This window comes from Erythrolamprus reginae, chromosome 1 (assembly GCF_031021105.1).
Source record: "Erythrolamprus reginae isolate rEryReg1 chromosome 1, rEryReg1.hap1, whole genome shotgun sequence".
NCBI classification, from domain to species: Eukaryota; Metazoa; Chordata; class Lepidosauria; order Squamata; family Dipsadidae; genus Erythrolamprus; species Erythrolamprus reginae.
Window position 1 is genome coordinate 109,030,757 of NC_091950.1, and position 144,179 is coordinate 109,174,935.

General features: G+C 39.0%; 1 protein-coding gene across 1 annotated transcript; it reads left to right on the forward strand.

The window, feature by feature from the left end:
• The first annotated feature begins 5,874 nt into the window (after positions 1 to 5,874).
• On the forward strand, positions 5,875 to 82,935 carry SLC6A5 (solute carrier family 6 member 5). Its single transcript, XM_070735179.1, has 15 exons — positions 5,875 to 5,974; positions 8,906 to 9,047; positions 15,722 to 15,853; positions 16,611 to 16,784; positions 26,189 to 26,330; positions 29,368 to 29,500; positions 33,641 to 33,775; positions 40,475 to 40,578; positions 46,109 to 46,233; positions 53,384 to 53,496; positions 59,916 to 60,047; positions 61,228 to 61,327; positions 76,500 to 76,600; positions 80,914 to 81,081; positions 82,745 to 82,935. The coding sequence occupies exons 1-15, from the start codon at positions 5,906 to 5,908 to the stop codon at positions 82,898 to 82,900; spliced, it is 1,926 nt and encodes a 641-aa protein (XP_070591280.1). The 5' UTR covers positions 5,875 to 5,905; the 3' UTR covers positions 82,901 to 82,935.
• Positions 82,936 to 144,179: the final 61,244 nt, after the last annotated feature.

Sequence of the window (144,179 nt, forward strand, 5' to 3'; positions counted from 1 at the left end):
CCAAAGAGCATGCGCCCGCCTCCCAGTCGTCCATTTTCGAGGAGAAAGCTCAGGAGGTGGACTCGGCGGTTGGGGCCCGAGGGAACGACTCGGAGAGAAGCTCCGGAGCGACGATAGAAGTCCCCTTCTGGTTCCCGCGCTTTCTTCTTAGTGCTCCTTCTGCCAGGCAGGAGGGCCGGCTTTCCCTCAGCCGACGCGGGAGTTTGGCGCTTTCAAAACTTCACGCGCCCTTCCGTTTCAGCCGCAGAATCCTGAGTCACTTAAGCCGCGCCAAAGCCGCTTCATCCCGGCGCTTCCTCTGAGCCAGGCCTCCCTTAGACGGAAAGTGATCCAAAGGTCGGGGGAAGTCAGCCATTCCCTCACATACACACACACCATTGCGGGACGTACAAGCTTTGCGCACATCCGCCAAAGGCTTGCAAAAAGCTCCCTTTCCAGCCTTCTCGGCTCTGGAAAGCTTACTTAAACTCGGGAGCTGGCAAGGATGACGCGTGTTCGAGACCCCCCCACTCCCGCCTCTCTTCGCGGCGCAGATGCCCGCCCTTTTTGCCCTCAAAAGGAAGAAAGGTTTAAACGGGGGGGGGGGGGGGGGGGAGGAGGGATAAATCTCCGGAAAGGTAATGGGGAGAGGGTGGGTTTTTTAAAGCCTTTGCCAGCCTTAGCTATTTATAACGGGCCTTCAAATCGAGAAGACCGTGGGAGAAAGGAAAATGACCACTTTAATCAATGTGACACGGGTGCTCACGAGGACGTCTCAGAGATTGGAAGGAAGAAAAGAGGGTCGTGTTGTTTCCTTTTACAAGAATTTGCAGAATGTATTGTTTCTGAACTTAGATGGAACAGACCCCCCCCCAAAGTTGGATGAAAATAGAAAAGAATATTTCAGTGATAAGGATCATCATGATGGTCCCCCCCCCAACCTATATTTATGAAACCCTCTCTTTAGTTTAATTTGCAGCAGGAATATATGGGTGGGCTTGGGCTTTCTGGCTATAAATTAAAAGGGCAGCGTGACAGGAAGGGCTAACTAAATTCGTGCTGATGTCCCCTTACCTAGGAAAATAAATTCTGCTTTATTTTTAAATGAAGCCTCCAAGCAGTTCTGTGAATGATCAGTCAGCAATAAGTCCCATTTCTACTGAATGGAGCGTCTTCCTAACTAAATGTGCAGAGGCTTGCAAATACAAAGTTAACGTCCTTGCTTGACTGTGTAAATAAAAAAAAAGACTATGCCCTTGGGGGAAAGAAAACATTTTGCAATTGGTTTCTACTTCGGTAGTTCATTCGTATCTTCTTTTGGATTATTGGGGTCTCTGGAATTAATTTCGGTTAATCCAAAACCCATCAGAGAGCCTTGTGCACTTTAAAAGCTAGCTGTTCAGCTTTTATGGGATCACGAGCCACTTCATCGGAAGCCTTGTAAAGACAAGAATTGTTCACGAAAACCAATGTCATTAGTTTGCGATTCTTTTTTTAAAAAAATAAATAAGATGCGTTACTTATTTGGTCATTACGTTAGGAATTTAGAACAAGGGCAACAAACAAACAACGGATTCCAATGCCTGAGCTGAAGAAAAAACAACAACTAACTAAATTCCTTGCCATTGAAAAGGATGACCAGGTATTAAAAACTCATGGTTTAGACTTTATGAATCTGCATCTTACAGAATGAGACAACACAACACATTTTTTCCTCTTTATAAATGACGATCCTTCCAACAAAATTTGTCTTTTAGACCGGTGACTTGTCACGTGTCACGTTTTGTTTAACTCCAGTACAAAGGAATTGCTCTACCTTGGCGCTGAGCAAGGAAGGATCTCTGGGCTATGCCACCATCCCCCACCATTCTGAGGGTTACAATTCCAGTCAGGCTCAAAACTATGAAATATTCTTATTTTGAAATAATAAGCCACACAATTCTTTACTTTCCTGGTTTTATTGGTTGTTCTTGTGAGTCAGCTAGCATTATTTTCCATAGGATAAATGACTTCTATGAACAAACAAATAAATATAAAACCAATGTAGAATATATTTAATGCATGATAGTTTTAGATTAGATTAGATTTATTGGATTTATATGCCGCCCCTCTCTGCAGACTCGGGGCGGCTCACAACAATACTTATTTTTAAAAATATTGTTTTATTTTTGCTACATCCTACCCAGAATCACTAGCTGTGAGATGGGAGCCTGTATAAATTGGATGGGTGGATGGGTAGACAGACGGACAGATACAGTAAGCTCAATAGGATATATTTTAGAAAAGTTTGCAAAAGTCCACATTCCAACACTCCCTTACAAGGATACGGGTTATGCCCTTTCCTCCCGAAATAATTTCTAACTTAGTGAATTAACTTAGTTTAACTTGGTGGACATTCAGTTTTTTTAAAAAAAAGACAGCTATGTTTTAAAACAAGATAAAAGGGTGTCGCTCTTACCTACCTCCATAGTGTTTAATATAGATATTCACTTGTACATTTTTAAAGCTAGAAATGTTATTTCACGATCTTCTTATCCTTAAGTACCTCCTAAGTAGGTCTTACTCTGTTAATGCAAGGTAGGTTTCAAAGGAAATATGAACTAGGAGAATAGTTTTGAAATACCCACTCCCATTAGTGGAAATGGGTGCTAGATGAGGTGAATCTAAATGCTTCGTTATACTACAATTTTGTAATTATTTCATAAAGTAGCCTTTGTGATTGAGGAGTTACAATGAGTATTCATAAAGCAAACTCCCTCCTTGAATCTCATATAAAGAGGTAGCAAAATATAAAGTCCACGAGTTGTCTAAGGAGCTACGGTCTTCTGGTAAATAGGCTTGTTGGAGGTTCTCAAAAATTATCCCATCACATTTCTCTCATTGTCTAAAAAGCACCTGTAAATCTAAAACGTGCTTGATTGGTAAAAATACATATCTGCATTTTTAAAATACACCGATACTAGTATTCACAAAAGGTACACACGAATAATACACAAAGACACATGTACATTTCAAAGATTGACTCTTGTTCCATTGAAATCAACAGGATCACCCTACTGAAATCAACTAGGGCTGGATCAAGCTCGTAGTTCTAGTTCCTAAGCCAACCATTTGTTGATGCATATATTGCACAGAAATTACAATCAAAGTTCGTGCTGCTGTTAATCGCAATTTCCTAATGGATAGCCCATTTTAAGGACATTTTAGGGATCTCCTAGGATCTACAGCATCTGTCCTAGGTTATCAAATGTGAGTGTCACGCAGAGGCTACAGTTGCTTTATTTGCTGTTACTGCCCGATTTACTTACACATATTTACAACTTATGAGTCCATGAAGAAATCTTGCTTAAAGATATTGCACGGAGTATGCAGGCTGGGCATTCCAAATTTTTAGTCCCAACTCAATTTGAGGGATTGCATTGGGGAAGGTTGGTCATGCGGCTTCCTAATGCCACTTAACAAATTCAACCCCAACATAACGTTTTAACTTTTTAATGGAGTAAGCCAATACTAGTTTGCTCTTTTAAAGAAAGGATTTAGGGTTTCAGTCTTTGAAAATATTCACTCAGCAGCGTGTGTCCGCCCAGATAAATATTTTGCCTAACATCTCTATGTACTAAAAATAATCTCGACGAAAATTAATATTTATCTGGGCATGCAGTGAATTTTGTCTATGGTGTTGGGTCTCCCGCTGCATTTTTGGCGGAGAAAGGTCCAGAAAGGGAGGAGGGGACCTTTTCTTTTCACTTCCCAGAAGAATCGTGACATTAAATTAAAATGCCGCTGCTGACAGATGAAAGGCAAGGAAAGGCGACGAACCGGGTCTTTCGGAGGGGCGGTAGAGGAGCTACTGACTGGAGGCGGGAGCGGTGCGTTAACGAGGGAGAAGACTTCTATCGCCCCTGTTTGCTCGTTGGGTGCAATAGGACGTGTTTCTCACATGTTCTTTTTCTAATTAACCACACACGCGCGCACACGGCTTTCGCTGGGCTTGGCTTAGCAAAGTCTCACCCCCTCCTTCCCCCTGAGTCACACCAAGCACGCCATCCCAACTGCTGTCTGACTGACAGCTAGCTTGCGCGCTTGTGCCCGTCGCCGCTTTAAAAATTCGAATCCGTGGGTAATGATTTATCAAACTCTGATTATCAAAAAAATGTCATAGGAAGGGCACCTTGCTATGCACTGACGCAAACCCAGTCTTTCTCACGGAGCTATAGAAAGCTTTGCTCTTAACGGAGCAAAATTCACTCTACCATTTCACCCCAGCTGCAGTCTTTTGCCTCTGCAAGACTTTGTCCGATGCTATTGTAAATATGGTAAGTGGGTTTTATTTTTCAATCCTTCTTTTCTTTCTTCGGGTTGGGAGAAAACGGTATTTTACTTGTAATCATGCCGAGGGTTCTGTATTGTTGCGGGTTAAAAGTACAGTAGTTAGAAATTAAGGTTTAGTAAAAATGTACCAACCGGGAATCAGACTGTAATGCTATGGGCACTGTCCAGGGTCCTGAAAAACCTAATTCCTCTGAAGATGTTCTTGTTAAGCAGATGCGCCGTTTGGTGCCTGCTACTTTCTGGATCTGCGTTTGCTGAGTGTGAGTTTCTTTGGAGGGAGGGGTCAATTATAAAAGTGGAAAGAATATGAATTCTGCCTTTACTGAAGAAAAATTCTGCTTTTCAGAAGAAAAACACACTCTCTACAGCAAAAATGTTTCTGAGGAAAATGTTATAGAACTACAATGATTTATGTGTGGACCAGAATTGTCTACTAGGGTAGAAAATCAAAGCACAGATTGGAGAATGTGGCCCACTTTTATAATTCTGCCTATGCAATCTTATTTTTACCCAGCTTGAGGTTCTCAGAATACCTACTGAGAAACCAATCCCATTAAATTTACGATCTGTTTGGAGTAAGGGGATGTGGGAAAATGTAATTCAGGATTTTTATGCTTTTCATGCTCCTCCCCCATCGGTATAAGTATGTTGGGGTTGGAGGGAAACAAGGTTGGGAATATTTAGAAATGAGTATTATTGAATTTTTCTATACGTGGTAAGATGCATATAGGGTAGTTCGTCTTTATCTCCCCCGCCCCCTCTCCAGCTCAAAGCTAGTCTGCACTGCTGAAGACAGAAAGGAAATGAGGCGTAAAATTAAAGACATTTTTTCCCTACAATGGGGCAAGGAGAGGGGAGCGTCTTTCAGTCGTGACGAGAAAATAAAAAAGGTTTGCGAGGAGAGAGAGCTGGGGGCGATGGTGTTTCCTACGCCGGAAATGTGGGGCTGAAGGGGAAGAAACGATTTTAGGTTAGGGTGTGAAATGGAATCTGCCGCTGCGTCTCCCTGATGCCTTAAGCAGCGCAACCTTGGTACGAATTTTTAACGTTCAAGAAACCTTCTTCGAGCAACAGAGCCGACGGAGGGCAGCCGCTTGTTTCTTCTCTCTTAATTGTCACTCTGCTCTTGCAGGATTACGCCCATCCCAAGGAAATGAGCGAACAGCTGGTCCACAGCCCTGAGGTGGTCGCACCTGGGCCACTGGAGAGGGCAGGGATCCACCGAAACAGTCCCGAAACCGAGCAGCCGAAGAACTTCCAGCCCCAAGTCCCCCCTCAGCTGGCTAAAGTGGGCGCAGCTCTCTCAGGCGACATCCACCCTTTGCCCCTCGACGAAGGGCAACCCCAGGAGACCGAGCGCACCGAAGTTGGGATCGGCAAAGTCGCCTCGGCACAAGGCAACCCCCCAGCCGGCAAAGACCCCCTCGATCTTTGCACGCTGAAGAATGCCCCCTTGCACCCAGGGAACGCCGCCGCGCCAGCTAACATTGCCCCCTGCAAAATCGCGCCCTTGCAGAGCGCCGTTGGGCCGGCTAATCAAAATCTTGGTAAGAGTCTGGCGGAGCTAAACAATACCAAGGTCGGCTGGGTGAACATGAGCCAGAGCACCGTGGTGTTGGGTACAGATGGAATCGCATCTGTTCTGCCTGGCACCGTCACTGAGGTGAGTTGGTCCTCCCATCCCATGTACTGGGCTCTGTCTCTTTCAGAATGTAGGCAGGGGGCTCCTTAACTCACGGAAGGACCCTGGCGCCACAAAAGTCAACTCCACCGGCATCCTTAAACCATTGACACCAGCTGGCCCCTTAATTCCAGAAGTGGTTGGCTAGCATTATTGCCAAACAGTCCCGGGGTCTGGGACTTAGGGGATGTGTAGGTCAATAATTCCCAGTTCGGGATAGGCCCGTTTAAAACAATTCAAACTTTGAGATAGCCGAGGAACGACCCTGAAAAAGAAAATCAAGGCTAGATTCTTGCAGGAAGGGAAAAGGCAGCAGGCGCTACTGTAAAATCTTCAACTGGTAATCCGTCAAAGGCGTTTCGGGAGGTGTATTTTATGCTTCTAATAGCCAGATAAACTAGATTGGGAGGAAATGACCGATTCAAAGTCACCCTGTAGGGTTGGGTTCAAGGTTAACTTGGACACTAAGAGCTCCGGCTTCATGCTGCGTGCGAAGCTATCGAGTGAGTTGCTAGAGTTGGCTTAAAATAAGTGCCAGCCCAGTACTTTGGGAACAAGGGATTGTAGAGTAGAGTCTTCAGGGAAATTAACTCCAAAGAAGTATTTGCTGAGCCGCCTTCCGTGTTCCAGGATTGCGCTGCTTTTGCATGGAAGGCTGCCGGTAAAACCAAACGAGAGAGGGGTCGGGCAGATCACCTTTGGGGATTTTGCTTGTCTGTCGGTCTGCCCGGCTCCCGATCGGAGCACAATCGTGGGGGGTGGGAACCAACAACCCAACCAAAGAGCCTACGGGCCCAACCCGCCTCCTGAAGCCCCAGTGGGCCAGGCTGGGCGATCAATCACTTCAGTCCAGGCAGTTTAATCGTTACTCCAAGTCAGTCAGCGCTCAAAGCCCCGGCGCTCTGCGGCGGGTTGTAGAAATAGAGCTCCGGGCCGCCACTGCTGAGCACCTGATCCCTTGGCTGAGCAGCGGCCTCTCGGGAGTTCCAGCGCTTTAAGGAAGCAAAGCGCTCCGGACTCGCGTTCTGCTCAAGCCTTCTTGGGGTTGGAACCTCCTCAAATTGGCTGGGAGTGATGGAGGTTGTAGTCCGATCTCTTCGGAGAGCGCTGCGCTTAAGAAAACGAAAGTCTCCATTCCCTCCAAAGGACTCCTACTTCTGGTCTTTGCACAAAACTGGTCCTGGGGATTTTCTCCTTCCGGCCTTCGAAACCAAGTTAAGTGGAAAGGCAATAAGTGTTGAAGAATTGGGGAGGGCTAGTGTTTAGGGGCGGATTTGCTTTTGGAAGGGCACAAAGATAGCGTTCCTAGAAGTTCATCACTTCAAAGTGGAACTCGTCCCCGGCCCGACTACGGTTATGTAGTATTAGTGGACAAATCGGGACGTGGAGAAGTCCTCAAGATAGGGTTTAAAAAGGCTCAGAAGGAATTGGATAGATCAAACTTTTTCTCCAGGAAGACTATTTTCTTTCAAACAATTATCTTGGAAGATGAACCGTGATCCTCTTCCCTGGCTTCCGTTTAATCTTCCGCTGCTTATTCTTCTCCTCAACCCACTGAGAAATATCTACCGTGGTTGTTTTCTCATTTTAAGAGATCTTGGCAAACGAGGCAGTTTCTCCGTCGCTCATTCTGGTTTTCATCGAATTGAAATATGCCCTTCAGTTAATAGAGGTTACTGATTTAACCTCTGGGATGAAGTTATAAGATCAAACACATCGTTCTAGGAAAAAATAATAATAATAAACGGTTCTCCCTTAACTCCCAAGAACCTGAACTAAGAGGATTCAGTATAAGAGTGGGTGGGTTTGGGATTAAAAAGGATTGTCCACATTCGTTGAATTAGGAGGATCTCTCTGGGTTATACCATATTTAACAACTACGGGGAGCCAGCAGGCAAAGTGCTTTGCTTGGAAGTCAATGGGCTGAATTCCTGCAGGGTCGTCATCCCCCAATATAGGTTGCAACTTCAACCCCCTGCTGCCTATCGAAAGCACCCTGGGAAAATTGCCAACCTATTCTTCCATGCCCTCCCACCCTTCTGTAGTTTACAGTGTTATTTTTTTTTTTTGAGAATCCAATCTGCCCGATTCCTGACCCTCGCTGTCAGCAGGATTTATGTTTCAGAGCCAGCTTCTCTTGAAGTGTACAGCAGATATGATCGAATTCACCCTTTCTTGATTTACTTAAACGGGAGGACGAACCATTGGCCCTTGTGCACAGGTTTCTAAAAAAAACAGAAGCCGAGCAGACGCTTTGGAAAAATTATGCCAAGAATCCCACCAACCTATTTGCAGTTTTACATACCCTGTGGTGGCAGGGGAGTTGGTTAAAAGAACGTTTGTGTGTGTGTGTGTGTGTGTGTGTGTGCGTGTGTGTGCCCATTCAGTTCTATGCTGTTCTTTTTTCAAAAGCAGGACTCTTGTGGAGATATCAAACTGAGACTGTGCTGGTTAGAGGGATTAAAAACCTATAACCAGATATTTTTTTTAGAAAAAAATACTCTGAAACATCCATGTGCTGTTTGACACTCTGCATTACCTTGCCAGAATCTTTAATTCTTTGAACATGACTAAACCATGATTTATACTCTAGTCTCCTTAATTTTCGTGAAAGGGATTACAGCCAAACCCAAATCTTCAGAATGCTTGGCTTCACTCCATTCCAACAGATTTATATTCGGGTCATTTGTCCCAATGCACTACTAGTTGATCCGTTTTTTATAATCCAGTGAGTTGTTCCAAATTAAACAGTTGGGTTGGTTCAATCCAAATTGGAGGCTAGTCAGTTGTGTGAACTCACGGAGCCAGAAGAGGTTTATGTGTATCATTTGATAAGGCAAAGTACACCTTCAGATTTCAGAAAGTTGTTTCTTGAGTCAATGTATTACTGTTGTTATTATTTTCTCTCTGCAGCAGGAGGACGATGAAGGAGATGAAAATAAAGCCCGGGGCAATTGGTCTAGCAAGCTGGACTTCATCCTCTCCATGGTGGGTTATGCAGTAGGGCTGGGCAATGTCTGGAGGTTCCCGTACCTGGCCTTTAAGAATGGGGGAGGTATGGATTTTCCACTCTTTTTACCTCGTGCACCTCAGAAACCCAATGAACTTAAACTGGTGGGAGCTTGAATCCAAACTCATCCGTTCCACTGATTTGGGGGGTGGGGGGAGGGATTGGGTTAGCAAATGAATAGGAAAGGTTGGGAAGGTGGATGGGGAGAGGAAAAAAAAGAGACTGCTCATTTCACCTATAGAAATTTATAGCGTCATTCAACAAAGGGACAATATTTCAGCAATGAAGAAGGGCTTCTAGTCCCACAAAGATGATTGGATGACACTATAGAGGTAGGTAAAACTCAAGGAAACTCCTGGTGAGGTCAGGACATGCTTGGAATTCCCAGCAGTTGTTTCAACAAAGCCGACTCAACAGCCAAAATCCACTCAGTGCTGGCACCCAGCCAAGCAGGTGGGGCTACAATAACCTTAGAGAGGAAGACTCACAAAAATTGTCTCCCTCTGAGTGTTGCTTTGCAACCAAGGCAGTCAGTAGACCCATGTCTTTCCATTATAGTTAGCAATAGCAATAGCATTTAGATTTATATACCACTTCATAGTGTTTTTACAACCCTCTTTAAGCGATTTATAGAATCAGCAAATTGTCCCCAACAATCTGGGTCCTCATTTTACCTACCTCGGAAGAATGGAAAGCTCAGTTAACCTTGAGCCAGTGGTGAGATTTGAACTGCTAGCAGTTAGCTGAAGTAGCCTGCAGTGCTGCACTCTAACCACTGCGCCACCCCGGCTCTTATTATAACCACCACGTACCAATTGATTTTAAAATACAAATATTTGCAGTTAAAATCACTAAAAAGCAGATTAGAATGCTGTTTGGCATCCTATGGTATAATCAGAATTGCTGAAGAGTGAGCCCCAGGAGGAGAATAATGTTCTTGGAAGGTTTTTTCAGTACAAAAGCGGAGCTTCTCATTCACATCAAACATTACAAATGTGAAAGAATCAACTGGACACGGCATATAAATGTATCATCTTTCTTACCAGGGGCGTGTGTGAAAGATTAGTGTAATTCTAATTCAAGTAACCTGTTCAGAACTATTGGTAACAAACTGTACAAGGAGACAAAAACAGATTATAAGGACTTCTCATGCCCTTTGGACATGAGAAGTTGATGGTGGATCCATCCATCCCCAATAGATCCCCAATACACACAAATTCTCTCTCTCTCTCTCTCTCTCTCTCTCTCTCACTCACTCACTCACTCACTCACTCACTCACTCACTCACTCACACACTCATTCACACACACGATTTTTTGTGGAGTCACCCTGGTATATGAGGAGCATATAGCTTCCCTTTTGCCTCTCAGTCCCACTAGGAGCCATATCCCAAGGCAGAAAAACTTTTTACAGCCGACAACTATAATCTAAGTGTAATGTATTTTTGCTGAGAATGAAAAGTAGTTTCCCTTCCTTTTCATTATTAGCAAATATATATTTACACACACACACACACACGTATGTACGTATTTATATGTGTGTGTATACACACGCACGGACGGACGTATACAGTGAAGGGTTACCAAAACTTTTACTACCACACTGTGGGCGTGGCTTATGCAGGAGAGAACAGAAATGCTTTAAGCGAAGAAGGAACCAGTGTAAATTTTATGAGTTTTAACAAATAGGAGTAGAACTGCTGAAAACTGTGGGTTAGAATGGCTATTTTTAGTCTAAAAACCATACTGTATTTATTTATGTAAACATGCTGTCCATTCCCTTTACAAATCACACCTTCCCTCGGATCCAGAAAACTCTTGGTTACCATTCTAGAGGTTGCCTGACTTTTTGCAACCCAGATCTGATAGCCCTATATCAATGCCAGCGCTACAACTTAATTACTTGCTAAGCAATGCATGCTGTAATAAAATTAGTTTTCTCTTGATAAAATTACAGTCTTAAATAGTTTTGGAATATGAACTCAGAAGTTTCAGATTTACTTGAAAGCAAATAATATACTTTCCCTGCAAAATATTGGCTTGTTTCTCCGCCCCGCCCCCCCCCCCGCGTCCCGTTTTCTACCGAAAAAAAAAAAAAAGATAAATAGGATACATAGGCTAACTTCCATGGGAAAAAATGCTGAATTGTAAAATTTTGCACATATTTAGCAAGGAATACATTCCACCGAACGCATGAGCATATATACAAAGGCTGACAGTGTAGTTATTCTGCTTTACAACGTCCAGTCATTATTAAAGGGGTCAGGCTTTATTTCTGTTAAGAAGAGAGCAACTGAGAAAGTGAAAATAAATGCGGTGTATCTGGGCGGTTGAACCTGAAAACCTACCTCCAGGTGCTGAATATGGAACGGATTTCTAACGGACTCAGGAGCCTACGAGCACAGTGCATACTTCGCTGCCCTTTCAATTCAAGGCTGAGCTTAGCTCACCTAATTTGCAAAAACCGCCGAATGACCACAAACGTGCAAACTTTTCGTTGATCTTCCTTAACTGCTGCTTGGATTCGAAGGTTCGAAGCCCGATTCTCAGAGTACAGCCTCGAAACAAATCGGCTGTTTTGGGCGTGGGGAAAGCGAGATCCCCCCTCCCCCCCAAAAAACTCTGCCTAATCCAGGGGTTGGCTCTTCTATGACTTGTGCACTTCAACTCCCAGAATTCCTGAGCCAATCATGCTAGCTTAGGAATTCTGGGAGTTGAAGTCCACTTGTCATAGGAAAGCCAACTATAGCCTAATCCATAAGGCTAAAGCGTGGTTTGCTCTTTTGAATCGTCCCAGCAGTGCGGTTGGCTTTAAGAACCGAACTGTGAGTGTCTGTAGAGATTCTCAATAATCCAGGTTGAGCCAAAGGTGCTTTTTCAGGAGGCAACTGGACTTCTTTGGTTTTTCTTTAAAGAAAATAAATATGAATCAAACATACTGCTAAAAAAAAAAAAAAGGAGCATTTAAACAACACAATATAACTCCAAGTAAATCAAACTACTGTGAAATCAAACTGTCCGCTTAGGAAGCAACACTGATTGACAATCAATTTCATTTTGTTGCCAACACATTCAACTTTGTACAAACCAAAGTATTCAATGAGAATATTTCATTCATTCAGATCTAGGATGTGTTCTTTGAGTGTTCCCTTTATTTTTTTGAGCAGTGTATATTGATATGCAAGGGATATAAGTCGTTCCATTCCCTACTATCCCGTCAGAGCTGAAGTAGCTTCTTGGCTGAGAAACGAAACGCCTTCACAGAACAAACGAAGTCCAGTTGCCTCCTGCGAAAAGCACACCTTTGCGACAACTATGCGTGTGCAAAAAATCCGCGCATTGGACTGTAGAGCTGATCAAAGCCGCTGCGCGCTCTTGTCCCGCTGCATCACCCAGCCGGCAGCGCCGTGTCTCAGCGAGCCGGTCGTGTTTCAAAATGCGATTAAAGGGCTCCCCCCACCCCCTTGGGCTTCTCTTTGTTGTTGCTTTTAAAAAAAAAACTGCCTAAACCGGGTTTTCTGCCGTCGCACTCCAGGTAGCTCCGAAGGCGCAGTTGTAGGTGATGATGAGGAAAATGATTAGCCCTAATTGAATTAGCCGCGCCACCTGCAGCAAGGCCGGCGGCCATGGCAGCAACCCACGTCTTCCTTGTTGAACGCAGAGCCGGAAATACTGTATACAGTGTACAGTATATATTCACAGGGATGGCTTCCCAACTATTATCCCCCTTGTAAGATCTGTTGAATAAGATAGCACACGACCTTCTCTGCCACTCCCCCCCAATCCGCTTTGCCCCCTTCCCCCGGAGTATTTCGTCTCTCTGTCTGTCTAGCTCAATGTTTCCCAACCTTGGCAACTTGAAGAAATTTGCACTTCAACTCCCAGAATTCCCCAGCCAGCATTCGCTGGCTGGGGAATTCTGGGAGTTGAAGTGCAAATTTCTTCAAGTTGCCAAGTTGGGAAACACTGGTCTAGCTATCATCTATGCTCTCTCTCTCTCTCTCTCTCTCATCTATCTATCTATCTATCTATCTATCTATCTATCTATCTATCTATCTATCCATCATCCATCCATTTATTTTATCTATCCATTATCTCTCCCTCCCTCTATCAATCCATCTTATCTATCTTATCTATTGATCTAATTTATCTGGGGAGGGGGGAGATGGATTGGGACGAGTGGCCAATTTAGAGAAGGTCGTATGGAGAAGGGGGTACTTGTTGGGAAGTCATCCCTGTGAATCCCAAAGATGCTTTACATTTACTTTTTTCATTAAAAAGTTGCAACTGGCCTTTCTTCTCTTTTTTTGCTTCTCACTCAAGAAGCTTCTTCAAAGAAAAACAAGAAGACTCTTGGGGTGTGGGTGTGGGGTAGGGAAAGGACCTTTGGGACAACCTGGATGGCTGAGAATCTCCAGAGACATCCCTGTGAAGTTTTTCCTAAGCATGCCCCACAGCTATGCTGTCTGGTGAATTCTTGGAGTTGAAGTCCTGACAAGTTTGAAGACCTCTGCTTTATATGTTTGGGGTCTTCAACTATTTAGTTAGCGAATGAAGCTTATTTGTGATAGAGGAAAAGATGCTCTGAATTAGATTGAGTGACACATCCATATCCACATCCTTGGTAAGGGAACTGAAATGGTTGGCTACTGCCTCACCTGGGATTTTTTTTGGGGGGAGGAGGGACTTCGCCATCTAGCTCAGTGTTTCTCAACCTTGGCAGCTTTGAAGATGTCTGGGCTTCAACTCCATGTTCAAGTTGCCAATGTTGAGAAGCCCTGAGCTAGCTTACAGACCTGAAATCCCTTGGTGGTCTACCATCCAAGTACCTTGCTTTGTTTGGAGTTTAGATGCAGTTGACCACCAGTTGCTTCTCTGTGATGTTCAGTAAGTTGCCAATGTGTCTAGCCATTCCTGAAGGTTGTCATTCTTGGCTATAAATCCAGGAAAATCTAATGGTTAAACATCAGGCTAGAAACGGAGACCGTGAATGGTAGTCCTGCCTTAGACATGAAAGCTGGCTGGGCATCTTTGAACCAGTCACTTATTTTCAGTCCAACTTGCCTCATAGGGCTGTTTTTATGGGGCAACTAGGAAGAGGGAGAACTATTAGATATGTTTTGCCACCATATATAATAAAGGAATTGAAGATTTTTAAAAGAAAATAATTTTCTTTTAGAATGGAGTTAATTTCATGACTGGCTTTCAGCTACCTGAAATTAGTAAACTTTGACCCAGTAATACGGATATATCAGGGTATATTGACGTGCCCATTTCCCCCTTGATTGTACACCGCTCAAAAAAATAAAGGGAACACTTAAAAAACAGAATATAACTTCAAGTAAACCAAACTTCTGTGAAATCAAACTTAGGAAGCAACACTAATTGACAATCAATTTCACATTCTGTTGTGCAAATGGAATAATTGTGCAAATGAAATATTCAATGAGAATATTTCATTCATTCAGATCTAAGATGTGTTATTTGAGTGTTCCCTTTATTTTATTTTTTGAGCAGTATATAATCTCAGTTTATCTTATGCCAGAACCAGCCTACATCTTAGTCTTATGCTGATCATTCATATTCCAGGAAAATAATCAGATTATTTTCCAACATTAAGACATGGTGCATAAACACTCCTCCCCCCCCCGATCATGTGATGAATCTGTCTGAATCCTCTGGAAAGTATACAGAAATAAATGCTATAAGCCAGTCCATATTTTCAAAATTAGGGTACCAAGTAGAAGAAACAGACCGAGTTATGCTAATAACATACTAAAGAGAGACCCTTTGTATTTCTCAATTCAGTTATAAATATGGACTGGTTTAATCTGACTGATAATAGGATAATATTGTTCTCTGCGCATTAATGCTGTAGAATGGTGCTGCCCTATAGGGGGCAGAATGGTGCATAATGTTTGTCCCATTTGTTACTTTGCCCCATCTATACAGGCTGAATATTCTGCCTTGATTAAAGGTTAAGTCAGCCTGGAGAAAAATAAAACTTACATTGTGGATAAAAAAAAGAAGAAACTGTGGATCATATGTTATGTTAATCCATAAATAATGTATCAGATTAACATATTGAGCAAACCTAACCACTGTAGTTTGTAAACTTTGTTTTGTTTAGCGACAGGGTGTGTATTAGACATTGAGTTGCAAGCTGGTTTACTACCTTTTGGTCTAATATTTATGGAATCAACATATGCATTTAATTTTTCTGGGATAATGCAATATGTAAAACTCTCAACTGAATTAATTGAAGAAAAAAATGAATAAATTAGCTATGCATAAGCATGTTATTTAAAGCCAGTTATTAATACAATCCAGATTCAATGCTATTTAAGGTAAACCTATTAAATTGTAGAATATAGATCAATGATGGCCAGATTAAACTCCATTGATGCCTGTTGTTGTGTTTTAGATCAAATATACAATCCATTTATGTCCTACAACAACTGGGCAGAAATGTAAATTTCTAAGATAGGCTTCCTCAACTTGGCATCTAAATCGGGTTGTAATTCCACACAGCTCCCAGGTCCTGATTTGGCAAAAAATATTAAAGATGAAATATCTTTATTCCATAAAATTTCATGAAACTAAGTAGATAAAAATGTAAAGCAGCAACAAGAAAGGAGGATTGGTTACTTTCTGTGTTTCTATGTTTCTGTGTGTTTAAGGTTTCTCCCACTTGTTTCTTTTTCTTTTTAACCTATTTAGGTGCATTTCTTATTCCCTATTTGACAATGTTAGCTCTGGCTGGAATTCCTATCTTTTTATTGGAAGTTTCTCTGGGTCAATTTGCTAGTCAGGGACCTGTATCTGTCTGGAAAGCCATCCCTGCCTTACAAGGTAAGCTATTGGAACGGATTGCTTCTTGCACTTGTCAGAAATTTTCACTATTAGGAAATTGTGGATTAACTTCAGCTTAATCAAGGGTTAGGACATGATTTTGACCTGTGGGTGGCGCTGTGAGAGAGCGGTGGCTGATGCTTTGCAGTCTTATTTTGACCTTGAATGGACCTTGCCTTGACTGATGTGGTAATAATGCAGCACTTCTCCTGCTTTAGTGAACCTTCACTGCATTCCACAGCAGGGGAGTGTAGCTGCAGCATTCTGATTGAATCCAACACATGTGATACTGCAGTACAGTACTTTCCGTACTTAAAAAAAAAACAACCCATGCAAACCATGTGCATCATATTTATATAGGGAGGATGCACAGCAAGATGCAAGGATGTATGATTTGATGCATTAAAGAATTGATTGCAATATGCTCATTCTGGTTTAATTAACCTGATAAACCATTATACTGGTATGTGAACAAGGGCAATTTGGTGCAAGCTAGAATCAAATATTTATTTATTTTATTTATTTAATTGGATTGTATTTACTTGGATTGTATTTACTTTGAGTGTAATTCAGTCGGTCAGCTTGTGCTTAGAAATAAAATAGAACTGGACTGCATATTAATTGTCTCCTATAAAAAGACTCAAAAATAATGTACTCAGTTGTCAAAATACAGTGAGTTGCATAGGATTAGTTAATTTCCTCATTATGTTTTGGTCCCAAGAATGTAAAATGAAATGGTATCTTCTTTCCCCCCCAGGTTGTGGCATTGCAATGCTGATTATCTCTGTCCTAATAGCCATATATTATAATATTATATTGTGCTATACACTTTTCTACCTTTTTGCATCCTTTGTACCTGTGTTACCTTGGGCTTCCTGTAACAATCTGTGGAATACACCTGATTGTAGAGATAAAAACAGACTTTTATTAGGTAAGTTGGGGCACACTCTTCTTTTATATTTTTAAAGCTCACATTCTTGTTGTGCTACTGGTCTATACTATACCTGTAATAAGCTAATACAACTAATACAACTTATTGTCACAAAATCATCATTTAATATACAACATGACTCAAATTAAAATGACAACATGTTTTATGGGTCTTTAATGTCCTCAGAAGGCCACTGATGGGATTAATTGTATATTCCTTGGGTGAGAATGTTACAAAGAAAACTCACAGAACAGTGCTTGGCAGTCTAAGATAACTCTGTTATAACAACGACAATAAATATTGCCTTATTGTGGTGATTCTTCAAATAATTCATTCCAAGTAAAGAATCCATCAGATTTAATCATCCTAATGAAGTGTGTGTGTGTGTGTGTGTATTTAAAAGCACATACTCTTTCAAAACAGCTGGAAAAGAATTGCCTAACTAAGGATTAATACACTATTAATAGAAAAACTATTTTCAAATAGTGATCTATTGCATATACAAATGGAATGTATCTTCATGAAGATTTACTGAGTTGTTGTATGTATGCTCAGGAACAGAAACGCAAAAGGAAAAATGACTTTAGTAAATCATTATGAGAAAAGTTGAATTTGAAAGGTGTAATAAATATGTTTTTAAAATAAAAATGAACCAATACTATGTCAATCTATATTTTAATTTAACTTTAAAAAAAGTTCCATCAGTTATTTTTCCCTGCAAAAGGTTCTTCTTTTTTTTAACCCTGCTGTTCTGTTTAAGAAAAGTAACAAATCTTCTGTTCCCGGGTCACCCTGACCCGGACCGAAAACTCTTCATTTGCAGTGCTTATGTTTGGTCTTTTTGAAAGCTTTTTTCACTTGGAAAGTAGTCTGAACATTTCTGCACACAATGATATGAAAATTGAAATGAAAAAAGTAAATCTTATTGGTTTATTTTGCGGATATAATGCACGCCCCCCCCATTTTTGTGAAATTTTTTTCAATTTATGGATAGTTTTGCTTGCAAAATGCATTCTATTTTACTAAAGTTGGTATGGGATTGGTAGCTTGAACATTTCTGAACATAATGATATGAAAATTGAACTTGAAAAATTGATGCATATTGGTTTATTTTGTTGATGAAATGCATGCCCCCCCGTTTTTTTTAAATAGTCTTCACTTTATGGATAGTTTTGCTAGCAAAATACATTCTATTTTACTAAAGTTTGTGTGGGATTGGTAGCTTGAACATTTCTGAACATAATGATATGAAAATTGAACTGGAAAAATTGATGCATATTGGTTTATTTTGCACATAAATGTATGCCTCCCCCCGTGTTCAATTATTTCAATTTATATAAAAATTATGCTGTTAATTTCAAACTTACATACTTTTTTTTAGTAAAATGGATTTGTTTCATAAAATTAGTCCTCTGGCTACAATGTGGTTGATTTTCAAAAGGATATTCCAAATATTTCTAGACAAATATGTATAAACAGTGACAATAATGGCACATAGCAAGGCCGGGGGTGGGGGGTGGCCTTTTTGTGGCAAAAATAAACCAATAAGAACCATTTTTTCAGTTCATTTATATTTTTCTTATATTCAGAAATGTTCAATTTAGTATATCAAACCTTTTGGGGGGAAATTCCTTAGGGATTTGTAGCCTTAAAAAAATAGAAATTGACACGAAATTAAAAAAGGATGGGGGGGGAGGGGCTTTTTGATCAAAATAAAAATATAAGTCTCAATTTTTCCAGTTCAATTTTCATATCATTATGTTCATAAATGTTCAAACTAGTTTTCCAGTTGAAAAAGTTTTCAAAAAGATCAAATTCAAGTACCTAAAAAAATTATTTTTGGTCCGGTCATATACGAACAGAAACAGACTCGAAGTTATGATTTTTTTTTGCCCAGAAAACAATTAGCCACCACCCCAAAAATATTTTTTGATGATCAGCATTGTTAAATTGAGTAAATGAATGCCTAAGATTTTAAAGAATATTTCGGATTTGGAGGATAAAAAAATAAAAAGTGAAAATGGTTGCAAGCAGCCGAGGGGGGGGGGAGGCCTTATTTCTGATATTAAAAAACCAATAAGAATCATTTTTTTCAGTTCCTTTATATTTTTCTTATATTCAGAAATGTTCAAGCTACCAATCCCACACCAACTTTAGTAAAATAGAATGCATTTTGCAAGCAAAACTATCCATAAATTGAAAAAAAAATCACAAAAACGGGGGGGGCGTGCATTATATCCGCAAAATAAACCAATAAGATTTACTTTTTTCATTTCAATTTTCATATCATTGTGTGCAGAAATGTTCAGACTACTTTCCAAGTGAAAAAAGTTTTCAAATTGACCAAACATAAGCACTTCAAATGAAGAGTTTTCGGTCCGGGTCGTATGTGACCCGAACAGAAGATTTGTAACTTTTTTTGCCCAGCAAAAACTAAGCCCCCCACCCCCCAAAAAAAATTCTCATAGAGAGAACCCCTGAAGTGATGGATAGTCATGAAATTTCAAGTTTCAGATATGCAGGGAAAATTTTTTACAGGGACTCAAACTTGGCTTCGGGTCACATACGACCCGAACAGAACAGCAGGGTTTAGCGCACTCTTAGGAGACCTCAGAATTTATTTTATTTTTTTAGTTTATTGTTCTTGCAGCAAGATGCTAAAGGGCATTTTTCCTATTTCTAAATGGTTTTTTAAATTTTGTTTATGTATTTATAGCATTTGGCCCCAACATTTGGTAATTTATAGTGTTATCCATGCTTTCTGCTATATTGTCCATGAGCCATTAAAATAAATACAAATGTCCATATTAGGTATGAATGCTGATTGAGAGATTCTTGACCAGTCACACTCTCTCAGCCCAATCCACCTCATAAAGTGGTTGTTATGGAGAAAATAGGAGGAGGAAGGAGTGTTCTCTGATATGTTCTCTGTTTTGAGTTATTTATTTATTTCCAATGATAAAGGTAGGGGGGGATTAAAAAAAATCTTTAAAAAAATCAGGCCCCATGAAAATTGGCTGAAATTTTCCTCAGAGATTCAGTCAAAAGTAATTAATTTCTATCAAACGAAATGAGAAAATTTGAAATATAGCAACAATATAGGAAGAGAAAGAACCCTTTTGACTGGCAACTTTAGCTAGAGATTTGAGTTGGAGTAAACAGCAGTTCTTCACAAAAGTGTCCAGTTAGTATCATTTTGGTCAATCAGTACCATTTCCTACCTATTATTGACTGATCAATGACTTCCCTTACATATTATCTTCCTAATATATTTTTAATAGATACCCCAGAACTCTGAGCTATATTTACAGTAAGCGTGTTCTGTCTGGGTTTTCCCAGACCTCAACACCAACTGAAAAAACAGCCAGACACTCTGGTAAAAGCCAAAAGTATTTTATAGCTGGAAAAAATAAGCACAAAGGAAAACCTGTCTTCACAACAGACAGGCTATAATACGTTACAGCAGGGTCCTGATGTCCAGTCAATACCACAAGCTTCTTGCTGGCACACCCCCCCAAGGTTTCAATAGTCCAAGGCACAAACCAGGATTGTAAGCCACCAAAGTTCACAGACAGGTCTCACGAATCTCCAAGATAAAACTCCACAAGCCAGGAAGGGTGGGTCCGCCTTTTATCCTTTCCCAAGAGCACCACACCCAAACCCAGCTGTGACCTCTAATGCTGGAAATACTTAGCCAATTAAGTCCGTCTCTGATTAGCTCTCCTTTGTCGCATATCTATGATGTCTTGAGCATTTTCCCCTAAGGAATCCAGGCTGCTTGCTGGGGAGAGCTCCCCCTGGTGGGACTCTGGCTGTCCTTCTTCTTCAGCCTGGGATTCCTCTTCCTCGTCAGTCTGCACCTCCTGTTCCTCAGCCTCTCCCTCTGAGCTGGAAACCGACAGAAAGTCAGCCATTCCCGGAGGGGTCCCAGACTGAACCACAACAAAGCGTTACATAATTTATTAAGGTTTTATATGCAAGTCTGTTTCATGTAATGGTTAAAGGACTCAGGCTAGAAATGGGAAGACTCCCTAGTCCCATGATGGCGAACCTATGTCACACATGCCACGGAGCCCTATCTGTCGGCATGCAAGACGTTGTCCTAGCTCAGCTCCAGTGGGCATGTACATGCCAGCCAGCTGATTTTCAGTTCGCACGGAGGCTCTGGGAGGGCGTTTTCACCTTCCCCAGGCTCCAAGACTTCCAGGCGGCAGGGGTGGGCATTTTCGCACTCTCCAGGTACCATGGAAGTCTGTGGTGCCTTGGAAGGGTGAAAAATGGGCCTACCGGGCCCACTGGAAGTTGGGAAATGAGGGGGTAGAGGGTCCTGTGTGTATGCATGGGGGGGCCAAAGCAGTGGGGAGTCATTGAATTATGGGTGTGGGCAGCAGGCAGGATGGGGTGGAACACAGTTCCACCGGCAGAAATGAAGATGCATGCACAGCTCCAGTTGATCTGCGGCTATCACTTCCTGAATTACTGGTCTCGGCTCACCTCGGCTCTCCTTTCCCCCCCTGCTGCTGCTGCTACATCTGTGCTCCTTGCTTTTTTCCTCTTTCTTCCTTCCTGGTCTCAGATGAGCTTCTCTCTCTTCTGCCCCGCTCCCCTCCAGCCCCACATGGCCATTTCCCACCTGAGGTGCAAGCAGAAGGCATGGATAGAAATGGCGCTGGCAGCATTTATGCTTCTGGCAGCACCCATTCGCCTAGCAACCCAGCCTGAGGTGGGGGGCAACCCAGAAATGAGAGTGCGGGAAACACGAAGCAAATTGTCATCCCAGCGAGCGACATTGGTAAGGTTGTAAGTCAAAGACTTAACAGTTCGCTTGAACGATGATGATCGTTCAAGGCACTCTGACCTGATCCGATGGCAGGCAAGTCACTCCTACCAAGTCACATGACCATTAAGCCACACCCACAAAATAAGCCACACCAACAGTGTGTAAGTAAAAATTTTGGCTGCCCATTACTGGGTGTGGGCCAGTATCAGGTCCCTACCGGAATGGGAGGGATACCGGTGGCAGAAATGGAGCTGTGTGTGCAGCTTCAGGTGCCCGGCGGATGTGCGCATGCATTTGAACAAGATTTGGCTTCTTCACATGCGCAGGAGTCATATTCTTATGAGAGGATGCATGCGTGTATAAATGTTCAGCAATTTTGGGCGATTTCTTACTTCTGCGCATGCGCAGGAGCAAAAATAAATTGCCAAAATCTTGCGCACCTCATGTCTTTTCATGGGATTTGCTTCCTGCGCATGCACAGAAGCCAAATCTCGCTCCGACATGCCTGCGTGTGCACCAGACGCACCCGCACACCTGTCGGTCACCCAAAGCTGTGCACACATCAGCACTGGTAGTGGTTGGAACCCCCACCTGGTGGTACTCAAGGAAAAAAAAGGTTCTAGTCCTGCTCTAGTCTTTCCTTAGGCACAAAACCAGATGGGTGACTTTGGCCCAGTTATTTTCTCAAAGATCTAGGAAGGATGTAACGGCAAACCACTTCTGAAAAATTTTGACAAGAAAACTGCAGGGATATGTCCAGGCAGTCTGGGAGGAATGAACATGACTAAATGGAAGGAGGAAAAAAATCACTACATGATTGAATGGAAAGACAAAAAAAGTGGTAGAATTACTTAAAGCATCCTATAAATTTGCTTTGTTAATTTTTGAAAAGTTCAAAAAAGGAGGAAAATACCAGCGTTTGCCCAGTCTACAATTGTACAAATTAGAAATCATATTAGATATGTAGTAGTTTAGTTTAGTTTAGTTTATTTAGATTTGTATGCCGCCCCTCTCCGAAGACTCAAGCACAATTCATTTCTGTAGCTCTGCTATTTTCCTAAACCATCCAACTAGAATGTCTTGTCTTATTCCTTAAAACAAGTTTGGTGCTATAAAAACAAACAACTTTATTGAATTCTTGGATATTTAAAATAGCTTATTTAAAAACTTGAAACATCTTCAATTTTCTGTTTCCATGCAAAGATTATTCTGTCTCCTGCTGCAAAATGGTTGCTCCCTCTGCTGACTTGAATTATTTAGTGCAGGCAAATTACCAACTCAAGAAAACTAAGCTGCATTTTTTTAAAAAACAAAAACAAAAGCCAGGTTTGCTGCAGTGCAGCAAAAATGACCTTATATGTCACTCTGAGATCTTTATGCTCATGCTCAGATATGGTCAAAATAAGACAAGTCAATCCATTTTACACATGTTCTGCTATATATATCCTGTACATGCTTTACTATTATGCACCTTTTAAGACTACTATCAAAGAGACAACTGTAACAATTTAATTGTGGAACAAATTTGTATAGCCACCCAACTCAAAAACAGGCATCTTAAAAAACTTTAAAATGCATTAAAAAAACAACCCCCTCTCCCACCCTTCATGGCAGCAACAACCACTTGATCAGTTCTATCCCTATTTCCCCAGGTCCACTGACAAAACTACATTTTAAAGTGATCCAGAAAAGCATTTTATTTATTTTATTTTAATTATTTTTATTTATTTGTCAAGTACATAATTATAGTATACAAAGAAATAACACTGTTTATTGGTACTAATAATAAGAGAAACTTAGGACAGGGATGTTAGGCATGCTGGTGCACTAATACCCCTTACTAAGCAGTAACAGTAGGAGCAGAGTAGGGGCCAGCCATACCTCAGGGGAGAATGATATTCCACAAAGAAAGGGCTACCACTGAAAAGGCCCTTTTTCATGGTCCCACCAGATGACAATATCTAATCAATGGAGCCCATAATATGGCTCCATATCCTGATGGACCAAATAGATGTAATAGGGGAGAGGTGATCCCACATAAAACTTGGTTATATAAATACAAATGCCTTGTGTGGAATATTATGGACACATTTACCAGTGACTAAAACCACATTACACTGAATGAGAAATTTTCCTGAGTAGATTATACATAGCACTCCATTGTTTTATAGCTTTTTGGTGACTGAGAACAAGTGCAATAATTTTAATGTGCTATTTAAATATATTACAAATGTGCATTCAACAGCATCTTCAATGAATGGATCTCAAATTTCAATTAATATAATTTTTGTGTTTTGGAAATTTGGTAGCATCAAATTTGTATTGGGTTGGAATTCTATCTCGATTTTAGATATTTTCTTAGTCCTCTTAGCCCTCAAAAGGAGGCAGGCTGGTTGCAATATAAATAAAAGTATGCTGCTTAGAAAGTAAGAAGCAACTATTTATTTGGGGAGATTATAACATGAGATATGTGGAATCAAATACAAAAACAGTTGCAATTAAAAAAAAGTATTTAACCCCTAAATAAATATAGGAAACTTTAAAAAAAGAAAAGAACCGTGGAAGGATAGCATACAACTATTCTCCCCTCTGCTGGTAGTTTGAGATATAACACCAAAAATTCTTTATATGTCATTTGCAAAAAAGTTTGAACTTTGTAATAGCAATTACATACCAGACTTTGAAAATGGTGGACATATTAATATCTGACTTCACAACAAAGACATAGCAGTTTTCGAGTTCTGTGCTTCTTTCATTGATAGTTTTTCTTAGTAATTTCCTAATAATTTTAACTAGTTGATAAATAGCATTTACTAAAAAACGTTAAATGTGCCAAGTTATGGTATTATATGGCTCACAAATATAACCGTTTTCATAATTTTGTTGATTGGAGCATTTTTGCAATTGCAATATTTCATGGCATGTAGTAAACTGACCTAAGCTGAATCAGAGATGGATTGTAAAATATGTTGCCACTGGTTCATGTATTTGCACGCATTTGCAACACTTCTGCGTATGCACAGAAGCATCCTGGGTGGGTGGGCGGAGCCTCCCACTGCTGGCGCTACCAGTTCTAAGGACTGGTCTGAACCAGGAGCAACTCACCGCTGAGTGCTGAATCTTCAATAATCTTCAATTATTAATATACAGGAGCTTTACTGCTGGAAAACAGAAAAAATGACTTTAAAAAACAGAAGGAAGAGAGCACGTCTGCCCCTGTATTATGCTTTTATAAAGATTCAGCTGTGCTGCCAAATATGGCTATGATTTATTTATAGTTAATAGGTTTTCATATGTTAAATTAAAGGCAAACTAAGAATATATGTATATTTTTTTTGAATATTGGTTATTCATATTATAAAGATTTTAATTGTTTACTTAAAGTTAATAGAGGACTTGTAGTTCATCAACTGTCTCTGTATTGAAGAAACACGAAGGTCACTTTTTGTATGAATTTATTTTATGTATATTTTGTTACCTTCTAAGTTTTCTTTTTTTACTCCCCCTTTTCCCTTTATGTTAATCTGTATTTTATTGCTTTTTTGAAACATAAGAAAATTATATTTATTTATTTTATTCATTAAATTTCTATGTCACTCAGCTGACTGATATAGCAACTCCAGATGGCTTTTAAAAAGGGGGTTAACTGTGCTGATTTAAATTAAAGTACATTTATTTAAAGCACTTTAATTTGTTTTCTGAAGTTGCTAATTTTTAATTATTTTTATGCAGACAAACAAACTACCGGTATATACAGTAAACTACCAAAAGTGCTTTTAGAGGTAGTTCAAAATATTAAGAGGGTTGTATGATCATGAGACTCTATTCAGAGGAAGCTTCCTCCCGGTTTGCACCAGTTCTATAGAACCAATAGCAAACTGCTGGTGAAGTCATGGAGTCAGTTCTTTTGGTCCCAGTCAATGGATGCCATTTTTCCTTCTGCACCTTTACATAATTCAAGTTTCTGGTACTGCGTATGCACCACCATCATATTTTTGGCTTTTTGGGGGGAATTTTTTGCAAATGTTTGGTACTGTGCATGCAATGCAGGAAGAATTGAACTAGCAGTGAGGTAAGCTAGGACCCATCCCTGATTCTATTTGTATACAAAAAGGTAGTCCTTGACTTACAACCAAATTGTTTAGCAACAATTTGAAATTGCAACAGAATTGAAAACAGTGAATTATGGTCATCATAGTTAGAACTGTCCCAACATTCCCACAGTTAGGTGATCAAAACTTAGGCACTTGGCAACTAACGTGTATCTCTATGATTGTTGTAGCATCCCCGGATCATGTATTGCCATTTACAACCTTCCCAGCCTGTTTCTGACAAGTTGTTGATTTGCTTAACAAGCATGTAATAGTAATACACTGTATAACTGCAGTGATTTGGCAAAAAATGAAAAAATTTGTAACTATTGGGTGGGACTCCCTTAACAATCTCCTTCCTTAGCAATGAAAATTTTGGTTCCAACTGTGATTTAAGTCAAGAACTACTTATAAACATGTGAAGTGAAATACATTTTCACTGTAAGGTGTAGTTTCTTAATTATGATTCCCCATCAGTCACTGAATATAATTTGGCCCAAAACATTAATCTTTCCATTTGTTTCTTTTGTTAGATTCCTGCATCATTGGTGACCACCCCAAGTTGCAAATAAAGAACTCTACTTCCTGTATGAGTGCCTATCCAAACTTGACAATGGTCAATTATACCAGCCATGTCAACAAGACGTTTGTCAGTGGCAGTGAAGAATATTTCAAGTAAGATTGTTTGATAAAAGTTTTATAATTTAAAAAAAGCTAAAGAAAATCTTTAGCATAAAAAACACTTGGTGGTAGATATTTTTATTTCTATATTTATATGTATTACATTTTTAAAACTATCTTGTATCAAGTTCTCATTTTAAGGATACGTTGGATTCCATAGTGGTCTTCCATTAGCAGTAAGTCAGGGGTGTCATTCAGGATTGCATCAAGGTTGTGTTTGACCCCAGGGAGCTGGAATGGGCGTGGCCAGTGTGGGCATGGCTAGCCTGACATCACTTTGTTGGGGACACTTGTAATGGCCCAAGCTCTATGTCAGTAAAAATGGGCTCCTGAGTATTCAGCTCCTGTCTCCTGAAACCCTCTTGCAGTGAAAATAGAGCTTGTTTTTGCTACCAGAGGATTGCAGGAAGCAGTCATGGCCAAAAAAGGAACTTGCGAGGATCGCGTGCACTCTGAGCTTCATTTTTGTTGGCAAAGGCACAGTTGTTTCCAGGGTGGCTAGATCTAAACACCCCATGGACTAAAAACCCCATGGGCTAGATCTAAACACCCCGTGGGCCGGATCCAGCCTGTAGGTCTTGAGTTTGACACCTTTGCGCTGAGCAATTAGCTGTTGAACATTGCTGATTATCCCACTTTTCTTTGCAATTTTCATAACTGATCCAAAAGATTGAAAACTTCTCCAGAGCAAATGTCAGAGAAGAAGGTAAAGAAAATTCCCCACTTATGTATTTATCAAATTGTATTTCACCTGACTCCCAACAATGCTTATGGAAATGGAAAATCATGCAGGTAACATTGGAGACAGGAGTAATCAATTGTTTTCTAAAAATATATACACTTCCCAATCAATATCTTAGATGGCCTAGACATTGGTATTTGGACATACTGTAGATCTTTTAAACATTTATATTTAACTGTGTTTTTAACCAATCCAGGTGAAATGGAAACAAATAATGGTGGTCCATATATGGTATGCCATATGCTGAATAAATAAACTCCCAATCAATAAAAGAAGTGAAAAGAAGATTGCAATATTGTCTATATGCTTTTCCCCTAATTTTGTTGTATGGGTTTTTTTTGTCTATCTAATGTCTGTTTATACCAATTAATATGATGCTTATATTTATACAAAGGTTATTAAATGATTGCATGTGTGTTGGCAAAAAAAAGTTATGGTTTTGGATTCAAAACATGTTTGGCATTCAGTGGTTAGAATATTATTTTAGATAACATGGCCATATTTCCCAAATATTGAGAACCCTAGAGCAAGGGTTCCCAAACCCTGGTCCACATTCTTGTACCAGGTTGCGGACATTGGAAACTGGGCCGTTCAAAAGGGTGAGCACACAAAGTTTTATTTGTGCAAGTAGTACAACAATGCAACACCATTCCCTTTTCTCCCCTGCCTCCCGCTGTCACTGGTCCAAAGAATCAGAAAGATTGGGTACCACTGTCTTAGTACTGGGTAATCCTGCTAGGTGTAATATAATGTATATTACTTTGGGAACAGTTGGGTGAGGAGCAGTAGACATAAAAAATAGTTGAATTTGCAAAGTACCTTGCCCCTATATTGAGACACAAAAGCCAGAATAAGTTACATTCTTAGATATATCCATGATACTTAAACCAGATTCAGATTTCAGAGAGGAACTTTGGTGTAATGGTTAAGGCATGGGACTGGAAGCCAGAAATGTTCTAGCTCTCCCTTAGGCTGGGTGATTTCAGGCCACTAACTCTCTCCCTCAAACCAAGCTATCTCATCAGGAGTAGTTGGGAAATTAAGAAGCAGCAGTATCATGGATGTTCACCACCTTGACTTTACATCATATAGCTATATTGGGATAAAAGTCTAATAATTGTAATTGTGGTAGACCTAAGAGATTTTGATCTCAAAATAGTGTGGAAATATGTTACAATCTATTTGTATTTTTAGTAATAACCTCTTAGAAAAGTCTGATAGATTTAGGGATGAAATTCAGCAGATTCTGACTGGTTCTGGAGAACCAGTAGCAGAAATTTTGAGTAGTTTAGAGCAGTGTTTCCCAACCTTGGCAAGCTGAAGATATTTGGACTTCAACTCCCAGGGAATTCTGGGAGTTAAAGTCCAAATATCTTCAACTTGCCAAGGTTGGGAAACACTGGTTTAGAGAACTGACAAATACTGCTTCTGGTTGGTCCCAGAGTGGGGTGGTAGTAGAGATTTTGCAATATCCTTCCTCCAGGAGTAGAAAGAGAATTGAATTTCACCCCTGGATAGATTATATTGTTAGAATACAATAATGGCAGAGAAAAAAAAATGCTTTTCCCTCTACCACAGGATAGGCCCAATAATTAGCTCTTAGTTTGATTAGATTTGTCATAAAATGTTCTTTACTGCATTCTATCTGTCTCCGAAACTTTCATTGCATTCAGTTGGTGTATATTAAAAACAGCAGTATTGTGAGTTTGGAAGAAATTAGCCTCTCTTAATTACTTCTATATTGCAAAGCAACCACAGTTTTGGTGGGAGTCATAAAATCAGCTCATAAAATTTCCAAGATTTGTTGGAGTCCATCTGAGTAAATTTCAGTTTTGGATCATTTTAATACATTTCTATTTAGGAAAACAGGTCATACTCAGTAAGGCGATCTGGAAATGATAAAGGCATCTAATCACTGAAAAAGGGACTTCCTGCAAGGCTACAAAATTTGTTTATGTAATAATTAAATTTTGAAAGATTCTAATCATTTAGAGAATTAGAGTTTCCCTTCCCTTCTCTTCTGTCCCCTCCCCTTCTAACTCCTCCTTCTTGTGTTAATATTTTTCAATGGACGTTAAATTGAATGAAAGAATAGATGTATCTTAGAAGACAATTGGACTTTGTAAGTTGACTTGAATAGCTGTGACATGTTCTCTGCTTTTATTTTTTATTTTTTAATCATAATGAAAAAAATAAAAGAATAGAAACTTATATGCACAAGCAACTATAATTAATGCAGATGCTAGGTATACACAAATGGTCATGACTTACTGACGTTTTGGCTCTTAGGTACTTTGTGTTGAAGATTTCTGCAGGAATTGAATATCCTGGTGAAATCAGGTGGCCTTTGGCACTGTCTCTCTTTCTAGCTTGGGCAATTGTCTATGCTTCCCTGGCTAAAGGAATAAAAACATCAGGAAAAGTAAGAAATTATTTTAGACCATTTCTAGTTTAAATTCAGAAATGAATATATTTTGCAATATTAAAATCTAAGCATTACTGGAATACGTAATGGCTTTCTGAGAAATGTAGCAACTTAGTACCTGCTGGTGTGTACCATAGCTCAAGAAAAGCTGTGAAATATTTTCCTTTGATATGCATATTGGTTAAACTTTAAGTTCTCATTTTTCATACATGGCCTTTTCATGGCATGGCTTTTTGATTCCATTGGCTTTCAGGAGGAGTAAAGACAGAAGGTTATATATTGAAGAGAGATTTGGTTATCATATGACTAAAGAATATGGTAAAATATGAATTTGGGCAACAAAGATAAACTATCATGGAAAATCGGAATAGTGCTCTATTATAGCAGAATAGAATAACACAATGAAGTGTTTTACAGCTTAGTTCTCCTTAAGTTATTCTTAGGTACTCGTAGTCCAAAAATCAGAGTAACTATGTAACTAGTATCTATAATGATGATATAGATTTGCTCTCATATTTTCTGATGAAATTTTTTAAAATCAATTCCTGGTCAAGAACTAACCAGTTGAAAATCACACATGTAGGTAACTTGAATTAAATAATTTGAATAATTTGTGTTTATAGGTTTTGTTAAAAAGAAAGGGGAGGAGGAAATACACATGTATTCTAAGGATGGAAACCAATTGCTTCTAAGATGTTATTAAAATAAAATTTTACCTCTTTATTGGCCATTATGGCTTCAGTAATGAATGTTTGAAGAAGAGCACGGTGGTTCGTAAGGTTAGTACGCTGGGCTGACAGTTGGCAGGCTTACATTCGAGATCCAGTTGTGCTGTGGGATGAGGTGAGGTCCCATCACATGCTGTAGCTCCTGCCGACCTAGCTGTTTGAAAATGGGTGACAGCAAGTAGATAAATGGGTACTACTTTGGTGGGCAACTTCATCCTTGGGCAACATTGATGTCACCAGCCAATACTTCCATCATGGCAGCACTTCAGTGCCTCTGACGCAGAAGTAGTAGTAATATGAATGTTAGAATTTAACAGTATTTGGTGCACAACCACGAAACCTGTCATAGCATCTGCAAGTTTAATTCTTAAAGACAAGTATGTGTTCCTATTTCAGGGTGCTGAAAGTTATTTTTGATTTATTTAGACAAGGTAGATTTTTGTTAATGTGGGTCTTAAGTCCATTTTTTCCTCTTCTATCAATCTATATCAGCCACAAAAGTTCACGTCCATGCCTCTGCCCAGAAATATTCTCAACCAATGGTTAGCACTACTTGAAGTTAGATAAGGGTCAACGAAATCCAAAGGAAGTTGAATTTAATTTAGATCTGACTATGTAGAGATTTTAGGGTGATCTCTTTTTTAATTCTACCCCCCAGGCTCTGTCACGCCTTCTCCTACAATCTTATCAGATTAACACACTCTGCTTATTTTACTTCTCCTTTGGCAGTGCTGAAAATGGTACCCCAGAGCAATGTTCCCTCTAATTTTTTTTTGGTGTGTGTGGAAAAGTACAGTGTCTGAGCAGGACACTTTCATGCCTGAGCACCTGAATTTTTTTCACAGATGTCACCCAAGACAACAACAAAATCAGTGATTGATTTCGCAAAATCTCCTTTGCAGAATGTGTTCAGCAGAACAGCTATATGGGATTTCAGTTTGAGATTGTTTTTATTTTGGTGTGTACTTCACACCTAAACAAACAAATAAAAAAAATATTTTTGTTGATAATGAAAAAAAAGGACATTACTATAGTCCAGTTCCAGCTCTCTGCAGCTATCTCACCAAGATTTGAACCTGTGAGGTTTGGTTTACAAAGCAGTAGATGTAACCTCTAGACCAGTGTTTCCCAACCTTGGCAACTTGAAGATATTTGGACTTCAACTCCCAGAATTCCCCAGCCAGCGAATGCTCTAGACCACAGGATCTCATTCATTCAGCTTGTTGCAGGGAAGAACCATATGTTTTTTTTCTGTTGAATCACCCTGGTATACCCAAATAAGCGAAGGAACACATGGCTTCTTTTTTGCTTATCGGTCCCTCCAGGGGTCCTTTAAAAATGAAAAGTGTAAAGAAATTTCCACTGTGTTTTTTTCTTTCCTCAACGTATCCTTCTAGTATCCCAAATTAATTGGAGAATTTTTTTCAAATGAGAATTAAGGTGGCACTGGAACTCTGCTGATGATTAGCCCAAAGTCGCTGATTTTTCATGGCTAAGGCAGGACTAGAAGTCAAGTCCCCTGATTGGCTCCAAGTCGCCCATTTGGCTTTTATTTGATGGTGGCATTAAATCTTCAGTGATTTAAGGGGCAAAGTCCTTCATCTGGCTTTGATTCCCAGACCCTCCACAGGCATTCCTTGCCCTCCCTAGACAAAAGGCTCCTTGTGCAGCTGCGCCTCTTAAGTGCCCTTCCCCTCTCACTCAGACAGACAGCTGTCATTCAACCCTGCCCTGCTGCCTCGCTCCCAGGTCAGGCAGGGCCAGTGCTGGCAAGTGTCTGTCTGAGCTCCCTCCCCTCCCACCCGTTGCCTTTTCTCCTTCCCCCCACTTCAGGGCTGGCTGAGCAAGGAGGAACAGAGGGGAGGGGGGCTGCAAGGAAGGCTGGCCGGGGCTCCCTGCGCCTCTTCCCTGTTGCCTCTTGGCACACGTTGGGGTCCCAGAGGCTGCGGAGAGCAGCCTGAGGGCCCACAGGGAGAGAGTATGGATGGAGAAAGCCGGTCTTGGGAAGTTGGGAGGAGCTGAGAGCAGGAGAAGCTGCAGGCAGGCAGGCAAGGGCTGCAGGGGAGAAAGCCGGTCTTTGGAGGAGCGGAGGAGGATTTCTCTCTGTCTAAGAAGTTGGGTGGAGGAGAAACGGTTCCCGCGGAGGGAGCAGGAGAGGCAAAGAGCAGCAGTTGCAGTGGAAGGGCAAACTTGGAGACTCTTGGAAAGGGGGAGGAGGCTGAGAGGGACAGGAATCCCCTGGGTGGGGGAGGTGGGGGGGGAGGCATGTTCCCCATGGCTGCACCACTCTGCATGGCACTTGAAAAATGCAGCATGGAGATTTCTTATTGCCTGCGCCCCCGCGCTCCAGCGCACCTTACAGGGAACAGTGCCCCAGAGTTGGCTGCTGGAACTATAGAATGTTTCTCACTTTTTAGCAATCAGTCTTGATTACATTAGTATTGTTTTATCTTGGAGACAGGACCATGTAATCATCCAGGAGGCCATACCACGTGGAACAAAAAAAAATCCCTTTTGTAATCACATAGGGAATACCCAGATCCTGAAGACAACATTGATTTTCTGGTTGCTTGATGTAACAAAACTTTTGGAGAATGTGCTTTTTATGTTTATCTTTTACGTGTGAAAAAAACATTTGCTGGAATAAAAGCCATAACATAGTTTACTGCACATCTAAAAAGAAGTTTAGGAATTGACTACTTTACACTAGTCACTTATGTTCCAGAAAATTGACAACTCTGTAATTTTCATTCTTTTGGTAGTCATAGTGTAGTGATAAATGTATCTCTAATATACTAGCATTTATCTGCAGGAATGCTATTGCTTTAGAGAATAGATATTTTCTAGAGAAAGACATGCAGTCAGAGGTGAGTTCCTACCGGTTTGGATCGGTTCTATAGAACAGGTAGTAACTTGGTGGACTGAGTCACTGGAACTGGTAGCCACTCAGGCCTGCCATGCCCCCAAACCAGTTCTTTCGGTGGTGCCATAGCCGGTATCATCCCTGAGTGAACTGGCAGTAACATAATCCAGAACCCACCACTGCATAGAGTTACTTTTTGCATTAATTATCCCCAGACATTGCTATTTTATTAATTTAGGGCTTTGCATACATCATACCATTTTAGCAAACCATTCTATTATTTTTATGTTTATATTACCATGAGCAAATATCACTGACAGGTTGTGCAATAATTTACTGAATTTACTGTATAATTTACTGTAAGTCAGTGATATTACTTTTATTTTTTCCAAGGCTGTTTTAACTTTTTATATAGACATTTTTTTTCTATGTAAGCTGCTAAGAGTGACTTAGATTGCAGTAGCATACAAATATGTGTAATTGTAAGTACATTTTTACAGTTTCAATTGGAATGAATGGTTATATTATCTGTTTATGTTTCCTTAGGTGGTATACTTTACTGCTACATTCCCATATGTAGTACTTATCATCTTACTTATCAGAGGAGTTACCCTGCCAGGAGCTGGGGCTGGAATCTGGTACTTCATCACACCTAATTGGGAGAAATTAATTGATGCTATGGTAAGCTTGTTATTCAAGATATAACTCTATAATGGAATAAAGTCACATATGGAATTATTTTTGAGTAAGAAAGCACTATATGCTATGAATATTTATGACAGCTTATTTTCTGTGTTTGTTTTGGCCATGCTTATATTTCTTAATTTTGTATTTTCCCCATTTGTCTGTCATAATTTTAAAAGAATAAATTAAAAAAATGACAGCTGTATTTATAACATTATCTGATCAATGTTATTGGCTCCTTCAGGACAATACTTCATTTGCTAAAGGCATAGTATCTGTTCAAACCATGATGACTAAAGCATGGCTGTAGAGATACCAGATTGCCTAAATTAAGGTCCACCTTCCTTCCATATTTTGTTATGCATTTGGATCCAGAGTAGTATATGAAAAAGTCACTTGGTATAAATCTAACCAAGTGTTCCTGAATTCAACATGCACTTACCTATCCTAGAGATATAGGTAAATCAGTTGGAAGAAAATTACACAGAGGAAGAGATGTAGTAAACATATGCTATAGGTATATTGAAAGAAAATTGGGTTTTCCAGGAGATTACTTAGCTCTACTTGTTGTATGCACAAACTGTTCTATAATTGTAGAATAATGTTCTTATTGCTATTGAGTTTAAACTCGATTCTAGGTTTGTAGTCCTAATAAAAACTGTCTTAGAATTGTTGTGCTTCAGAATGGAGATAATTTCATGATAGTATAATCGTGAGTAATGCAGTGTTTTGCTATTCCTAATCACAGTACTTTTAAATGACAATAGATGTCCCACTCAAAAGAGGCTACACAAGCAAGTAGAGACACCCAAGAGAAGACATGGAAACTAATATGGGAACAGGAACATCCTGTTTGAGGCTTAAAATAAAAAATACAGCTATGAGTTTACTTTCAGATTATAACTTGTCAGTAGTTTGAACTATACTTTGAAAAAACATGAATTTTGTAACACAATGAATACTTGTGTGACTTTATTTGGTTTACTTTGTAGACTTTTCTAAGCTTTTCTAGCTTTTCTAAGCTAAAACCCTTGTTATTTGGTATCTGTTTATTACAGTCTTAAGGTTTCCTATAGAGTAGCTGAAACTGAAAAGCAACAGTAATCAGTTTAGCTAATTATGGAATTTATTCATTTATTTATCTGATTTGAATGGCTACTTATTCTGGACAGCACATAATGCTAAAACCATCAATTAGAATAACAATCCAAATAATGTATGTCCTAGGGCAGTGATGTGGAACCTTTTTTCCCTCAGGTGTCAAAAGTGTGTGTGTGTGTATGTGTATACTGAGAGTAATGGATATGAAATTAAGAAGTGTTAATTATTATATTTAGTAGATGAAACACAATTATTAAACTGTATTGAAGTACATGATAGGCTATGAATGTTTTCAGTGAGGAGAAAAATAATAAAAAATAATTTTGTAATTAGAATTATCCAGTCAGGGGAGAATTTAGAGTGTGTAAGAGGAAGAAGGAAAGAAGGAGAGATAGCAGAGATAGCAGAAGGGGAGATAGAGAAGGAGGAAGGAGGAGGACATGGTAATAGAAAAACCTCCCCCGGGCATGTTCAATTTATACATGGTATGTTTGTGTGTGTGTCTGTTAGTATATGGGGTTTTTAAAATCTTTTAAAAATGTTAAAGTTATTTGGATTATTTATGATTTGTTCTATCTTGTTGTGAGCCGCCCCGAGTCTTCGGAGAGGGGCGGCATACAAATCTAAATAATGAATAAATAAAATAAATAAAAAGGAAAGAGGAGAGAATGTGCAAGATAGTAGGTATTAGAGGTGGAATAGCCACCTTGAGATAGAAGAGTGGGAAGATTGAGATAGATTGAATAATAAATATTAAAATTGGAATGTAACTTAGGTTATTGTATTATTGTTTTTAAGTGATAATATATGTATATTGAAGGTATATGTGATGTTATATATGTTTTTGATGTGGACAATTTTTTAAAAAAATTACAAAAAACCCCAATGATTATTATCCATTATATTATTCAGTATGCATCAGCAATACTATCTCATGTTCTTTGGCTTTTCCAAAGCTAGCTTAAACACTCCTTTCCTTTCCATGTTTAATTTGTGTTGGATGATCCTAAGCATTATTTTGTTAATACTGTATGTGAAATTAAGGATATTTTAGTAACAGAATATGTTATAATAGTGTATGATAGTTTGCACACTCTATTAAGCCATCTTTTTTAGAATGTAGATTGGGTTCTTCCAATCTGTAGATCAGTATGTTATTCTTCAGTTTTATTGGCATAGCTTAATTGAACCTGTTACTAATTCTTCATCCATTTCTTATCATATTTCAATGAGTATCCTTCAGAACCTGTAGCCTTTCAACTCATTACTGACCAAAGATAGAACTATATCTTCTAGTACTAGATGTTGTTCTAAGTAGGGAATATGTTCTGAGGTGTCTTGGATATTGGCATCTCTATTAACCGGTATTCAGAATATTCCTTCCATCTTTGTTTGGTTTTCTTTACATCAGTAATTGCTGGTCCATTGGTGTTGTTTAGCATACAGTTCAAGGCAGTATTTATTTATTTATTTATTTATTTATTTATTTATTTATTTATTTATTATTTTTTATTTATTTATTCCAATACACAAAGAGGGTTTAGTGGTATATATCTATATACACATAGTAAAATACATGATGAAGATTATAGAGGAGATACTCATAGTAAAATATATCTAAGAAAGAATAGAAAATAAGATATAGTAATAGAAGAAAGGTATAGGAGATATAGGAGAGCAATAGGACAGGGGACGGAAGGCACTCTAGTGCACTTGTACTTGCCCCTTACTAATTGTGCACAGCTTTGTGTTTCTCCTCTCTCAAGATTTTGCTTCTGTGCATGTTCAGGAAACAAAATATCATGAAATGTTGGCAATTTTTTGCTTCTGCGCATGCACAAAAGGAAAAAGAAATTGCCAAATCTTGTGCACACATGCATCCCCTCGCTAGATTTTGCTTCCTGTACATGCACAGAAGCAAAATCTCGCTGAGACATGCACGCACATGCCAGGAACACAAAGCTACATGCAATTATCTGTACTGGTAGGAACCAACTACTGGTTCAAGTTGTAATCTTCTGATTTGAGAGAATTTTTGGAAGACTTTCCCTGTTTTTTCACATCTTTTCTCATCTTCAATATGTTTAGAGATGCTATTGTAATAACTCTTTGAAATTCTCTATAAATTCCCTTTCTGGATTTTTATCTTTTTTGGGCTTGGCTTCTCTTTTCTTCTTGGCAATTTCCATAGTTTGTTCTGACATCAAGTTTGATTTCTTCTGTTTCTTCATCTTTGGCAATCTCTCTTCATTTTTATTTTTAATGACTACTTTAAGTTCATTCCACAGTTTCTCTGGTTCTCTATTAATGAGATTCAGGACTTCAAAGTGATTCCTAATATTTTCCTTGAGAATGGTGGGCATATGCTCAAGGTCACATTATGGAGCCTGCACATGATCAGTTTGTGGTCTGTTCATAGCCAACATCTGGTCATGTTTTTGATGTTATAATTGAGCTCTTCCACCTCTTGTAAGCTATAATATAGTCAGTTTGATTTTTGTGCACTCTGTCCGTTGTTGTCCATGTATATATTTGTCTGTGTCAAAAGTCCATCTTGATTTGTAAGGATTAAGATGTCATTTGCTGAGACCTAAGATGTCATAACCAAGGCTATGTTTTCCCAAGTTGCAATGTAGAGCTGTGAAAATTGGACCATAAGGAAGGCTGAAGGCCAAAGAATTGAGGCCTTTGAACTATGGTGCTGGAGAAGACTCCTGTGAGTCATTTGGACTGCAAGGCAATCAAACTGGTCAGTCCTAGAGAGATCAAACCTGACTGCTTTTTTGAAGGCAAGATCCTGAAGATGAAACTCAAATACTTTGAGAAGGAATAATTCACTGGAAAAAAGCCTAATGCTGGGAAAGATTGAGGGCAAAAGAAGAATAGGACAAAAGAGAATGAGGTGGCTGGATGGAGTCACTAAAGCAGTTTAAATAGACTCCAGAGGATGGTAGAGGACAGGAAGACCTAGAGGAACAATGTCCATGGTGTTGTGATGGATCAGACACAACTTAACAACTAACAACAAGAAGAAGAGGTCATTCTCTAGTTGTCTTTCAGTGTATGGAACTTTCTTATATTTATGCTTCTTATATTCTATGTTCCTTCCATTATTTTGTCTTTGTAGCTTTGGATTTTCTTTTGTGTGTAGCATCATCATCAACTAGACATCTTCAAGGCTTTAATCCAGCCACACCATAAACACCATTAATACTCCAAAAGATCTTCAGCTGTTCCTCATTAGTATGTTGAGTGCCATCCAGCCTGAGAGGCCCATCATCTAACACTATATCATCAATCATATGTTTGAATCATGCGGCTTGCTTGGTAAAAATACAGGAGTGGGTTTTTTTCATTACCCTCTCCTGCCCATGAAGTGATGCCTTTGCTGCGGTCGCTAAAATAATCATCTGCTTCCAGAATCTTCCTACTCCGCTGATGCCTAATATAGGTGCCTGCTTGCTTTATCTGGGCATCTGAGATGAACTTTTTACAATGAATGATTCTGCTGAGAATGTGTACTCTTAGCATACACTACTGGTATCCTTTGCTCATCCCTTCTCGGAACAACTCCTTACCATGATAAGGTAACATAGTAGGATAGCCTGAACAACTTTAAATAGGAAGGCTGAAGATCTGGTTTGTCATTATAATTTCTAGCATTAAATGAGGAACAATTGAGTATGCTACTACTGATTATGTCATTATGTCCTATTAATATATAGAAGGGCTACTACAGTGGCGTATAGGAAGCTGGATTTGAAATTTACATAAGGTATATCAGCATTTTAAAAATATGCCCACTTACTGGGTACAATTCATAGCGTTAATTTAAATTATTTAGAAAATTAGAAAATTCTTGATTTGGCTTGGGGCCTATGTATCTAAAGTATTTTTTTCTTCCATATGAATGTTTTTAATTGTAAAAATTGTTTGCAGAGCATATTCTTTAGTTACCACATCCTCTAAAAATTAGAGAAGTGATGATTAAATATGTTTTCTTCTTCTGATATTTGTATCTCCCTGGAAAATTTCACCCGGTACTACCTAGATGAGTTTAGGATTAAAATTATTTTATTAGTTTCAGCTTTTTATATATTTTTATTGCTTTATCTGTCAAGATTTCGTTATTGCTTCTATATTTTATTTGTTTTATTGTTCAATAACTCTGCATTATGCATTTATATTGACTGATTGTTTAATGATTCTTTTATTCAAAACTGAAACTGCATGAAGAAATAAAAATGTAAAAGCAAGTTAAAAGTATGTATCATAATAATACTTCTGTGAAAGTAAAACAAGTTACAGGATCAAGTCTGGATAGGTCCCTGGGACTAGAGGTTTAATCTTGCAAGCTTTTAAGCACATTCTGGAGCCTCTCCTCAGATAACTTTTCACTAGCTTTTGGCTGGTCTTTGTGTACTATTTATGTGATGCTTGCTTGTGTATGTTTGGTTTTTTTGATTGGGGTGTTAATGGCTGGTTGGCTGCTGTTTCCTTGTGCTACCAAGCCCTTGGTTCCAAGATACTTGATAGGCTGATGGTACATCAGCACTCTTGTTGACTGACCATTTTTAAGCTACTAAGATTGTTGGCTAAGCAGAGACAAAAATAGCCAGGGAAATGATTGAAGCTTGGGAAATGGGCCCCTTGTCTGTCAATAGGAGTGCTAATTTACCACCATTCTATCAGATACTTAGGAAAACTAGAACTTGATAGCCCAAGGAAACAACCACCAATGACTTAATACTTGGCCATTAATACCCCAAACAACAACTAAAAAGCCACACATAACCAGCCACCCCATAAACACTATGCATAGAACAGCCCAAAGCCCACATTCTACTAGAAAGAAGTTTCCTGAGAATGGGTTCCAGCAAGAGTCCAAAAAGCTTGGAATACTAAATCACTGGTCCTGGTGATTAACTCAGATTGGCTCTTGCTACATTATCCTGGGACATATACTATATATTTGACTTCATTCATAAAAGTTATGGAGTTAAGTTAACTCCAAGATATAGGTTACAATTATATAATTGGGAGTCACGCATATATCTCAAAATAATTAGATTCCTTAGTGATAACAGCATTTTTGCCCTTTTCTTTACCTTTTCAAGCTATATATTAGCTTTACATACATGATACTGCTTGATAGAAGCAGCTCAAACATTTGTAATTAGATGATAACAGTTTTTTACTTTTGAGTGAACCCAAAACTTGTTATCTTTGTATAGTTTGTTGGGATGTGTGTGTGTGTGTGTGTGTTTTATAGATATACATACATACACACATATGCACATACGTACATACACACTTATGTATATTGTCCTCTAGGAGCCGAATATTTCATTACAGCTCAAGAATCATTGTTGCTTTGTCCATTCATTATGACTTACATATCCATGTAGTAAAGTTCATGAAGCCAGTTATCAGTGTGGACTAAAGACATCTCTGATTTGGCAGTCTAATTCATAGTACTGCCAAAAATGGCATGTTTGATAGCCTTATTTATAATCACATTAACTGTTTCTCTCTCTCTCTCTTTATCATCCATCTAAAACCTTCCTAATTTTCTCTATTGATCTTTTTGTTAAGGTGTGGAAAGATGCTGCAACTCAGATATTTTTCTCTTTATCTGCTGCATGGGGTGGTCTGATTACTCTGTCTTCCTATAACAAATTCCATAACAATCTATACAGGTAACTTGCAAACATTCAGCAATGTTTTCCTATATAATTAGATGACAAAGATAAATCCAGGTACCTCTGGAACTAGGTTTAATGTCAGCTTTGTTATCTGCATGTATAGCATCAATCTCTCACCAGAACTCCAAAGTAAGGCTACCAGACATGAGTTGCAAAATCTGGAAGACAAGATGATACTCAAAAGCTGCATTTAGTGTTGTATGAATATTTGCACTGCAGATCTGATAGCCCTGCTTCAAAAATCATGAGACTTCTGGGGTTAGTGTGTTCCATTTCCTCCTGAATGGCTGCCCTAATTATAAATAGGCTGGGTTGAAAGCAATGTAGAGAAGTGTCAAGAGTCAAGGACAGCAGCATGAAACATAGCACAAGGATAATCTCTGTTAAAGGAAGCTTTGTAATTGAGTAATAGGTCAGGAACGCTCTGGAGCAGCAAAGATAATTTGTGATTTTCTTTGCTATAATTACTGTACCATTATTTTTACGGTATCAGTAGCACAGTAATAATTCTGGTAGTTGCATTAATTCCAAATTCAGATAAAGAAAAAGCTCCCAGTGTCATAAGAATGGAGTATTTGATATAATTTAATTGGCAAGCTGAGAACAACCGCTTTAAAACTGCTGAACAGCTGATCCTCTGTCCTCTCTCTGTTCTTCTTTAAATTTAAACATTTATATATTTCCCTTCCTTTTTAACCAATTTAAAACCACAAAATTAAGAATAACAAGAAAATCCAATAACAACTGATAGAGGAAAGTAGTACATGCTTAAGACAGGAATTTCAAGGCCTGGCTGAGTAAATCATTATGATCATGACCATCATGATCTTCGGAGAGGGGCGGCATACAAATCTGATAAATAATAATAATAGTAATAATAATAATAATAATAATAATAATAATAATAAATGACAGTTGATGAGGCATTACCAGGGGATAGCAGAACAAAAGACAAAGAATTGGAAAAAAACCACAAAGCATTAAGATCTGAAAATTGAAATTGTGTGTGGTTATCAGCACACTAGGTGTCATCAAAAAACTTTGGATACTACTTAAAAAAATCTGCATATTGACAAAATTTGCATCTGTCATTTGGAAATACCACATATTCATTTAGTTTACTTTATTGTCATTGCACATGGTACAACAAAATTAAATGCCGTGTTCTGTATATATTGTAACTATAAAAACACACATCCTTTACATTCTGCATAATTGAAACTGAAAACCTGATATTGCACTATACTGTAGAATCAGAGGTGAAATTCAGCAGGTTCTGACAGGTTCTGGAGAACTGGTAGCAGAAATTTTGAGTAGTTCTGAGAACCAGCAAATACCACCTGTGCCTGGCAGGAATAGGGTAGGGTGAGAATGGAGATTTTGCTTCATTTTTGCTTTTCCTTCCCATGGAATGGGATGGGAATGGAAATTTTGAAATATCCTACCCCTGCCATACTTACCAAGCCACACTTACATAACCAAAGAACTCAGTGTGTATGAAGGCCAATAGCATTTAAAGAACTGGCAACTATGACTTTACATTGTTGCGCACTAATAATAATCATATTTCAGTTTGTTCTAGTGGGGAGGATAGATTGATTCAATGATCTTCCACTTAATGGACTACTGCAAGGTTTTGTCCTTATTCTTCTGCTTTCTAACAGCTACATGAAACTGTTGGGACAGACCAGTGGTGGGTTCTTCCTGGTTTGGCCCAGTTCTGCGAACTGGTAGCAATAGTGGGAGGTGACTCCGCTCACCCACCCAGGATTCTTCTGAACACGCGCAGAAGTGCTGTACACACGCAAATTGGTAGCAACAGGTTTTAGAACCCAATACTGAGGCAGATCATCCAGTAATTTGGGTTAAAGTATCAGCAGTATTATAACTTTCCTCTATATGGAAGATGCTGTTGATATTCTGTCCTGGGACCTGGAGGCTACGAAGTTCCGGATGGATGAGAACAGGCTCAGATGAAACCCCAGGAAGACAGAGCTACCATTCATATGCCTCCTGTAATACCCATGATGTCTTTAGATGAGGCTACAGGTAGTTCTTGACTTATGATCACAACTGAGCCCAAAATTTCTGCTACTAAGTGAGACAGTTTTTTAATGAGTTTTGCCCCATTATAAGACCTTTCTTGCCACAGTTAAGTGGATGACATAGTAACACTTGTCATTCACACTTGTTAACAAGCCAGTGAATCTGGCTTTGGTTATCAAAAAGTCACAATAATGATCACACGAACCCGGGACGCAATGTGCTAAACATGATGCTGCCCTTCACTGCATATTCCAGGCTCTGCACTGGTTCAGTTTTTCTGAGATAAATTTAAAGAGCCTCTTGATACTTGGTCCCTGATTATGTGAAGGTCTAACTGAATTTAGCCCAATTTATTAGATCTTGTGGGAGGGAGATTTGTGTTGTCACACGTTTCTGAAATGTCAGGGGAGCTGAAGTTAAAAAACACTGCTTTTCCATAGCAATGCTGATCCAATGGAATGCATTCTCCCCTGGAATCAGAATGATTTTCTTCCTGATAGCTTTTAAGAACTTATTTAAAAAATAATTCCTTCCTTCCTTCCTTCCTTCCTTCCTTCCTTCCTTCCTTCTTTCCTGTTTTTCTAATTTTTGTAGTTGCTTTAATTGTGACATTGTAACTGCTGAGATCATGGGATTGAGGTACGCCAAAAAACCCAAATCAAGTAAAAAATAAGGCTTTCTCCAAATGTATTTATTTATTTATTTATTTATTTATTATATTTGTATGCCGCCCCTCTCCGTAGACTCGGGGCGGCTAACAACAGTAATAAACAGCATGTAACAAATCTAATGTTTAAAATAATTTTAAAACCCTTATTAAAACCAGACATACACACAAACAAACCATGCATAAATTGTATAGGCCTAGGGGGAAAAGGGTAGTTCAGTTCCCCCAAGCCTGATGACAGAGGTGGGTTTTGAGTAGGTTATTATTATTATTTATTGGATTTGTATGCCGCCCCTCTCCGTAGACTTATGTAGGCTTACGAAAGGCAAGGAGGGTGGGGGCAATTCTGATCTCCGGGAGAAGCTGGTTCCAGAGGGTCGGAGCCGCCACAGAGAAGGCTTTTCCCCTGGGTCCCACCAGACAACATTGTTTAGTTGACGGGACCCGAAGAAGACCGACTCTGTGGGACCTAACCGGTCTCTGGGATTCGTGCCGCAGAAGGCATGTAGCCTCTGCCGGCATGAAATGTTGTGGGCAGTAGTGGAGGATACAGTATGTTTACCATTGTAACTGCCTTGGATAAGTGTGAACTAAACTTTTGAACTTTCAAAGTAATGGCTAGGCAACTCTTCTAAACCCCCTTACATGCTTAGCATCACATGTTGTGTCATTATTCTTAAAGCTCTCTGCGAGTTCAATGTTGTTGTTGATATCTGTCTTTTATAAGCATTAAATTACTGAGGCATGCATTTAATGATTACATAGACTGAATTTTCTGTTCAGTGATCTACTATGTATGCACAACTTAAAACTTTTCTGTATACAATACATTTGTTCTTGAGGCAGCTTGGTAATGGGATGCTGATTAGACACTTGAATTTGGAGTTTCAACATTCAGAAATAACACCTAAAGTAGTATTTCCAATCTGGTGCCCTTTAGATGTATTAAAATGGGATAACTTATGAAGAAGGTACAAGATAAGAAAAACTTGAGAGGGCATCTCTTTCGAGTTATATCTACTTGTTCAAACTGGTCAGGAAGGATTAAGGAATGCCAATTTGCAGGGCCCAGAAAGATAATCTTTTCTGCTGTAGCACCCATCCTATGTATAGTCCTGCTTCTGACTCTGTTTATTGTTATTATTTTATTTTAATATGGTTCACTGTCCAAGGTCAGTTATTGAAGGAGCAGTTATCTAAATTGAATGAATAAATAATAAATAATATTTGGTATCATGCATACTAAATATTGGTTATGTCATTAGTGTGTGATATTATAATTATATTCTCAGCACACATTACATACTATATCATTATTACTCAAGAAAAAAAATCTGGTAAATATACACTCCTCAAAAAAATAAAGGGAACACTTAAACAACACAATATAACTTCTAGTAAATCAAACTTTTGTGAAATCAAACTGTCCACTTAGGAAGCAACACTGACTGACAATCAATTTCACACGCTGCTGTGCACATTCAACTTTGTACAGAACAAAGTATTCAATGAGAATATTTCATTCGTTCAGATCTAGGATGTGTTATTTGAGTGTTCCTTTTATTGTTTAAGCCCTTTCTTTTTTGCCCCATATTTTCTTTTGCCCTTTCTTTCCTCAATCTGAGTGCAGTGGTACCTCTACTTACGAACTTAATTCATTCTGTGACCAGGTTCTTAAGTAGAAAAGTTTGTAAGAAGCAGCAATTTTTCCCATAGGAATCAATGTAAAAGCAAATAATGCCTGCGATTGGGGAAACCACAGGGAGGGTAGAGGCCGTTTCCTCCCAGGAGATTCCTAGAGAGGCCCCACGGAGGCTTCTTCCTGCCCTTTCCATTTTCCACATTTGGAATACTGTGTTCAATTCTGGAGACCTCACCTACAAAAAGATATTAATAAAATTGAACAGGATTAAGGAATGCCAATTCGGGCTACAAAAAAGGTGGAAATCTTATACATAAAACCTATCAGGAAAGACTTAATGAACTCAATCTGTATAGTCTGCAGGACAGAAGGGAAAGGGGGGACATGATAGAAATATTTAAATATGTTAAAGGGTTAAATAAGATTCAGGAGGGAAATGTTTTTAATAGGAAAGTGAACACAAGAACAAGGGGGCACAATCTGAGGTTAGTTGGGGGAAAGATCAGAAGCAATGTGAAAAAATATTATTTTACTGAAAGAGTAGTAGAAACTTGGAACAAATTTCCAGCAGACGTGGTTGGTAAATCCATAGTAATTGAATTAAACATTCCTGGGATAAACATATTATTATTATTATTATTATTATTATTATTATTATTATTATTATTATTTTTTTTTTTTTTATTATTATTTATTAGATTTGTATGCTGCTCCTCTCCAAAGACTCGGAGTGGCTCACAACAATAAAGCACAGTACAAATCCAATTATTAAAAACAATTAAAACCCTTAATATAAAAACAATCATACATCCCAGACATACCATGCATAAAACGGAATGGCCCAGGGGAATCAATTTCCCCATGTCTGATGGCAGAGGTGGGTTTTAAGGAGTGTGCGAAAGGCAAGGAGGGTGGGGGCAATCCTAATCTCCGGGGGGAGTTGATTCCAGAGGGTTGGGGCCGCCACAGGAAAGGCACTTCCCCTGGGTCCCGCCAGAAGACATTGTGGGGCCAACTCTGTGGGACCTAATAGGTCGCTGGGATTCGTGCGGCAGAAGGCAGTCCCAGGGATATATCCATCCTAAGATAAAATACAAGGACAGACTAGATGGACCATGAGGTTTTTTTCTGCCATCAATCTTCTATGTTTCTATGTTTCTATGTTTCAGGGATACCTTGATAGTAACTTGTACCAACAGTGCCACAAGTATATTTGCAGGCTTCGTCATATTTTCAGTGATTGGATTCATGGCAAATGAACTTAAAGTGGATATTGAAGATGTTGCAGACCAAGGTAGGATCTTTTTGTTTTTCATATAAATGCATTTTTGAAATATTGCAGGTGAAGCACTTGGTACAAAATGATACAAAATGGTGCAAAATGGTACAACTTGGAACACCTTGAAACATGCTATAAGAATGGTTGCCTTCTAAGTCAAAGGATAACATGCCAGGCCTATCTCTGCTTTATATAGAAGTTAGTCAGACAATATCTGTGTTGGGATAATTCCCTTTACATCAGGGGTAGGTTTACTTAGCTTGCCTACCAGTTCACATCATGTCAGAAGTGCCCATTGTGCCTGCCTCACAATGTGGAAATGACCCTTTGTGCATATGCAGAAGCTACTGCACATGTGCTGAGTGTTCTTGGCAGTCATTTCAGTCTGGAGGTTCAGGTGCATGGCCAGCCAGCCATTTCTGCTGGTTTGGGGAGCAGGAGCAAATTTCCTCCACCGGTACAGGTGAATCGGTCAGAACTGGCAGTAACCCACCACTGCTTTACTTCCTCTGAGGGCAACAAAGAAATTAGTTAATTTTTCCCACCAGGAAATATTACATTTATAGGTCATTATCCTGAAAGAAGAAAGAAGCAGGGTAGGGTTGCTAGGGAAACTATATTTATGTATTTGTTGTTGTTGTTATTATTATTATTATTATTATTATTATTATTATTATTATTGTTATTATTATTATTGTATTAGGAGTACTAGTAGTATTAGTATTAGTATTAGTAGTATTGGTATTATTAGCATTATTAGTATTATTGTTGTTGTTGTTATTATTATTTATTTATTATTTATTAGATTTGTATGCCGCCCCTCTCCGAAGACTCGGGGCAGCTCACAACAACAATATTACAATATACAGAATACAAATCCAATATTAGATAAAAAGCTAAATTTAAAACCCATAAATATTAAAACAATCGGTACTGCACAATCACACCATTCTCATGTATTACAGTAAAAAAAAAAAAGGTGGTGGTGGGGGAAGAGATAATTAGTGCCCCCATGCCTGGTGACATAGATAGGTCTTCAACATCTTCCGGAAGGCGGGAAGAGTGGGGGCAATTTGAATCTGTGGGGGGAGTTGATTCCAGAGGGCTGGGGCTGCCACAGAGAAGGATCTTACCCTGGGTCCTGCCAAATGGCATTGTTTAGTCGACGGGACCCAGAGAAGGCCAACTCTGTGGGACCTGCTTGGCCGCTGGGATTCGTGTGGCAGAAGGTAGTCCCGCAGGTATTTATGTATGTATGTATGTATGTATGTATGTATGTATGTATGTATGTATGCATGCATTTATCTATCTATCTATCTATCTATCTATCTATCTATCTATCTATCTATCTATCTATCTATCATCTATCTATCTATCTATCTATCTATCTATCTATCTATCTATCTATCTATCTATCTATCTATCTTTCTATCTATCTATCTGCTGATTTTTGGCTCACACAGAGGTTCTGGGAGGGCAGTTTTGGCTTCCAGCAAGCCTCCAAGGGAATGGGGTAGGTGTTTTTACACTCCCCTGGATTCTGAGAAGCCCTTGGAGCCTGGGGAGGGCAAAACACGAGCCTACTGAAGAGCCACCAGAAATTGGGAAACAGGCTGTTTCTGGGCTACAGAGGTTCTCCATGGGGTTGGGGAAGATGTTTTCAACATCCCCAGGCATTGAATTTTGGATGTGTGCATTCGCACATGCGCAATAGCACACACACACACACGCTCTTTTGGCACCCAGGGAAAAAAAGTTTCACCATCACTGCCCTAGGGACTTTAGGAGGCTCACAATCAAAAATATAAAACACCCAAATAATGCTGACGCGGCTTCATTCGGGACCAACTATAGTCTCTAAACACTCTTCAGAGGTAGCCCCATGTAAAGCCTGTTGCAATAATTTAGCCGTGAGGTGACAAGGACATGAATGACTGTGAGAAGAGCCTCCTGATCCAAGTAGGGTCACAATTGGTGCACTAGGTGAACCTGTGTAAAGGTCCCCCTAGTTACAGCTGTTGGTCTAATCTTAGCTGTGAATCTAGGAAGATACCCAAATTGTGAACCTATTCCAATGGGGGTAATCCCCCCCTAAACTAGGATGGGCAGTCAATATAGTCTTTCAGAGGCAATATCCACAGCCACTCGGTCTTGTCAGGGTTAAGTCTGAGCCTGTTAACTCCCATCCAGACCCTCACAGCCTCCAGGCACTGGCACATCATATCCACTGCTTCACTGAATTGACACGGGTGGAGATATATAACTGGGTGTCATCAGCATATTGCTGATACCTCACCACATGTCATCGGATGATATAGGTGTGTCCATGAAGTAACTATGAAATCCCTACTTCCCCATTCATATCTTGTACAGGCTGCCTACTGCGCATATTGACAGGTTTAATCGTGTAAGATCACAATCTTTTCTTAAGATGAGTGGACTGATTCTTTAATGCAACGAGATATAATATGATTGCCTTATTTAAACAGGTTTTTAGGGTACAGTTGAAAATTGTCAGTGTAGAATCAGAATAGAACCGGTTCTTCTATCTTTGCTTTCCAATAAGTCAAAATGTAATTTGAATTTTAAGGTTTGCAAATGATCTTGGTAATGTACACACATTTGATAATGGGATTTTCAAGATATAACTATTTGATCATTGAGAATATTGTCTTATGGGATTGCCTAATCCTAAACCACTTTTGGACTTCTCAAAACCTTCCTGGTATTTAATAATAATTTATTTAATAGGTGCAAACACTAGCAATTTCACATATTGAAGACTTAGTTTAAAAATGTTGAGCCAGTCCAAGCTGAATTATTATACATGTAATCATTTGCTCCTTCTGTATCTCTGTAAAATATTTCAGCTGTGGCCAAAAATGTGTGTAAAGAGATTCCATGCTGCAGCAATTTGCTCTGAAACCTTCAATGATCCAAGGTTCAGAAATAAGCGAACCATGAGATCCAGGGAAGGAATGTATATACCTGCATATCATCACATATCACATGCAAAATTGATCCATTTTGTGAGCATAGCATGTTAAATTTGAAACTCATTCCTTGAAAGGGTTACTCATAATTCTTCACTGAATACAAGCATTTTCAACCTTTTGGCTCGCCTGATTTGAAGTGAAGAAGAATTATCGTCAGCTGTGTATAAATTATATACAGTGGAACCCCGACATACGAGCTGCTCCACTTGCGAGCAACTCGAGATAAGAGCTTGGGAGGGAGCGTCATTTCCGTTCGCCTCCCGAGCTCACATCCGGGATACGAGCCACGCCTCCCTGACACTTTCGGCAGCGAAGGAAGGAAGGCAAGGAAGCGCCCGGCTCCTCTCTGCTCGTAGTATCCCACTTGGTAAGCATTCGCTTGGCTTCTGCTTGGGGGTGGGGGGGTCCTTGGCTTCTGCTTGGGGGTGGAGGGGCCGTCCCCGCTTTAGGAGCAGCAAAGAAGCCACGCGCCGGTTTTGAAAGATCGGAGCCAGCATGGAAAGCTTCCCCAGGCTGGCTCCGATCTTTTAGAACACACGTGCGGCTTTTCCGCTGACTCCTAAAGCGGGGAAGTTCGCCAGGAGTCAGCAAAGAAGCCACGCGTGTGTTTTAAAACATCGGAGCCGGCATGGGGAGGCTTTCAATCAACCCCCGAGTCCGGGTTGGGGGCTCGGGGGCTGATTGAAAGCCTCCCCATGCCGGCTCCGATGTTTTAAAACACACGCGCGGCTTCTTTGCTGACTCCTGGCGAACTTCCCCGCTTTAGGAGTCAGCAAAGAAGCTGTGTGTGTGTTTTAAAACATCGGAGCCGGCATGGGGAGGCTTTCAATCAACCCCCGAGTCCGGGTTGGGGGCTTGGGGGCTGATTGAAAGCCTCCCCATGCCGGCTCCGATGTTTTAAAACACACGCGCGGCTTCTTTGCTGACTCCTGGCGAACTTCCCCGCTTCAGCCGACGTCTTTTCCCCTCAGCCCTCGGGCTTGCACGCATTAATCGCTTTTACATTGTTTCCTATGGGAAACAATGTTTCGACATACGAGCTTTTCGACGTGTGAGCCTCCTTCCGGAACCAATTAATTTCGTAAGTCGGGGTTCCACTGTAGTATATAGTGTTCCCTCGCTTTTCGTGGGGGATGCGTTCCGAGACCGCCCGCGAAAGTTGAATTTCCGCGAAGTAGAGATGCGGAAGTAAATACACTATTTTTGGCTATGAACAGTATCACAAGCCATCCCTTAACACTTTAAACCCCTAAATTGCAATTTTCCATTCCCTTAGCAACCATTCAGATTATTACTCACCATGTTTATTTATTAAAGTTTATTTAAAAAATATTTATTAAAGGCAGACGAAAGTTTGGCGATGACATATGACGTCATTGGGTGGGAAAAACCGTGGTATAGGGAAAAACCCCGCAAAGTATTTTTTAATTAATATTTTTGAAAAACCGTGGTATAGACTTTCCGCAAAGTTCGAACCCACGAAAATCGAGGGAACACTGTATACTGTATGTCTCTATGCAATATAGTATATTATATAGTATATATTGTATGTCTCTATGATTACTGCAAGGCTCTCTATATGGGGCTGCCTTTGAAGACTGTTTGGAGACAACAAATTGTGCAAAATGCAGCCGCGCGACCTATAGTGGGACTACCAAAATCTGCCCACATCTCAACATCACTCCACGAGCTGCACTGGTTGCCAATTAGTCTCCAGGCCCAATTCAAAATGCTGATTATGACGTATAAAGCCCTAAATGGCTTAGGACCAGATTATATTTGGGATCATCTGCTGCCTCATGTATCCCAGCAGCCAGTTAGGTCCCACAGAGTTGGTCTTCTCTAGGCCCCATTGGCCAGACAATATTGACTGGCAGGGCCTAAGGGAAAAGCCTTCTCTGTGGCGGCCCTGGCCCTCTGGAACAAACTCCTTCTGGAGATATGTACTGCCCCTCCCTCCTGGTCTTTCGCAAAGCCTTAAAAACCTACCTTTGCCAGCAGGCATGGGGGCCGCGAGTGATGAGCCAATATGAGATACGATTGGATTGGATGAATGTATGTGAGTGTTCATGGGTTTCTTTTAAATGTTCTTAGCAAATTTTCATATTTTAGAGATATTAGATTTCTTATATTTATGTTGTATGTCACCCTGAATTGCCTCGAGAAGGGCGGCATAGAAATCTAATAATCTAATAATAAATAAATAAATAAATAAATAAATAAATAAATAAATAAATAAATAAATAAATAAATAAATAAATAAATATATGTATATATATATATGCATGGTTAATACAGCTAATAAGTAAGTTTAGGTTAAGTGCCATTTTGCTTTTCAGCAATTATGACCCCATTAAATTCAATGGTTCTTTCTTTTAAACTGACATGCTCAACAGTGCAAAGCAGCATGTATAATTTAGCTCCTTTCCAAAGACTCTTGTGTGGTTTGCTGTATCAGAAATATTTGTAAATTGCTTCAAAATCCCTAGGATTTCAAGTAGGATATAAAAATTCAAGAGCATTTTGGCGATTGTGAAATTTTTAGATTCAGCTTCCAAAAGGGGAAGTACAGTACTGTTTAAGTGCTTCAGAATCCAGAAAACTGCAAAACTGTAATGATGCAAAAGTTGCATATTAATGCTTAAAACTTCAAAACAACCTGGTAAGGTAGTTTTTGATTCAAACAAAAGCACAATGGAATTTGCTAAAGGGTAAGAACTCTAGAATTGAACTAAAATGTTGGAATTCATGTGATCCAGACGTCCAAAGAATGAAAACAGACATATAGCAACCTTTTCTTAAGACCCAATGTTCTTCTGTAGTATGTGTGCTTTGGAATGCCAAATAGCCATATTTGGTGGCTATTTGCATAATATGGCTGTCCCAAAAGGAAAATGCCAGTTATTCCACTACTATATGGTACTATTTGAATTATTGCTTGAATTGTGAGTTAATTTTGTAAAGGGTCAATGTTTGTCTTTTCCCAGATGGGTATTGAAGCCCAACAACTGTCCTTATATCTGTCTAGCTTTCTGTGGTCATAACCTCCATCTCTCCATGAAATTAATTTAAAGGATCCCAATCAAGAGAGATTTGCAGTTTCATTTCCTGCAATTAGGTTTTCCCACAGTATGATGAATTCCAGAAACTCATTATTTTGATTCCTTAATTTAATTTCCAAACGTGCAAGAAGCTACTGCAAGCAACATTTTTTATCTGTAGCAGTCAAGGAAAAAAAATCTTTAATCAAGAGATGAAAGAGCATGTTCATGAATATATAACATCCCCTAAGCCTTCTTGCCAAGAAAAACTCCCAGCTAACAGCAGGCTTTAAAGTCAGCCTCTTGCATTGCCTCACATCAGTAATAATAATAAAAAAAAGCCTTCAAGAAGTATTTTATGTTTGACAAGAGTTTTCCAACATTTTTGGGAAATATATAATGGTTGTGAAATTAACTCTTGCTTTGCTAAAATAAATGGGCAGTGGTGTATTGCAGAGTAGCTCAGGAAAGGGAAATCTATTGCCTACAGTACCAGATGTTTTGGGTTTAAATACCCAACGTAGTAGCTTTGCCAAACCAACCATTGTTCAAGTTTGTAATAAAAATATTGGGAGGGCACCAGTTTCTCCAACAGATGATGCATGGTACATTAAAAAAAAAAATTATGGCAGGAATTCATATATAGTAAATGAAACAAGTGGGACCGCAATTAAGAAGACAAATATTTTAAAGAGGAGTTGTGTTTCTATGTTGCAATTTGGCACCAATAAGAGAGAATAAAATAGGGTGTACTCTGAAGACTCACCAACATTTTTCGAAATGTTTCACTATATCACATTTTCTTTCACAGTCGGGGCATATTTGTATTTAACAGGTATATAGCAAACTCCCCGCTGTTCTAATAATGATCTTTGCCACCTCCTTTCAGCTAAAAGCTAGATTTTTCTTGAGATTGCTTGTGCTCAAAATGTATGATTGAAATACTACATCCTGTGACCCCATAATACCCTATTCAATTGGAAAGTGGGAAACTGACTTCTAAATGTTGCCATCTTAAATTGGAATGGATTTTTTAAATTCAATATGACACACACACCACCCAATTCAAAGGATACTTCTTATTTCAGCTATCAATATGGTTTCTGTCTATTTTGTTTTTTATTCTAGGTCCTGGCATTGCATTTGTGGTATATCCTGAAGCCTTAACCAGGCTTCCACTTTCTCCATTTTGGGCTATAATCTTCTTCTTGATGCTTCTTACGCTTGGATTGGATACAATGGTAGATAAATCTTTTTTTTTAAACAAAAATATGACTTCCTGTTTGTTCATTCAAAGTTCAGAGTGACAACAGTACATTGAATTAATATTTTAATGTAAGTAGTTGCAAGTGGGGATCCAGCACAGATTTTATGATAAATTTCACATACAACAACATGCTACACATGTTTCTTAGAAGTAAGATGATACTGAATTCAGGGCTAGAACCAGCTCTTATTTTGAGATTATTATAATTGCCTTTTGTTTAGAAATAACTAATGGCTTGGAATTAGGGTATCACCTATTCCCAATTTCCACCCATCCACTTAGACCAGATCCTCTCTTTGGAGATTAAAATGGCCCCAAACCTGTTAGCCTCCCATAAAGCTTTAAAGACATTGCTATGCTCCTGAGCCTAGGGCGCTACATACGCCAAAGGCCTGCCTTCTGGCTATATTATTAACAAGCTAGATGTTTTACTTTGTATGTACTCAAATTAGAAGGGTTCTTTTTTTTAAAAAAGTTTTATATCTCATATGTTTTTACATATTTATAATTTCATTCCTCATTTCATTATTTTACAAAATATTTACACATATATTCTAATTTATCTTATTGTTTTATTAGTTCAAGGTTGCTTTTTTTACCACTCTTCCTTCCTATCTCATGCAGATCTTCCTTCTCTTTCTTCTTCCCTCCCTTCCTCTTTCTCCTTCTAAACCTACTTCCCCTTCCCCCTCTTCCTCTCCTCTTTTTTTACTTCCCCCGCCCTCTCTTCTAACTCTCTTCTCCCACCTTCTCTACTTTCCTCCTCTTCCTTTCTTCCTTCTTCTTACTCCTCTCTTGTCTTTCTCCTTCCTTCCTTCCTTTATTAATTAATTAATTAATTAATTTATTTATTGGATTTCTATGCAGTTCCTCTCTGAAGACTAGGGGCAGCTTATAACACATAAAAAACCAGTAAAGTAAAGTAAAGTAAAGTAAAGTAAAGTAAAGTAAAGTAAAGTAAAGTAAAGTAAAGTAAAGTAAAGTAAAGTAAAGTAAAGTAAATTACAATAGCATTAATCCAATTAAATTAAAATTAAATAGCTACTTAAGATCCCAAATATTAAAATCAATCACACCCATTCGTACAATGATCATACAAACATTCATTGGCCAAGGGACAAGATCTACTTGGCCCAAGTCTGGTGACATAAATAAGTCTTAAAACTCTTACGAAAGGCAAGAAGGATGGGGGCTGATTCCACAGGGCCGGGGTACCCACAGAGAAGACTCTTCTCCTAGGCCCCGCCAAATGACATTGTCTAGTTGTTGGGACCTGGAAAAGGCTGAAGGAACGTCACAGCTCCTTTTTGCCTCTAGGCCCGACCCAGGGCCATTTCAAGGCAGTTAATTTATTCATAGCCAACAAACTATGTTCTGTATGTATCACATGTTTTTGCTGATTTTTTAAAATGAAGGGAGACTAGGATAGCGCTATTTCGGCCTTGTTCTGGCTTCATCAGCTAGCCATACCCTTACTGGGATTACAAGGCAGAAGCCCCAGTATCAAATCCCAGTAAAGGTATGGCTAGCTGATGAGGCCAGAACAAGGCCGAAATAGCGCTATCCTAGTCTTCCTTAATTTTAAAAATTCAGCAAAAACATGTGATACATACATACATACATATATATGTATATCACATGTTATTGCTGAATATATATATATATATTCCTTTAATCTATTTCTTTTATATTTATGTGTTTTTCTATTCATACACTTCAAATTTAAGATTTAAGATTTTCTCCCCAAGTCTTGTAATACAATTAATCCTCTTTATCTTTTAATCTTAATGTTAATATGTTCATTTTAGCGCAGTCCAAAATTTTCTTTACTAAACTGCTCATCTTCAGGAACTATTCCTGCTTTCCAATTTTGTGCAAAAACAATCTTAGATGCTGTTACTATATGTATTATTAAATATATATCTTCTTTTTTGTATTTTTCTGATAAAATTTCTGGTTTTAGGTCTGGCATTTCTTCCACCATTTTTCCTGACCATCCTTGTATCTTAACCCAAAACTTTCTTGCTTCTGTACATGTTCACCACATATGATAATAAGAATCTGGTATTTGCTGACATTTCCAACATTTTACTGATTTATCTATAAACATTTTAAATAATTTTTCTGGTGACATATGCCATCTATAAAACATTTTGTTTATATTTTCTTTATATGCAAATTTAAAAAGGAGAAATTTACTTCCAAAATAGAAAAAAATTAACAAACTCCCCAGCCATACTTTACCAATTTTTTCTCTTTAACAACAACAACAACAACAACAATAACAACAACAACAGAGTTGGAAGGGACATTGGAGCTGATGGGAACTACATCAGCTCTTTTCCAGTCCCCTGGCAATTCCCCAGTGTTCCAGGATTTTTGAAAGATATATTTCAGTGGTTCTGAGATCTCATCTGCCAGTTCCTTCAGGATCTTGGGGTGTAATCCATATGGTCCTGGTGATTTGAACTTGTCTAGAGTAGACAAGTGTTCACTTACCATTTTCTTCCCTATTTAACTTGGGTCCCTAATATGTTTTTTGTGGTGCTGTTTTTGATAGGTTGGACTGTTTTTTTCCCTTTGCGTAAAGACAGATGCAAAAAAATGAGTTAAGTAGCTCTGTTTTTTCCTTGTTGCTTGTCACCTTCTTGCTACTTTCTCCCTGCAATGGACCAATTGTTTTCTTGACTTTTTTCTTGTTTTTAATATGTTGAAAGAAGCTTTTTAGTTACTTTTTATTTTTGTCGCAAGCCTTTATTCATTGTGAGCCTTAGCTTTTTTCACTTCATCTTTATAGACTCAGGCTATTTGCTGATATTCTGCCTTAGTTATTTCCCCTTCTTTCTAAAAAAACCAAAACTTTCAGCCATCTATTATGACTGTCTGATACTGTCCAAGGTCATGTTATTCTCCTTCTTTGTCCATTAGATGGCAGTGTTTTACTCCAGAACTCAGTTCATTTACTTTCAGTTTCAACTTTCAATAACCAATTAGAAAAGGAAACCATATAGAATATAAAAATCAAAATAAAAAAATCCCAATCTTGCTTTCCAGACATTTTTCTAAATCATCATTTAAAGTCTTTTCAGGTTTTTCATTTTCTGATCTCTAATTGTCCGCTGTTGTTATTTCTGTGAAGCGGTAGCCATTTTTCTGCTCTGTTTCACATCTCTCTCTCTCCCCCCCCGTCTCTCTAATCAAGCATGTACAAGATAGTAGGTACTGGTATAAACATAAACATTAGCAAGGTACGTACAAGTAAATAGGCAATAGGACAGTAGGATAGGGACGATAGGCACAATCATTTATGCTTCTGGCAGCACCCATTCACCTAGTTATGCAGCCTGAGGTGGGGTGACACAGGAAGGAGAGCACGGGAAACGCGGAGCAAATTGTGACCCCAGCGAGCAACACTGGTAAGGTTGTAAGTTGAGGACTTAACAGTTCACTTGAACGATGATGATCGTTCAAGCCACTCCCACCTGGTGACATGGCTGGCAAGCCACTCCTACCCCAGTCACATGACCATTAAGCCACACCCACAAAATAAGCCACACCCACAGTGTGGCAGTAAAAATTTTGGATGCCCATTACTGGGCACAGTGATAGGCCACCTCTTACAGACCTCTTGGGAATGGGGTAAGGTCGACTGTAGATAGTCTAAGGTTAAAGTTTTGGGGTTTGGGGAAGAAACCACAGAGTCAGGTAGTGCGTTTCAGGCATTTATTCTGTTGATGAAGCTGTATTTTCTGCAGTCGAGTTTGGAGCGATTTACATTAAGTTTGAATGGATTATGTGCTTGAGTATTGTTGCAGTTGAAGTTGAAGAAACCATTGACAGGTAGGACATTGTAGTACATTTAGGTAAGGGGTAGATTGCTACTAGTGGTGCGCTGCACACGCAGCTGGAATCATCTTGCGTGCACAGCATGATTTTGCTTTGGGGCATGTATGGGAAGCACAAATCCACCATGCATGAGATTTTGGTGATCACTGAACTCTTGTGCCTGTGAGCGTCCCCTTGTGAGATTATGCTTCTGCACACGATAGTGCCCGAGTGGTTGCATGCAAATTGCACAATCTGGTGGCTGCTACTGGTGCACTGTCACCTACCGTACCAGTAGCAATCCATCCCTGATTTAGGTCAGATTGAAGGCAATGAAGTTCTAGGCTATCTAAGCCCCAAATTTCAAGTCTGGTGGAATAAAGTATTCTGTTGCAAGCAGAGGAGTGGAGAACTCTTCTTGTAAAATATTTTTGGACTCTCTCAATTATATTGATATCTGATATACAGTTCTAGTTCAAGACAGGTGAGCTTTATTCAAGAATTGGTCTAGCAAATATTTTGTATGCTCTGGTTAGTAGATTAATATTGCCAGTGAAGAAACTATACAAGATTAGATTAATAACTCTTAGTGCCTTTTTGGCAATGTTGTTACAGTGGGCTGTGGCACTTAGGTCATTAGTCTGCGAAGAAGGACGGCATACAGTTCTGCATACACCAGTTACATGGTACACCATGTAAAGTTATGGAATCAATTATAAACCAATCAATTACTCTCCACCTAGAAACTAATAATCTGCTCTCTAACAAACAATTTGGATTTAGAAAAAAACTATCCTGCAACCTGCAGCTCCTCCACTGCAAAAACATATGGACAATTCATCTTGATAAAAGAAAACCTACAGATGCAATTTATATTGACTTCTGCAAAGCCTTCGATTCAGTGGTCCACGACAAACTACTTCTAAAACTCAAATCCTATGGCATCTCAGGATCCCTCCACAGATGGCTTACAGCATTCCTGTCAAAGAGACAACAAGTGGTTAAAATAGGAAGCACCATATATACCCCTGTCCCTGTTAAAAGTGATGTCCCCTAAGGTAGTGTTCTGGGACCAACACTTTTCATTCTCTACATCAATGACCTTTGCGATCTCACCACAAGCAACTGTGTTCTCTTTGCAGGCGATGTAAAACTCTTCAACACCACTGATAATACAACTGCTCTTCAAAAAGACCAAGACTCTGTTTCTGATTGGTCTAACACATGGCAACTCAAAATCTAAACCAGCAAATGCTCTGTCCTTCACATTGGCAAAAAGAATCAAAACTCCAAATACAAACTGAATCAACAAATTATCACAGATAATCCCCACTCGGTCAAGGACCTTGGAGTACTAATAACTAAAGACTTAAGTGCCAAAGCTCTTTGCAACAACTAAAGACTTAAGTGCCAAACTCATTGCAACAACATCGCCAAGAAGGCTTTAAGAGTTGTTAATCTAATCCTACGTAGCTTCCACTCTGGCAATCTCACACTACTTACCAAAGCTTATAAAACTTTTGCCAGACCCATCCTAGAATATAGCTCATCTGTTTGGAACCCATACCGCATTTCTGACATTAATACCCTCGAAAATGTCCAGAGATACTTCACCAGAAGAGCTCTTCACTCCTCTACCCGTAACAGAACACCCTACGAAACTACGTTTACAATCCTGAGTCTAGAAAGCTTAGAACTAAGATGCCTCAAACATGATCTAAGTATTGCCCACAAGATCATATGCTGCAACGTCCTGCCTGTCAAAGACTACTTCAGCTTCAACCACAGCAACACAAGAGTCCACAACAGATACAAGCTTGATATTAATCGCTCCAAACTTGACTGTAAAAAATACGACTTTAGTAATTGAGTTGTTGAAGCGTGGAATTCACTACCGGACTCTGTAGTATCATCCCCCAACACTTTACCCTTAGACTACCCATGGTTGACCTCACCAAATTTCTAAGAGGTCAGTAAGGGGCGTACATAAGTGCACCAGAGTGCCTACCGTCCCCTGTCCTATTGTCTCTCCTATATCTCCTATATCTTCTCTTCTATACCTATATCTTTTTCTGCTATTCTCTCATAGTTATATTTCACTCCTTTATTTTCTCCTCTATTCCCCCTTTAATACATTCTACCTGATTATATCCTCTATAACCCTCATTGTGTATTATTGTGTATTGGACAAAACAAACAAATAAAAATAAATAAATAAAAATAAATAAATCAGTGTGGTAAATTGGTTAGCTAACGCTTAAGATGAAAACTACTTCTGTAAGTCGTTTGAATGACCTATGATTTTCTCATCTTTTTTTATTTTTAATTTGCTCTGTAACAAATGACTGCACCCTATCAATATTTTCCTTTAAAAATATTTACTGAGGTTTGTCATGAATATAATTTATTCATTCCTAATTTTTAATCTGTGAAATATTAAGTGGACAAAGAAGAAACAAAGTGAGAGAAGGGGTGTCTTTTAAAATATGATGTTTAAATTAACAAGAAATCTGCTGTTTTACTCATTGATTGCTACTGAATTTTTCTTTCTCTTCTTTGGCATTTCAGTTTGCCACTATTGAAACCATAGTGACATCTGTTTCAGATGAATTTCCTAAGTATTTACGAACCCACAAGCCACTGTTCACTCTGGGATGCTGCATTTCCTTTTTCATCATGGGTTTTCCTATGATCACTCAGGTGAACATATATTACATTATGTGCTGTTGAATCAGATCTGACAATTAGAAAAAACAGAATAGATTAACTCCAAAGGAAGTGCAGTTTGAAGAGAAGTTTCACTGATCACAAAAATGAATGACCGTTCTGAAGGCCCTGTTAAACATATACAAGTAGTCCTCAACTTAAAACGACAAATCCCAAAATTTAAGTTGCTAAATTTTGCCCTGTTTATAATCTTCCTTGCCATAATTGTTAAGTGAATCACTGCAGCTGTTTACATTGGTAACACAGTAATTAAGTGAATCTGGCTTCCTCATTGACTTCCCCATTACTAGAAAGTTACAAAAGTTGATCACATGACCCCAGGGGCCCTGCAGTCATCATAAATATGAATCAGTTGCCAAAGGTCTGAATTTTGATCATGTGACTGTGGAAATACTGCAACAGCCATAAGTGTGAAAATAAGTCACTTTTTCCAGTGACGTTGTAACGTTGTCACTAAACAAACTGTTGTAATGATTACCTGTAGACATTTCTAAAGATGTAATTTACTATTAATGGAAGGATGGGAGTATAGCCACACAGGTAAAATTTATAGATCTGTTTTCTTCGCATTCTTCAATTGTCTCAAAGAGGTTGCACAGCTATATCCCCTCTAGTGTATATAGCAGTTTCAAATAGCAACGCTCTGCCAGCATATTAAAACCTAACTTGATATTCATTTCATTTTGGGTACTCCTGCCCCCGTTTTGTTGTTAAGCAGGTGTGGGCTGCTAGCCGGAATGCCTAAATTGGGCTCTTCTCTGCAGATTTGGAGGTACTGTGAGTTTGAGCGGAATTATACTTCTGCGCCCATGCAGGTAGCAAAATCGTGCATGGAGATGCAGGTGAGCCCATGTTCTGGTGAGGTTTTGTTACCTGCACAGGTACAGAATCATAATTCCGCTTGAACTCATGGTAGAGCTGTGGAAGCGAGCCCAAATAGGCGTTCCGGCTAGCAGCTCACCCCTGTTGTAAAGGTATAACAAAAATTGACATTCTTGAAAAAGACTATATAGTTCATAGAGTATTTTCATAATGAGATGGGGCTTAGGTATGACAAAATAGCACTAATTGTACTTTTTTTGTACTGCAATTATTAGTTGGGTTTCTGCTGACTGTGGCATTTCTATTAATAATTATTTGTTTTTAATTTTAGGGTGGGATGTATATGTTGCAGCTTGTGGACACCTATGCAGCATCTTATTCTCTTGTTATAATAGCCATCTTTGAACTTGTTGGTGTTTCGTACGTTTATGGTAAGAAATGGATATGTTATCCTTAGGTTATACAAATAGTTCTTACATATAAAAATGGGATATTGATAAGTAACAGATAATTCCACAAATACAAGTTTTAAAATGTTATTGCTTTAACATTTCAAAATATACATCTAAAAATATCTACGGTAATAAAATATTTTCAGAAATTCAACCCAGTGCAATGTTTAGTACTGTTAAAATTATATCAAAACTGATTAAGTTAGTAAATAGATACAAAAGTTGTTAACATTAATGTGGATATGATTTAGTCAGACACATAAAAGTTATAATGAAGCATGTAATCTACACTAATTAATATCACCCTCAAATAAGTATGTAGGCGTGCATTAGTCAAGATTAGGGTTTTAAAAATGATTACAAACTAATGTACTTCTTATGATTTTTCAAGGTCAATCCACATAAATATTTCAACTGAAATATATGACTGAAGATTGATGGCATATGTGAGCTTATGCAGATGCATTTATGGAAAATGCAAAATTGTAACAACAGAATTATGACCAGTATAATATGTAATAGCTGTCTCCAAATGGAAGGATTTGTTCCATCAATGGAAAACATTATGATCCTGCCAGTGGGGATGAGAATATTATTGATTACTCATCCTTCTTATGCTACCATCTCTTACGAAGAATGACCCAAGCTTTACTCACAGAAAATATTAATTATTGTATATTGCACGAATGTTCATACCTCTCTTTTCTCTAGGATATGAGTGTATATCCTGTGGACTAGATGTGGTTCCACCCATATTTGTGTGTTCATTGGAATCCCAAGAATAGTGATGCTCACATTTGGTGGCAAATTTCTGATTTTTGGCTGACATATTTTTTCTAGTAAACTATGGCTGATAGCTCAGTAGGCTTTTCAAAAAGAAACTTCAGCCCCTTACTTTAAAAGCCTGGATAATTCAAACCTGCCCATTTCTCTCCCTCCCATTGTGTAACTGCAAATATTGCCTTTTAAAAAAAGTATTGCCTGTGGCAATGTGGTCTATCCATGCTCTTGCAGGTACTTTAAGAGAATTAACAATTACCAGTAAGTATGAATTGACCATGTTTTGGAAAGCAGAATTTCTGAATATAGGCATGCATGGTAACTACTGTACCTAAGCTAAAAGTCAAATCTGTATAGTCTGGAGGACAGAAGGGAAAGGAGGGACATAATCGAAACATTTAAATATATTAAAGGGTTAAATAAGGTTCAGGAGGGAAGTTTTTAATAGAAAAGTGAACACAAGAACAAGGGGACACAATCTGAAGTTAGTTGGAGGAAAGATAAGAAGCAATGTGAGAAAATATTATTTTACTGAAAGAGTAATAGATGCTTGGAACAAACTTCCAGCAGACGTGGTTGGTAAATCCACAATAACTGAATTTAAACATGCCTGGGATAAACATATATCCATCCTAAGATAAAATACAGGAAATAATATAAAGACAGACTAGATGGACCATGAGGTCTTTTTCTGCCATCAATATTCTATGTTTCTATGATCTTTGCATAAATATTATTATTCTGCTGTGATGATCCTCCCCTTTACATTTTGTTTGCCTATTTTCCATAATTCCATAAGATGTTCTATGTCATCTAGTGTAACTAAATCTCCTTTTATAGAAAAAGCAATTTTCTATCTACCGGTTACAACAACATCCTCTTCTCCTGAAGAGGCTGATGGTGTTTAGTAACACTGCTTAGTTACCAAAGGTCAATAGATATGTCAATAAAGAGTGTTGTTATTAATTTCTGTTGCCATCCTTCAATGTTAAGAAAATTTATAATTGGTCTGGTATACATGTTGAGAACTGGGATTTCGAAGGTAGGCTTTTAGGTATAATTTAGAACCTGGCATATTCATGGAATTTTATTTTTATAAAAAGAACTGCAAGGGTGACATAATAATGTCAAAACAGAACAAAGGAATATTTTGTTCACTGGTACCAGCTATTGATGTTACCTGACAATATACCATCATTACATTGGAAGATTCTAAAAGTATGCTATCTACCTTCCAAGCTAACAGATTTATTTTTACTTTTAAAAATAAGTGCTAATGTGAACTGTATAGCAGACTAGTGTGGGCCTTTTTTTAATCATTGATCCCAAGAGCACTTTGTTATACATACATTTTTACTATATTGGCCCACATGTTGCCATTATGACAGATGATAAATGAATGAGGTACTTTTCCCTAAACAGAAGTGAGAAGGCCCTGATTTAAATAGGCAGAGTTTTCTTTGTTACATCTACACAACCCAAAAATCATGATGATTTGAAAGATTCCAACTACTGTACCAGAAGCAATGAGAAATCTGTCTAAATAAACCTATATCACTTGTGAGAAGATTTCACTTTCTACAGAATTGCCAATACTGTAGATTAGCCCAGAAATAACTATTCACAAGACCTTTCAAAAACAAATGATGCTCATACACTGTTTCCATGGAAACCAATGGAAGACATACGCATCTTCAGTCAAGAGAAAGGTTTATAAATAAATAAACTGCAGACCCATCTCAGATTCTGAAGTTAGAAATATTCCTACCAGGATTATATTGCATGTAGATTTGAAGTAAAGTGCTTTCCCCATCCTCACGTAGCTTTGAAGTACAGCAATATTTTGAAACATTGCTCCAGATGTTGTTTATAAAATGGGTGATTGCATGCTGCTGTATGTCTCAAGAAGGAAACATTTAACTGACAGGCAGCTCTCTTTACATATTCCAAATTGAATGATTGCAAATGAATTGAATACTCACTAGAAATATTGTACGACATTTTAACTTTGGGACCTCCTTGTAAGATTTGTATTGCTCCTTTGTGCTATTTTATTTTAATAGAAACACATTGCAGAATTACTTGGAAGAGGAAAAGCCTCTCATAAAAGATTATCCTTACAAGTTATGTTTGTTCTTAGAAATGGATAAAAACTGAATTCTCTTCTTGCTTCTGGTACAGAATCTCAAGTAGTTGCTCTTTGCTTCGCTTATCCCAGGCACTGCCCTAGGATTACTGGGAATATGTTATCTGTGGGAAAAGTGATTTACTTCTATGTTAAACTGATACAGCAAACCTAAAATATAGAAAAGAGTCAAATAGTCAGGAAAACCTTATTTTTCTCTCTTTCACTGAGAAATGATCAAGCTCTGTGCAACAATACTATTGCAAGATTCGCAAAGAAATGGAAGTTCAGGGTAGATATTGAGATATACCAGCTTAATTCTTTTCCCTCAAACTTTTTCTAGTTCAGTCTTTACTATGATTTTTTCTTATTTTTTTTATACTCTTTAATCTAAAGAATATACTGTATGTTACTTTTGCTTTGATACCCTTTTCAAACGTTACTTTTCACTTATTCCATCTGACCCTCTCATACAGATTCAGTTAGATTAAAAGTTTGTAATGTCCTGTTTGATCTTTCCTCTCTGCTTTTCCTTGATTATTTTTATGACTTGGAATATAACAAGTTGCTTTAACAGTCTCATCTTGTGGCAACCTCTAATTGGTTGTGTCTTGTGGCTCCAAAGTTAATTATGTTAAGAACATAAGAACATGGGTTCATCTTGCTCAGCAGTCTGTTCTCATAGTGGTCAAACAATTTATTTATTTATTTATTTATTTATTTATTTATTTATTTATTTATTTATTTATTTATTTATTTATTTATTTATTTATTTATTTATTTATTTATTTATTTATTTATTTATTTATTTATTTATTTATTTATTTATTTATTTATTTATTTATTTATTTATTTATTTATTTATTTATTTATTTATTTATTTATTTATTTATTTATTTATTTATTTATTTATTTATTTATTTATTTATTTATTGGATTTGTATGCCGCCCCTCTCCAGAGACTCGGGGTGGCTAACAGCGACAATAAAACAGTGTACAATAGTAATTTGGTATTGATGATTAAAAATCTATTAATATAAAAACCAAACATACATACATACATACATACATACATACATACATACATACATACCATGCATAGAGTTGTAAAGGCCTAGGGGGAAAGAGGATCTCAATTCCCCCATGCCTGGTGGCAGAGGTGGGTTTTAAGTTGTTTACGAAAGGCAAGGAGGGTGGGGGCAGTTCTAATCTCTGGGGGGAGTTTGTTCCAGAGGGCTGGGGCCGCCACAGAGAAGGCTCTTCCCCTGGGTCCTGCCAGGCGATATTGCTTAGTTGACGGGACCCGGAGAAGATCCACTCTGTGGGACCTAACTGGTCACTGGGATTGCACAAGGAGCCCCCTAATCTCCCCGCAGATGGCACACTGACACCAAGATTAATAGTCAATAATCTCAGTGATTTCCATCAATTGATCCAACATTTAAAAATTGGAGTTACATTAACCATCTTCCTTTTCTCCCCTTCAAAGGCCGTGTGTAGAAACAAGTTGCATATTTCAGAAAGTTTATAGATTTGGCTTTTAAGTCATGAATAGATGCTGTCAACATTACATTACCCTTTAATATATTTAAATGTTTCGATCATGTCCCCCCTTTCCCTTCTGTCCTCCAGACTATACAGATTTGACTTTTAGCTTAGGTACAGTAGTTACCATGCATGCTTATATTCAGAAATTCTGCTTTCCAAAACATGGTCAATTCATACTTACTGGTAATTGCAAAAAGCAATGTGTTAATTCTCTTAAAGTACCTGCAGTTTGTCAGTGTAGCCTAGCACTTCTTTTCTTGTTCCCATTATAATATAGCTCAGTTCATTTGCTTCTCTTCCTGAGAATCTCACCCAATTTTCCTCCTAGGAAGGCAAAAGCAAAGCATTCATTCAGCTTCTTTGCAATTTCCATAGCACACTTGATTCCTTCATTGTTCAAGGAAGGGGTTTCCAACGTCCAGGCTATGGGTAGGTATTGACCCGTAGCTTGTTGGGAACAGGGCTGCGTAAGTGGTTGAATGCACAAAACTATCCCCTCCTCCACCACTGCCACCATGCACTGCCACCACTGTGATCAGTCTGCAAAGCCGGAATGGTTGGAGACTACTGGTTCAAGGGACCAATGATTCCCCTGGCTGGTTTCCTGTTTCTAATATATTTGAATTTATTTTTTTATTATGTGTTTTCATGGCTTTGAAAGCATGGCTATCGAATTTTCTTTTTGCTCCCTCATTGCCTGTTTGCATTTCTTTAGCAAGAGTTAATGTTGCTTCTTGCTTTCTTGATTAAGACAGGTCTTCCACTTTTAATCAATACTTTCTTTGCAACCATAGTCTCCTTTACTATATCAATGAACCCTGCTGACCATTTATTTATTTATTTATTTATTCATTCATTCATTCATTCATTCATTCATTCATTTATTGGATTTGTATGCCTCCCCTCTCCGGAGACTCGGGGCGGCTAACAGCAATAATAAAACAGCATATAATAATAATCCAATACTAGCTTGAACTTCAGGGGCATTTTTCTAATTTTAGGAATTTTGTGCCTTATTGTAGTTTTAAACAACAATCAAGCTTTCTGGGGGATACCTGCCCTTTTGATCCCCATCCCCCCCGAATTTCTGTTTTCACCAGTCTTCTTAATTTTGAGATGTTCATATTTCTGAAGTTGAGTATAACTGTATGGGATTGGCTAACTAGGCTATGGCTCTTTTCAATGTATAGTTTTATGGCATTACAGTAACTATTCCAAATTCGTCCAACTACATATGTTTCTCTCACAAAGTCTTGAGCACTACTTCAGGTAGGAAGGTTCAGCATTGCCCTTCCTATCAGACAGTCATTTATAGTATATAAAGATGGCATATATAAGAATTTTTCCTTGGTCATAGCTTGAATGCACATTCATGCATATTCATGTCATATAATTACAAGACTTCCTTTCTGGGGATGTCCCTCTCTGATATCCCTCTCCATTTCCAGATCTAACATTTTGATAAGGGGATAATAGTACACTTCCAGTATTTATCTACTTTGGGATCTGATATTTCTGCCCAGAGTGATTCTGTTGATCTGTCCCTTTGGGGATGTGAAAATCATTTGATTCAAATGTCTCTTTCACATACAAGGCCATTCCTCTTCCATAGGGTGTTCTCTGTGTTTCTACTGAAGTTTGGGAACAATCAGGAACAACTGTATCCCTTGTAATTTGACTACCATGTTTCAATTATACCCACTACATTTATAATGTCTTCTAAGACCAGTATACCATTATGTTTCTTAAGTAGGGCTATAGGAAGCTTGGGATTAAATAACTCTTAAGTTATTCAACTCCTCAATTTTGGGCATGATCTCTTGACTGGCCATCCAAATGGTTGTAGTATCTAATACAGAAAAAACATACTGTATGTAGTGCTCCCATAATGCTTATAATCACTCAGCCATTTTGGCTTTTGGATTAGTATTTGGGAGATTAAGGTTCAACCGAGGTGGGGGTTGCCGCTCCTGCCACTACCTGCACGAGAGAAAGATTTTGGCAATTCTTTTGCTTCTGCACATGCACAGAAAATCTTGCTCTAACATGCTCATGCATGTTACCTGTACAATGGCGATGACCGTACTGGTAGGAAACCGCTACCGCTTAAATCTTATCCTCAGCTATAAGGAAGATCTTGGGGAATCCTGAGCAAACTCTGCTAACTTTCTGCACTGTGGAGAAAAACTAGGACCAGAGCATGTGTTATGTATACTACCTTAAATTTCTTGATGAGAAACGGGATACAATTACTATATTAGTATTAGGATTGGGTGGCACAGAAGTCAATTAAATTAAATTAAATATTAGAATAAAATTATTCAGCATATATTCCTTTTAAGGGTATTGAATGGTATTTGAATTGGGAAATAAGAGCATTGGTGTCTTTGATCAATGTGTAATATTTTCTGACGCAAAGCCCCTTGGATATTTTAGATTACATTATAATGCTATTTTAATTTCTGGCCAGTTAGAACAATGCTGTCTTGAAATTTTCGATTTGAAGTGCAACATCTAAAGGGAAATCCAATTTTCGATTTGAAGTGCAACATCTAAAGGGAAATCCAATTTAGCTCTTAGGTTGCTGGTGGGAAGCCCCATACAGCAGAAAATAATACTTCTTGTTGCTAGTCTTTTCAGGTTGGCTCATGAAAAACTTGTACAATCATGGCTAAACAGTACATTACAATAAAGTTTGATTACAGTTTAATAGAAGGCAGCACACTGAAATAGAATAAAGCTAAAGAAAATGTGTTTTGAGTTATTCTCCATAACTAATTAAACTTTTATGCTGTACTGGTTTTGACCACAGAGTGGCAGAAGTACAACAAATTCTACCTGACAGAATAGGGTTATTCTTAACAGAGGTACAGATGATATCAAATGAAATGTCAGTTGTTATGATCACAGGGGCTCTTATTATCCCTTCATGCTCGTTGTTCTCAACAACTGATTGATATGCTTATTTATAAAACAAAGCTTCTGGAACAAGTCCACCTACGGGGGCAAACAGAATGTAAGGATAAAAATGTAGTAATTTAGGGTTGAAAAAAAAAATCAAAAGCATGTAACAAAGTACACGAGAATTTAAACAATAATTCATATTAATGCAAAACTCACAAAACCATGTTACATAACATCAATCTGCATGCTGTAATAGTTTTTAAGGAATCGAAAGGGATTTGAGTGACATATCCTTAACTGCATGTACCCATGTATTTTTTGGGTGTGTTCACCCACATTCTAAAAGATTATGTTGGTTTCTAAAATAAATATCTGCAATTTCACTTTAACTGAAAGAGAAATTGGGAAGGATGACTGCATCACAGCTTGCAGTCATCTTTAAAACCTCTGTGACTTCTCTGAAACATCGATATTTTTTTCTCAACATGTATTATTTAAATTGATAGTGGTAAGCAAAATGATAGTGAAGAAGGGTGAGATAGCAACTGTCCTGATACATAGTCCAGCGTAATGAATATACTAATGACACCCACATAACGTTCTCCACATCACTGCTTTTACCTTATCACCCTAAGTATCTGTCTGCAGGCATGCAAAATCTAAATCCAAATAAGATGGAGGTTGTCATTATAGAGGTTATGATCTGAAAGAGGAGATGAAATCTACTGCATTGTTCCCAAAATGATATAGTCTGAGAGTGTCTTTGGATCCAAGAGTAGTTTACACCAGGTCTACCCTGCAGAGGACTAATCTCAGAAAACAGTTGTATAGGATGAAAATAATAATAACAGTAATAGCAACAATGATAAGTGATATCCTCCAGACTAACCCCTTGTAAAAGCATCTCAGTTCTTGGCAGATGCCATTTACACCTTTCTTCAAATTTGTTTTGGATTTTGTCACTTTCTCTTTTTCCCAAATACTTCTTTCAATTTGATCCGCTGTATGCATTTTTAACGTAGAAAATTAACTTCTTTAACATTTAGGTAACACCTTTCTTTTGGGCATTTAAAACAAATGGGCAGGTTGTTACTATATCTGGCAAGGAAGGGCTTTTACGATAAATTTCATTTCTCTTCAGTTTTTAAATTAGATTTTTAAATTAGAACAGTCAGGAAGCAAGGAAAAGGAATTAGTTTTTCTTTTGAAAGGTAGTTAATTCCATGTTATAACTTTTCAAAACTCATGATATCTATTTCATATGCCATATACAATATGTATAATGTATACCTATATACATTTTCATTTATTAAATGAAAAATGAATTATTGGAATGCAGAGTTCCGGTAAGAGTAGACCTAAACAACCCATAAATCAAATTGATAAACTGGACTTTAAATTAAACTGATTTAACATGTTCTATTTCCTGAGAACATAATCAAAACTAGGTTTGCCTTCATTCATAAAACTAGGTTTATTTCAGACATTATTGAGAAATCCAAGAGCTTATCTGGAATAGCTGAAGCCAAACTAGAGAAGATGAGAATTGTGTAGGAAATCACCAGACTCAGTTTGGAATTCCTTAACACCAGTGAAGGGCTACCAAAATTTTTACTACTACTACACTTTGGGTATGGCTTATGCAGGATGCCCTGCATTTTCTTTCAACACCTTTCAGTGCAAATTGTGTGCTCTGGGATGGAGCTCCATTTTCGCTTCCCCACTATGTTCCCACCCCCCACCCGGCAAGTAGCACACCCCTGCTTAGCACTCACAATTGATCTAGTTCATCCCCCCTGAAATTCATTGATTCTTATCTACCACCAATTTGCCTTGCCTGTTCAGACTCTTGTAGTGAGCTAGAATGGTTTAAACCTGCCCTCATTTGAACAAACTTGATTCTTGACTCTTGTGGCTAACAAATTGTGCACTTCTGTTAACTGCTCTTTCTGTTATATCTGTTACTAGCTAATTACCCCTGCTCTGCTATGGAACTATGTGATCAGGCTTGATAAATTGACACTTACAGCTTGAAAATTAATGAGTAGTTACGATCAGCCTCTCCTGTCCCCTTGTCTCCTCAGCCTTGCCCCACAGAACCCTTTCCCCTTCTCTCCCGCAGCCTTGCCTTATAGAAGCCTTCGTTATCTCTTTCTCTCCCTCAGCCTTGCCATATAGTAGCCTCCCCTATCCTGTCCCTTACTCTCCCTCATTCTTGCCCCACAGAAGCTTCCCCTATCCATCAGCCTTGCTATACAGAAGCCTCTCCTATCCTATCCCCTTCTCTTCCCCAGCCTTGCCCCACAGAGATCTCTCCTCTCTTATCCCCTTCTCTCCCTCAGGCTTTCCCCACAGAAGCCTCTCCTATTCTATCCCCTGTTTGGTGCTGTGAAAGTAAAACTGAACCTGAAACTCCTCTGCTTGTGTTTTACATTTGGAACAGATTTCAGATGGGTAGGGAGAGTAGAACTCCTTAGCATCTGAGGGGTGAGCATCTAGAAGCCAAGAGGAACATATGTAGCAATTTTCAAATTTGTAGGCCTTTAACAGATTAATAGAGTTGTAGGTCATCTAGTCCAACCTCCTATATCATTTCTGACAAATGGCAGTCCAATCTCTTCTTGAAAGTCTCAAGAGATGAAGCTTGCACAACTTCCGAAGGCAAGCTGTTCCATTGGTTGATTGTTTTCACTGTCAGAAAGGCTTACAATTCTGGAGATTTCCTGATTACAGCATGTTTTGATTTTATAGATATATAGATAGCCATCTTCTCCAGGGCAGAACATCGGAGGGTACTGGAGAGCATTATAGACAGGGTGCATCTCACTGATTTATAACAACTTGTTGTTTCTGCTGGGATGAACGATATCTCTCTTCTTAAAATCCTTGCTGACAATTAGAACAACCACTTCTGTAGTCATGGGGCCATTGAAATGACCTCAGTGCTCTCCAGGAGGCTTCCTACAAGCATTAATCACCACTTGGAAGTCCTTGTGGCCCTTAAGAATAGAATCAACAGCAGCCTTCCAGAATATACTTGTTGTGTTCATGCAGCAATTTCTGCAGTTGTCTAACCAGTTGTGGATTAACACCTGGGTAGATTCCACAACAGATATCCCTCTCATTGTCATCAGCACCAACAAAGTACAGTATATCTGGAGAAATGATACTTCCTATCCTATAGAAAAACCTGCCCCTGCATTTTGAATGTTGGCATAAAATTTCCTTCACCTCCCTAGCTCCAAAAGATATTATTTGGAAGCATACATTGTACTTCCAGACAGCAAAAAGAAAGTGTTTTGCCAGAAGGCTGTGTAAGGGTTCATGGGAGGGCTGAAGAAGAGAAAGGTGGACTATCACCACTGCAGCACTTCCTGGTACTCTCATTCTGCTACTTTAAAGCATGACACCAGGCACAGGTTACCAGGGAAGGGGGGCATTTGGCAGACAGCCAAACAATCATCCTTATCATCCCTGGATTCTGAACAAGAATTTATGACAGATCCATGCATGCATAGAGTGATGCATAGGAGAGAACAACTGAAGGATTATTACAGGAGATAAGTGAGGCCACCTATGGTTGGGTGGGGCTTCTGTAATTAGTGCTACAGATAAAAAGAACAGCATGCTGGTTTAGCCTCGTGGCAGTTTATCTTATTCATAGTTTCGTCAAGATCGTGGTTTTTGCTGTTCAAGTTTGTGTGTGGACTTTCTGGACTTTAGAATTGTACTCAATTTCCCAGTTATTGGGTGAGAAATTGGATTGCATTTAACTTGTGCCTTGTGTGTATCAAAAAATCCCTTTGGCATTTAAAAAGGGAACTGTTTCTGTTTTTCTGCTGATAAAGACTTGGTTTTCCTTCTATCATGTGGTGTGTGTATTTCTGGATTAATTACCCTGTAATTACGGGCGGTTGGGACACACCGGCAGAACAATTATTATGTGAAAATTAGTCCCAACAAAATGACTACCTCAACATTTAATATTTCTATTCATGTATAATATGTTTTAAGCTGTTTCAAACTTAAAAGAGTCAAGTGGTGCTATTGATGACAAGGTAATGCAAAAATAAAAAACCAACCCACCCCCAGAAAATACCAAGATGATAATTTAAAATGAATATAATTATCAAAACATTTGGTGGAAGGAAAAGCAAAATGCAGCTGTTTAAAAAAACAAAACTGATGTATATTTCATTTACAGTGATACTTCAATTTATAGACAAAGTTTAAATACCACATTTGGTGCTATTTCTGAAAATGGTGATAAATGCCTTGTTATTAGCAGGGTTACTTTTTATATAGCACACTGAGCTTGGACATTTTATTTTTTCATTCATTAGAAGAAAGCATGAATAGATGTGACTTTTGGCACAATTATATGCCAAAAACTATATAAACAGTAAAACTTTAATGGGCTGTTTGAGGAACGATGCTGTTGAATCTGAATATTGGTTAAATCTGAATTTAGATTTAATTTAGATCGTTTGCATAATTACATAACGGATGTAAATTCCCCATTTGCAGTAAAATCTTGATTTAATCCACAATTTTTTAAATTAATTAACAGACAGTTATGGGCAAAATCTGAACAACAAAAAAAGTATATTGTATCCATATACATATAAATAAAATAAATAAATAAATCCAGGGTCCCCTAAACAGGATTGTGAGGATTTATTGTACCTACAACAAGCCAGGATGTTAGAAAATAGAACTAAAATAATTTTATGTGAATTTTTTAGGACTTTAAAATATGACCTGTGATGCTTCTCAATCTCAAATATGAAAAGTGATGTCTCAAAATGTGGTGCTGGAGAAGGCTCTTGAGAGTCTCTTGGACTGCAAGGAGATCACATAAGTCCATCCTAAAATAAATCAACCTTGACTACTCTTTGGAAGGGCAGATATTGAAGCTAAATACTTTGGCCATCTATTGAGAAGAGAGGATTCTTTGACAAAGACTCTGATGTTAGGAAAGCTTGTCAAAAGGAGAAGGGGATGACAGAGGATGCCATGGTTAGATAGTGTCATCAATGAAATGAATATGAATTTGGGGAAATTTTGGGATACAATGGGGTGACATAGGATGCTAGGGGGTCCTAGCATCCAATGATCCATTGGGTCCTGAAGAGACAGGCATGGCATAGTGACTGAACAACAACAATAAGATTCCTAAAGCATATGGTTGTTCCATTCAGACTGTGGATATTCCAACCTTCCTCTTCTCTCCATCCTCCCTGAACTAGAGATGGAAGAAGGAGGAACTTCAACAGCTGACGCCACAATGCTCTTCATGCCTGGGAGAAGAAGCTCATTTTTGAGATAATTGGGAGATGATTTAGATCTAGATCAGACAACTTTAGAAGCAAAGTTCCTGAGCAGATTTATCCGCTAATAATGAGCCAACTTATCTGCTAACAATGAGTTAACCCACGGGTGTCAAATTCGCCATGTCACATTGCCATCATGTGACTTTTCACAACGTTTTTTCCCATTTGCAGAACTGGGGTGAGCATGGCCTGTGCATGACGCATCCTGCCTGCAGGCCACCAGTTTGATACCCCTGAGCTAACCTATCCACTAACAATGCACAAGTTTGAGGCATTCCTGCTACTGTAAAACAAAGGGGTATTCTTAGCATACATAGATGGTAAAAATATGCATATGAAGTCTGCAAAAAACCCACCAGGCTTTAGTTTTATAGTTTGTAGTTGCCTTGGGTTCCACCCTCCCCCCCAATATAGATTGCTTTTCTGGTATGTATTTTATCAAGGGCTGTGTCCTTGAATTCCTTCTTGCAAACGCTTTAGGTTTTAATCTAGGAGAATCCATACTGTAAGCTCATTAGGCAGCAAGCTTTTAGAATCCTTATAAAAGGGAAACGATTATTAAACATTCTATTATTGTTGTCGTGTTACTATCTGAGAAAGGATTGGCATTTGGTTCTCGGAATCTCTTTGGCTTTTGGTATTCTGTATTAAGGCCCTGAGCAAAATGTCTTAGATATTATGATTGAATGAAGAACATCACCTTCATCTAAAAGGGGAATCAAATTAATGGTTGCTGCATTGTTTAGCAATGAAAAATATGCCTGTGTACTAGACGTGTACTAGACACACTGATGCACAAATTTCTTTCTTTCTTTCTTTCTTTCTTTCTTTCTTTCTTTCTTTCCTTCCTTCCTTCCTTCCTTTCTCTTTCTCTTTGTTTCCATCTCTCTCACTGTTCCTTCCTTCCTTCTTTCCTTCCTTCTTTCCTTCCTTCCTTCCCTCCCTTTCCTCCCTCCTCTCCCCCTCCCTTTCTCCCTCCCTCCCTCTTCCTTCCTTCCTTCCTCCCTCCCGTCCCCTCCCTCCCTCCCCGTTCCTTCCTTCCTTCCTTTCTTCTTCCTTTACATTATAAATTTTACACCTACTATGGTAGGTTGCTGATGTGGTAACAGAAGGTGGTGTCTAGCTTGCTTGAAGGGTTGAGATTTCATGCTGGAGTAATATCTGAAAAAATATTTCGAGCAAGCAGAGTCAGCCTTGTTCTGTCACTCTCTCCAGAAGAAAAGTCACACGTTTTTGTTTTTGTTTTCGAGGTGGGATGTTTTGTACTTTGAGAGTGAATAATTAATGTCTGATGCAGTGATTCAGTGTTATGTGAGTTCCTATTAGGAAGCATTTGTTACTGAGCTTACTTAGTGATAAATAGATGTGAAGAATGGCGGTGAACAAGTCAAAGAAAAGAAAGTCACACAATCCACCCATTGCTGGCTGGTATAGAATGGTGTTCTGCTGCTGAATTGCAAGAATGAGAAGGAAGCTGCACCAGTTCAACATTAGTCCCTTTTTCATTAAGGCAAAATATACCTGCTGTGTGCATAAAACTGGTGCAACAAACTAGATAATGTGAAAGTGTTGCAAAGGCCTAGCAATCAAAAGAAGTAATGGACTGAAATAATGTGGAAATGATGGCCGTGTCTACATTACTGCCATCAAAAGAAACAATTCTGCTGTTAATGGAAAACTATCTGGATTTCTTTGTGGTATTTTATGTTACATTTACAATAATATTGTATTAATGTTGAACAATTTCAAAGTTAAATTTCAGACCTTGATTTCTTTTCCTTATTGGAGAATCCAAAGCTTTATATCCAAAATATTCTTAAATCACACCTCCCTAATTTTTATTCTTCACTTGAGATTAGAACACACAGAGCTTTTAATTACATGTTGTATAAATATGTAGAATAACAGAATCCATTTTAAAAAATGAAAGATTTTTGTTTATCTAAGGGGATTTTTTAAAAAACACATCCAGTGACGAAAATAAATATTAGTTGCTAACATTATTCAGATTTTACTAAACCAAATGGAAAGGAATCATATTTTCAAAATACGTCTCAATTTGTTTTCAAGAAAGCAATTTCAAAATTCTGAAACTGAGAACCTCAACTGAGTTTCTAAATATTCATATATCTTTATCAATTTAAAACATTGTTTCAGAATAAAAATAATAATCTTAAATACGTGGCGCTGTGAACCATAGATTTGTGTTCATTGTATTTTTTATATTGCAATATATTATGTTAATGTTTATATAAAATGTAACACTGTAATTCACCTATTAGTATGGTTTCCCCTATGAGCAATCCATATTATAGATATGGTTAATATATATCTTGAAGAGCTAGACTGACAAATCAGTGTGCCTGTTCTTTCTATAATTAGACACAAGAGAGATCACCAGAGATCTTAACTGTAGCTCAGTTTCTTTTGCATTTGAATTTACATGTGGTTTATTTTACAGGCTTGCAAAGATTTTGTGAAGACATTGAAATGATGATTGGATTCCAGCCAAATAAATTCTGGAGAATCTGTTGGGCTTTTGTGACCCCAACTATTTTAACAGTAAGAACTCAAGGAGCAGGGATTAAAAAGGGAAATTATTATTATTTATTTCTGGTATTTATATGTCACCCAATTATTTTTTTTAAAAACCCTCTATAGGTAGTCTGGGCAGCTTTTCACTATTGATTGCTATTAATGACCCCAAAATACATTAGGTTAAATTTGGTTTTTATAGTAGCAAAAATCATAAAGCCAAAATACAGACTTTAAACACTAGAATTACATTTATGTAAATTTCAAAGTCTGAAATATACCTCGGCATGAATATTTTTCACTGGATGTAATTTTTTCTTTTAATGTTTTTCCTTTTAATGTTGATCCTTGGCTTCCATGTTCTCATACTTGATATGCATAAATAATCTATTCAATTCTTATCTAGCACTACGCTGGTGGAGGTTAATTAGATGCCAAGAAACTCTCCATTAAAAGCCCTATTGAAATGTGTTGAAATGAAGTACTGTGTGTCTACATAGCATCTTCTATTATTATCTTTGGCATCCAAGCAAAGAAATTTTAGTGGACTGTGTATGTGGGTGTGTGCATATGTGTCTATACTCACAATAAAATACTGCTCCCATTGCAATTTTCTACATGTAGAAATATTTGCTTTCTACAGTAATTTTCTCTAGTGTCATTGTGGAAATGTTGCATATTTCATAGCACACTTCCAATTAATGGATGCTTTTATGTCTTTCTTTTAAATAGCCATGTGGGAACCGCTTAATGGTGAGATTGCATATTAATATGTCAGGAATAAGTATGCCAGGATCACGTGGGTGGGGATATTTTCTCATATAATAATCATTAGGTTTGGATACAGAAGGCTAAGATTGTGTAGTTGACCCCAGGCTTATATTGACAGCACAGAATGTTGCTCAGATGTTCTTTCTAAATTGTCCCAACCAAATCAAATTGCCCAGAAATAATTAGTACAAATACAGTACATGAAAACAGTGCCCCAGCTTATGCTTAACAGTAAACCATAATGTGATGTGGTTTCGATGAATCACTCCATCATTGCTTAGCATTATGTCAGTCAAGCCATATTGCTTATTTAGTAACACCATGGTTAAAAGAAATCAAAGATTACTACATATGTTGTTTCAGAATGATGTCATTAATTGTGAAACATACAATATAACCACTCTTTAGTCTATGCACTAGAGCTGAACATTCACATGTATTTCATTGTTATGGCAGGTAATTGGAATAGTTCTCAAAATAAGATGAATGTTTACATGTTTTTTTTTAAAAAAAATAGAAATGGCATAAAGCTGCTTTCTGTGCAGCACTAAAATTACAATTTTTAAAAAACATATATTTGTGAGTGGATAGTGCTGTCTCTTGCAAAGTGTTCATTACTATTTAGAACAACAATTGTTCCATTACTCAAATTCATTCACTGAAGCTGAGCAATTGTGACAAGTTGCTCTAGTAAACATAGCTTTCCTTTTTTTAGAACAAAGCTAATGTATTCTAAAGGAAAGCACAGACAGACAGACAGACAGACAGGAGAATTTAAGAACAGCTAATTCCCACCGCCACTAGGTGTCACTCTGTTGAAGCAACTCCACTTTTAAAACAAAACACATCTTCAGATACAATAAATAAAGGCAAATCTGTTTCAATCCCACTCTTCACTCTTAAATTATTTTACTCTGACTTGGGTTTGCATTGATTTGTCATCCTTCCTTTAAAACGTCAGCATAGAGTGAGCTTTATGCATTTATTTATTTATAAATATATTTTGTATACAATTGCATCCATTATATTTTTGTTACAAAAACTTCCACAGTATACACATATTTCTTTGTAGCTAAATATAGCTAACAATTTAGTGAGAAAGAAGAAAAGGGAGTTTCATATGCCTGAACCATTGATTTATAATCTCAAATCATCATGTTATCGCATGGGAACTTTGGCTACTTTAAAAAAATCATAGGACAAGCTTTCTATTTGTATTGTATTCTTTGTTCTTCTTCTATTCTAAGCAGCCCTGTCTTTAGTATCCAACATATATCCTTAGGATTTCAAGGTTAAGTGGTTAGAGAGATCCCTGAAACTATTGCTATACACAAATTTGAGATCTGAAAGGTGGGTAGTCCATGCCTGACAGTGATCCTGCCCAACTATAATCCAGTAGGATATAAATTTGTCCTTACATTGTATTAGGGAGAAAGGTTTCTCAACCAGATGAGGTATTTTCTGATTTAAGACTCAGTTTTCCTAAATCCATAAATTCTATAGTAACGTATATGGGATTTTTTTTACACCTTCAGAAGGGAGAGCAAACACTTGGAGAGATGTTGTTATCATTTGTCCATTGAAGTCATTCAGCTGTTGAGAACCTGCTTTAATCCTATCAGATATGACTGAAGTCCAAACTTCAGTGCGGCAGAAGATTAAAGCCTTGCGTTTTCAGCACGGCAATGGCTGTGAGTTAAAAGAATGGAGTCTTCTGGAAAAAAAAATAGTGCACAGCCTACAGCAAACATTTTGTTCATAAGCAACCAACACCATTTGTCAGGTCTTTGTGGCAATACAGCCCAGATTCAACTGGCCTGATTTGAAAGCAGTAAATAATTTCTACATGGATTGTTCTGGTGTAGAAAGTCCCACAACAGGGTTAATAGCACATCCTGTAACCTAAGAATTTGGCTTGCTGGAGGGAATACAAACGATAGGAATCAAGCATCTAGGAAACACAATCTGTTTCCTTTTTAAAAATCATATATGCACATCTCTCTTTTTTATTATTCCTGAGCAGGTGCACTGTAGTAGCAGGAACAGATTGCCCTGTGGCAGCATTGGGGAGAATGAAAATAGGCAGTCATCTGCCAAGTTCTGCAAAAATGTATCTCTGCCATTCAGTTAAAGCTGTTGGTGCCAGACATGGTTCATTCTTTTCTGCCTTGCTGTCGCTGCAAGTTGACATGGGTGCAAGTGGGTCAAGGAGCTTCAGCTTAGTCCAAATCCCCTGCCTGTCCCAAATTACTAGTTATTTTCCCACCAGGTGTGATTCTCAGCAGTAACTTAGTACAGGTTAGCTGTTTTTATATTTCAGGTTCCAAACAGAACACATTTGACTACAGCTTAGACTTTCTTCTAAATGTTTCTAAAATACTTCAATTTTTTTTTCTTTGTGTTTCTTAGTGCAACGTTGATGTGCAGCTGTTATTTGTATTTTCCCTTAGCTATTTTTTATTTAAAAGAAAAATACAACACAGTAATCACTGAATGTGGATTTAAGCCAAAGAAGTAGAATGGGGAGTAGCAGTGTCTTCATATTAAACTCTTCACTTTTCAGCCAATTTTAAAATCTTCATCTAAATATATTATTCTTGTTGTTCCATAGCAGGAAAAGATGGATCCAATTTAGATTTGGAGCAATTAAATAAAAAATATGTTTCATATTATGAGGTTATTGAAGATACATTAAAATCCTTTGCATTTTTCATTTTGGTTGAGACATTCAATAAAATTAATATTTGATACCTTGGAATAATTAATCTTACACTTTGAATTGATCCACGTTAATCTGAAGTATACTCAGTAACTTTTATATGTTCTCTTTGATAAATCTCCATTAAATTATTGTATCCACATGCAGTAAAAAGAGGATATTGAGTTATGCACCAACATGCAGACATGTGGCTCTTTATACTGTATATACAGTGGACTAATAAGATTAGTGCTGCCAATAGACTGCATAATTACTTTTTAAAAACTGTAAATATGAGGTTTCATTTCCCCAAAAATATCTAACTTTTTCCATTGAGTTATATCATATTTATAAGAGGTGATATTGCCTTAAATCTGATCATATACAGGTAGTCATCAACTTATGACTGCAACTCAGCCCAAAATTTATGTCGCTAAGTGAGAAATTTGTCCCATTTTATGGCTTTTCTTGGCCATCAATGCAGTTGTTAAATTAGCAACATGGTTCTTATGTGAATCTGGTTTTTCCATTGACTTTGCTTGTCATAAAGTCACACAAAGGGATCACATCACTCTGGGATGCTGCAGCTATCATAAATATGAATTAGTTGCCAAGCATTTGAATTTTGATCATGTGGTCATGGGGATGCGGCAATGGTTGTGAAGTGTGAAAAATTGTCATAAGTCACCTTTTCAGGGCTGTTGTAACTCCAAACAGTTGCTAAACTGTTGTAAATTGAGGACTATCTGTTTAGTCATTTACTGTTATGAAGAAATGTTTCTATACATATGATTGTTTATACTTTCATAAACATTGTGTGCATTCATTTCATAATATGATGTAATCGCATGTGTTTTTCCTCCCCTCCTAGTTCATCCTCTCCTTCAGCTTCTATAAATGGGAACCAATGACTTATGGCACCTATCATTATCCAGGCTGGTCAATGGTACTAGGATGGTTGATGTTGGCTTGCTCTGTTATGTGGATTCCTATTATGTTTGTGATAAAAATGCATCTAGCTCCTGGGAATTTCATTGAGGTAACTCCTATGCTTTATATTCTGCTCTCCTTTTTCCCAGAATTTATCATAGGATTGGATTGGCCTATGTTTTCAAAATCATGTTTAGAAAGTTTTACTTTCTGGTTATTATTGACCATTGTTATGACCTATAAAGCCCTTCATGGCATCGGACCAGAATATCTCCGGGACCGCCTTCTGCCGCACGAATCCCAGTGACCGGTTAGGTCCCACAGAGTTGGCCTTCTCCGGGTCCCATCGACTAAGCAATGTCGTTTGGTGGGACCCAGGAGAAGAGCCTTTTCTGTGGTGGCCCCGGCCCTCTGGAACCAGCTCCCCCCAGATATCAGAGTTGCCCCCACCCTCCTTGCCTTTCGCAAGCTCCTTAAAACCCACCTCTGTCGTCAGGCATGGGGGAATTGAAATTTCACTTCCCCCTAGGCTTATAGAATTTATACATGGTATGCTTGTATGTATGAGCGGTTCTTTAAATTGGGGTTTTTTAGATTATTTTTTAATATTAGATTTGTTTTCATTGTCTTTTCATTGTTGTTAGCCGCCCTGAGTCTTCGGAGAGGGGCGGCATACAAATCTAATAAATAAATAAATAAATAAATAAATAAATAAATAAATAAATTGTTTCCATTGGATGAATGATCAGCATCTGAAGGATAATAGTTGGGATCAGATGAATTCAAAACATACAAGTAACATATGCACCTGTAACAAATCCTTGGAAATATCCAGAAAATTTCATACTGAAGATACTTCCAATGTGAAGTACACACTGTAATAGGTAGAATACAGGGAAGAACCACACTTTGTGCATTTTGCTTAGGGCCTCTCACATTAACCCAACAACAAAGATAAGAGTGATATTCTAGAAACTTTAAAAGTTAATTTATAATAGCATTCAACTCTTAAAAACACTGTATTTATTTATTTTTACTAGCAAAATAGGCTTCCAGTGAGGTTCAAGAGAAGGCACAATTCCCCTGACACCATCTGAAACAATTTGTCATATTTCATTTTCAGTAGAATATTTCCTGAGCTTCTCAGTTTATTGCAATTGATTGGGGAGGCATAAGTTGCAAAGTGGTAATTAAGCAAGAATTAAAATAATTGCTATGGAGACTCAATTGCCTTTAATAGGTAGTAAACATATAATTGTTCCCTTTAATACTGTCATAAATATGTTTCTTTTTTTTCTGTATAACATGCACCAAATTATATCTTGAACATACAATTCAGATTTTCATGGCCTCAAACTCTGCAAAAATATCCTAGTTTCCTGCCTCCAGTTAGAAATAAAGTTATAGTATGGTAATTAAAATATTTGTTTAATTTCCTGCTGTTTATTACATTCCTGGTCATCACTTTATTTTTTGAGAAATTTGTTAAGTGGGTCATATTATCTTGATGCAGGAAACAACTGCTCAGATGATTTGGTTAAGCAATTGAGCACATTTTCCATGGCGTTTGAGCTTAGTCACTAGTGACTCTAATGGAGAGATAATTGATGGTGGTGAAGGCTATATAAGTAAATGGAGTTTTTATTTATTGATCTTGAGGTAAACAAACTCTGTACCACACCACATATTTTAATATGGTTGTCTAGACTAACATTGAGTAATGTCAACTTATCCTGATCTGTATTTGTAACTGATTCTCTCTCCCCTTTCAGAGGCTCAAGTTGGTCTGCTCTCCACAGCCAGATTGGGGACCATTTTTGGCTAAACATCGTGGTGTACGTTATCAGAATATGATAGACCCACTGGGAACATCTTCCCTTGGACTTAAACTGCCACCAAAAGATTTTGAATTGGAAATGCAATCCTAGTAATTCTCCTACTTGTGACTATGTTGTACAGTTCTTTCTTTCTTTCTTTCTTTCTTTCTTTCTTTCTTTCTTTCTTTTTCTTTCTTTCTTCCTTTCTTTCTCCTTCCTTCCTTCCTTTCTTTCTCCTTCCTTCCTTCCTTCCTTCCTTCCTTTCTCCTTCCTTCCTTCTCTTTTCTTCTCTTCTCTGAAAGTGGTTCTTTAGGAAGTAAGATTTATTATTGCATGCTCACAGTAAACACTAGGTAGACCACTTTAAGTACTAGATTTTGTTCTTCATACCCATTGGTGCCAGGAAGGAATACTTCACTGTAGAAAGGTAACAGATGTTGCAGTAGGATAAATTGTTTTGTGAATGCTGGGCCAATTTTGCTCTTAGGGCTAATTTACATAATTTGGTTTGTTTGTTGCAGCCACATGGGTAGAATACAATAATGCAATTGCTGACACCATATGGACACCCAGAGAACATTGCTTTGCTGTTACTGATAGACCAGTGGATTGGCAACTTTGTACAGCACTGGGTTGTTAACTTGTTGAGGGGTTGTGATTGTTATCTTCTTGGGATCTTAAAAAAGCAACCAACAAACCTAGCCCAAAAGTATCTTTTGCATAATTATATGATATGAAAAAAAGCCAGCAAGGGCAAAGCAAAGATAATGAGTTAAGCTGCCCAGCTTTCCCTGACTGGGTTTATCATATTTGTGCTCATTAATTTTAAGGGACATTAAATTAGACCTAGGAATCATTGAATCAGTTTGCTGTATATGCAAAACTGTCCAAAGCTGACAACCAAGTAGTAGGGCTGCATTCGGGACAGATCCATTTTTCATACCTGTATTTCCCAAGATACCATCAGTCTTGTATTTTAATGAAAATGTGTGAGAGCAACTATTTATATGTAATAGTAGACACATCATACCAGTGGCCTACTGCTGCCAAGCCCAGCCAGTTCTGAAACTTGGTGCCTCAAACCAGTATTTTCCACTGTAAAAAAAGCTCCTTATTGAACAAGCTGAGTTTTCAACTTGAAATACTGTAGCTTCAAATATATGCTCATCCGGAGCTTATTTTAAAGTCACTATGCTTGTCACACATAGAAGTGAAGTTGGATTTGATTTAGATGCATGAAACAAAGGACAGGATGCAGCTGAGAATGATACACAACAGATGAAACTAGATTCCTACCTCGCTATCTAAGTGCAGAAGGGCTTCACTTGAGCCTGAACGGTGTTCTTCAATATTGTGCCCTAGGAGTTGGATGTGGCCCACTGATTCTGCCAATATGTCTTCCATTCAGTGGCTGCTAGTCACTTTGGCACCACTGAGCTGCTTTTTACCACGTGCAGCCTTTTAATATAATGCACTCATACAGAATGATGTTTTAGCATAGATTTGGAGAAAGATGAATAAGCCTTTCAGGACTTTTTTTTAAAAAAGTTGTATATAGTAAACAAAGCAAAGCATATTGATTTGTGTCATGTCTCACAAAGCTGAATTTCTCTGCTAAAAAAGAATATCAAGGTGAGGCAGACGGGCACCCCTGCACTAATTTATTAATTTCAAGAAGTCAGCATTCCCCATCCTTTTATTCCTTCATTTATGAGTATTGCTTGTGTCTTGATTTTCTTGGCACACTGAAGAGGTTCTAACATCAGGTTGGTCTCAGATTGATTTATGTTCCATTCTTCCCTCTTTGAGTTCTAACTTTTACTTCTGAAAGAAGCCATCGTATAATTTGTGCCTAACTTTATATTGATATAGCAGAATATATATCTTGGCTTCCACGTACAGAACAGTTATTAGCATTTAGCTCTGTAGTTCAGCTGTGTGATTTGCCCTGCTCTTTTCTTACAAAGTTATTTATACAGCCTTTTGATGTACTCTTCTCTTTCAATCAACAGGGTGAGAGAAATAGCTCAACCCTGACGTCATTCTATATAAATGTAGTATTAGTAATAGTTGTTGTTGTTATGATGATATATATAATACATAACTTCACAAAGACAGATTCTTCCTCAGAACAACTATTTTGAGGTGTACACACCTTATTTTCATTCACCCACTCTCACCATGTGGTTACACCATAGTCATATCATAACCCACCTTTACAAGCTGAGATGGTTTAAGGGAGCAAGAATTGGGCTCAATGGCATTCCTTCCATAGATAATTCTGCATTGCATTTCGGCACACAGTAGAGACCATAGAATTTTCCGGCAGTATATACAGTGCTGTACAAGTATTGATTTACAAAATAATTTTAATCTATTGAGTAGTTTGGGATGAGAGCTGCATAAGAACAATGAACTCTACTGAAACAAACCAGTTTGTTGTAAATGCAGTACCCATGGAGGAGATAGACATGTCTTTTAATAATTGGCACAATTGTAACCTACAGCATCCTCTTGTACTTTATACATGCATCTCTGAGGTTTTAAAAAGTGATCAGTGTTCATGTAGCATGTTCTAGGGCTGTTATATGTCCCTATAAAATATCTTAGCAACCAGTGTAGAGGTGGTGAATTCTAGAATACAGTAGCTTGCTTGCTTCTTCTTCACTCCTTGTGTTCGTAAGAGCTCAACTAATTGTACTTCTTTCAGGGGACTGTTTTTAGTTCTTTTTGTCTATTTGTCTTCACATTACAGGGTCTCAGGTAACTCTTGTGTTTAAAATCTGTGTTTGTAGATAGGCAGATTTCATCTTGCTTGGGGGGATGGGGGGGTGGCAAATGTAAAAAGAGAAAACTAAAATGACTCTAAATTTTGTTGTAAGCTTTAAAAATATTTCTCAAAATATTTATTTTATATTTATATTAAATATATAAAATGCGGTGTATTCCAGCCAAAGTTCAGCACTTTCCTCTATTTTTAGTGAAAAAAAAAACTTTAAAAAGTTTGGATCACTTCATGGAAATAATTGACATTTAAGTGGGTTTGAGACTAGCCAAAGTGTAGTCTGAAATCCTTTTGCTCAACTTTCTCTTTCATGGGGCAAATAGCATTGCCAATTCTTTCCTATTGGATGACTATTGCTATTGGATGACTGTCAATCATTGAACCGCCAAGGAAAAGCACAATTAAACAAATTGCCATCAGTTAAAGTAGAAAATAGATTTTCCTGTTCTTATTTATTTTACATATTACTATTTGCTGGGATTTTCATACAAAAGTTTCCAATGAAATGAGGGGACAAGTGTGAAAGTTCATGAGAAAGATAAGTGGTTCTCAACCTTTTCTTCACTTAAATACCCTATGAGGCCAGGACAATGGCCACAGACCCCAAAAATGTAACTCAAAATTTAAATCATAACATTTCTTCAAGCTTTCGTGGGGCTCCTATGATGACATTGTGCCTCCTAGGGTAGATTGAGAACCACTGCGATCGGTGATTATTAGCATGTTGTGTGTGCCTTTAAGGTTCTTCCTTGATCCTCATGTAGCTTGAAGCATTAAGTCCTTTTCACAAGCTCATCAGCCTCAATTTAGTGCTGAGGGCCCTTTTGCCAGCTGATTCAGTGGGAAACTGCTATTTTGCATTTGTTCTGGGATTTATTTCTTGTCCAAGTGATGTTTTCAAGAACTACCTCTTGTTCTTGGCATAACGAAATTTCATAAACATGAGCTGGAAAATTAGCTTCTGTAGGAATTAGTAGCTAGGGAATAAAAATCTGTTGCACATGGAAATGAATAATTAACTACTATTATAGTTTTTCTAAAAATAAATAAACAACCCAGTGGAAGAAACTAGCATATTTTATTTTCACTCTGACCTTATATTTTTGTAAACATTAAAAGGAAAATATGCAGGGCATGTTAAATACACCCATGTTCAAGGGTTGGTTTGTTGCTAGCCATGTGCAGAAACATTGGTAATAATTAAAATTAATTTTGAAAAGGAAATACATTAAAAGCTGCTTTCTTCTTGAAACAGAACCTGTAGGGCACATGCTTTCCCCAACGAGAACTCAGTCTGTATAATATTTTAAAGGTCAGTCTTTTAAAGTCCATTTCTGTACATTTTTAAAAATAAATTACCTTTTGATGCCACAATTAATTATTTTAAAATATACAGAACATTTTCCTGATCTGGACCAGGACTATGCAGTTTTAGCTTGAACAAGGAATGGACCTCATGATGCAAACATTTGTTACAAATTTGATTGTGTAGAGAAAAATAAATGCTTCTAAATTATTCCTGCTGTTCAATTGGTAGTAATTTTCCACTGAATTTGATGGCAAAACCACTTTTGACTTGAAGCTGCAGTCGAGGGTGTTCAAGACGAACAGCCCAATTATTAGTTTATGTCAAATCACCTATGGTATAGAATCAGAAAATTAAGAAGAGAAAGAAAATCAGGCTACTGTGACCTTTTCAGTGAGAACAAAACCATTTCATTTTTAAATTTATCAAATATAGTTTGCCTCTAATCTGCCCAACAAACCTTGGTTTGTTGAAAACAAATAATGTGTATTTTACAGCTCTTTGGATTGTGTAGTAGCAAATGCATATATTTTGTGAGCACATCCTGAACATCATAAAATATTTTAGGAAATGTAATTTTTAAAAATTAATATGAGTCAAATAAAAAGCCATATTGCAGAAAAGTGTCATATCTATTTCTATAACTGTTGATCTTACAAATAATGGAAACAGTCTTGAAATTTAATGTAAATTGTCTCTGTGGCGTATTTGTCTAACCAAATGAAGTCAATTTTTAATGAATCAGATGTACTCTTCTTAATGTATATATTAAAATGAAGATCAATGCAAAAATATTTCACCTTCAAATTCCTTGTAAAATTCCACCTGTAGAATATGTTTTGGTTTGACCCAGTGGCACTTTACTTTTATCTACCAAAATGATTTGAAATGTGTCTAGGCTTATGTTTAATTTGGATCAAGTTATTCTTTCTATCAAGTTCTATCATGTTTTGCACTATTGAGTAGATCAGTGTGTTTTTCACATCAATTATGGTGGGAAGGAGGTATGGCAATAAAATAGCATTTAGCATTGATTAGCCTCTACACTGGTCTGCCATACCCTTTAGCGTATATGCACCCTTGTATAGTTCATAGTGATCAGAGTGAACTGCTATTTTCATGAAGATATTATTTTTATTTTCTTATTAAATGGCACCTTTTGCAGGTTTTCTATTTCAGGTTGACAAAACAAGGGAAAAATGCCAGTGCTTCCAGTTGTAGCTTGGCAGGGGTTCTTTTGCTGTAAGGACAGGTTAATCTTGCAGGTGTTGCTGTTGTAATAGATTCTGTCCTTTAATATGTAACTTGAATGAGACATCCCAACCCAACATAGATCCCAGTGAAAGTAAGAACAGTTGTACAGTGGTAGCATTTGTTGGATGATTCGTAGCAAGTATTTTCAACAGAAAACTGTATCTGTTGCCACCAGCCATGGTCAATTGCTGCTACTACATAGTAAAACCAGTTTTGAGCTAGATTGACCAATGATTAGACTCGGTATAAAATAGCTTCATATATTGCTTTGATTCCTTTTGCATTAGCTGTTTTCCTTCTGGGAAAGAGAATGCTGTACCTGTTAGCTTGGCACACTTGTTAAAAACTGGAACCACAGCAGTGCAAGATCAAGGGCAATCATGGAAAGCGATCGTTTAATGAATGATCAATAATTTGTTTAATTAACAATTAAAAACAAAAGTGTGGCAGTTGCAGCCTTCCTTTCAGTCTTGAAAATATGTGTTTTTCTTAAGACATATTTATTTGAATAGAAATAACATAAGCCAAAGGCATAGGTGTGGAGTTTTAGATGCAAGGATCTGTGTATATGCTAGCCACCTCAAAAGTTTTTTTGAGTTGGGTCATGATTCTATTGTCCAAACCTGTAGCTAAACCTCTTGCGTATACTAAAACTTTGCATAGTGGCCTGGAGTATAGCATTCCATCTTTGACTAAAGAGGAAGGAGTGTGGAGAAAATGAATTTATGGTAATAATTGCTTCTGCCTTTCTGTTACCACAAGGCAGTGAATAACCAAAGAAAGAGGGAGCAAGTGTTGCATTTTCAACAGGTTGAATTTAAAATGTGAAAGCTGGGCTAGACTTTATTGCTTGCAATAGTATGATTTTGCCCACCATGTTTTAAATACATCTTCAGGTAACCATTTGCCTTATAGGTGTATTTCATTGTTAACTATAAAATTAATATTTGACTAGAATATATTTCTGTCCATCACCTAGAGTATATACAGTAGTGTACTTTGTGTCTTTTACAGGGCAGTCCTATGCCGATTTACTCAGGAATGAGTCTTTATTGAGACTTATTCCCAAGTGAGAGTATATAGGATTGTAGTTTTAGGCACTTTATTGTGGACCTATCCTGGAATAGGTTAATTCTTAATTACTTGCGTAATGTCATAAATACTTACAGGCATTCTATAGGGGTACTGCTGCCTATGGATAAAGATATGTACCCTAATCAGGAAGTTATATTTTGTCCACATGTAAGCTAATAAAAAGCATTTATGTTTCAAAGGATGTGTATCATATATATACATATATCTTATATAGCGCCTATGATGATATATTATACATTATTCATTAAAAAATATCATTGTCCTTGAGGCCCTACCTCAAATTTTGTATTATGTGTACAAATGCAATTTATTGTATTATATATTTGGCTATTATATTCTGATGTTACGAATTAGAATTTATCCACTAATCTATAAGGTCAGGAAAGAAGAAAAAAAAGAAATCTAAATAAACGTCTAGTGTTAAAAAAATAAAGTTTGTGACTGTACTGAATGTTTCGAAGCATGTTCCTTCCATTTCTCTCTCTCTCCTGGGCATAAAAAATATGAGTGGTCACCGAATAACAAAAATAAATTTCTCACTACTTTGAAGGGAAGAAAGTAGTACACAGATGCAGAAGGAAATGTAAATTAGATGGTTAAAGTCTTAATGATTTGAATACACTGCAGCACATGGAATAATTAATTACTTATCAAAGAACATATTGGATTTGTTTAAATCCTTTTATTACATTAATTCAACCACACACAATATTAAGTAGAAGTGGAAGAAAAGAGAAAAAAAGTTGGGATAATTTATTTCCTTAAGGGAGAGAAAAAGAGACTCCAGAATGCAAAAGGTAATTTTTTTTGAGAGTGCATTCCATTGAGCTCAGCAGTTCTCATGCTTGAACAACTATTCTTACATTTGTGCTAAAAATGTGCAGTTCAATTGGCCAGTGTGTCAAAACAGGATTACATTCAGGTCTGAGTAAAGCAATTGAAACACCTATTTACTTGCACGGAAAAGTCTGTAGCTAAATCTCCCCCCCACCGCAGAAATATAATTGGATTTAAGTGGCTTCATTCTGAACAATCCATACATCTAACCCACATCTCCCTTGCACATAAAGTTTCAGGAATGTTTCTAGCTGAAAGGTAGAAACTGCTGCCTACCCATATTAGTATTTGTAATGCAAAGACAAAAACCTATGTAGTAATTACCGTATATCCATTTTGGAGTTGGCACTGATAAATGTTGAAGTACCAATGCTTTTGACAAACCATCTCTAAGATCTAAATTGACAAAATGACATTCAATTGCAAGACCACAGCATGCCACAGAAAAATAATCAGACTAAGCATACCAAAGGGAAACCTTTCCATTATATTACAGTTGTGAAGTTAAGAGCCAAACCACAAATTACATTTGAACTCCACGACTAACTCAAAATGTTGTTTCTTTTTGTAAAAGCAGCTATAGGGAACAGAGGCTGTATGTACTATGTCATATCAATTTCAGGTTAAGGTATAAATCCACTGAGACTGTTAGCAGGACAATGATATTAATTTCCTTCTCTTTCCAACCAGAACCCCGGTACAAATTACATATCAGCTTCTACAAAGCACAGTAGAGCTAATATGCACTTCATCTGAAGTGGATAACTTCGAAGGTTTACCTACTATATATATAATCATGCAATATCTTTTATATATAATTGGGACTGCTACCACTAATTGACAAAGTAATTTGTGAATCTTATATTGGGTTGATATGGACAATGGGGTGTCTTATACACTGCAACCTCCATCAGTTTGATTTGTGCCCAACTGCAACGGCATTTTGGTCTCTTTCTACATTTTAAAACCACTTTTGTCATCTCTCCAAAAGGTAGTATCTTAGGAAAAGAATGTGTATCTCTTTGTGACATATACAGTTTTGAAGGGTAACTTATGGAAAAAAGGAAATTATGATATAACCTGAAGAGAGAAAACAAAGTAAAAATATATAACTGCTGTCAAGAAAATTGGAATTCACTTCTTTATAGTATTCTTTTTCCTTTTCATCCTTTTCATCCTTCTCTTTTTCTTTTTTCCTTTTCTATTCTTCACTATTTACAATTTATTTACTATTTACAATTCTTTGCTATCTTTAGTTTCCCTTACAGTTTATTTTTTAATTTTTTAAGATGATATACAATTATCAAAACTACTCTTGTCTGATGTGAATTGCATTCATTTAAACTCATAAAATATATTCCCTTTCTATTCCATTTAAATAATTCCAGAAATAGATTTTTTTTTAAAAAAGCACCATACATTTCACCCAGATACAGTGGTACCTCAAGATACAAACCCCTCGTCTTACGAACAACTCGTGATACGAACCCGGGGTTCAGAAAAAATTTGCGTCTTCTTACGAACTTTTTTCGAGTTACGAACTGGCGTTCAGAGACTGCTGGGAAGCCGCGCGGCTGTTTTAAAAGGTGACAGCCGGGTGGCGGGGCTTCCCAGCAGCCTCCCGAACGCCGGTTCGTAACTCGAAAAAAGTTCGTAAGAAGAGGCAAAATTTTTCTGAACCCCGGGTTCGGTTCGGTAGGTTGCTGGGAAGCCCCCCAGCCCGGCTGTCATCTTTTAAAACAGCCGCGCGGCTTCCCAGCAGTCTCCAAATGCCAAACGCGGAAGTTCGGGTTTGGCATTCGGCTTCGGGAAGCTGCTGGGAAGCCGCCCGGCTGTTTTAAAAGGTCACAGCCGGGCTGGGGGGCTTCCCAGCAACCTCCCGAACCCCAAACTTTTGCTGAACTTCCGGATTCGGGGTTCGGGAGGTTGCTGGGAAGCCCCCCAGCCCGGCTGTCACCTTTTAAAATAGCCGCGCGGCTTCCCAGCAGTCGCCGAACGCCGTTTTTTTGCGGGTTTTTTTTTTGGTTGCACGGATTAATTGACTTTACATTGTTTCCTATGGGAAACAATGTTTCGTCTTACGAACCTTTCGTCTTACGAACCTCCTCCTTGCACCAATTAGGTTCGTAAGACGAGGTATGACTGTATTATCCTACAAATCAACACAACGAATCCTTCATTGTCTCAACATCATGTTAAATGGTTAGCAGTTGCTCAAATATTGAAACAACTATTTGCGACGTGAGTAGGCATTGTTTTGTCATAAACTCTGTTGTGTTCTCCCACGGTAAGCTCTCCACATTCTGAATTAGTTTGTTTCTTGCTCTTTATTTAGTCTTTTCCTCAGTTGGAAGCTGCCTCCATTGATCAAAGGCTTCTTCATTTACTATGTGCCCTACATACCAAGACGTCCCTTAAGGTGAGGTGTAATACGCAAGGGTCCCTATCAACTGTAGCTATAACTGGACTCCTTGGTTGTAGAAACTGTTGGCTGTTTGGCAGGGCCTGTTCTGGCCTTTCTAGATTGTTTAAAGTGGAGGGGTGGGGTAGCAAAGAGCTCTTCAATTTTAGGTAGTTTTGCATTCTTCTCTGGTGGGAGAGATCCTGGGCTGGTTCCATGGTGCTTCTTTCTTTTCCCCATGCCTTATTAGTCCACAACCACCAAAGCTTGGTCTGTCTCCAGGAAATATTATTTAAATAAAAATATCCAATTAAAATTGTTTAAAAGATTGTTAAAATAAAATAAAAAAATAAAAAATGTAGGAAGAAATGTAGATGGAACTGCTAATTTATCCCTGCAATTTCTCCAGCACGCCCTACAAGATGCAGAGTCAAATGGTCCCAACAACTTGACCAAAAGGTGAAAAAAGCTCTATCAGAGGATAATCTTCAAAAACGTCGCTCAGCCTTTATCACAGCTAACCCTTCCCAAAACTTACTAGAATCATATACAAGTATAATCCATAAACTTCAACCAATTCTAGTATATGATCGAAACTTTTCAGCTAAGAGGTCCTATACTACCTCGAAACAATGGTTTGACAAGGACTGTGTGGAAGCCAAGAAAGCTCTCACCTTGGCTTATAAGCGATACAAAGATGAGACTGGGAACGGCAACAAAACAAGCATAAACCATCTTGTTACCCTCAAAAAATAGTATAAGCAACTAATTGCCCTTAAGAAGAGACAAGATGAAAGGTCCTCCTGCGAACAGCTTATTGGGGTTGCAAAGCAAAAGAACTCCTCTCTATTCTGGCATTTAATAGCCAGACACTCAGATAAAATACATACTCCATTAGACGTTCCTATACCTACTAACACCTGGGAACTTCACTTTCAGAGGATGTACGAAGACCCATCTAAAGAAAATATAAGATCTACAAAGAAGGACTTGCCAAATTGGCCCCCAGTCTCAGAGTCTGAAATTAAAAAACTCATTGGCCAACTTAGGTCAGGCAAAGCCCCGGGAGCTGACTCGGTTTTCTCAGAAATATTAAAGAATAACTTGGAGTGGTGGACACCAGTTTTGGCAGCGCTATTCACATATATTGATTTCACTCGCTATATCCCAGAGGATTGGGGCTTGGCAATTGTGATCCCAATTTTTAAGAGGGGGAAAAAGAGATGACCCTTCCAATTGTAGACCAATTAGTCTATTAAATATAATTAGTAAACTTTACGCCAAACACCTACAAGGCAAGCTAAAGGAGTGGCTGGATTCTGAGAATCTGATCACTGAAGAGCAAGCCGGCTTTAGAGAGGGAAGGGGCACTATTGATCAGTCCTCCGCCATCTTATAGAAAAATACATCTCAAATAGTTCTGTATCACTATATGCTGGATTTATAGATTTCAAGGCAGCCTTTGATTCAATAACTAGGACTAAATTATGGGAGAAGTTGGAAGCTGCCTCCATTGATCAAAGGCTTCTTCATTTACTATGTGCCCTACATACCAAGACGTCCCTTAAGGTGAGGTGTAATACGCAAGGGTCCCTCTCAAAGCCAGTTAAAACTGAAAGAGGGGTTAAACAGGGGTGCATCCTGCCCCCCCTAGTTTTCAACTTTTATATAAATGATATGGCAAAATGGTTGAACAAACCAAATCACCACCCCCAAAATAGGCGACCGAACATCGCCCTTTTGCTCTATGCAGATGACGCCGTGATCCTCTCCAGGACGCCAGCAGGCCTTAAAAGAGACTTGTGAACCCTTCTTCAGTACAGTGGTACCTCGAGATACGAGTTTAATTCGTTCCGGACCTGGGCTCTTAAGTCGAGCAGCTCTTATCTCGAACGACTTTTCCCCATAGGAATTAATGTAAATAATTTTAATTGGTTCCAGCCCTCAAAAAACTCACAAAGTTAGTCTAAATTATGCAGAAAGACATGTTTTTAATGAAGAAATGTACATGTACATATAAATGAATAATGAAGTTTCTTTCACTTAACTTGTAAACTTTCTTAAACTTTTAAATTTACATATGTTCAACTTCTCTGCCACCCAATCCTGTAGGACAGAAGTCCCCAACCCTTTTTGCACCAGGGACCGGCTTTAAGCGATCAAGAGAGGAATGGGTGAATGAATGGACGGAGGGTGGGAAGGAAGGAAGGAAAGAGGGAAGGGACAGGAACAGAGGAAGGAAGCAAGGAAACTTATGAAAGGGGAGAGTAAGAGAGGAATGAGTGAAGGGAGGGAGGGAGGGAAGAAGGTGGGAAGGAGAAAGAAAAGAAGAAATAGAGGAAGGGAAGGTAAAAGAGAGAAAGAAAAAGAGCAAGAAAGAAAGCTGCAAGCACCCCTCCGAGCCCCCCAGGCCGGCTGCAACCTTTTAAAACACGCGCGCCGCTTCGCAGCTGTCTCCTGAAGCCGAACGCGGAAGTTAGCGTTTGGCTTCAGGAGACAGCTCCTTGGCGCTTGTATCTCGAATTTGGGCTTGTAAGTAGAACAAAAATATCTCTCCCCTCCCAGCTCTTATCTCGAGTTGCTCTTAAGTAGAGCAGCTCTTATGTCGGGGTTCCACTGTACTATAATAACAATAACCTGAGTATAAAAAAACAAAGATCATGGCCTTTGCAAAAAGGCCAAAAATTTACTCATGGTATCTTAAGAGGCACAAAATAGAGCAGGTAACCAACTTTAAATACCTGGGGGTGGTCTTTCAAGCCAATGGCTCAAGAAAAGCACATGGAGAATATGCAGCTGCCTTGGGCCAAAGATCAGCGAGCTCCATTCTCAATTTTTTCCGCACAAAGGGAGGTTATTATGTTCCTGCTGCTATCAAGATTTTTAAGGCCACGTCGCTAGCTCAGCTTCTTTACGGGTCCTTGCTTGGACTGCCAGCTTCAGCTTTACACTTTACACCACTAGAATTAGTTCAATCCAAATTTATTAGAGCAATTGTCCAGATGCCACGTTGCGTCTCAAACGCACTTCTGCGTCTGGAGATTGGACTGATAAAAGTCAAAGCAAGAATATGTATAGTGTCTCTAAATATGTGGTTAAAGCTTAATTTTTTTCCGCAAGGTCTTGCTCCGTTAATCCTTCATGATGAATTTTCCTTCTCATGGATTAAGGCCATCGAGTTCAATCTTCACAAATTAGGCTTCTCCCCAGATTTAATACTCAAGATGAACCATGATCTAGCAGGACAGACCTTGCGACAAAGGGTGGAGGACATCGAAAGGCAGGAGGACTTGGGTAGAGCTCTGCTGTTTCTGGCCCCAGATGCCACTAGATATATTTATTTATTCATTTATTTATTTATTTATTTATTTATTTATTTATTACTTAGATTTGTATGCCGCCCCTCTCCGAAGACTCGGGGCGACTCACAACACGTGGAAACAAATCATAAATAATCTAAATTTTAAATTTTAAAGATTTAAAAAGACCCCATATACTAACAGACATAGACACAAGCATACCATATATAAATTAAACATGCCCAGGGGAAGATGTTTCAGTTCCCCCATGCCTAACGGCAAAGGTGGGTTTTAAGGAGTTTACGGAAGGCAGGAAGAGTAGGGGCAGTTCTAATCTCCGGGGGGAGTTGGTTCCAGAGGGCCGGTGCCGCCACAGAGAAGGCTCTTCCCCTGGGGCCCGCCAACCGACATTGTTTAGTTGACGGGACCCGGAGAAGGCCCACTCTGTGGGACCTAATCGGTCGCTGGGATTCGTGCAGCAGGAGGCGGTCTCGGAGATATTCTGGTCCAATGCCGTGAAGGGCTTTAAAGGTCATAACCAACACTTTGAATTGTGACCGGAAACTTATCGGCAGCCAATGCAGACTGCGGAGTGATGGTGAAACATGGGCATACCTAGGTAAGCCCATGACTGCTCTCGCAGCTGCATTCTGCACGATATGAAGTTTCCGAACACTTTTCAAAGGTAGCCCCATGTAGAGAGCATTACAGTAGTCGAACCTCGAGGTGATGAGGGCATGAGTGACTGTGAGCAATGAGTCCCGGTCCAGATAGGGCCGCAACTGGTGCACCAGGCGAACCTGGGCAAACGCCCCCCTCGCCACAGCTGAGAGATGGTTTTCTAATGTGAGCTGTGGATCGAGGAGGACGCCCAAGTTGCGGACCCTCTCTGAGGGGGTCAATAATTCCCCCCCCAGGGTAATGGACGGACAGATGGGATTGTCCTTGGGAGGCAAAACCCACAGCCACTCCGTCTTATCCGGGTTGAGCTTGAGTCTGTTGACACCCATCCAGGCCCCAACAGCCTCCAGGCACCGGCACATCACTTCCACCACTTCGTTGACTGGGCATGGGGTGGAGATGTAAAGCTGGGTATCATCTGCATATTGATGATACCTCACCCCATGTCCTTGGATGATCTCGCCCAGTGGTTTCATGTAGATGTTGAATAGCAGGGGGGAGAGGACCGACCCCTGAGGCACCCCACAAGGGAGAAACCTAGGAGTCGACCTCTGACCCCCCACTAAAACCGACTGCGACCGGCCAGAGAGGTAGGAGGAGAACCACTGAAGAACAGTGCCTCCCACCCCCAATCCCTCCAGCCGGTGCAGAAGGATACCATGGTCGATGGTATCGAAAGCCGCTGAGAGGTCAAGGAGCACCAGGACAGAGGATAAACCCCTGTCCCGGGCCCACCAGAGATCATCCATCAACGCGACCAAAGCGGTTTCCGTGCTGTAACCGGGCCTGAAACCCGACTGCTGGGGATTCCTGCAAGATACCTGGGACAGCTAGAGTCAGCAAGCCATCAAAAGGCATTTGTACGGTGCCGTGCGCTTCCATCCGCCGTTTTGTATGGCAAGTACAAGGGAACTCTAGCCACTGAAAGATTTTGCCCTTGTTGCTCAGGAGAGGTGGAGACTGAGGGACACATGCTCCTGAGATGCTCCTTTTACACTGACATTAGGAGAAAGCATATTCTACCACTTATTGAGGGATATCCTGATCGCTCGAACATTGCCTATCTCTGGTGGTTGTTTGGGGATGAGCAGGCCAGGATTATGGCACAGGTGGCCAGATTCTGTGCAGAAGCAGTGAGGATTTGTCGCAAATGTGTGCCTTCATAGCGAGATATGTACATCTCTTGTACAGTTACAATGGGTCAATCTTGGTTGCTCAGCCAAAAGTCCTGTTTCCTGTTCTTTTTCCTTTTAATTATTATTAATATTATATTGATGGTCTTTGACTGTAAATATATATATATATATTTAACACAACAAATTCTAAACTTACAACAAGATGAGTTTGCATACACTATATTCCCTTGATCTGTTTTGCTCTGGCTCCCTGCACAAGTTAACCACCAAAAGGGATTGGCCATTTCATGGTTAATTTTTGCTGGGAAAAGAGACACAGTTAGAGAAAGTAAAGAACATAATGCAGGGTGCTTTTATTTCTCCTCCTTTTATAATATTCTCGTGACACTTTGCTGTTCTGGAAGATCTCCAAAGAACTCAAGTAGTGCTAAAGTGAGGAAGAGAGAAGAAAAGTAGGCCAAAATTCTTCCAGCAGGAATCTCTAATGGAAGCTTCAAACCAAGTATTTTACAAGGAAGTGAGGAGGTAAATGGCAAGCAGAGAAGGAACATATTATAGAAGTCTCTTCAAGATAACCACTCATTCCATCTCTAGTCCCTTTGAGCCTACTTTAAAACACATCCATAGGGAGCCAGGACGATTATTTCCAGATTTAGTTAGGATTTTGGCACATAGTTGCTTCTCTCTATATTTAGAGAACCACAAGTAAATTGACAAGATGTCTTTTCTGGCGAATAGTTGAATGGAGACATTTTTCAGCCAATAAATGCTTGCTTGCTTTCTTGACCCCCTCATCCTGTTTCTCTAAGTCCACCCTTAACCTCCCATACCTCCATTCTTTCACAAAGTAATTTTTATCTCTATTTCGCTTTCAAACTTCCAGTGCTGGCATGCTGGCAGTTCTCCACGTGGGCTCCTTTATCTAAATCATGTTACCATTCTGTTCTGATGGGATCCCAGCAGGTAAGAGATAAGGAGTGCCAAGTATCTCCTCAAATGAAAGCACACACTTTAATTTGTCAGGCAGAAGAAGCAAGATACTATCTTTTTGAGAGCAACTTTTCCCATTAGAAACACCACCGGTACCAGGATATATCACAGATGCTTAAAATTGCAAGCCAGTTGCTACAACAGCATATACTCATTGAAATCACAGTTAATAGGACTTCGCCTATAAAACGCCTCATAGAAAGTACAGGGAACTACTAACACTCAGAAAGTATTTTGTTGCTGCATGGTAGATCCGCCCTTCTCAGCTTTTCCTCAACATCACTGAGAGTGTAAACCTGCCCCCCCCAAAGTAATGAATGCTTTGATTTTTAGGAGTATAATAAATTAAAGTCTTGCTAGTTGCCTTAATCCCATTAGTTTAATTCATCCATGTGTACTGTATATTTTGCATCGCTAATTTTGGAGATAAGTTTCAAAATAAAGACATAAAATAATTTTCTGCCTGGTTTTTTTGGATCTCTTGGAAGATGATGTCCAAAGGGTGGGCACCACAAGAGAAAAGACCCTATCAGATGGCATTCCCTTACACAACTCAGAGAAGACCTCTCTTGTTGGACTTAATGGGACAGGTAGATGCAACCAGGGAGAGGTACTTCCTCAAATAGCCTTATCCTATATTTTATTAAGGTACATCCATAACTTTTCAGCACACTTAGATAAAGAGAAGTGTGAAGATCCTGAATCTTAAAACAAATATCAAAAGCCAGCAACCAAGAGAAGAGTACAAAAAGTATTTTAAGACTGTGATGGAATGTTGAGCCATATCTGAGGCCAGGCGATATCAGTTCCAGCACATATGTGTGCACTGGCCAGCTGATTTTTGGCCTTCTGGAGGGCAGGGGGAGGCCTTTTTTCACCAGATCCAGGATTAGGGAGTCTTTCCCATTGGGCTGCTTTTCATCATCCACAGGTTCCGGAGGCTTAATTGAATCCTGGGGAAGGCAAAAAACAGCCCAGCGGACCTACTGGAAGTCCATAGGCTTCAGTGAGGCAGTGAAGGGGGGTGGGGAAACGTAGGAGGTGAATGGGTTTGTCTTCACATGGGTGGCATGAGGGCATTTCATTATAGGTGTGGGCATGCACAAGTGTTCTATTGCATGGCCTTTTGGAACCTGAGCAAAAAAGGTTTGCAATCACTGTTTTAAGACTTTCTACCAATTTTATTTACCACAGGAATTAATCTATGTACCTTCTCAGTAAGATCCATACACATTAGTATATATATTGTATGAAATCTAAATTAATTAATTTATTTATTTATTCATTTATTTATTTTGTTTGCGGCCCCTCTCCGACGACTCAGGGCAGCTCCCAGGATACGATATAAAACAGTGCATACAAAACAAATCTAATTAGTTAAAAAAAATTACAAAGCTAAAAACACAGTACAGTATATTAAAATCAAATAGATTATGTTGGTTTAAAAATGATGAGGGAAGAAAATAAGTAAGGCATGGTAATATCTTAATCATATTAATTCTAATAACAGGTAGTATTTTAATCAGACACCTGATTTGATTAAGTGAAAACTGGTTAACAATGCTTGTGGTGGTAAATTTAATGAATCTCCATATTTGAAAACTACTATACAGTATCCAATTTTTCCAATTTAACAAACATGAATTATGATATATAATCTGATTCCAAGTGATTAAATAAATACCTTAATGTAATGCATTGATTTTATTTTTCAGTGTAAGAATAGAATAGAATTCTTTATTGCCCAAGTGTGATTGGACACACAAGGAATTTGTCTTTGGTGCATATGCTCTCAGTGTACATAAAAGAAAAGGATACATTTGTCAAGAACTATGAAGTACAACACTTAATGATTTTCATAGAGGTCAAATAAGCAACGAGGAAACAATCAATATTAATAAAAATCTTAAGAATGCAATAAATAAATAAAGCAATGTATAATTGCCATCTCCTATTCTTTCTGCAATGCCATTCAGTAAGGGTTAAATTCTGCATGGGATTATCTAGTGCTTTTTAAATGGACCCACTCCCCCCCACCCCATGTGAATCATGTACAATCATAAAGAAGACAAATAACAGGTTGATGAGTCACATATGAAAATATCTGTCTGAAATATAAAGGATTATCTTTGCCAGGAACAACAACTGAGAAGGATTCACAGGCAGCATGAAGGTGACCTACATTGAAATGACTAGTGGCAGCAAGAAGTTAAAAATGTTGCTCAAGCCAAAAAAGAAAAAAAAGTAAAGAAAAGTAACATACAGTAAATATGATTCCTTCAAATACTCCTTATCTTAGCAACAGCAAGTTTTGGAGATTTTCTCTTTTATCGTAGCAGGCCTGTTATAAATCATAGACATCTCTGCAACATGGTAAAAACCTCTTTTTCCTACAAACAACTTAAGACCATCTGCTTGGCTTCCCTATGTGGGATGGCTGAAATAGGCCCATAGAGTTGGCCATCTTTTCCTGAGACCACCCACAGTTGAAGGAAGTCATAATGAGCCGAGGTGATGCAGTAGGTAGAGTATAGTACTGCAGGTCACTAAAGCTGCCTGTAGATCTGCAGGTCAGCAGTTCAAATCTCATCACCGGATCAAGGTTGACTCAGCCTTCCATCCTTCCGAGGTGGGTAAAGTGGGGGCAATTATGCTGGCTCTGTTAAAAAGTGCTATTGCTAACATGTTGTAAGCCGCCCTGAGTCCATTACCCAAAAGTCCTTTTTTTTCTAGTTACAGTTAGACTTTCCCCCCCTTGAAGATGCTTTATATCTCATCCAAGAAGCTTCTGTTAGAACTGACTTGGGTGTGAAGTGAAACCATTTCAAGGAAAAACAAAGAAAGTCCAATTGCTCCTTGAAAAAAGCACCTTTGGGGCAACCGTGACTTGGATGACTGAGAATCTCCATAAACACAGCTCCACCATTAAGTGAAGTGATTGCTAAGTGAAACTGCAACTCCTAATAATCTTTTGCAAAATTACTTTTTCATCACACAACTGTGAATGGTCCCTTAAAGCAGTTTTCAGTGATGCAGTGGTTAAATGCAGTATTTCAGGCTACTTCTGCTGCCTGCTAACTGCCTACAGTTTGGTAGTTTGATTCCCAACATCTCAAGGTTGATTCTGCTTTCCATTGTTCTAAGGTTGGTAAAAGACTCTGTGAAGCAGTGTGAATCCATTACACTTCACCTGGAAACAAATAACCTACTTTCCAACAAACAATTCGGTTTCAGAAAAAAATTATCCTGCAACCTGCAACTTTTACACTGCAAAAACATATGGACTACCCAAATTGACCAGGGTAAATCAATTGATGCAATCTACATAGCCTTTTGCAAAGCCTTTGATTCAGTAGTTCACGACAAACTTCTTATGAAACTAAAATCTTATGGCATCTCAGGACCACTGCACAATTGGATATCAGTGTTCCTGTCAAACAGACAACAGGTAGTCAAAATAGGTAATGCCATATCTAATCCTGCTCCAGTTAACAGTGGCGTTCTCCAAGGCAGTGTCCTAGGACCTACTCTCTTTATGCTCTACATAAACGATTTCTATGACAATATTAGAAGTAATTGTGTTCTCTTTGCTGATGATGTTAAGCTATTTAATACCTCCAATAATATTTCTACCCTTCAAAAGGACCTTGACCATGTAGCTGAATGGTCTAACAACTGGCAACTGCAAATCTCATCCAACAAATGCTCTGTCCTACACATTGGTAAAAAGAATCCGAATACTAAATACACACTTGGACAAACTGAACTCGCAGAAGACCCTCACTTAGTCAAAGACCTTGGAGTACTCATTTCCAATGACTTAAGTGCCAGAGCCCACTACAACAGCATTGCCAAAAAAGCACTAAGAGTCACAAACTTAATTCTATTCAGCTTCTTCTCTAGAAGCATCAATCTACTAACTAGAACATACAAAACATTTGTCAGACCAATTCTTGAATACAGCTCACTTGTATGGAATCCTCACTGCATAACAGACATTAATACAATTGAAGGAGTCCAGAAATACTTCACAAGAAGAGTCCTCCACTCCTCCTCACACAACAAATTACCCTACTCTTCCAGACTTCAATTACTATCTTTAGAAAATTTACAGCTACGCTGCCTCCGAACTGATTTATAAAATCATACATAAAATCATACATCACAATGTACTCCCTGTTGGCAACTACTTCACCTTTAACAACAACAACACAAGAGCATGGAATAGATACAAACTAAATGTAAATTGCTCCAAACTAGACTGCAGAAAATACAATTTCAGCAATAGAGTGGTCAACGCCTGGAATTCACTATCAGACTCTGTTGTTTCTTCCCCCAATCCCAAAATTTTCAACCTTACATTATCTACATTAGACCTCTCCCCTTTTCTAAAAGGTCTGTAAGGGGCATGCATAAGTGCACCTTTGTGCCTACCATTCCTGTCCTAATGTATTTTTATCTTTTCTATCTCTACTTTATGCTTATATTATGTTAAACATACTACAATACAATACTATATTTGTATAACAAATAAATAAAAAATAAAAATAAAATAAAAATAAAATATATATCCTGTTTCCCCCCCAAACAAGACACCCCCTGGCTTTTGAGTGCATGGCAATAAGGCCAAGTACTTATTTCAGGGTTCAAAAAAATATGTTAGGGTCTTATTATCAGGGACACACAGTAAGTCTATGTGCTAAGTGCTATCTTTCCCCACTTAGACCTGAATCAGAATGCTGCATAATTCTTCTATATAATGAGGATTTGAATCTAGTCCAATATTCCAATACTGAATAGTAAGCTTGTCATTAATATCAGCACAATCAGATTAATTTTTCTACACAAGCTATTTTACACACACACACACACACACACACACACACACACACACACACACTGTCTCTCTCTCTCTCACACACACACACACATTTTTTGATTAAACATTTTGACTACCTAGAGAGTTCTGGTTATTGGGTGATTTAGAAATCCATTTAATTAAAAAAAAAGAGAATTATATTTTACCTTATTTAAGTGAAAGGCTATAGCTCATTGATAGTACACACATATTAAATTTAAATAGTTCCATGGTCTTTGTCTAGAATTTACTGAGATACAGTCCAGCAGCCTGATCTAATATTGAACAGGGGATGATCATAGCTTAGTACTTTTGTACTTAAAAAATCCAGATGGCTAGTAGATGGCAGCAAAATTTGAGTTTTCTTTGTCTTTCATGCAATGTAGAGTCTTTAGATTTCTGCAGCCCACAACTGATATACCTTCTGTAGCTCAAGGTTTGAACTCATATTTTATAGGAAAAAACTTCCAGATTCCATTTTGGAGAGCTTTAAAAAGGCTCTGATGCTGGAGAGTAACTTCCAGTCATTGATTACATTATGTGGCAGAAATAAATGACCTAGTTTGATACATGTTCCTATGCAACAAATTATTTTGGATTTTCTTTTATCTTAGCATGATATCTCTGGATCCACCACAAATAAATCTTAGAGATGATCACGTGGAGGTGGTGGGGCTGCTGTCAGTTAGTCTTGGTAAAATGCAAATTAGAAAACCTTTGACAGTTGCCAATGTTATACAAAGTTATACACCTGTTTGGAATAGACCATTCATGAGATATTCAAAAGGATGCATCTTTCAACATTTAATAAGGCAATTCTAAGAAGAGAGAGGAGTTAGGAGAGTCTGAAATATTGGGGAAAAGAAGTACACAAGGAGCTTAAAGGTGCCTTGGCTGAGGGCTTCATTTGAAAGTGTCCTGCAAACAACTTGATCTTACCAAAAATCTGTTTTCGAACTGGGTAGACCAAATGCAAATGGATTTGTCTTGATTTTGCAATGCATGCCCTCTCTTGAGTTCACATCTTCTTGACTGGTAAGGCTCTGTACTCTTTTCAGCATCTGTATTATCTGCAGGAATTTGAGATTACCAAGTCGTATATACATTTCCGATATATTTTCACTAACTAGAAGCCTATTTTAACTATGACTTTTTTCTTTCTTTTCTGTTTTGTAATCTCCTCTGAATTTTTCCCTCTGCTGTTTTAATCACTAAACTAATAATTTAAAACATTAAAAATTAAAAGCCTCCTGGAAGTGTTGTTGCTGTTTGAATGGCTGCATCAAAATTTCTTAAAATAAAATCCAGCCTTGAAAAAAAAAATAACTATTTCCTCTAAAATCAGAGATGCATTAGTACTAACAGAATTAGCTGGGAAACCTTCAGGAAATGTTGAATACATTTCAGCCGGCATAGTTTCACCTTCTGGTTTCTAAAAAAAATTGCCAGGGTCACAGACAATGATTTTAATACATTCATAAACTTCTGTTATGCCCTACTTGTATCTTGAATTTTCATGGTCCTTGATATAGTTGTCTCTTTTATATATCAGTTTTGGTTGGGGTTGCCAAGCCAATTATTGAAAGGAAAATCGTGGTGCACAATTTAAGCCATTTTATTTTTAAACCCCAAACTCCTTAGGAATTTGAAAACTAGGAAAGACCTGTTATATCCCTAAGCAGTCCTTGTGATGAATCAACTACTATTAATATGATGGCAGTCTAGGTCTCACGGAAGATCCTCACATCATAGCTAATTACCAATCTGACAAATTATCCTTCTTATTCACTATCGCATCTTCTTGACCTACCATGAATCATATATATATAAAACCTTGTTTGTGTTTGTGAGACATAGCCAGCATGTCCTGAATTAACCTAGTGTTCTGGAGAATCCTATGCTGGGATTTGTGGGGGGTTTCCGGTTCAGATCAAGAGCTTAGACCTGCTTCAGGAGGAATGCCACCACCAGCATCGATGGTGCAATGATTAGAGTGCAGTACCGCAAGCTATTTCTGCTGATCACTGACCAGCAGTTTGGCAGATTGAATCTTAGTAGGTTCACGGTTGACTCATCCTTCCATCCTTCCAAGGTCGGTAAAATGAGGACTCAGATTGCTGGGGGCAATATGCTTACTCTCTGTAAACCGCTTACAGAGGGATGTAAAGCACTGCGAAGCGGTATATAAGTCTAAATGCTAATGCTATACTCTCTTGCACTATGGGATCAACCTGTCCCATGGATCTCAGCTCCAGCTGATTTTCAGAATGGGCATCAGGCCATTCTCAGCATATGGAGGCATTCTTGGGTGGGGCCAAGGGAGTGGGTTTATCCCAGGGCAGCTCTAGCTTGCCACTTGGGAGGGAGTGGAGAGGCTGAAGCAGTTCCCCTCCATGCTGGGGAATTGCTCGAGAGACTCCCCCTCCCCCCGTTTTTGAAATAGCAGCAGGAATAACCATTCATGGCTGTAAAGCACTGCAAAGCGGCATATAAGTCTAAATGCTAATGCTATGCTCTCTTGCACTGTGAGGTCAATTATGTTCTATGGAAAACAGGAAGGCACAGGTTAAAAGGAGAACCAGGTGAATTAAAGAGTTTTTTTCCTCTCTGCTGGCCCTGAGTCTCCTTCCCAGGGTGTAGAGCCCTGATTCCCAACGTGGGGCGCAATTTGATTTTTCAGCGGGGCAACTGGAACCTTGTTTAAACCAAGTTAATGGCCTTTTAGGCTTCCTATGCATGAGTAGGAGTTCACTTTTTTGAACAGTAAGAATGATATGTGGGGGGGGGGGGGATCAGGGGTTTAGTGATGCTTAGGTGGGCATGGTCAAAAAAAGGTTGGGAACCACGGGTGTAAAGGGTAATGATAATGATAATAATAATAATAACAATAACAACAACCGTGATAATAATAATAATAATAACAACAACAGTAATAATAACAATAACAACAATAATAATTTATTAGACTTGTATGCCACCCCTCTCGGAAGACTCGGAGCGGCTCACAACAAATACAACACACAAATCTAATATTAAAAACAATTATAAAAACCCATTATAAAACAGTCATACCATCCAATTAAACCATACATAAAATGAAACAGCTAAGGGTCAGTTATGTCCCCCAAGCCTGGTGGCATAAGGGGGTTTCAGTAGTTTGAAAAAGGCAAGGAGGGTGGGGGCAGTCCTGATCTCCAGGGGAGTTGATTCCAGAGGGCCAGGGCCGCCACAGAGAAGGCTCTTCTCCTGGGGCCCGCCTGACGACATTGTTTTGTACACTTGTACTCTGTGGGATCTAGTTGGTCGCTGGGAGGTAGCCCCCTCCCCAAAGAGGGGTGCACCCCAATCTCCGTGGCCCGAGAAACAAGGCATCTTAGCGCTCCTCTGTCTTCTCCCCCTCAGCCCCCTCATCACTCGGACGGAGGGAAGTGACAAGTTGCTCAGATGCTTGGCTAACAACCTCCTTCCCATTCACTCGCTCAGTTCTCTCCGAGATGCTTTTACCTCCCTCTTTGGGGCGGTGTGTGTGTGTGTGTGTGTGGTGGTTTAGACCGATCCATTAAGATCCAAGAGGGGAGGTGTGTGTGTGGGGGAGAGAATCCAGCACCTAACCCGGCGAGCTCGCGGGGGCCGCCTCTCCCCGCCGGCGAGCCGAAGCCAGCGAAAGGGGCGTCAGGGGCGTCGACGCGACGGAGCCGAACAAAGATTTGCGCGTCAAAAAACTGGGCGTGAGCTCGCGGAGCCCCGCGGGGAAGGGCCGTTCTGAGCCGGGCATCATCCCCCACGGAAAGCCACGTGGGCTCTTCCAGGGTAGCAGGTCTGACCGCCGCTACTTGCTCGCACTGCTCGCCTCGCTTCCCTCCCCGGCTGCTGCTGCTGCTGCGAGCAGCGGCCACAAACAAGCGCTTTTAAGTTTGCAGGCTCTGATGCTGGCAAGGGAACCGGAGCCAGGCTTTGCCGTGCGGGGTCTCCACGGAGAAGACAGCGCGACCAGCCCCGATGGAGGTCGTGGTAGGCGTTTGGGTTTGCCTGGCAGCGGCCAGAACAGGTAAGGAAATGGGGATGGAGATGGTTATGGAGGGGGGGGGGAAGAATCTCCGCCCCCGCTTCGCACGCGATGTTGGTGGGTGAGGACCAGAATTGGGGGGGGGGGGAATGCTTTGCAAAAGAAGCATCTTTGGTACCGGCAAGGAGGCTTGTTTCCAGGAGGGGGGGGGACCCCCAAACAAACCCTGGAGTCAGAATCGGGCTCTTTGAAATGCAAAGACAATAGGTAGCCGGTACATGACGGGGAGGATCCGCTCACCTCCTTTCTTTCCTTTCGCTCTGCCTTCCTTTCTCTCTCTCTCTCTCCCCCCCTCCGCCTGCCTCCTCTACAAAGTAGGGTCGCGGAAACGCTTTTTGCGCTCCCCCCACGCGAGTTTACGAGGCAACGTGGGGAGATGCGCGTTAGGGATGCTTAGCAGAAGGGATCGGGGCAGTCGGGCGGGTGCGGGGGGATTTTATGTTATTTTCAAATCAGAACGCTCCACCTCTTTGCACCCCCCCATCCCTTCTGCTACCGTCACGAACGCGCAGCACCCCCCCCCCCCACGTTGCCTCGCGAACTCGCGGGGGAGCGCAAACCGTCGGTGGCTTGCTTACTCTTGGCTTGGAAAAGTGTGTGTAGGGGGAGGAGGGGGGCCGTAGTGGCCGATGGAGATGGGAACCGAAAGAGAAGGGGCGCTAAGAGCGGACGGAGGATCGCGTGGAAGTGGCTTCGGAGGAGAGTCGCCGCGTCGCCCCTCCGCGGTTCACATCCTTTGCCGGGCGGAATTAGCAAACTTTGCCTCGTAATGGCTTTGGTTCTCTAGGAGGAGAGGGCAGAGAGGGGCTCAGGAAGCCCCGCGCAGGGGACACGCGAGAAAGGGGAGACAGTTGGGGAAAGCCGAGGGTGTTTGAATACAAACCTTCTCCACATGGTCCCTGTTTCTCCCCCCACCCAAATTCCCGGCTTTTATTTCCTTCCTTCCTTCCTTCCTTCCTTCCTTCCTTCCTTCCTTCCTTCCTTCCTTCCTTCCTTCCTTCCTTCCTTCCTGGCTTTAATTTCCTTCCTTCCTTCCTGGCTTTAATTTCCTTCCTTCCTGGCTTTAATTTCCTTCCTTCCTCCCTTCCTCCCTTCCTTCCTTCCTTCCTTCCTCCCTCCCTCCCTCCTTCCTCCCTTCTTTCCTTTCTTCCTTCCTTTGTTCCTTCCTTCCTGGCTTTGATTTCCTCCCTTCCTCGCTCCCTCCCTTCCTTTTCCTTCCTTCCTCTTTCTTTCTTTTAACGACCGAATCTTTTGCTAAGAGGGCAGCAGGCCAACGCTAAGCCGCGGGGTTGATCTCCCTCTCTTGCTATCCCAAACTGCCGGTGGGGTCAGCAGGTGAGGATTACCTGTCGGTGGCAAATCAGATCCCGGGGGGTGGGGGAGGATGGAGAACAAGAGAGGCGTTCCTCAGCACACTCCGAACATTAAGAAAAAGAGGGGAGAAACAGCAAAGTGCCGGTTGGCTTTGCACGGGGCTGACACTCTTCTTTTTAATTGTCTTCGCTCAGCCGCTAATAAGCAGCTGCCTCCTCGTTTTTCTGAAAGAAGAAGGCTGTTCCGGGAGGAGGGGAGGTCTGTAGAAGGGGGGCGGGGAGGGGGTAGGTGGATGGGAGATCGCGCAGATACAAGACCGGCTGGCAATCTGGGAATCGGATGCGGGGATGGCACTCCATTCCAATAGCCTTGCGCGGGTTGGGGAGGGGGGGGCGGAGACTCACGCCCATCCCTCGAGGAAATCTGGTTTCTAAAGCTTGAAAGGAACGGCGTGGTTTGACAAGCAGGCTCGGTAGTGCAAACCTGACACTCGGTTTTAACAATTTACACGATTTCCATCCCCTCAGCTTCAGCTGGAGACGTGGGGAGGGCGGAGGAAAGGGAGTTTGGATTTCCCCAACGTGGCTGTCTTTCCATTGGCTTTTCTTTTGTCCTCTCAAAAGAACAGAGCCCATTGTTTCTCATCCAAGAAGAAAATAAATACTCTAAAGTTTAGAGACGCTTCCCTCCATTTTTCTGGATTATTATTATTATTATTATTATTGTTGTTGTTGTTGTTGTTGTTGTTGTTGTTTACAGAAGATGAAAAGGCATTTACCAACTGGGTGGGGGAGTGGGATACCCCTCATTCTCCACTTGACAGAGAGCAAAAAAACCCAACAACAGCAAATGAAAGAAGTAACAGAAAACTTGCTTTTGGCCAAGTTGTTTTTAACCAAGACCAAAGGAATAAATTTCCTGAGTCCTTTACCGGAATGTTTATCCTCCCCAGTAATGCCCTCTGAAATATTTACTTGGGTAGAATTCTCTAAAGGCATAAAATCACTACATTCTTTCTTTACTGCTCCCATCCAATCTTATTATGGATAAACTTCATTTAAAAAAAAATGTCTTCTAGGGTATAGAAAGTGCGACTGGGAAAGTAAACAAATACATTGCAAAGAGAAAGAATCTCAGCTAACTTAAAAAACTGGCTGCTTTTGGGGGTACAGGTCAAGTGAATGGACACACAGGAGTTGCTATAGTTGTGGCTTTCCCCAAATATTTGCAGCTTACAGTAATTAAAATAGAGTACTTTTAATTTTTATGGTCTGGAGCAAAATGGCTTTCACATATGCAAATAAATAAGGAGGTGGGGAATCAGAAAACATTTATACAAAACAAATAAGCTAAAACCAACAACCTTGCTACTTAGTGAAAATATTGGTTTGTTTTTAATCTTTAAGTTTGTTTATATTTAGGGGGTTCTTTTTCCTTAAAAGGGTTCTTAATTTAAATTCAGGTGATTTTTGAAGGAACTGTATTTAGACATTTCCTTCACACATTATATTATTGCTTCTGAATCTACAGTGTAGCTCTATAGGCTATGGTATTTACTAAGCTGTGTTAAATATAACTGTTTTTACATCCCAGAGTAAATCAATTTTTAAGGAACAGGCTGGTACTCTTACAGAGGGGTACTGCAAAGCACAACATCTTCAGCAAATAATTTAGCCCTTATATAGTAGAAATGTACCTTATACAGTATTTGATATCCCAAACTACAGAACTGGAGGTGCAATTATTTTATATCCCTCTATACTTAAGATTTCTATGGTTAAGTATTTATTCATATTTGCACCTGTAGTTTCAATCACTGCACAGTAAAACTTAACTATGGGTAGCTTTCATTGCTTTTCAAATGAATCAAATGGAGTTGCTGTAGCTTACTTTTTATAGCGTGAAGTGAAAGATCACAAAACTGTTAAATATTAAAAAGATTTAAGAAGATGGTCCGTGTCAGAAAAATATTTTCTGGAGTGGTCTAAATTCAGTTGCATTCATTTTGGTGAAATGAGCTAAAGGGACACCAATAGCAGTGCTTCACTGGGAATGAGTTGTATGTCCCTTGATGAGTAAGTCACTCCTTCAACTTGTTCCTGAGTTTTGCAAATTGAACCTAATTACCAATCAGGTCCTAATTCTGAGGGCTGCATGGAAATGTTGCCTGGTTGGTCTAGTTAGATGAAATATTTATCATTCATAAAAATCACTACCTAAGTTTGAATTGGTGCTTTTGAACCTTACAAGGGGAACTAAATTTGGAAATAAGTTTTGTCAAACTGCTCAAGGGTGTATTTTGCCAAAGAATAGTGAATTCTAGTGCATTGGCAATGAAATCTCTCTTCACAGGTTTTATGTGCTGTATTTGAAATCTGGAACTATAGTTTTAAGATATAAATGCATGTATAAATTGAGCCAAAACACTTTTGTGACAGTCATGTTCCATGTCAAGGAATGGTTGATAAAAAGACATTATGATAATGTATTTCTAAAGCATATGATGCAAATAGGTTATATTCTGGTTTTGCTTCTTGTCAACATTAGGAATTACCTGGCTCAATCTTATGATAGCTTCTAATGTTTTGACCGTGAATTAGTCAAAGTCTTTTCTCTTTTTCTTTTTGCAAAATTAGATTAATCAGATTGAAATGAAGAAGAAAGTCAGGATGTGGACTCTTAGGATCCTATATCTGAAAAATGAATTCAGTTATCTGTTTATTCTACTGGATGCAGATTAAATAGCTAAATAGGTTTCTCTTTAAGATTTGATATGAGACTTTAAAGCTTCAGGGAAGATAGCAGATGTGATCATACAACTGAAGCTGCAGCATTGGGGTGATTAATTATTAATCGACACAATTATCTAGAGATCGGACTAGATGCTCTCATAGGTCATTTCCAAGCCTTATATTTTATGATTTTATGATTACTTTAACCCCACTGCCCAAATTGCTTATTTGCATGTATATAGATACAGGCACACACACAGACATACACGCCATAGTATCAAAAGCCAGCAGAAGAGGAATTGAGTAGGAAAAACTTCTGGAATGGTCAGCCGAAGAGCTTGAGTTGACTACGGTTGCTCTTTTTAATTGGACAGAATCACAGTCTTGATTGCATTTTATAATTTTATAGACTTGACACAGTTCTTTGAAAAGTTGCAATTTCCTTGATGCCAATGAAACTTTATCTAGGGAGATATATAGGCAATAGTTAAAGCAGTGTTCCCACTTTAGTGAATTTGCATATTGAATGGTAATTATAAAACAGATCTTATAGAAACCGCTTGAGATTTCTTTTTAAATGGTTGGAATTATCTTCCCTCACCATTTCCCAATAATATCCCTTACAGCTTATTTCCTCAGATTTTGCAAACTGGAAATTGTCCTCTTTTACTGTTAATTCAATAGAAAGGAAGCTTCATTGACTGATGGAAGAAAATGATGTTACCTAGAGATTTTCAGCAGTGGCTACAATTGGCTGACTGTCACTGGAGTTACATTTAAAGATCTTACCATGTTGGTATCCTAAACATAGATAAAGCACAGTTCTGGTGATTTTGAATGCTGTCGATTCAGTATTCTCTGTAGGGAGGATCGCTGCAGTTCCATCTTGTTGTCATTTACTTTGTTAGTAAAGTATTGAGCTAAACATTCCCTGAGGCCCCACATTATATTCTAGATAGTAGACATTTCCTACTAACCTACCCATGAAAACCTACTTGACTCAGAATTGTGCTTGTCTAGATGTGCTTAATCCTGCAGCCAGGGGATTTTGCTGGGTAATTCAACTCCATTCTTATAATTTAAATCTCTTTACAACTTTGAAGTCCTATTTTCGATATTGTTGTCTCTTTTACAACATACAGTTAAGTTCTAGAATTCTCTTAGCCTGGGGGAGAAGGCAATGGCAATCTGTTTCTGAAAAATATTTCTAAGAAAAGCCGTATGGACTTGTTCATGCAATCAGCAGGAATCAAGATTGACTAAAGAGAAGGGAAGGGAAGGGAAGGGAAGGAAAGAAGGAAGGTCTAAAATTAGGCATTTTCTCCCTTGTCCTGCCACTTTTTTTAATAGGACTTAATTATAATAATAAAACAAGACTGCATTGTCCCCAGCCTTTATTTTAAGTACATCCAGGTATTCTAAATTTAAAAAGAAAATCTGTTGTTTATTATTTTCTGCCTAATGCATTTGGGCAGAGAGGGCACATTCTAGGTCCTTTCTATTAGCCTGTAGATTTTGGATGCTCTTAAAGGAGAACAAATTATTAAATATTTTATTATGAAGTTTGTTGGCATGGAGAAGAGCAGTTTAGATTTTCCACATGGCTTTGGAACAGCTCGTTCTTTGATCTGACTTGAATGTCTATGGAGATTCTCAGTAATCCAGGTCATGGTTGTCTCAAAGGTGGTTTTTCCCAAAGACAACTAGACTGTTTTCTTTTTTTCTTTGAGGAGGAAGAAGATATTTTGTTTCTTATTCAAGAAGCTTTTGGATGAGAGCGAAATGTCATCTTCTTCCTCAAAGAAGAAATTGTCTTTTGAAAAACCACCTTTGTTCTCTTGCCTCACAATTAGGAGGTTGTGATTTAGATCCTAGGTAGAGGGAGATATAGGGTCTCCTGCTTGGGCTGGAGGTTGGACTAGATGACCTGCAAGGTCCCTTCCAACTCTGCTAATCTGTTGAATAATTTCATCATGGGCAGATTTTGAGGCACCTGCCTTTTAGAGATGATGATTTTACCGTGTAAGGTCCATGAATTCCATAAACATTTTAAGTGGTTGATAAATATCAGAAAATGTGCTTTTTCCAAACTATATTTCATAGCTTTAATCTATTGAATCTTATCTCTCCCTTTCTTTTTCCCAAAACCATGTAAATGTGTGTTCTTCATACATTTTCTTTCTTCATTGGGTGTCAAAACCTTTCAAATCCTGCCCATTTGTATAATAACATTGTATACATCTGTGTACTATTTTATGCCTGTTTATAATTGGTTTTTATTATGTTCACATATAGTTTTTATGTCTGTGCAAACCACCCTGAGTCGATCTATGAAAGAAATGATTGATAAATACATGAGTGAATAGCTCGTCTCACACGGCAACCTCTCAGCTTTTCAAGGAGTGCTCAATTTGACCTTTGAACTCCAAGTTACCTCGTTCTGACCTAGTTGAACCTATATGACCCTCCTAAGACATTTACCCACCAGACTATCCATTCTCTTTCCCTCCCCCTTAAGCAGCCAGTCTGTACTGGTTCATATTAGACAAAAAAAAAGCAACCCAACCCCAACCCCAGCACCTAAAAGTCCTTCAGAGAATTCACGAGCTCAAATGAAGCATCTGTAGCTGCAGAGCGTGGGGATGTAATACAGTATTAGGAAAAAGATGTGGCTGTTTTTGAAAGACCTTTTCTGAATTATTTCTGATTTTTTGTAGTTGTGTAAACAGATGTAAAACATCTTTCATGCTGCTTCAAGAACATAAACACCCACTGTTTTATTTTAACTTCGGAGGAATATTTTTGCTTCAACGCTAAAATAATATTAACCACATATCCTATAATTAGGGCAACTCAGGCAAGCTTCACAGATGATAGAGTATAGCTCACGAATAGAGGCAGAAATGTGAATTGCGTGATCACGGAAAAGCTAAATCACAATTTAGTGTAGCGTGAATGTATAGCAACGAGCCTTCTGAATGCTACTCACTCATGAAAGAAAAATAGGAGGTCGGTAATTTCTGCTTTTCATTTACAGAAGTTTGTCATGTTGTCTAGACTTGGAATTATAGATAGTCACAACTGATTTTATGTTAATTTATGCTTAAGTACCCCAATCATTCTTATTTTACATCAGGCACAGTTAGTTTTCAGTCCCAGACAACACAAAACCTGTGACTTAAACAAAAGTGAAAACTTCAGAATTATTTTTGCTCTCTAGGAGGAGCAGGAAGAGATGCCAATATAGACCTTTGAGGTTCCTTCATGTCAAACAAAATCTGAGCAGATTAATTTGTTAATCACACTTATAACTTGCCCAGAGCCAGCTCTAGATAATTAGGCACCCTAAGCAAAGTCATATACTGGTGCCCCTTATAGTTTTGTTAGGAATTTCAAAGTGTGCCCCCTTGTTTCTTTCTTTCAAGTTTTTGAGTTTTGCACTTATGATTTTCATAAGTGCAAATTTCCGGAACCGCCTTCTACCGCACGAATCCCAGTGGCTGATAAGGTCCCACAGAGTTGGCCTTCTCCGGGTCCTGTCGACTAAACAATGTCGTTTGGCGTGCTCCAGGGGAAGAGCCTTCTCTGTGGCGGCCCCGGCCCTCTGGAATCAACTTCCCCCGGAGATTAAAACGGCCCCCACCCTCCTTGTCTTTTGCAAGTTACTTAATACCCACCTATATCGCCAGGCATGGGGGAACTAAGACATCTCCCCCAGGTTTTTATATTTCATGTTTGATGTGTATGTGCTGTATGGTTTTTAATTGTTAAGGTTTTTATATATTTTATTATTAGATTTGTTCCATTGTTATACTGTTTTTATTACTGTTGTGAGCCTCCCCGAGTCTTCGGAGAGGGGCGGCATACAAATCTAATAAATTGAATTGAATTGAATTGAAGTGCAAATCATAGATCCAGACAAATTTCCCCCCTGTCCACAGACAGGGTTAAGATGCGCACATGACACAACTGGGATGGGGGAGAGTATCTGCTGAGCAGAATTTCTTGCCCTCATCTTGAAATATTCATCTATTCCAGTAGTGGGTTCTAAAACCTTTTACTACCAGTTTGCGTGCATGCTGATATGTGACACTTCTGTGCCTGCACAGAAATGTCCTGGGTGATGGGTGTAGCCTCCTGCCACCAGCGCTACCAGTTCTTAGAATCAGGCCAAACCACGAGCAACCCACTGTTTATCTATTCATTATAAATTTGGGAGAGGACCATTAATTCCTCCCAAGTCATAGAGTAGGGCGTTAACCTCAAGGCCTGCAGGATGCTTAGATCTGGCCTGTGGGGCTGGCCTGGAAACAATGAAGGATTGGCTCACAGTGCCTCTGCCAATGAAAATTAAACCTGGGAGGGCTGCTGGCAACATGAGGGATATCAAGCTGGCCATTCCCATACTGGCCATCCCCCCCCACCAGGGTCAAACACAACCCTGATGCGGTCCTCAATGAAATTGAGTTTGACACCCCTGTCATAATGCCTTGACTTGATCTAGCCTAGAGCCGATCCTAAACCAGCTAACTTCGGTAACCAACCTTTCCCAGGGGTTAATGTCAGACTTACATATCAAGCTAAGCTTCTAAATGGCAATCTCAGTCTCTTTTATGACCTTATATAATTTTAGAAAGAGAGGGAAAGAGAAAATTTGCTTAAAAAAATAAACATAGAGCAAGATAGAGTGAGAAAAAAGCAGAGAATATTGAAATATTGAAATTTTGGGCTTAGACTATTTAGAATTATGCTGCCTTCAGCCTTACCTAAGCATAGTGCATAAAATTATTTTACTACAATGTCCTACCTTTAGCTTCAACCACAACAATACACGAGCACACAGTAGATACAAACTAAAGGTAAACCGCACCAAACTCGATTGCAGGAAATATGACTTCAGAAACAAAGTGGTCAATTCCTGGAAAATACTACCTGACTCTTTGGTTTCTTGCCCAAACCCCTCAAACTTTAACCTTCGATTATCTATTATTGACTTCACCCCATTCTTCAGAGGTCTGTAAGGGCATGCATAAGTGCACCAACCTGCCTACTGTCCCCGTCCTAATGTCCTCCTTTATTTATATCTATTTCATGTATTAATAACCATGTTTAAACTTATACCTGTTATATTATACTGTGCATGCTTGATAAAACAGATAAATGAAATATTTTTTTTTGTTTTATTTTCAAAAGAATTTGAAGAAATGCTCTGGACTGTGCAGTTTAGTGCTTGTTCACATAGTCCAACCTTTTTTCAAGTTATCATCTGAAGCTAATACTTTAAGAAGTTAAATGAATGTGATTCTTGCTTCTCGGTTGTTTTTCCATTTGAAATCATAAAACAGGAGTAAAGAAAGCTTACTCCTTAGCTTTGCAGCTTGTTTCCTACAGAGGCTTTCAGTTCAAATTATTTTCAAGCCACCAAGCATGTGGGTGAAACTTGCCAATGTACGGGATTGTGGGGTGTACATAATTTGCAGGGAAATAATATTTTGAAATGTTGAGTACAGCATATAGTAAACCTTCAATTTAAGAGAATTGAGGAAAGGGTAGCTGTTAAGGCTGTCAGGTAAATGGCAAATACGATTTTGTTTGAGCCCCCCAAACACTTGTATAGCAAAGAAATCATCCCCTCCTCCTTGTGTAACACTTTCCAGCAGTATTCCTTACATACTGGCACAATGCTTCACTTCTGAGTCCCAAAACCTACTGCTGTTTTCCACTCTTGAAGTGAATGATGAGATATCAGAGGCAGCTGTTATATTAGAGATGATTAAGACAAATTAATACTGCAAGCTTGATCCATGCAGTAAGCGTGGAATTCTGGATCAATCATCAATTCTGAGGTAATGGAAGAGGACCTTGAAGTATAGCAAAGATGTGTATGAATAAACCTGCCTTCCTACCTAAGCATTTTGTTTAATTACTGCAAGTAAAGGAGTGTGAAACTTGGAAAATTGGTGTCAGTGACTAAACCATGACTTGATCAATGTATGCTACAAGTGCAATGACTGAAACCCCATTCCTTGTTTAACTGCTGTATTTATACCTCCTAAATACCATTCTTTATAGTAGATAAAGAAATAGAAATAACATTTCCTGAAAAAATATTACTGAAAAAAAAGTCCCAATATAATAATAAACATTCAGGCAACATTGTCCATTAAATCTGAAGTATGCTAAACTGAGGTCCATTAAATCTGAAGTATGCTAAACTGAGGTCCATTAAATTGAGAGATTAATTTAGGAATGGGATCAATTAATTAGAATCTTGTATGGTTTAATATGGATTACTGAGCAAGTGTATGAACAGTAGTGCTACAGGGGGCGCTACAGAATAACAGGAGGGGCACATGCTTCAAGCATTTGGTGGGATGTGTTAATTTTTGTTTGCTATTTAACCTTAATAGATACTTCTCCCCTTATTAGTTCATTAGACTGAGGGCTTCTTTCACTTACATTGTTTATATTAATTAAATGTTTTAAGAAAGTGATTTAGTACCAAAAAAAAGGGAAAGAAAAATAACACTTGGAGACAGTCATCATATTTTATTTTGCAAGGAATGAAAGTCCAGTTGCAAGCCTGATTTTGTCAGAAAGGTATGACAAAGGTATTGACATGGGTGTTCCTAGGAAGGAGATAAAAATGTGTCAAATGGGGAGCACAGCCCTGCGATAAAAGTCTACTTGCCTTTGTACATTCATGCAATATTGAACATATGTATAAAAGGGGCAGGGTTGGACTGTGAAAGCTACCATCAGTCAAATTTTGACATAGCACTCTCCTGCCCCCCCCCCCGCCCCGTGGGTGCTCTGGCTGTTGGCTTGTTTTTATCTCATACAGACAATTGCAGTATTAGGAATTCTAAAATAGATGAACCAGAACTCAGAATTGTATGAACAAAGTAGTATTTTTGAAGAGACGTCTTCCTTATTTGTGGCGGTGGAGCATATGTGCCAAAGCAAGTGAAGATCTTGTTGGTGAACACATGAGTGGTGTCAGGTTTGACAATGCCAATTGCCTGCTGGACTGTGAAATGCTTGGAATCCTTGTTGTGGTGCAGATGTTTGCAGCCTTTAGGCAGCTCACAGTTGTTTCTTGCAGGCTGGCAAGTCTTTTTTGTGCCGAGTCAGTCTAAAACCATTGTGCACGCATGCTTTGCATGTGTTTATAAGTCATTTCCATGCAAAGTTGCCTCAAGGTAAATGGGCTCTTGCCTAAGAGGGGACTTTTTATAACAATATTGGGTTGACAGCCTGGAAATCCGGAGCCTACAAAATGCAAATTTGGCTCTGTGTCAGTAGCTTGGTCTCAATTAATGGGAATCCAACAGCCTAGCTTTCCAAGTTTCTCAGGGGAACAATTATCCTGACTCTCTGCTCCCAATAATTCCAAATGTAAAACCTTTTTCCTTCTAGTGGAAACTGTAAATGCATTGAAATTACATTCTAAATCACATTTAAAAACCTAGAACAAACCTGCTAAAAGAAAAAGCATGGTTTATAATCTGACACACGCTTACAATGCTACCATTAGGCAAATATCATTTGGTCAAGAAATCATAATTTTTTTTCATCCTCCGTGTCTTACTGTTTATCTCTCTGGTTCTTAAAGACTTATTCCTTTGCAGGATTAATACTGTACTGTATATCATGTCATATTGCTGCATTATGTACACTACATGCTGTTTTTTGTCTGCAGAGAGGGGCGGCATACAAATCCAATAAATAAATAGATAGATAGATAGATAGATAGATAGATAGATAGATAGATAGATAGATAGATAGAGGGCCATCAAAATATTTACTGACCCATTGCATTCTGGACATAAATTATTGTTTCAACTCCCACCCTCCAAACACTGCTCTAGAGCAGTGTATACCAAGACAATTAGACAAAAGAACAGTTTTTTCCAGAATGCCATCATTCTGCTGAACAAATAATTCCCTCAACACCGTCAAATAGTCTGCACTACTATTGATCTTCTCATTGTTCCCATGAACCATCTCCTCCCACTAATGTCTGTAACTTTGTTGCTTGTATCCTTACAATTTTTATTGACTGGTTCCTAATATGATTTGGTTGCTTATATGTACTGGAGTATCATTAAGTACTGTTCCTTATGATTCTTGATGAACTTAAGTACTGTACCTTATGATTCTTGTGAACTTGATGAACTTATATTTTCTTTTATGTACACTGAGAGCATATGCATCAAGACATAATCTCTTGTGTGTCCAATCACACTTGTCCAATAAAAAGAAAATTTCTATTCTAATAAAGATAATTTATTGGGCATTATAGTCCATAATTGTTCTGAATGATGGGTCTCAGTTAAGGCAGTGCAACATTTTGTGGTTCTTGCTCTCTAGAACATCTCATCCCCTGAGGTGAGATGGGCTCCCACTCTCTTGATATTTCATAAAGGCCTTAAGACTTGGCTCTGCCAGAGGGTTTAGACACCCAATTGGGGAGCTTCATACTGGAATGGTGGATTAATTCAGTTAATTAATTTAACCCCCCTCACCAGTGAACGGATGCACTTACTTTTCCCTACGGGATTGGTCCTTGAGGCCGGCACATGTGAGAATTTGCTTCCGTGCCTGCGTGGAAGCAAAGAAATAGTCAAAAATTGCTGAAATCTCACACAAGTATGGTCGCATGCATGAGATTTTGACGATTTTTGTGGATTTCTTTGCTTCTGTGCATGAGCAGGCGCATGTGAGGGCATGGAGGGGATGTGCAGACATGCATACATTGCCATTTCCACTACCGGATTGGTGATCACAGGTGTACCGGGGGCAACCCAATACTGCCCCTCACTCTCCCATATGTCAGGATCCTCTCTTTGTCATTTTGTGTCCAGATTTTATCTGTTAATTTCTTTAATCTGCTGTGGGGTTTTTTTTACGATGGATGATTGTAATGCTTTTCAATGTTGTTGCAAGCCTCCCAGAGTTGGTGGATATGAGATGGGTGACAAATAGATTTTATAAGTAATGGTCAGAATGCAGTATGGAGGCCAACTCTGCATACTACCAGGAGTTCAATCCTGATTGGCTGAAGGTTGACTCGGCCTTTCATCTTTCCGAGATCTGTAAAAGGAGGACCTAGATTGTTGGGAGTAATATGTTGACTCTGTAAAGTGCTTAGGGAGTGCTGCAAAGCACTATGAAGTGATATATAAATCAGGGTGCTAAGTGGTATATAAGATGGGTGTCAAATCCATCAATCAATTATTTTTTTTGTTAATTAGAGAATAAGTGCTGATTTAAACGTGATATTTGCATAACTCATTGTACATTATTGTAGAGTATCTTTACCAATTGCACTTCGACTAAAATAAATATTTTATCTCATAGTTGTAGGTCTTGGAATGGACCCTAGCTTACAGATTGATATTATGAAAGAATTGGATCTTGTCAATATGACTATCGGAGTTACACAGGTGTCTGGACTACATAACACCAGCAAAGCATTTCTCTTTCAAGGTAAGGCAAATGCTTATCTAATGTTTAACAGTGATTAATATGACCTATTTGTTCATATAAAACTTTTCTTTTCTTTCTCCTCTTGTTATCTTCCAATCGGAGATTTTGGGTGTCATAGGCCTCCCTCCACAAGGGAGCAAAGGGAATAGGATGTCATCAGGCAAATTCTGCAATATATACATACTCTCCCCCATTATATAAATGTCATCATTTTGATATCTTTGTGGTTTGTTTTGAATGTTGAGAGCCATGTATGAATCAGCTGAGAAGGAAATTGCTGCATAAAATAACTTTATTTAAAAATATTATTTATGCATTTAAGGCATGTATCCTGATTGCAGGATGGAAACATAATAAAACAACAATAAGAAGGCAAAGCTAAAGCTAAACAATAGAGGTTCCTTAATACACCAGTATTGGCACTGATGGCTCCATAAGTATTTCCTCAGAATTAGGTTCTTACCAGCTTCTGGGATGTCAAAAGAAAAGAGGCCATCTTTATTGGAGGAGTGATGGTGGATGGTGATGGAGTAAATGCAAGGTGATAGTTAGGAAATCCAAGAGAGATTTTGAGGAGCATATAACAATGAATATTAAAAATAATATCAAAACTTTTTTTAAATACACTAGAAACAGGAACCCAACCACAAAAACAGGCCACGAAGAAAATGGTCAGAAGGGATAATCAGAGAAGACAAGGAGGTGGCTGAGAGGCTAAATGACTTCTTTGCCTCTGTTTTCACTCGGGAGGATAGAGAGCATTTGCCTGCCATTGAGTTAGTTTTCTCAAGGAGGGAATTAGAAGAATTAAACCAGATAGAGATAAACAAGGAGGATGTTCTTGCATGCCTTACTAAACTAAATGTCAGCATATTGCCAGGTCCAGATGGGCATCCATCCTAGAGTTCTCAAGGAACTCAAGTGTGAAATTGCTGAACTTCTAGCTAAAATATATAATATTTCTCTAAGATCAGGCAAATGTAACCCCGATCTTCAAGAAAGGATCCAGAGGTTATCCAGGAAATTATTGACCAGTGAATTTAACCTCAGTTCCAGGCAAAGTGATGGGAATCATTATTAAAGATAAAACTACTGGGCACATAGCAGAACAGATATTGCTGAAAGAAAATCAACATGGTTTCTGCAAAGGCTAATCATGTCTTACTAACTTGTTAGAATTCTTTGAGGGTGTAAATAAACACATAGATAAAGGGGACCCGGTTGATATTGTATATCTTGACTTTAAAAACTTTGACTTTTGACTTTGACAAAGTCCCTTACCAAAAGTTTCTAAAAAAGCTCTTCAGCCATGGAATTAGAGGACAGGTCTTGTCCTGGATTGGTAACTGGCTAAATTGTAGGAAGCTAAGGGTGGCAATAAGTGGACAATTAATTTATTCATTAATGATCTGGATGTAGAAGTAAATAATGAGGCACCTGTGCCATAGGTTTGCCATCACTGTTCTAGGATATACAACTACAGTCCATGGATGCAATAAGAATGGACAAATAGCTATGCCTTGCCACCCTGATTGCCCTACAGCAGACTTGCATATAAGCTTGTATCCGTTTCATCTTCTTTACTTACTGTTTGATGGCTCTATCACCTAGGCATCTCTTAATTTGCTTTGTTTCTTAGGGTTCCTGGGAGAACCAGAAGGCTGCTGGGATCAGCCAGCAGAAAAAGTCTACTCAGATCAGATCCGATAAAAATGTCTTAATTAATAAAAGGTCTCCAATTCAGTAATATTACTATAATACAGTATTATTACAGCATTACTGTGATACTGTATTATTTCAGACCAAGGCCCCCTGTTGGAAATATATACCCAATAAGACATTGTTTAAAGAAAAAAGAAATTAAAAAGGTATTTTGTTTTTATGGCATGAGTTCTTCGACTCCACTATATTCCCTGGATGGTGTTACAGAAAACGAGAGCATGTTTTGCTGCACAAACTTACTTCATTGCAGATATTCAAGCATGAGATGAAATCTGCATTAAGATCCAGGACTTCTTTTTAGTACCTATATTGTTCAGCTGACAATATATATATTTTTTGTAAATAAAGCTTTACAGGAATAGATCACATACTTGACAGCCTGGTTTTCTGCAGACTCCTGTAACAATTAGAAATAGTCTTGCATTGTGCATTTGCTGGCTCTTAGCTATTCCTCTTTTTTTTAATAAGAACCATCATAATTAATATGTTAAAAATTGAATTTTTAAAAAAATCAATGAGTGTTATAGAGAACAATATGGAGGTCTGCGTTTGGAAATTTAAAAAAATGGGTGAATAATCTAGATATCTCAGAGACCGCCTTCTGCTGCACGAATCCCAGCGACCAGTTAGGTCCCACAGAGTGGGTCTTCTCCGGGTCCCATCAACCAAACAATGTCGCTTGGCGGGACCCAGAGGAAGAGCCTTCTCTGTGGCGGCCCCGACCCTCTGGAACCAACTCCCCCCTCCTTGCCTTTCGTAAGCTTCTTAAAACCCACCTCTGCCACCAGGCATGGGGGAACTAAGATACACTTTCCCCCTAGGCCTTCACAATTTTATGTATGGTATGTTTGTATGCATGATTGGTTTTTATATAATGGGTTTTTAACTGCTTTTTTAGTATTGGATTTTGTTGTACTGTTTTACTGCTGTTGTTAGCCACCCCAAGTCTGCGGAGAGGGGCGGCATACAAATCCAATAAATAATAATAATAAAATAATAATAATAGATGAGGGCTTTCCAATCTTGGTCACTTTAAGACTTGTAGACTTCAACTCCCAGAATTCCTCAGCCAGACAAGCTGTGTGAGTTTTAGTCCACAAGTCTTAAAGTTGCCAAGGCTGGAGTCCCCTGATCTAGATAGTTGCTTGCTTTATGAATTATAACGAATCTGACTTTTGGTATCAACATTAGCTCAGGGATTCCATTTTTATTTTCCAGTTAAGTTTAAGGGGGGCACTTTGTATACAAATGTTACCTTTGTTTTTCTTCTATCTAAAATGGCTCCATTTGCTTTGGAAAGTACAGTTAGACAAATGTCTTGGTTTACGTAATTTATGTGGGTGTACAAGTAAAATATAAATCAATGAGTAATCCTAACCTGCAGTTTAACACAAACATAGTACAGTACACTGCAAAAAGGTAAGGAAAGTTGACTGATACAGTGTTTCTGCTTTCAAAATAATGTGTAGGTTGGAGAATAAGAGTCACAGAGAGTTACTGTTGTTTGGATGAGAAAAAGTATGGAATAAAAATATTGACCATTTGCAAGGTGCCACTTAAACATACAACATATTTCACATACATTTTTATGACATTTATTACAGCCCTGTAACATAGGCCTTGACTATTAAAACACTGTTTTAACTCTACTGTAGTTATAGATATACTGTAGACCAGTAGCGGGTTTTAAAACCCTTAACTACCAGTTTGCGTGTGTGCTCACATTCGTGCCACTTCTGTGCATGTGCAGAAGTTCCCAGGCTCCGCCCACCCACCACCAGTGTTCTCTCTAAATTTATTTTGGGGTGAGCGGAAAAGTATAGTGTCTGAGCGACAGTCCCTTCGGGACTGGGCGGCACAGAAATAATAATAAAATTTCCCTCTTGGCTTCTGGGCAGGTTTGGAAAACTCTGAGTTGATGATGATTTTTAAGTGAGCGATTGCTCACTGCTCAGCTTAGAGGGAACTATGCCCACCACTGGCACTACCGGTTCTTAGAACTGGCAGAACTTACCAGGAGCAACCCACTGTTTCTGTAGACCTGACAACAACGAGTTAACCTAAAATGCTATTTAAATGAAAAACTCTCCTACCTATTTATTATCATATCTGACTAAATGTCATGATGCAAACTTATTAAGATATGTCTTTGTGAATTCCATCAATAACCACAGAAATTCTTCAGAAACAAATAAACAATGCATCAACATGACACATAGAGGCACAGGCTGAAATAGAGAAATTAGCATATTTTCTTAAAAAGTCAGTCCGCTCATGTAGGACAAAGCTTAACATGCAGATCAAAAGCACAGAATAAGATAAATCAGAGAGGGCAATTGAGAGCTAAGCATGAGGCTGAGCACATTGGGGGTTGAGTGGCTAAATCAACCCGAAAGGAGGCATAATCAGTTTAAGCAAAAGTTGAAGTACTAGGGCAGTGAGGGTGAGGCGTTTTTTTGCTCGGGTGCCAAAAGGGCACATGTGCAGTAGCGCATGTGTGTATGCCCACACCCATAATGCAATGCCTTCACCCTACGCATGCATGCACAATCCTTGTATGTTGCCCTCCCCTAATACATGCATGCAGGGCTCACTGAAGTCTCTGGACTTCCTGTAGGCCTCTTGGGCCATTTCTCCCCCTCCCCAGGCTTCAGGAAACCCTCTGGAGCCTGCGGATGGTGAAAAACAGACCCAATGGGCCTATGGGAAGTTCAGAAATGAATTTCTGGTTGGGCCATTGGGCTGTTTTTTCACCCTCCAAACTTCCAGTAGGTCCAGGGTTTTTTTGCCATCCACAGGCTCTGGAAGCTTTCCTGAAACCTGGGGGAAGTGAAAATGACCTCCTTGCACCCTTTGGAAGGTCAAAAATCAACTGTCCAGTGCACACATTCATGGTGGAGCTGACATTGCGCAATTTATTTATTTGATTTGTATGCCGCCCCTCTCCGTGGACTCGGGGCGGCTAACAACAGTGACAAAAACAGAATGTAAAAATCCAATACTAAGACAGCTAAAAACCCTTGTTATAAAACCAATCATACATACAAACATACCATGCACAAATTGTAGAAGCCTAGGGGGAAAGATTATCCTAGTTCCCCCCATGCCTGATGGCAGAGGTGGGTTTTGAGGCGCTTATGAAAGGCAAGGAAGGTGGGGGCTATTCTAATCTCTGGGGGGAGTTGATTCCAGAGGGCTGGGGCCGCCACAGAGAAGGCTCTTCCCCTGGCCCCCGCCAACCGACATTGTTTAGTTGATGGGACCTGGAGAAGGCCCACTCTGTGGGACCTAACTGGTCGCTGGGATTCGTGTGGCAGAAGGCGGTCCCTGAGATAATGTGTCCCGGTGCCATGAAGGGCTTTATAGGTCATAACCAACACTTTGAATTGTGACCGGAAACTAATCAGCAACCAATGCAGACTGCGGAGTGTTGATGTGATATGGGCATATTTAGAGAAGCCCATGATTGCTCTCGCAGCTGCATTCTGCACGATCTGAAGTTTCCAAACACTTTTCAAAGGTAGCCCCATGTAGAGAGCATTACAGCAATGCCTCAAGCGCCCTCAAATATGGTTCTGTGTGCCACTCTTCACCATTAGGGTTCTAGAGAAATGGGAAGTTTAGGAGAAGTGAAATTCTAACAAAGGGTTATTAAGAGAAAACACCAATTGAGAAAGTTTGTGCATATTTGCTTTTATTACAGTTTTACTGTAGATGATAAAATCAAAAGCACAGGGGATTAGGAAAGGCGGAGACATAGGTCTCTGAAGAGGCTTTCAGATTCCTGAATTGATGAAAAAGTGTGGCCTATGTCAGGTTTTAATGGTTACCATGCTTGTTAATTCCAGAACCAACGCAAAAACTTTGTGAGAATAAGAATTGATAAGACTGCAACCAAATTATAAAATGAATTTATTTAATTGGCTCATGAGGAAGGATTCTTGGCAATTTATCTGAGAGCCAATTTGTAGTGTAGTGGATTAAGAGATCAGACCAAAAACCAGGAATTCTAGCCCCACCTGAGACATGAAAGCCTGCTGGTGACTTGGTGTCAATAAGTCTTCTTCAGCCCAGGCTTGGATAACAAGATGATTGGTCAATTCCTGTAACAACCAATGGATCAACATTTGGTTGATCTTAAAACAAGTGGACCTTCCACTTGTGATAAAACTGTAGGGGGGAAAAAGTCAGAAATATATCAATATATAAGTTGTGTTATGTTAGAAATGCAAGTTAATGAATAGTTATAAAACTATTCTGCTGTTGGCTCCACTCTGATTAATCTTCAAAAACTTTCTAGAAGAGTCAAGTTTTTATAAATTTGTGGAAGACCATGAACAGATCAGAGATATAGAACTGAATCCAATTTTCAGATTGTTTTCACTCCTTAACTTTTATTTAATAAGTTAGATGGTATAAGAAGACCTGATCTTATCAAAGGCTTTCTTTGTGATGTTATTAATATAATTTTTGTAGGAGGAAGTTTAAACAGTTCCTACCTGACAAAAATCTGGTCTTGATACTTGTGAACAGCCTTCAATGATCTCAGCTTTGGTACAGCCTTCCTCTTTGAAGTAGGCATAGGATGGTTGAGACATACAGTAACAGTTTTGTAGGCACTACAGTGAGATGCAATGATGTCTTGTTAGGATTAAACAATCTTGTTTCTGAGGTGCTGTGTTTTGAGATGGTTGGGGGAAAAAATTGGAAGAAGACCATAAATAAATTTGAAGTACCTTATAGCACGCGAGTGATAATAATGCATTATTTTTTATTTACTTACTCAATCTTCTGTAACATTCCAGTTAGAATAATTTGTGCATTGGCTGGGTGACCACTCTTTCTCAGCCCTTTCTCACTTCACATGGCTGTTGTGGGAAATATAGGAGGAAGGTGTGCTGGATATTTTCACTGCCTTGAGCTATTTGTAAAAATAATAAAGGCAGGATACAAATCAACCAATCAATAGGTCAATAAATCAGTCAATCTTATAGTTGACTTTCAGCAATAAAGTTAAAATCATTCAAACTGTAAGGAACAGCAAACATCCTCCTTATGCTGTGTTGTTTCAAGTTAAGCAGAGAGATTTCAACTTTTTGTCAACATTTTGCCGAATTTTGCGTAAAGTTCATTCGAACTTGCCGAACCCGAACACCGTTGGGTTCGCCCATCACTACCGATAGGTGCTAACAATCTTCCCAGCTCTTACCTTGCAGACTCTTTCACTGTTACTCTCTGCGAAGAATGTTTTTCCATCCTTAAGTCTTTGCAGGCTTTTTTTCATTGCTCTACTTGCTCTGAATATGTTTCTTTCCAGCCCCAACAAGGTGCTAACAATGTTCTCAGCTTGCAAGCACTTTATTTGTTAACTCTCTCCAAATAAGGCTTTCTTAAAGCCCTAACCAGAGGATAAAATAATGTGCTGAACCTGATCAGACTAAGGACGCTAGCTAGATGAATATCTGGTAGGCAGATTTTCCCCTCCCTTTATCTTCCCCCAAAACTAAAACTAAGGTGCGTCTTATATTCCGATGCATCCTATACTCCAATAAATACGGTAAATAGCTGATTCAAAATTTATACTCAGTCAATGGTCATTATAAGCTTCTCATGAAATTGAAAATAATATTGAGTAGGCTGGCTCAAGGAAAGTCATGAATCTTCTATTCTTTAATATTTTTATTCATGCCCTGAATGAAAGAAGTGGAGAGAATATTTATCAGATTCACAGAGGATACAGAATGGAATGGGATAATTAGTATTCTACAAGACTGAACTAAAAAAATGCAAAGCCATCAGGTTAAATAAGTAAAATGGACTAAAGTTATAGTACAGAATTTAACAGAGGAAAAATGCCAAATTTCGTTCATTTAGGAAATAAAAATGGCTAAAAGTTTGCATTCAATTACTATTTCAAGATCCTCTCCCCCAATAAATACAGTTACTAAATTAGGAATTCCCCATGAAGAGGGGGGGGGGGCTGAGTTCAAGTGTTAACTGTAATATTATATAAGTTTTCTATTGCCCTATATGTAACAGGAGGGGGCAGCACTTCCTAGTCTTTTCTCTAGTGGAAACCTGGAGCTTGAATAGAATTGCCAGTAAAAAGAAATTAATCAAAGCTAAGTCAGTCCTATGGGAGAATATGAAAGGGAAATGGGCTGAAGACAACAGCTACCCAGGATATTTTTTTTTTGATAGACTTAATTAACAAGTTCTGTGCAGAAGCTTTTATTTCCCTGCTTTTCCTGTCTACTATCAATTCTTCTGCTTTTCTAATCAGAAAAAAGAGCAACTTGCTATTTTGGAGCTTGCTTCCAAGTTGTGTCTCAGTCCAAGTCCACCATGCCTACATATATTACTTCATGTAGGATATGCACTTCATGTACTTCTTTGGAGCATTTGTCGCTAAGGTATATGATGCCAAGTCTTATCTTCCTAGAAGGTTAAAAAGCTGTAGTAGATGGTTAAAGTGTGATCATGCATGCTACTATACATGCTACTATACAGTGGAACCCCGACATAAGAGCTGCTCTACTTAAGAGCAACTCGAGATAAGAGCTGGGAGGGGAGAGATATTTTTGTTCTACTTACAAGCCCAAATTCGAGATACAAGCGCCAAGGAGCTGTCTCCTGAAGCCAAATGCTAACTTCCGCGTTCGGCTTCAGGAGACAGCTGCGAAGCGGCGCGCGTGTTTTAAAAGGTTGCAGCCGGCCTGGGGGGCTCGGGGGGGTGCTTGCAGCTTTCTTTCTTGCTCTTTTTCTTTCTCTCTTTTACCTTCCCTTCCTCTATTTCTTCTTTTCTTTCTCCTTCCCACCTTCTTCCCTCCCTCCCTCCCTTCACTCATTCCTCTCTTACTCTCCCCTTTCATAAGTTTCCTTGCTTCCTTCCTCTGTTCCTGTCCTTTCCTCCTTTCTTTCTTTCTTTCTTTCTTGCTTTCTTTCTTGCTCTTTTTCTTTCTCTCTTTTACCTTCCCTTCCTCTATTTCTTCTTTTCTTTCTCCTTCCCACCTTCTTCCCTCCCTCCCTCCCTTCACTCATTCCTCTCTTACTCTCCCCTTTCATAAGTTTCCTTGCTTCCTTCCTCTGTTCCTGTCCCTTCCCTCTTTCCTTCCTTCCTTCCCACCCTCCGTCCATTCATTCACCCATTCCTCTCTTGATCGCTTAAAGCCGGTCCCTGGTGCAAAAAGGGTTGGGGACCTCTGTCCTACAGGATTGGGTGGCAGAGAAGTTGAACATATGTAAATTTAAAAGTTTAAGAAAGTTTACAAGTTAAGTGAAAGAAACTTCATTATTCATTTATATGTACATGTACATTTCTTCATTAAAAACATGTCTTTCTGCATAATTTAGACTAACTTTGTGAGTTTTTTGAGGGCTGGAACCAATTAAAATTATTTACATTAATTCCTATGGGGAAAAGTCGTTCGAGATAAGAGCTGCTCGACTTAAGAGCCCAGGTCCGGAACGAATTAAACTCGTATCTCGAGGTACCACTGTACTATACTTTCCTTCAAACGTTTCAGTCATAATGTTCCCCTACTATATCAGGATGTATTGCATAGTGATTTAAAACTATAATCACTGTACTTTTATTAGTACTAATTAATGCATATACTGTACATTAGAACATGCAGATTAATCATATCTATTTCCTTTCTTTTTTCCTTGATGATGTTTAAGTAGCTACTAATTCTTGAAAGGAGCTGGAAAAATCAGGACTGTTCTCACTTAACAGTTCAGCCATCTCTCAATAGATAGCCCCAATTTAGTACAGTGGTAGTTTCTTGTGGTTCTTTCTACTATTTCTGTGCCTGTGTACATTTAAGCTGCATATTTTTAATGCGATGGATGCTCAAGGAAGTTCAGTAATATGTAATTCAACGATATGAAGCTGTGAGGTGTCCCAGCTTTGAACTAACAGAATAACAGAGTTGGAAGGGACTTTGGAGGTCTTTTAGTTCAATCTGCTGCTCAGGCAGAAAACCCTCTGCCACTGATGGTGAACCTTTTTGGGTTTGCATGTGTATGCATGACCATACCAGTGATGGACTGCCATCGTCAACATTACTGGTGCGCTCCTGGTGGCATGCATGCACATATGCGTGTCCAGTGCAAGATTTGGTTTCCTGCGCATATGCAGAAGCTGAATTGCACGAGAGATTTTGCCAATTTCCAGAATTTCTTTGCTTCTGCGCATGCTGACAATAAATGGCTGCTGCTGGTAGTGCTGCTCTGAAGGCAAGCAACATTACCACAGCCATCCATTGTCAACCTAGGCAAGCTCAGCGGAGAGCAGTGCACCACCTGCTCTTCCTCCTCCCCCCGGCCTCCCGACCTACTTTTGCACACGTGAGAGACCCCCGGCCACCCGCTCCTTCCTTACTAACTCCGCATCTCTGCCTGGTCTTGTCCCCCTCCTCCAAATACAGGTGTTCCCAGCACCCATTTTACCTTTAGGAAGAGGCCACTGCTTGCTTGCTCCTTTGCCCTCCTTTTTCTGACCCTCCCTTGAGAAGTGGGCCAGCAGCACCCTCTTCTCTCTGCCTTGCCACACCAAGAGGATGGCATGCGGCATGGGAAACAGGCCGGGCTGCTAAATCTCGGAGCCGCTGCCGTTGCTGCTGGGGCTCTAGGCTGCACATTTAGCCTGGACCTCCCCCCTCCGAAAAGGCTAACAGCTGTCATGACCTCTTCTGGAAGTGAATTCCATAAACCAATGACCCTCCGGGTGAAGAAATATTTCCCTTGATTTGTCCTCACTTTCTTACCTATGAGCTTTAGGGAGTGCCCCCTCGTCCTAGTATTGTGTGATAGAGAAAAGAATTTTTCTCTATCCACCTTTTCTATCCCATGCATGACTTTATACACTTCGATCAGGCGACCCCTTAAACGCCGTCTTTCAAGGCTGAAGAGACCAAGGCATTGCAACCTGGTTTCATAAGGGAGATGCTCCATTCCCTTGATCATTCTTGTTGCCCTTTTTTGCACCGTTTCCAGTTTTCCAGCACGTGTGTGTACAGTACATGTATCGGGGAAGCACAGCTGCGTGTGCATCCCAAAAACCGATACCAGAATGGAGCACCTGACCATTCTGATAGCAGGCCATCACTGGCCCACACCCATAATTCCATACATCCCCCTGCACATGTGTGTATGACAATCCCCCCCTGGCACACAATGGCACACCTGTTTTTCGCACTTCCCAGCCTTTAGTGCCTTTCTAGGAGCCTAGAGAGGGTGAAAATGCCCCCCCCTCCCGAGACTATCAGGAGGCTAAAAATGGCCCGTTTGCCAACTTCTTCAAGTTGGGAAATGAGCCATTTTTGGCCTCCGGTGAGGTGGAAAAGGCCATTTTCTCCCTCTCCAAGCTCTTCTGAAGCTTGGAGAGGCAAAAAAAATAAGAACATCCAGTTCAACAGGAAGTTGGCCAACGGAATATTTCCAGCCTCTGGAAGACCTCCAGTGGGTGGGTGAAGGCCCTTTTCACTCTCCCCAGGCTGAAAACAGGCTATTTCCCAATTCCTAGTGCACCCACAAGGCCCAAAAATCAGTTGTCCAGCACATATATGCCCACTGGAACTTAGCTCGCATGCCCACCATTATGGCGCCACGTGCGGCTTGTGGCACATGTGCCATAGGTTTGCCATCATGGCCCTTTAACATTGCAGAAAAAAATCCTCTCTCTTCTTAAAAACTTGTTGGAGCATTCACAATTTCTGGAGGCACGTCATTGCACTGATTAATTATTCTAACTATCAGGAAATTTATTCTCAGTTCCAGGTTGCTTCTCTCCTTAAATACTTTCCATCTATTGCTTCTTGTTCTGTCTTCAGGTGCTTTGGAGAATGAATTGACTCCCTTTGTGGCAACCCCTTAGATATTGGAACATTGCTATCATATCACCCCAAGTCTTTCTTTTCATTAAACTAGACATAAGCAGTTCAGGCAACCATTTTAACACCATCTTTTTCATTATGTTATTTCTGCACACATAAGAAAAGACAATGTCTATTTTTTATGATTGAGGCAAATTTCATTTAATAGAAACTTCATCTAAAGAATGCCACAAGTTTGTTCTTTGAGTAACCTTTGATAAAATATATTACAGGAAGGCTCTGCTCCATGCTAGGACACGCCAGGCCAGTGGCTTTCAACAAGCTGCCAAGTCATGCAGGAAATGTAGGCTGATCTGTGTTAATGGGTTTGTATGTAGACATGATTTCAACCGAAAACTCTATTTGACAGGGGTTCTTTGGACAGCAAATGGGATCAGCTTAAGGAAAAATCGGTTTTAAAAAGTCAGATCTTTTTCTTAGCTAGTATTATAGAAAAGGGGAAATGATAATACTTATCATAACAGAAACAGTTTTGAGCTCTCTGTTAGGAGATATTTTTTTTGTTAACATTTTTATAGCTGAAAAAACGGAAAACAATAGATTCCTTCTAACTTCAAAGGATTCCAGTATCCATGTCACATGACCTTTTAAAACTTCTGTTTAAATTAAGGATTGGTGAAGATGTCAATTCAACTTTTGTTCATATTCATTTTTTAAAGCTTAAATTCTTTCTGTCTCTTTTATGAATACATTTGTGCATTTTATTAATGAGCAGAATAAAATTCTCATCCTCTTGTTTTTCTCTGTCATATTCTTTGACCTAGTTTCAAAACTGTCTAGATTTCATTGGTTTCTTTGCCTATTTCTGTCAAGTTCATCTTCCTTTGTCTCTACATATTATTTGTATACCTCCTTTTACCCCCAAAATGTCCTTTCCTTCAATCTTCTGTATGTTAATCAAAGATATTAGCTGTTGTGCTATTTCAGCAGAATTGGTAAAGGGAAGTATATTAGATGCCCAAAACAAAAGATTTTGGGTTTTTTTAGCTGGCGTTGTTGCAGGTGCACCTATCTTTGTATACATCCATTTAATAAACATCAGATTTGCAAGATTCTGTTTTAATAGCCAGTATTAATGGAGAGAAGCAATCTGGAAGTAAGGAGAAATTTCTTGACAGTTAGAAAAATTATTCAGTGGAATAACTTGCCTCCAGGTATAGGTATGTAGGTCTTGTAGGTACAGGAAGATCTACCCACAGATAAAAAGGACTTGTCCAATGGGGGAATGTGGCACCATTTTTCTTGCCAACTTTCGGCTTTTGTGACTCATCTACATCTGGAATGTCACAAGTTGCCTCTTCCTATTCTCATTGAAGTGTTATTAAAATAATATTATAAGGCAGTGGCACTTAGGTCTACCTTCGTAGACTTACAAACGAGAATCCTACATTTTAAAAACATGAAACAACACAAGCTCAAGTACAATTAACTGGGGAAAAAAAGCTTCTTCAAAACTTTTCTTGCTTTGATAAGTTCAGGCAGCAGTTTTTCCCTTACTCTACCATGTCCGGAAAGTGAATATAAGCAAAAAAGGTCTTAGAGATCATGGCATATTATCAAAGCATATCATTAAGCCACTGCTAAATCTGCCATCTCTTTTCCTTTCACAGAAAGGCAATCCCTTATTTTTGCAGAGCAGTGCTTTGATGACACATGGTTGTGATCATCCCTGTATAAAAGCTGCTTTTCTCAGCTTTGCCTGTTATCTGCAGACAACTCTAATGCCTAACATTTCCTATTCAGCCTTCAATAAGATCAGCACATATTCCATAACTAATGGTTGACTGCACTGTCCCAGTCAAGCCCTGTTTGTGTATTTGCTACCTTTTTTGGCATGGTCAAAGAGCTTACCCTATGTTTATCCTACAGAAAAGATGTATTCCACGAGTAGCATCTATAGATAGATATTCCTACCACTACAATTACTGCCTTTATTCAGTGCAGAGATATAAGCTCTGGCAGAAGAATTCAACATGATTGGGGATAATCACAATTTGTGATCTTTTTGATGGTCAGGCCACTATTGTTAGGGAGTTTGCACTCTAAATATAGGGTGCTAGTAAATGTGAGTGTATCTAAGATGAAAGAAAAGGGAATATATTGTTCAGTGAATACATGGCTAAAACTTTCCATGAATGTGCTAACAGGAAACACTCTTCTTAGAGTCAGTAATCTGCAAATAGTGTCTATCAGCCTGCCTGTAATAGTATATGGATAGTTCCCTCATCTTTTAAAGATGAGTGGTGACATGATAGGAGTATTTCAGTAGAGGAGGGGTCAAATTATTTTCCAAAGTATTAGAAGGCAAGACAAGAAACAATGGATAGTATCTAATCAAGGAAAGAAGCAACATGGTTTGAAGAGAAACTTCCTAACAGTGAGGACAATGAACCAGTGGAACAACTTGCCTTCAGAAGTTGTAGGTCAGTGATGGCAAACTTATGGCACACATGCCACCGGGGACATGTGGAGCCATATCTGAGGGCACTGAGGCGTTGCCTTATGTCAGCTCCAGTGCCTTCTGAAGCCTGAGGACAGTGAAAAATGGCCCAACTGGAAGTTCACTTATATACATCACTCCCAGCCTCTTTTTCACTGTGAGAGGTATTTAAGAATGTCTTTGGCTTTGGATAGTTGTAGCCAAGCCTTGTACACTTTGGCCCATTTCTTCTGCAGCTGGCAAGACGTTCGTGATGGCCTCTGCAGTTGACAACAGAGGCTTTAGGAAAGCCTTGCCAGTTGCAGAAGAAATGGACTGAGGTGTGCGAGGGCTGGTTGCAACTATCTGAAGGTAAGTAATAGGGCAGTTCCACTGAAGGTAAATAGTAGGGCAGCTCCATAACTTCAGTGATGCCTGTGCACATGCACAGTTGGGGGGGGGGGGCAGTGCAGGAGTTGTGCACATGCATGGGGGAAGGACAATACATTATGGGTGTGAGCACTCACATGCACTCTATTGCATGTGCACCCTTTTGGCACCTGAGCTATAAAAGGTTCACCATCGCTGGAAGCTTTTAAAAAAAGACTGGACACTCCAAGCCACCTATCTGAAATGGTATAAGGTCTCCTCCCTGAGCAAGGGTTGGACTAGAAGACCTCCAAAGTCCCTTGCAGCTGAATTCTGATTGATCTGTTAATGGCTTTTTCTAACACCTAACTCAATCTAAAGCAGGGGTAGACAAAGTTGGCTCTTCTATGACATGTGGACTTCAACTCCCAGAATTCCTAGGCTAGCATGATTGTCTCAGGAATTTTGGGAGTTGAAGTTCATGTCATAGAAGAGCCAACTTTGCCTACCTCTGATCTAGAGCATGCATGCTTATTAAAGTGCATTTAATTCAACTGTCATCTTCCATCAGCATTTCTGTTAGATTATGCTGTCTCATCAGTGCATTGGTGCATCCAATCTTAATTATGCAATAAGGAATCTGGAGGTGATGGCGTTTTGTTCACTCTAGCCATGATTGCATATGATTTATTGTCTTAGCTTAAACATTCCAAACCTGGTTTTGAAGGCCAGCTTACAATTCTAAAAGGCAAAGCAAATAAAAGGCACATAAGCACTTTGTCTTCCCTGCTGCCTCTACTTGTTACATGTTTACACATTACATTTCCATGTTTTTCTACTATCCATAATCTTGCAGATCAAGTGTACTATATGTAAAGAGTTAATATTGGATTTATTGACCGTTCACATGTGCAAACCAATCTTCAGTTATAAATTAACTATCATTAATATAAAGTAGTAAATTAATTAATAAATTAGTATTAATGTTAAATTAGTAGCAGCCTGTTCACCTTTCAGTTTTAATCATTTAAAATGGCAAAGCTAACTATGTAATGTAATTTATAAAATTGTAATTCTTAAGCAACATTTACAATAAATAATCAGAGTAGAAAGTTTCTACATTCTTTCATTGTATACATTTTGATTAATGTTAGCTTTCTCTGTTTAATACAGATGGAAACATTCAAATTTTAATAAAATAGTGACAGAAAGTCTTATTATACCAACTTACTTTTTTTACTTGGAACACCTATTCGGAACAATTCCCTTTCCTTTTGGAAAGTTTAGACTGCAAATTAAACACAGATTAGGATGACTTCTATTTAAAGCAAGATATGAAATGTTACTTATGCCAAATGAGTGGAAGTCCCTCATATTATCAATGTTTTTAAATGCTTTTAAAAGCCAATTCCATTTGAATATCCAATGTTTTGAAATCACAATAGAATATGAAGAGTTATTTACATATTTGACAGACTTTCATTAGTCTTTGAAAGCCTCTGCAAAAGATTTTTGTGTGTTATTTGATTTATTAAGAACACCAGTTGCTGGTTACCAATGCTTCGCTATGAAACTATGTGACATAAAATGTCTAAACTACCAGCTGGATGAGTCACGCTCTGGCCATGCCCATACTTGGTTTAGTGAAGGGGTAGCATCAGAGCGTGTTAATATAAGGCAATTGGCAGTTGGAACAGAGTTCTTTTCAGGTGGGGAGGGGGAGTAGAATGTCTAAACTGCCAGCCTGAAAGCCAGATGAGTCATGTGCTGGCCATGCCCACATCTAATGTTAAAATGTCTAACTCCTTGGCATCAGAGCATCTTAATATAATAGTGTATAAGACATAATGATGGTTATAGTGATCTAATGGTCATTTCGAAAAATCATTTCTTAGAGAGCACCTAAAAGCCAAGAGGAACATACAGTGCTACCTCTACCTATGAATGCCTCTACTTATGAAATTTTCTAGATAAGAACCGGGTTTTCAAGATTTTTTTGCCTCTTCTCAAGAACCATTTTCTACTTACAAACTTGAGCCTCCGAAACTGTAACCGGAAAAGGCAGGGAGAAGCCTCCGTGGGCCTCTCTAGGAATCTCCTGGAAAGAAACAGGGCCGGAAAAGGTGGGGAAAAGTCTCCATGGGGCCTCTCTAGGAATTTCCTGGAAGGAAACAGGGCCTCCACTCTCCCTGTGATTTGCCCAATTGCACACATTATTTGCTTTTACATTGATTCCTATGGGAAAAATTACTTTTTCTTACAAACTTTTCTACTTAAAAACCTGGTCACAGAACGAATTAAGTTCGTAAGTAGAGGTACCACTCTATATGCAAAGTTTCAAGTTTGTAGGCTTTACAGTTCTGGAGATTTCATGATGACTGAGTGGTATTTGGCTTTTATATATATAGATTACAGAAAAATATTTTTTCTGACAGAATTAAGCTTTCTACCTTTTTACTGACTGTAATTTCAGAGGCAGCTTTTTTTTCAGAACTATCTTCCTCCCCGAATAAAAAATGTTATTCTAAGAAAACTTGCAATAAATTATTATAGTGCATTTAAATAATGGATTTTTTTGGTATTGCCTCAGGACTGTTCCCTATTAAAAACATTTTAATGTGTTTAACCATCTATTCTACGTACAATAAAAGTTTCAGCAAGATCCTCAGAAAATGGAAAAGTACTTTTATTGAGTGATATGCCACATCTATTTTACTAGTTTTCTTCAAAGAGAGGAAAATTGTATGTCAATGTCCATGCCCAAAGAGATGTTATATTTGGCTTTAATTGTCTGCCTGGCTTTTTGTTATATATTTTAGATGAAGTATTTCAGTCTGAAGATAAGTCTATTTTAATGTACAGTGGAACCCCGACATAAGAGCTGCTCGACTTAAGAGCTACTCGAGATAAGAGCTGGGAGAGGAGAGACATTTTTTAATTTAATTTTATTTATTACTTGGATTTGTATGCCGCCCCTCTCCGCGATACGAGCCGAGAAGAGCCGGGCTGGCTTACTTTCCTTCCTTCCCGCGCTGATGCAGAGCCACTCGAACAAAGCGTCGCGCCCCTCTGATGCTTTCGGCGGCTTCCGAAGCGACGCTGGGCTCTTTTGCCGCCAAAAGCGTCAGGGGGGCGTGACGCTTTGTTCGAGTGGCTCTGCATCAGCGCGGGAAGGAAGGAAAGTAAGCCAGCCCGGCTCTTCTCGGCTCGTATCCCGGTACTTGGTGAGTGGAGAGGCGGTTGCCTCCCCTGCCGCCCCACTCTGGGGGTCCTTGGCTTCTGCTGGGGGTGGGGGGATCCGAACGCTGTTTTGAATTTCACATTCCGAGTGGCCCAAACGCCAAAGGCGAACTTCCGCACCTCAGGAGTTAGCTCGCAAACGGCGCGGCTGTTTTAAAACATCGCTGCCGGCCTGGGGGGGGAGAGGGAAAGGGGGGAGAGGGGGGAGAGAAAGAGAGAGGGAGAGAGAGAAAGAGAGAGGGAAAGGGGGGGAGAGGGGGGAGAGAAAGAGAGAGGGATAGAAAGAGAGAGAGAGTGAGAGATGCTCAGTGAGCCTTTCTTTGAAGTTGCCTTTCTTTCTTTCTTTCTTTCTTTCTTTCTTTCTCTCTTTCTTTTTCTCTCTTGCTCTCTTGCTCTTTCATTCTTTTTTCTTTCTTTCTTTCTTTCTCTTTCTTTCTTTCTTTCTTTCTCTTTCTTTCTTTCTTTCTCTTTCTTTCTTTCTTTCTCTTGCTTTCTCTCCTTCCTTCCCTCCTTCCATTTCTTTCATTCTCCCTCTCTATTTTTATTTCTCTTTCATTTTCTTTCTTTCTCTCTTGCTTGCTTTCTTTCTTGCTCTTTTTCTTTCTCTCTTTTACCTTCCCTTCCTCTATTTCTTGCTTTCCTTTTCCTTCCTCCCTTCTTTCCTCCCTCTACAGGATTGGGTGGCAGTGAAGTTACTCTCCCCTTTCATAAGTTTCCTTGCTTCCTTCCTCTGTTCCTGTCCCTTCACCCTTTCTTTCTTCCTTTCTTCCTTCCTTCCTTTCTTTCTTTCTTTCCTTCCTTCCTTTCCTCCCTCCATTTCTAGCTTTCCTTTTCCTTCCTCCCTTCTTTCCTCCCTCTACAGGATTGGGTGGCAGTGAAGTTGAATAAATAACTACAGTTTAATGAATAAAAATAAAAGTTTGCCATGTTGATTGTTTTGGGTAAAAAGAGGAAGGGAAGGAAAGCTCTCAGCTTATCATCTTATTAATAAGTAAAGTTACATTTATTCTTGCAATGTCTTTTTGCATAATTTAGACTAACTTTGTGAGTTTTTTGAGGGCTGGAACCAATTAAAATTATTTACATTAATTCCTATGGGGAAAAGTCGTTCGAGATAAGAGCTGCTCGACTTAAGAGCGCAGGTCCGGAACGAATTAAACTCGTATCTCGAGGTACCACTGTATTAGTAGAAGTTTGTTTGATTTTAGTATTGACGTACATGGAGTTTTACTCTTATATAAAATCCAATTCCATTTCTCTTTATCCTCCAATTATTATTCATATTATATTTGTCCACTCAACAGTTTGATGAGTTTTGCTATATAGATAGTATTATACCTATATCTTTTGAAAGCTTGCAAAAGCTGGTGGCTTGGGGCATGGAGGAGACATTATGAATCCCTGCCTGAATTGTAGCTTTTCTGGATCTGTATGGGTGCATTTTTGAATTAATTTTTTATTCCTGATGGCAATCTGGATTAGCCCCTGCAGTTTCCTTGGCAAGAGTTCAGAAATGGTCAACAACAGGCTTTTCCTTCCTAGGGCTGAGTAAGAGTGCATGACTAGCTGAACACATAAGGTAGGATTAGAACTCCTAGTCTCCTAACCTGATGCCTTAACCACTATGCCAAACTGGCACTAAATTGTAGCTAATCCCCTGTATTTATTTATTTATTGGATTTGTATGCCGCCCCTCTCTGTAGACTCGGGGCGGCTAACAACAGTGGTAAAAACAACATGCGACAGTCCAATACTAAAGCAGCTAAAAACCCTTATTTTAAAACCAATCATACATACAAACATACCATACATAAATTGTAGAAGCCTAGGGGGAAAGAATATCTCAGTTACCCCATGCCTGATGACAGAGGTGGGTTTTAAGAAGCTTACAAAAGGCAAGAAGGGTGGGGGCTATTCTAATCTCTGAGGGGAGTTGGTTCCAGAGGGCCGGGGCCGCCATAGAGAAGGCTCTTCCCCTGGGTCCTGCCAAATGACATTGTTTAGTTGAAGGGACCCGGAGAAGGCCCACTCTGTGGGACCTAATTGGTCGCTGGGATTTGTGCGGCAGAAGGCGGTCCCGGAGATAACCTGGCCCGGTGCCATGAAGGGCTTTATAGGTCATAACCAACACTTTGAATTGTGACCAGAAACTGATGGGCAACCAATGCAGACTGTGGAGTGTTGCTGTGACACGGGCATATTTAGGGAAGCCCATGATTGCTCTCGCAGCTGCATTCTGCACGATCTGAAGTTTCCGAACACTTTTCAAAGGTAGCCCCATGTAGAGAGTGTTACAGTAGTCGAGCCTCGAGGTGATGAGGGCATGAGTGACTGTGAGCAGTGACTCCCGATCCAAATAGGGCCGCAACTGGTGCACCAGGCGAACCTGGGCAAACGCCCCCCTCGCCACAGCTGAAAGGTGTTTCTCTAATGTGAGCTGTGGATCGAGGAGGACGCCCATCTCTAACTAGGTGCAGAGATTTCTTTGCTAATCCTACAATGATTTCTGACTTGGTTTGTGACACACCATGTTGTAAGCTTGGTTACACACATACAGTTACTTTCTAACTCATTTCTTGCATGTAGGTCCATATTGTGATTTACTTCATCATTCAGTATGTTTCTGGTATTTATTTAAAATACAAGATGAGAAGAAGTAAAATTACATCTTTTAATCTTATTAACCAATTTTCAATTGTAATTTCAACTGACAATGCAAAAAAAGAAATAAGGTTAAAAAGTCGTTATTTAAATTTATTGACTTCTCAACTCCAGTATATTGTTGACAAATTGACAGATGTATCATCTTCAACCTAGAGTGCCATCTTCATAACTGGGGCTGTCTTTTGGAAATTAGATGGGCAAAAAAAAAAATCCTTCCTTCTTTAGTCTATTTGTTCAATGTTATTATTTGTTTAAGTGCCAGTTCGTAGGCTCTTGGGGGCACCTTAGTTTATTTAGTCATTTAAGCACTGACTGCTGTTTTATTCTGGATCTTGAATCAAAGGAATCTTTGCTGCCTTTTGCTGATTTATTCAATTGTTTTATTTTTTTTATGAACTGCCCTGAGGGAATGGCAAACAAGAAATGTAAACACTTTATGCTACACTTGTATTTTGTTTTTGTTATATGAAATGCACAGCGGTTGTTTCATGTTAAATTTCAAGAAACTTTAATACCAAAGGTGAAATGGTGGCTGTGGTTTAGGCTAACGTATCCCATGTTAATTGATCACAGTGTGATGGATACAGGATATTATGTAGTTACCACCATTGCTTTTGTGATGAATATCTTTTCTCTCTCTCTGTAGTTCCTAAGCACTTTGTGAATGTGTACATGTGAGATATATAGAGAGACAGAAAGAAACACACACAGGGAGTGTGAATAATAGGACTGGGAATCTATTGAGTGATTCTAATGATGCCATAAATCAAGAGAATGAAGTTTGAATTGCTGAAATCCCAAGATGGAATGCAAGGACTGTTATTTAGTATGTGTTGTTTATGTGTTTAAATAAAATACATGGATCTGCCTCACAAATAAATCCAATGAATTGGCTTAGAAAGGTTGTTTCTCTCCTCCATTGAATCAGGTTTGGACAGATTATAGTTTCTTGGTTTTTCCTTGATGACTGAATAGAATGCTATGAGTTAAAAAAATGCATGTCAGATGTTGAACAAGCGTTTTATGCCCTGATTTTGCCAAAACACAAATATAGCGATAAGTAATAAGTAATAACTAATCCCTGATTTGACTAATATTGAATTGAATTCAGAAATAATTCTAAGCCATAAATCTTGATATACAAATTATGTAAATTACAGTGGCTGAAGTCAGACCACATGCTAAGCCAGAATCAAGCCAAACAAGTTAAAAGTGGGTGGAACAAAAATTCATTGATTTTTTTCCTCTCCCTCCTCTCCCTCTCCCCCTCCTCTCCCTCTCCCCCTCCTCTCCCCCTCCTTCCCTCCCATCTTCAAGATTTTGAGATTTCAGTGAGATGTAAATATATGAAATGGGTGGCTTAAGGCTATTTTGATTTCAGCTCCAGCTCACTTTTATACAGATAGTCCTTGACTTATGAGCCCAACATTTCTGTTGTTAAATGAAACATTTGTGAGTCACATTTTATGACCTTTCTTGCTACAGTTGCTGAGTGAATCATGATAGTTGTTAGCTTAGTAACAAGGCTGCTAAGTGAATTTTGGCTTCTTCATTGCCTTTGCTTGTCAGAAGCAAAGGGGATCATATGACCTCACAACATTGCAACTGTTGTAAATAAGAGTCGGTTGGTAGATGTTTGAATTTTGATAACAATCACAAGCATGCGGCAATGGTTGTAAGAGTGAAAAATGGCCATAAGTCACCTTTTTCCGTACTGTTGTAGGTTTGAATGAATTATTGTAAGGTGAGGACAGGGGTGGGCTTCAGCCGAAACACTAAATTGAGGTCGCCGCCGTGGCTCATGAATGCTTGCAGGGCCAGTGCGATTTTGCTTCTGCACTTGTGGAGATAGCAAAATCATGCACGGAGCCGCAGGTCCACCTGTGTTTCATCACGCATGGAAGCAAAAAAATTTCACCGAAACATGAGCACACCTGCGGCTCCATGCGCGATTTTGGTATCTCCACAGGTGCAAAAGCAAAATCGTGCTGGCCCAAAAAGCACTCACGAGCCCTGGCAGTGAGCCCAATTTAGCGTTCCAGCTAGCAGCCCACCCCTGGGCAAGGACCATTTGTAGTTCAATCTTCTGCATACTGTAGCACAACTTTTCCATCACCATTGAGTTTGTGAGGTAGTTTAGAGCAGTGTTTCCCAACCTTGGCAACTTGAAGATATTTGGACTTCAACTCCCAGAATTCCCCAGCCAGCAAATCCTGGCTGGAGAATTCTGGGAGTTGAAGTCCAGATATCTTCAAGTTGCCAAGGTTGGGAAACACTGGTTTAGAGAGATATATGAAAACTTGTGTATCATTGGAAAGGAGCTTGCAACATAACAAGCCTCTCTTCTCTCTTGCTTAAGGCAATGACATTTGTTAGGTCACTCATTCAACAGACACTTTACTACTATCTCCAAAATTTATTAAGTGTCCGCAGAACCTAATAAAGTCCACATGGATATGTTCAGTAATATCACAAGGGCAAGTGCATTTATAATTGAGTGCATTTATCACAAATACAAATGTGTGAGTACACAATTCATTACAAAACATTACCATATAGGGGGATAAACTACAATATATAGAGTCTGCGGAGAGGGGCGGCATACAAATCTAAATAATAAATAAATAAATAGATGCACATTTCATACATATCCCAACATATGTCAATTAAACTCTGTCCCGATTCCACATTCCCAAGCAGACTCATAAAGTATAGATACACAAATTTATTGCAGAGAATTAGGAAGATGTAGCTTCAAGAAGGCCTGTGCCTCATAAATATTACTCTTTATAAGGTCTGTTCTGACTTTGTGGATGGACTTGCTCATGTAC

Coding starts and splice junctions, on each gene's coding strand:
- SLC6A5 (XM_070735179.1), top strand. CDS start 5,906: ATGAGCCAGAGCACCGTGGTGTTGGGTACAGATGGAATCGCATCTGTT. Junction 5,975..8,905: donor TGCCTGGCACCGTCACTGAG/GTGAGTTGGTCC, acceptor TTCTCTCTGCAG/CAGGAGGACGATGAAGGAGA. Junction 26,331..29,367: donor GGCAGTGAAGAATATTTCAA/GTAAGATTGTTT, acceptor TTTGGCTCTTAG/GTACTTTGTGTTGAAGATTT.